The 118024-nt window shown below is 35.9% G+C and overlaps 13 protein-coding genes and 2 non-coding genes across 31 annotated transcripts; 6 read left to right on the top strand and 9 right to left on the bottom strand.

Moving 5' to 3' along the window:
- The first annotated feature begins 256 nt into the window (after nucleotides 1–256).
- Nucleotides 257–5398, top strand: LOC124213524 (pickpocket protein 28). Its single transcript, XM_069134248.1, has 8 exons — nucleotides 257–324; nucleotides 2274–2477; nucleotides 2885–3148; nucleotides 3234–3345; nucleotides 3494–3770; nucleotides 4099–4258; nucleotides 4543–4646; nucleotides 4798–5398. The coding sequence occupies exons 2-8, from the start codon at nucleotides 2431–2433 to the stop codon at nucleotides 4923–4925; spliced, it is 1092 nt and encodes a 363-aa protein (XP_068990349.1). The 5' UTR covers nucleotides 257–324; nucleotides 2274–2430; the 3' UTR covers nucleotides 4926–5398.
- On the bottom strand, nucleotides 4472–18425 carry htt (huntingtin). 3 transcript variants are annotated; one of them, XM_046617847.2, is made up of 15 exons: nucleotides 18138–18425; nucleotides 17707–17893; nucleotides 16477–16755; nucleotides 15905–16046; nucleotides 14988–15557; nucleotides 14226–14836; nucleotides 13797–14110; nucleotides 12295–13641; nucleotides 8019–12075; nucleotides 7736–7941; nucleotides 7474–7648; nucleotides 6926–7339; nucleotides 6045–6205; nucleotides 5797–5868; nucleotides 4472–5714 (listed from the first exon to the last, which is right to left on the bottom strand). In XM_046617847.2, exons 1-15 carry the CDS (start codon nucleotides 18221–18223, stop codon nucleotides 5627–5629), a joined length of 8709 nt encoding a protein of 2902 aa, XP_046473803.1. In that variant the 5' UTR covers nucleotides 18224–18425; the 3' UTR covers nucleotides 4472–5626. The 3 variants fall into 3 exon arrangements, with proteins under 3 accessions (XP_046473803.1, XP_046473802.1, XP_046473804.1); XM_046617846.2 differs by having other exon boundaries at nucleotides 5797–5884; nucleotides 18138–18424; XM_046617848.2 differs by lacking the exon at nucleotides 18138–18425 and having other exon boundaries at nucleotides 5797–5884; nucleotides 16477–16771; nucleotides 17707–17806.
- Nucleotides 18426–20616: 2191 nt separating this feature from the next.
- On the top strand, nucleotides 20617–25774 carry LOC124215010 (putative leucine-rich repeat-containing protein DDB_G0290503). Its single transcript, XM_046617849.2, has 2 exons — nucleotides 20617–20844; nucleotides 21252–25774. Exon 2 carries the CDS (start codon nucleotides 21403–21405, stop codon nucleotides 24259–24261), a length of 2859 nt encoding a protein of 952 aa, XP_046473805.1. The 5' UTR covers nucleotides 20617–20844; nucleotides 21252–21402; the 3' UTR covers nucleotides 24262–25774.
- LOC124213523 (cytosolic non-specific dipeptidase-like) lies at nucleotides 25333–27817 on the bottom strand. Its single transcript, XM_046614872.1, has 4 exons — nucleotides 27742–27817; nucleotides 26575–27121; nucleotides 25742–25922; nucleotides 25333–25551 (listed from the first exon to the last, which is right to left on the bottom strand). Exons 1-4 carry the CDS (start codon nucleotides 27815–27817, stop codon nucleotides 25333–25335), a joined length of 1023 nt encoding a protein of 340 aa, XP_046470828.1.
- Nucleotides 27818–28346: 529 nt separating this feature from the next.
- LOC124215015 (15-hydroxyprostaglandin dehydrogenase [NAD(+)]-like) lies at nucleotides 28347–33671 on the bottom strand. 2 transcript variants are annotated; one of them, XM_046617864.2, is made up of 7 exons: nucleotides 32857–33671; nucleotides 31178–31321; nucleotides 30078–30201; nucleotides 29856–29962; nucleotides 29458–29631; nucleotides 29203–29357; nucleotides 28347–29013 (listed from the first exon to the last, which is right to left on the bottom strand). In XM_046617864.2, exons 2-7 carry the CDS (start codon nucleotides 31268–31270, stop codon nucleotides 28899–28901), a joined length of 768 nt encoding a protein of 255 aa, XP_046473820.1. In that variant the 5' UTR covers nucleotides 31271–31321; nucleotides 32857–33671; the 3' UTR covers nucleotides 28347–28898. The 2 variants fall into 2 exon arrangements, with proteins under 2 accessions (XP_046473820.1, XP_046473821.1); XM_046617865.2 differs by lacking the exon at nucleotides 32857–33671 and adding an exon at nucleotides 32712–32847.
- A 657-nt stretch (nucleotides 33672–34328) lies between these two features.
- LOC124215014 (18S rRNA aminocarboxypropyltransferase) lies at nucleotides 34329–38067 on the bottom strand. Of its 2 annotated transcripts, none has more exons than XM_046617861.2 (5): nucleotides 37924–38067; nucleotides 35722–35915; nucleotides 35493–35656; nucleotides 34718–35105; nucleotides 34329–34593 (listed from the first exon to the last, which is right to left on the bottom strand). In XM_046617861.2, exons 1-5 carry the CDS (start codon nucleotides 37989–37991, stop codon nucleotides 34496–34498), a joined length of 912 nt encoding a protein of 303 aa, XP_046473817.1. In that variant the 5' UTR covers nucleotides 37992–38067; the 3' UTR covers nucleotides 34329–34495. The 2 variants fall into 2 exon arrangements, with proteins under 2 accessions (XP_046473817.1, XP_046473818.1); XM_046617862.2 differs by lacking the exon at nucleotides 37924–38067 and adding an exon at nucleotides 36025–36155.
- Nucleotides 38068–40389: 2322 nt separating this feature from the next.
- Nucleotides 40390–50359, top strand: Sting (sting). 7 transcript variants are annotated; one of them, XM_046617856.2, is made up of 11 exons: nucleotides 40390–40468; nucleotides 41483–41877; nucleotides 42397–42508; nucleotides 43070–43126; nucleotides 43277–43467; nucleotides 44897–45007; nucleotides 45152–45284; nucleotides 45668–45810; nucleotides 47619–47799; nucleotides 47920–48033; nucleotides 48217–50359. In XM_046617856.2, exons 2-11 carry the CDS (start codon nucleotides 41845–41847, stop codon nucleotides 48309–48311), a joined length of 1170 nt encoding a protein of 389 aa, XP_046473812.1. In that variant the 5' UTR covers nucleotides 40390–40468; nucleotides 41483–41844; the 3' UTR covers nucleotides 48312–50359. The 7 variants fall into 7 exon arrangements, with proteins under 7 accessions (XP_046473812.1, XP_046473811.1, XP_046473813.1 ...); XM_046617855.2 differs by lacking the exon at nucleotides 40390–40468 and adding an exon at nucleotides 40847–41025; XM_046617857.2 differs by lacking the exon at nucleotides 40390–40468 and having other exon boundaries at nucleotides 40847–41657; nucleotides 41774–41877.
- LOC124215011 (macoilin-1) lies at nucleotides 49472–66427 on the bottom strand. 4 transcript variants are annotated; one of them, XM_046617854.2, is made up of 13 exons: nucleotides 65944–66424; nucleotides 65323–65464; nucleotides 64867–64993; nucleotides 64660–64789; nucleotides 63574–63640; nucleotides 63263–63476; nucleotides 62484–62742; nucleotides 61824–62093; nucleotides 60952–61128; nucleotides 60422–60697; nucleotides 59683–59876; nucleotides 59062–59214; nucleotides 49472–56143 (listed from the first exon to the last, which is right to left on the bottom strand). In XM_046617854.2, the coding sequence occupies exons 1-13, from the start codon at nucleotides 66021–66023 to the stop codon at nucleotides 56085–56087; spliced, it is 2148 nt and encodes a 715-aa protein (XP_046473810.1). In that variant the 5' UTR covers nucleotides 66024–66424; the 3' UTR covers nucleotides 49472–56084. The 4 variants fall into 4 exon arrangements, with proteins under 4 accessions (XP_046473810.1, XP_046473808.1, XP_046473807.1 ...); XM_046617852.2 differs by having other exon boundaries at nucleotides 49472–59214; nucleotides 60952–61110; nucleotides 65944–66427; XM_046617851.2 differs by having other exon boundaries at nucleotides 49472–59214; nucleotides 65944–66426.
- A 3924-nt stretch (nucleotides 66428–70351) lies between these two features.
- Thor (eukaryotic translation initiation factor 4E binding protein thor) lies at nucleotides 70352–74088 on the bottom strand. Of its 2 annotated transcripts, XM_046617559.2 has the most exons (4): nucleotides 73667–74088; nucleotides 72391–72469; nucleotides 71238–71387; nucleotides 70352–70793 (listed from the first exon to the last, which is right to left on the bottom strand). In XM_046617559.2, exons 1-4 carry the CDS (start codon nucleotides 73736–73738, stop codon nucleotides 70744–70746), a joined length of 351 nt encoding a protein of 116 aa, XP_046473515.1. In that variant the 5' UTR covers nucleotides 73739–74088; the 3' UTR covers nucleotides 70352–70743. The 2 variants fall into 2 exon arrangements, with proteins under 2 accessions (XP_046473515.1, XP_046473516.1); XM_046617560.2 differs by lacking the exon at nucleotides 72391–72469 and having other exon boundaries at nucleotides 73667–74066.
- Nucleotides 74089–75609: 1521 nt separating this feature from the next.
- Nucleotides 75610–87826, top strand: LOC124214850 (uncharacterized). The gene is made up of 4 exons (XM_046617554.2): nucleotides 75610–75885; nucleotides 84876–84989; nucleotides 85636–85864; nucleotides 86143–87826. The coding sequence occupies exons 1-4, from the start codon at nucleotides 75844–75846 to the stop codon at nucleotides 86451–86453; spliced, it is 696 nt and encodes a 231-aa protein (XP_046473510.1). The 5' UTR covers nucleotides 75610–75843; the 3' UTR covers nucleotides 86454–87826.
- On the top strand, nucleotides 80761–80954 carry LOC124215767 (U2 spliceosomal RNA). The gene has a single exon (XR_006882444.1). It is a non-coding gene; the product is annotated as a U2 spliceosomal RNA (small nuclear RNA).
- LOC124215766 (U2 spliceosomal RNA) lies at nucleotides 82284–82477 on the bottom strand. The gene has a single exon (XR_006882443.1). It is a non-coding gene; the product is annotated as a U2 spliceosomal RNA (small nuclear RNA).
- Tsf2 (transferrin 2) lies at nucleotides 87161–95175 on the bottom strand. Of its 3 annotated transcripts, none has more exons than XM_046617542.2 (8): nucleotides 95102–95175; nucleotides 93021–93433; nucleotides 92259–92376; nucleotides 91910–92089; nucleotides 91265–91776; nucleotides 91008–91172; nucleotides 90852–90940; nucleotides 87161–90084 (listed from the first exon to the last, which is right to left on the bottom strand). In XM_046617542.2, exons 2-8 carry the CDS (start codon nucleotides 93273–93275, stop codon nucleotides 89103–89105), a joined length of 2301 nt encoding a protein of 766 aa, XP_046473498.1. In that variant the 5' UTR covers nucleotides 93276–93433; nucleotides 95102–95175; the 3' UTR covers nucleotides 87161–89102. The 3 variants fall into 3 exon arrangements, with proteins under 3 accessions (XP_046473498.1, XP_046473497.1, XP_046473499.1); XM_046617541.2 differs by lacking the exon at nucleotides 95102–95175 and adding an exon at nucleotides 94848–95032; XM_046617543.2 differs by lacking the exon at nucleotides 95102–95175 and adding an exon at nucleotides 94065–94283.
- Nucleotides 95176–98213: 3038 nt separating this feature from the next.
- LOC124213522 (uncharacterized) lies at nucleotides 98214–108058 on the top strand. Its single transcript, XM_046614871.2, has 10 exons — nucleotides 98214–99214; nucleotides 100446–100825; nucleotides 101260–101330; nucleotides 101413–101665; nucleotides 101905–102030; nucleotides 102128–102547; nucleotides 102667–106673; nucleotides 106803–106929; nucleotides 107006–107148; nucleotides 107355–108058. The coding sequence occupies exons 1-10, from the start codon at nucleotides 99033–99035 to the stop codon at nucleotides 107553–107555; spliced, it is 5910 nt and encodes a 1969-aa protein (XP_046470827.1). The 5' UTR covers nucleotides 98214–99032; the 3' UTR covers nucleotides 107556–108058.
- Nucleotides 108059–109849: 1791 nt separating this feature from the next.
- Nucleotides 109850–112936, bottom strand: LOC124214849 (DNA-binding protein HEXBP-like). The gene is made up of 11 exons (XM_046617553.2): nucleotides 112904–112936; nucleotides 112687–112725; nucleotides 112130–112531; nucleotides 111958–112056; nucleotides 111776–111889; nucleotides 111585–111701; nucleotides 111400–111513; nucleotides 111216–111326; nucleotides 111062–111151; nucleotides 110795–110950; nucleotides 109850–110705 (listed from the first exon to the last, which is right to left on the bottom strand). The coding sequence occupies exons 3-11, from the start codon at nucleotides 112434–112436 to the stop codon at nucleotides 110677–110679; spliced, it is 1137 nt and encodes a 378-aa protein (XP_046473509.1). The 5' UTR covers nucleotides 112437–112531; nucleotides 112687–112725; nucleotides 112904–112936; the 3' UTR covers nucleotides 109850–110676.
- Between the last annotated feature and the right edge of the window lie 5088 nt (nucleotides 112937–118024).

Genomic DNA, 118024 nt, shown 5'->3' with positions numbered 1-118024 from the left:
CTATATTGCCTCGAGTTCCTTTCGGATAGTTTGGCATTTTACTTTGATAAACTCAACCGTTCGTGACAAAATTTCAAACGAAACTGAATCTGTTTTTCGGGCAACGTAGCGTTTCGTATACTTACCGTTTCACGCTACATAGATATATCTATAATGTCCCCTCTATAAAATTTCTCGAAACATCTGCCTGGTTAAAAAAAATGGTAAATAAGAAAGTATTGTGATGTGAAGGTTGCTCCGTCTCTAACGGTCCGCACGCTGTCGCTCCGCTCTACACTATATGCGATAACTCCGCAAATATTCATTATTTCGGGTTTTCCTTTGGTCAGTATATTCTTTGGGTATTATACTTTCGAAATGTGTAAAAAAAAAATCGATTTTTTGAAAATTCTAAAGGGATTTCTGGCCTTATTACGCACTTACACGACGTTTTGAGTATTTATTTGAGAATTACTCCTTTTTTTGACTGTAACGTATGATATGTTCATCATAGCTACTTCACACTAAGCGCATTTATTTTGTTCAATAATTTTGAAAAACTCTGCCCCCCCCCCCCGATTCCACTTCTTCCCTCCGGAAATGAATAATTTTTTTAATCGATCAAAAGGGCCTTTCCCGAACTCAACGGGTTCAAAAAACAAACAGAAAGATCAACTGTGCAAAGCCCTGGCCGAAAATAATTTTCAAAAATTTCACAAAATTTCTCTCGAAATTACTCAGAAGAATACCATGTTTCCCGACGTTTGTGAGCTAAATTTTTCGTCACTTCTGTAACAGTTTAAATTATTCTGAAAATGTCTGAGCAATTCTAAGATACTTCACAAGGTTTTATATTTTCCACTTTTTGTTTCAATTTCACAGGGCAACTGAAAATGTTGTTCTCAATTATATAAAAAAAATCTGCGTGCAACGTGGATCTGTTCAGAAAATATTTAGAGACAGCTACCGTACATGGAAAAATGACAAATTAATCTTCGTTACTTCAGCTTTGCATTTCTGTGACTGAAAATACATTCTAAAAAGATCGAATGACGGACAAAAATATTTTTTTTTACAATTGTTAATATCAATCAGTAATTCCATTAACTCTTCGCAGCTTATACATTGTACAGTTAATGCATTTCAATTTATTATTGCTATCAACACTTTTCGGAAATGATTAAATGGTACCATTTCCGGTATATTTGAAATAAGTTTGTTATTCGTTCAATCTTATTAACATCTATTTTCAGTAGCAAAAATGCAAAATTTAGCTACGTAAATTTATCTTTTTTTTTAATTTTCGATGTACGGTAGCCCCCTCTGAATATTTGTTGATCGCATCCACATTTTACAGAGATTTTTTCACATTATTTGGAACAATATATCCGGTTGCTCCGCAAAATTGAAAAAAAACGTTTAAAAAAACTGATAATAATCATTTTCAATCTATCAGGTATTTTATTTCATTTCACCGAACCTACGCTGCGTTAAAAGGGGGGCTTTTGTGTGCAAGCCTAAGGCAGCAGTTAAGCTTAATCCGCTCCTGGTCCAGTTGCATGGAAAAATCGAATGAATTTCTAACAACGACCGAGAGTAATTTCGATTTCCATAGAAATTGTTAAGCAAGCCAAGTTTTTGAGTTTCTAACTAAGTTCAGTTCCATGTAAAAATTTAATGCATTTCTTGGAACGACTCAGAATCAATTCGATTTCCATAGAAAATAATCGGAACGCACTCAGTTTTTGGGTTTCTGACTATTTCTAACTAAGTCGAGTTCATGAAGCAAAACGGGCCAACTTATGGAGAAAACTGATATCTTTTTAGAACTTCATTTTGTAGTAAAAACCTGAAAAAATCGGAGATCTGATGTATCTTGGTAAACGATTGCAAAGTTCTGAACAATAGATCAAATTGAATTTTCTGGAAAAATATTTTCAGTCAAACGAGAATTCTTGAAACTTCTCAGAAATTTTCCCGAAATAGCAAATTTTTATTCATAAAACCGATAAAATTATTATTCTGAATAGAAATTTAAATACTTGTTCAGAATTTTCAGTAATTATTAAAATCCCTCGGCAATTTTGCATAAAAATTGCGAAAATGTCATAAACCGACACACTGACAAAATTCGAGAAAATTTATAAAAGTTTCTGAAAATTATTTCCGCCAGGGAGTATAAATCAATAATCATTTTTTAGCGTAAAATAACTGTCAACTTAGAATACTTTCTATAAAACTAAGAGTGTAGATGCAAATACAGCTTGTCACATGTGTTTTAATTGATTCATTAGGATTTTGACGGTAATTTTTGTTGAAACGGCTCTTGGATGTTTGATTGCATCATCGCTACAGTATTCGTGGTTTGAATACCAGAATAATCCGACAGCAATAGTACTTGATATTGATTACAAAAATTTTAACGTCACGAAGCCAGCCTTGACTATATGCATGGACGACTACATTTCCACGGATAAGTTTCCGGCAGTCTTCAAGAAGTGAGTGTTTATCCCTGCGAAATGAAATACATTACGAGATTTATTTCCAAGACGATTACAGAAAATAATTACCTGCGTACAAGGAAACGTTTCCAATTCGTGTTTTACATAATAAATAATTATAATAAATGATTGTATCGGAAATCACATCAAATAATTGAAACTTCTAAACACGAAAACTATTAAAAGTCGTCGTAAGTTTAAGAAATTCTTTTTTTGAACTTATCAAAGTAGTTTGCAGTTTTTGAAAGCAACTGCAGCATATTTTATCTGATTCTTTGAATCCAACTTCGACTTTCTTGAAAAAATCACTCACACAATGGCAGCACATTCAATATTTAAAAATCGGAACTTATCAATTTCATTTGTCACGCATATTTTAACGTTAGACAATGTTGTTGTAAAAGATTTGGAGTCGAAGATACAAAAGAGGCAAGAAATTTTTTTCACTTCATATCAAGACCAGTCTACTCAACTCTAAATCAAACGCCAATATACAACGGTACTTCACCTGACAACTGGTTGGAAATAATCCGGGACTTGCATATCGACTATGAACCAAATCAATGCGGTTTGCAGGAGTGTACCGGGACTTACAAAACTCTGGTTGTCACAGAAAAAGGCATATGTACAGCCCTATATGGTGCATACAGTAATTACTCGTCAGTAGAGTAAGAATTTTCATGATTTCATATTAATGAATTCACATATTCCAGTACTAGTCTCCATCTGCTACGTACAATATTTCCCTTTCAGCTACTGGGTGTCAAATGACTGGACCATCTTCCCACAGAGATCTTTACCGACATACAAGTACGCTCGTCGAAACGACAGGATAAACATCCAGGCAATTCCTTTGTCATACGAAGCAAGTTCTCCATGTTCATATCAAAAATTTTATGTTATAACTGGTGTCCTTAAAACTATTAGAATTTTTTGCACGGGCACTTTTTACGAATGTGGAAATCATAGGCACGTAAAAGAAGTAAGCAAAACTAAATTTTTTCCATCAACAGCTGGCGTTACACTATCCGAACGATCTACCTGAACTAAACACCTGGTGGTACAATTTAAAAGAAATGTCTGTCATAGATATAAAAATTGATGTTCAACAAACGGAGGGCTCTGATGAACTGAGAGAAATGTCTAAGAGTCAACGGGAATGCAATTTTCCTGAAGACGGAGACTTAAAGATGTGGCCAGTCTACACACGTAACATGTGTATCTTAGAATGTAGATATAATTTTATAAAAAGTCGATGTGGATGCTACCCGTATTTCGCAAGACCGATTCGTGAGTACTATTCAGTGTGTTGAATCATTCTGCAGGTTCGATTCCATGTCCAGTATCATAATAAACAGTTCAAACGGTCCGATAAGTCTTCAATTTCGTAACTGCAGATATATTGGAATTGCCAAAGATTCTGAAAAGCGGTGCGATTTTTTATTAATTGATGCGCACATTTTTTTTAACTATGTGATTACTTTTTTTCTCTTCACAAAATACGGCATCAATAAGAGAGGTAAAAAAGTTTGCTCAGTTTAATAACTAATCACCGCGCCAAATCAATGTCTTTTATATCATGTGAAGATATTCCTAATTCGTTGTATTCTATCCACAGCTGGAGTTCCAGTGTGTAATTCAACACAGTTACATTGTATTTCGGGTATTTCTGATTCAATAATTTCATTGAAGAGCAACAACAAACATTTGTGTACTTGCCCAGAAAACTGTAATACAGCTAGGTATCCAAATATTCGTATTGGGACTGCCTACAACATGTGAGTATTCTTTGTGAACCCAAATTGGAGTCAAAATATTTCCCCACCAGAAGTCCACTAGCTATGTAGACTGTCCAAACTATTATAAAATTGAAAAGGCAAACTGAAGAAAATTCGAGCTTTTAAAGATAAATTTTTTGTCGACATCTCAAATTTCTTTTTATGTTTTGGAGAACAGGATTTTCTCTTGTTAAAAATAATAGTGAGAACTAGTAAATTTTACAAGCCTTTCTTTATTTTTGGAATATGATTACCCTCAATATGCGATATTTTTATTCAAAAAGTGACCGAGTAGACGTCATACCAGTCAGGGCGGTAAACATTGATATTGAATTTCCCTTCACCAAGATGCGTCGTGAAGTATTCTTCGGATTTACTGAATTCTTAGGTAAGTTACCAATCATACTCTCCGATCCTGACCAAAATTTGATTTTTTCACCCTTGCAATTTCCTGGCTATCACAATTTAAAAGACAATCAACATCTGTATAAAGAATCTGTAATACAATTGCATTGAATTATTAAAATCTTTTCGATCAGTTTCAGTTGGTGGAGCTGCAGGATTATTCCTTGGTGCAAGTATAATATCATTCATTGAAATCTTTTATTACCTTACGTTGAAGCTCTTTTGGTATAGATTTTATATGTCTAAAAACAGACGAAAATAATAGAAATTTCTACAACGATTGAAGTCCACTGTCAGACGTTTCGCGTGAACCGATGCACATTTACCTATCTTTTTATACTTTCTGTGATCAATTATAAATGATACATATCTATTTACTGCTATAGAATGACTCATGGAAGATAATAATTAAAAGAAACAAGGTTTGGAATTTCAGGTACTGTTAAACTATTTCTGACGAAAAATAAAACACAAATAGATATTTTTTTTCACGAAGATCCTGAAAATTATTAAGAAAACAATTATTGCAATTTTTCACTCATTTTCCTTAAACCATGGAAAAAATTGATCAAAATTCAATTAATGACAGTGATAATAATTTTGGTAGCTGCGCGCATTTAGCTATTGAATTTCACATTGTTAGCCATGAAAATTAAAGTGAAAAATTGGACGGATTTCGAGGAAGATTATTGCCGTCATTCGGTATTAGCACAACAAGTTTTGATTACAAAATAAAATTTATTGTTACTTTCTCCTTTTGTCGACGCGCATCAATAAATATAATGATAATTATATACATATAAATCTAAAATCAATAACAGCTTCAGTAACATTGCGCATAAAATTTCGTACTGTACAGTGAAACGAACATATAATATTTATTTAAATACCCATTTAGTTTTTAAATTCTTTTACGTCATGTCGAGGTAGGAAGCCCAGTGATTAACACCAGTTATAGAGATGCTAAAATATCACTGAATGGAGTGCCTGGTTCCTTTGCCGCTGTTTCAAAAGTCTCAACGAATGCCATCTTTTGATTAGTGTTTGAGAGCTAGTTTTCGAATTTGAAAAATATTAAAGGTAAAAAGCTATCTTGGTAACATTAATGAAATGTAGCTGTGCATCCTACCTACCTTCTGGTAAAAATCAGCTGCCGATATGCAGAGAATTTTTTTATCCTCGTATTCGTACTTTCCAATTCTTGACTGTACATGTGGAAAGCTTCATTTACAAAGTTAAGAAATATTTTTAAAACGAAAATATATTCATGCAATTAGTTAGTCTTGAATGATAAACGAAGTTTAAAATCGCTCAGATCAGCTTCAGCTGACATTGTAGAATAGAATACTTTATTATTCTTCGTGAAGAACGAAAAGGATACAATGCTCTGAGCCAGGGATTTGTCGATGCACTAATAAAGAAACAAGACAAACACCACGTTGACATTGCGATTGGTAAACTCTGTATGAAGTTTGGTAAGCTGAAAACTACCCATTCCTGCAGTAGTCCCAGTTGTGCGCTGTTGCAAGCTCTTTCACATACCTTAGAGATTAGAATTTAATCTTTATTATCCATCACGAAGGAAAATTTTACTCACATCATCAAGGCTTCGAAGAAACTAGCACAATATTATAAAGAACTAGTACTATACCCATTAGTGTGGTCGTTAAAAATTAAAATCTTTGCGGCGCCCGAAAAAATCCTTCCTTCTGATGAGAAACTACGGGGAAAATTTTGCTTTTGCGATTTAAACAAAAATAACACGTGCCGACGGCCAATTGAAGTTAATTTTTCGATAAAATTATGGTTTTTTTTTTTAATTTGTCTCAGTAGTTAAGTTTGGGTAAAAATCATCAAAAACGGCTTGTAGAAAATTAAATTCTCTACAAAATTTTTTTTTTATCACCATATTTAGAGCTAAACAGCTAAAACAGAATTTTTTATGTTACCCATGCTAGTACACGAGCTCGCTTGAAGATAAATGATAATTATTGATGTAGCGCATACATTGCAAATCTATAATAATATTTAAAAAATAAAAATTTGTAAAAATCTGAGGTCTAATAACAAAAATTTCAACTGGCCAAATTACATGGCTCAGTTACTAATCTGATTTAAAAACCGTTACTTTCTAGTCTTGTGCTTTGTTCAACTTTGAATCGAGTATTATATATTTTGTTTGTTTGAAACAATTTCGATTACTCTGGTAAGGTGTAGTATTAATAAAGTAATAGCATTTGATTCTAGTATAAAACTACTCACCTGGAAAACAACAGCAGATAATAATCTGGGATGAGGTTGTTGAGGTGATAAAAATTCCCCAATTACTTTGGTGAGAATTTCCCAGGGTGGGAAAAAATCGCCAAGAACACCTGGTAGAACTGCACATAACACCTCGACTTCCATAGGGTATCCCTTTTTGATTCGATCAAAAATTGCAGACGTTCTTTCGATAGACTGCACCAATACTTCAGGCTCCTCGTCGGGTAAAGGTTCCTCAATCTCTGGATTGTTCAACTTCTCGGCTGCACCAGTATACATACAAGTTAGCAGTAACTGCAAAGCAGGTAATGCCAGAATCGGACTCGCCTGTTTCAGTCTATCAACTGCAACTTTCACGATTTGTTCTGCAACTTTACCAACTACACTCCTTGTTGCAACTAATCGCTCCAAACCCTGAAATGAAGCATGTATGACGAAGTAAGAACCAGTTAATTCAATACAATCTTTATACACCAATGGTACACGTTATATTATAGAAAAATCCACTCCCATTGTAATTGATAATAGGAAATATGCTTTCTGCTTACTTGTAACAACGTTTGGTGAAGAGAAGTTGAAATATTTTGAGTATTGACCAGAGAAAGCACCAGTTCCAGCACTGCCGGAGCTTCTGCGTCTGGCGGCGTATCTTCGGCATGCTCCAACAGGAAAAAGACTAGAGCCCACATTACTCCTTGATGCTCTTCACTCTGGCTGAGAACACTAAATTACATAATGATATGAATACGGAATATGCGAAGCGTATGTGATTTGAAATTTGAGAATATTTATATGACTATGAGGTCTCACCCTTGCGAATCTTGAGCATCTATGTGCTTCTGAATATACTCTATGGCTAATGGATGGATAATATTCATAGTTTCTTCACAGCCGGCAAATACAGCACTTTGCAAGAGATAAAGGGTTCCTTGCAAGGCAAAGACTCTGGCTGGTAGGAAACCAGATTTTAAACTTGTCTCTACCAAACGTTTCACTTTTTCAAGAGTTTCACCATTCTATAAAAATATTTACTGTGGTAAATGGTTCCATATCGTAAGTAAGTCTAACATTTTTCGAGTTCAAATAAACTTACTAGTGGGGTGAGAACAGCAGTAGCTTTACACACTGCAATAACGAGATACTGATGTAAGATTTCATTCTCGATTGGATGAACCCTGGACAAATCCAAGCAAGTATCAAGCATCCATTGATACTGAAATCTCTCTGTAAATAATTCTGAGATAGCTAGTATTGATTTGGTCACTTCGTTTAATAATCTCAGGGGTGTGTTTACGCGTGGCATAGTCCATGACGAGTAGAGCTCCAGCAAAAAGTGGAGACAAGAATTTAGGTCCAAAGATAAAGACTCCAAAACGTTGTTACGATATTTCTTTAACTCCAAAACACTAGAGCTGAGTTTGTCTTCGTGCAGAGAGCATGACGCCCATAAATAAGGTAGAGAAAACTGACTGTAACTGTATTGATGCCTGTTAGAAACCCGTTCAATGTTCCCTCGGCGAAAAATGTGATCTAGAGTCAACCCATGCATACTTTTGGATTCATTAACATACTCAAACTTTGATATCAGGGTTTCTTGTATCAAGTACAGTTTCTGAGAGTTAATTTTATGCACAGAAAGCTGTGGATCTCTTGACTGGTGAATGAAAATGCTGTTTACCGGATTCCCGGGACACGGCAAAAGCAATGTCTGGGTCAACAGATTGGTTATAGCTTGAACAGCCAAGCTAGTCGCTTGAATGGAAACAGCTAATTCATCGAACGACATGCCCTCATTTTGAGTGATATTTAATAAACTCAACAACGCCATCCACGTTTCCTCAAACTGAAGCCTGGAGGTCCATCCTAACAATGTCAATCGATAAATAAACTGTTCAAGTACCTCGACTTCGTGCAACAAATTTGACTCAGAAGATAACAACGGCACAAGACATTTGGTGGGACCTGAGCCGACTACGTGCCAGCCATGCTTCCAAACTAGCGGAGGAGTGAGAACAAAAGAATTGACTAAAGGTTCTCTGCTCACAGTTATAATCAGACTTTTAATTGGATTGAATAAGAATAATGGAATGTTATCCGGAGTACCCTCGCCTTGATATTTTTCCAGCCAAGCAACAAGCATTGCCATTTCTATACAGGCTTGTGCGTAAGGTCTTGTTTCATTATTTTCTAGTGCTGGTTTTAGTCCGCAACTGTTGACGACTGGAAGACGCTGATTAGAAGCCAAAAAATGTTCGACAATCCTTGTCAAAGTCGCTGACGCAGTACAAACCCAGTAATGATTACTGCCAAATGCTTTATGCAGATTCTGATTCTTCAATACTGCCTCAGCGCACCTTAATGCCGACTCCAATTCTTCTGGGTTTAATTTTCTCTTGTCATTTTGACATTCCTTAATCATCCAGTGTATCACTTCAAAACAGAGCAGTCCGAACTTTGCCAAAACATCCTCGAATTTCGTATCGATCTCTGACAGACCATATTTCACTAGCACTGGTAATGTTTCAATGTATACAGTAACGGATGGAATAATTGTAAGCAAAGTATTCCAGTAAACATTGTCGTTCATTAGCTCCGAAAGTTTGGCTGCGTATTTAGCCTCCTTAGTACTCATGTCTCGACCTACGGGATGAAAAATTTCACGTTGTTTAGGCACGAGTTCGTTGATATTCTGTACATGTTGCAGTAAGCATTCCTTTGCCGCTTTGTAGAGATCGTTTTCTTCGAACACAATATCAGTTTCTTCACCGTTTCTACTGAATCCAAGCTCTTGACATTTTTTAACTGTATATCTAATGCCCAACTTGAAGCACTCCTTGACGATTTTTGAATTAAAATCATTAGAGGACATAATTTGCAAAGAGTCTTCATAGTTCATATTACCCAGTAGTTCAGCAGATTCTAGTAAACTGTATTTTCTATTATTATGACAACAACGAAGTTTAGTCTGAAGATAAAACCAGTTCCTATCAAGCTGGATACCCTTGATGCTCGACGGATTGAAAGGCCGACGCTGTTCTAATTCCAACGGTGACAAATCGTAGTGTTGAGCACCGAGTTTGTTCAGCAAGCTAACTAGGCTACCATATTTCTTCGCCAATCTCGTCGATAACAAAATGTTCATCATCTCTATGAAATCGTCTCTAGGCAACTGCGTCTTAATGTCCTCAGTATTCAATGTTAGCAAAACTTCAGCCCTTCGACTAGCAATTTTTGCCGCGAGTCTACACAATGCTAAATGTTTCGAAGTGAGTAGTCTTGGTACCATTGCCAAAATTAGAGCTCCGCTTTGAGACTGGTGGGTACCTTCCAAGCACTGAAGCAATCTTTTTACAAAACTAGGCTTTGACAGATCTAAGCACCTAGCAGCTATCGCCTGAACAAGGAGACCACTCGCTGCCGGATTCCTATGAACCGCCGCGGCCAGGAGTTCTTTTACTGGAGGTTCTCTAGCGAGAGATATAGTTTCCTCAATATGATTTACCAACAGCCAGGTTAGTGGTTCGGCATCGTTAATATTCTCACATACATAGTCACAGAATAGTATGGTGCTGCCTTTCCTTACAATTTCTCCATTAATGTTGCACAGGTTGCTCGTTAGCTCTGTTTGGTCGGAGTTCACAGCACTCGGGTTGTACCTGCTGAGAGTTGAACGTACCGCATTATTTGGTGACTGTTTGGCTAAAATCTCTTCCCAAAAGTACATTTCACTGTAACTAAGAAGCGTCATCAGATATGCCCACTGGCACGTCAGTATAGGACATTTGCTCGCTAATTGGAGCATTAGAAAATTCAATTCGGTTAACATTAACCTGTCTTCCTGGAGTACGTTTCGCCCTTGCATCATTTGCATTGCGGCATTAGCAACTTTACAGTGGCTACCAGACTCGAACATGTGAATACTCAATTGTAAAAAGAATGAAAATTGTTGTATCAAATAGTTGTCGCTTCCTACACAATTAGCAGCACCCAGATAGCAATCGTGGTTTTTGTAATTGATAAGACCAACTAGATCGTACACCTTGGATGTAATCAAGCCAATAACTTTAAATAGGAACCTGGCTAATACTTTCTCTGGCGCAATGTCGTATGCGGACGCACTTCTCACATTCAACGGATCGGACATTGGTTCCTTTGAGGTGTACAGAGAACCAGAATAAAAGTTGGCATTGTACAAGCTCAAATCCGAGAGTCGAGCAAGCATGGCTTCTTCTTTGGCATATGATATTAAAGCAAGTAAAACCACGTTTACCATTCCCAGCCAGCGTTCCATAGTCAGAACGGAATCTTGTGCCATTGGTGTTTGAATGAACAATACTTTGAGCAACGGATCGACCGGTCTGAATACTGTTGGCGACACAGCTGAGAAAAGCTTGACTAGTGCGATGTGAGCCTCCTTGGACTCGAGTCTGACTTTACCAGAAGCTAGAACGGGTAGAATTGAATCTATGGTCAGCCTAGACCATCGTGTCCACTTTTCTTCACCGTTACCATCGCTGCTGTATCTTGATTCCGTTAAACAGGCGGCTAGCAATTGGATTACCTGATGATACTCGACTAATCTTAGCAACATAGATACTAAAACATCTCTGGTTGTTTCCAATTCCTTTTGTTCTGCCACCGTTGAACTTGAACCCCTGATAAGAAATATGTCTTCAATTAAAGGTACAAGAGCCGGGATGCAGTGAGTTAGAGGTGACTGTCCACTGGCCATGAGTCCATCGCATAACTGAATTATCTTCGGGATGCCAATTATCACCTTGGAGTGATATTTCTCATAAGACAGCTGAACAAGAAAGTTAAATATTTTTGGTATTAATTCTTCAGTTTCCTGAATGTATCCGTCCTCGATAAATTCAAACTGCTTTAGAACGAAGCCAATAAATATCTGATCCTGGTCCAACAAACAGTAATTCACCCGTAGTTGTACCAATTGACTTAACAACAACAACACTCTGCATTGTAATGATACGCAACTTGTGACTGTGTATTGTTTCAATGATTTGATGACCATTGGTTCGAAAAGTCGAATAAATGAGGCAACCGATGCTTTCTGATCGGGATACCGTGACAAACTTCTGAATACTGAGCTCATTTTACGGTCCCCTTTTCTTTGAATGAGACCTATCCAGCTGTAATAAACAATAACAGAAATAAATAACGATTGTTTGACCTTATGAACAATTTTGAAGGGATGAACTATTGTTTTCTTTTATTCATACAAATTGTTTGAAAACTTTCACACCTCAGATTTCATTGAGAATTAAATCAGGATTTACTCTGTCGTTTGTAGCAGAGTCATATCAGAAAAGTTAACAAAATTTCAAACTCAAAGCCGTTAAAAAACTCACCCAGAACTAGGATCATTCCCACTTTGACAATTATTGCCGATAGTTTTAATCATATCTGCCATTTGCCTTGCTGGTGTTTGAAAGCATTGTGTATAAAAACCCTTGGAATCATCTCTAAAGATGTTTATTCTCTCGAAATTTTTCTGATAATCTGGATCTATCCATCGAACGCTCAAGTTACTTCCAAACAAACATTTGAGCAGCTGCTGTACACATTGGACCGTTGCTGTTGGAGACAAAATAACCGTTGTTTGCAAATAATGTAATATTTCTTCCGCTATCCTGCCAGCTTCATGTATAGTCGCTATTTCCAAGATTTGGGATAACACTTGTAACGTCGCATTCAACAGTGAGAGATACATTTTACTTGCTTCGGATTCTAATGTAGATTTATAATTTGTATTAGCAGCCTTTAAAATCTCGTACAATTTCATATAATGTGGAAAATTGGTAAAAACGCCCATTTGTTCCCGACCGAACTTCGAGCTGGATGTCTTTTCCTCTTTATCTTTAGATTTCTGATCGGAAATCAATTTCCTTTTAGGAGATAATGCTTGAGCAGTTGGCAGAGGTGGCAGAGCAGATTTAGTATTCGGATGCTGCAAATGTACCTCATCAATGACATGTACAAAAGTATTGAGAATTCTGACGACATGCGTCAAGAGCTGTTCGAAATGCTGATGAATTTGTTTCTCCTTGAACAAGCCCCACAATTTAACTGGTTCGGAATCACTTTTGTTCACAGGTTCATTTGGCTTTAAATTGCACACAGCCATTCCTGACGCCAAGTTCCCAGCCAAAATCATCAAATGTCTGTGAGTTGAAAGGTCTAGGCTCAACGGGGACGAAGATAAAAAAGACACAGTTAAGGATATCAATGCATTACTTGTGGGTGCAACAGGACCTCCAGCTGGCTGTGCTTCGTTTATTGTATCTCCACGGCTGTTGGACCTCTTGTATGTCTTTTTGACAATTGGTTTTGGAATTAAACAATCCCAGGCTCTTGGATAAATCGTCGTTAAGAATGTTTCACTGAGTAAACTAAGCGTCTCACAACACCCGTAGTTCAAGTACTTTGACGAACCTACGACCAGTTTTTGCGTAAGCAAACTAATTATTCTCGATAGTACGGATTCTATTCTTTCGTCATATTCATCTCCATCCTGTTGACATAACGAATCGAAAGGTTTTGGCAGACTGTTGAACGATGAGTTGCTTCCTGTTTGGAAAGATGAATTTTCTAATGGGTTCGATATCATATCGGATAAATATCTTTCAGTTAATTTAGACGCCTTCCTTGTCACTGTGTTTTCGTGCGGATGTTGATAGTACAGCAAGGGAACAATCCTGAAAAAAAATGGTGGTCAGACTATTCTACTTTTTCAGAAAATTTCAATATACTGCTGAAGCTCTTGAGACATTTGCAGAACAATAGAAATCGATCCATAAAAACCCTTTTTATCATTGAAAGAAAGTATCCACCTTAAAATTTTCTTACTTACTGAACAATAGCAGTAGCTGTAGCGTGACGTACCCTTTGATCTTGGTCCCCCAATAACTCAACCATTACCGAGATAACATTTTTTTGAAAATGCGGACCACCTGTTATGTACTCGACGGTTGTGTATGGCAAATTGCTAAGAACCTCGACTAGCTTGATTTTAACAAGAAAATATGGATTTTTAACAAGTAGTGGCAGAGCTTTGAGAATTGGTAAAGCATACTTATTATTTGCCGACTCTATCAGTTCAGTCAAACATAGATTTAATGCTAAAAGTGTTTGTCTGCATGTTGTAGCCGATTCGTCCTTCAATCCCTATAAATAACACACACTTTATTATAGTTTTCTTTTCTTGTCTTTAGCATTGGGTACATATTGAAGCACTTTAGATGTAATTTTAGAATATATAAAATGGAAAAAAACTGCTCACCTCTAATAGTAGCGCTGTAAGATTTTCTAACGACAAGATATTATCCTTCATTCTATCAGGTACGGTCGACCTTAGAAATATTTCCATATTTCTGTATTTATCACCAGATTGAAGGAAAACAGCTTTCAGAAAATATCCAATTACCATGGCAACATTCCCTCTTATTTGAGGATCCATATGATTAGCAAAAAGTAATATATCGCTGATGTATTGTTGTTCTGCATTGCTATTCGGCGTTTTATCAATTGTTGATAAAAGTAAGTTTGGATAAAGTCGTAAAATATGACCAATGCAAGTTAGAGCAAGTGATTTAACGCTAACTCGAAATATTTTGTCAGGTATCAATTGACCAGGAATTCCAGTCAGCAGAAACGACGACACCAAGTATCGACAACAATATTTTAGTGGTACGTCCGCGTCAGTGAACATTCCTATGTCACATTCGTGATATAGAACTCCGGACGATGTTCTATGCAAAGATGTTACGGACGATGATACCTCGTCCAAGTACTCGTCTTCTTTAGATTGTAAACTCGGCAAACTAAGATCAGGCGAACGCTCCGCCTTCCCAATATCACTTCCAGTGTCGCTCTCTTCCTCGATTCCCTCACCTTGAAGTAATATTCTAACTTCAACATGCATTACATAAGAAACACACAAATGTATGAGATTATATTATCATGCTACGAACATCATTTTTATTCCTACATCGCCAGCACAATCGCTGTTTTAGTTGTGTCTATTAAATCGTTATAATCTTACTGTCAAGAGATCCGATGATCAGGCTGCTGTAATTCTCCAAAGACTTTTCCTTTTTCCCTATGACTTGATTGGTGTCGGCTTGTTTGATATGGGGTCGTTGAATCACTGGTAATACATTCTCCGAATCAACAATCCATTTCTCTACGGTTGGTTTAATTTCAGGAATATCTGGATCGAAAAGATTTAATGTCGAATCCAAATTTCTTCCAGATATTGTTACATTGGAACCACTCATCGGTCCCAAAGAAAGGCGGGCTGTATTTTCATTCATTGCTATCCTGCTCCGTGTAATCCCTTGACAGGAAACCAAGATCGGAACCAATTCTTTTAAAGGGAATTGTAGTAATTGAGCCAAGGTCTCCAACGCTGCATTGACGACATTGTGATCGGAATGCCACCTGGCAAAGTGTAGACATAGCTCATACACCTGTATAAAGCTATGAAGGGGGACGTCAGGTTGGCTCAAATTTGATGTTTCATCAATATGAGGTATTATTATCCTTAGACAGCCAAATACTCCAATTACCGTTGTAACACGGTCTTCGTCATCAGTTATTGGCACAAGAGTATCTAATCAAGAGATAAGTAAGTTCCGTTTAGGATTCTGAGAGGGTAAACTTCCTAACAATTAATAATATCCTTATTTTGATACAACACAGATGAAAATACAAGGTTCAAATTTGTAGCGCTAATGTAACAGCGTATCAAAGGTAAAAAGTTTAGTTGTTTCAACAACCAAAGGCTGAAGGAATGATTGTGGTTGTTAAATTGTCTCTCTGTGTATTTGTTACATTAGCATTCCAAATTTTAAACTCATGGCCTCAAAGGTTCATAGACTATGTAGCATAGAATGCTACAGTTTGATCTAGAAGCGAAAGTGTCACACGCAAATTAGGTGATTAAAAAATCTTCCTCACCTATCATATACTGTAAAACGTGCAATAAGAAAGCCTGAGGATTTCGAGAGTTCAAGCAAGTCGTAAGAATCATATTAGCTGCTGTTCTGCGGAATACAGCCTGTGTTGAAGGTATGTTTTGACAGAATGCATTGAGTAGAGTCTGAAAATTATAATTATCATGAAAACCAAATGTTCAACGGGACAATTTAACATCCTGTCGGCCTCATAGCATATACCGAAGCCAATTTCGCAAATAAAGCGATGTCTAATCTACTGGAAGATAAGCATACTCTGAAATTGGGTGACAATTCAAAATATTGATGTGAAAAGAGGCTCGCCATTGTGTTTAATACGGGTTCAAACACATGAGCTACAGCACCATATAGATTGTGTGTTATATGAATGGGACATGAATCGCCGATTATTAATTGCACAGCAATCGCGTTTATTGATTATTTTATTCTGTGACGAGAGTCTAGATTTTTTTTTCTAAAATTTGCTAAGGCTAAATGTGAGTAAAGAACACACTCATTTAAATATGGCGTAGTATCCAGATGAAGAAATTTCGTATTTTGTTTCAATTTATTTACCTTCACATTGCTATCTGTTGTAAAATTCCCCAGAGTTTTCAAAATCAATGGTAAAGAATTGGCTAGTGTCTCGATAACAGATTCTTCGGAACGCTGAGCAATAGCTACAATGCAAGGTATCAGATTTGCCACGTAAGCCTTTCCTTTCAGCGGCCGGATCATGTGCCCCAGCTGCGCGAACCTCCATAGTGCAGTTCTTAATGTTCGGGCAGTACCGTTCTTTTTTATTTCGCAATATAACACGATTTGTACCTTCACTATGTTGCCATCTGTCATAGCCTGACAATAAGAAGAACTATTATCAAATAGAAGCAGAATTAATTCGTTATATATTTAGCCTCGGTGCCTAGCAAATTCAGTAATTTCTTGTAGTTTTTATCATTAATTTTCAGTCGTTTTCACCATTGGGCAAGAAAGTTTGTAAAAATACTGCACAATGCAACTGGATAATATGCAAAATCTTCGATAACAGCATTATTCATTTTGCAATAACTTATTCTTCAAATTCCTTAACTTCCTCTTAGAATTTTAAAACCTTATGTATACCGTACAATGCAAAATTAAATTTAATCGTTTTTTAAATTCTACTGCAAGATTCCAGTAAAATATAATAATCCTGACTAACTTGATCAAAGGACTATTCCACTTCTTCTATCATAATCAACAACTGATGGAGATTTTATGAACCTGAATTTTTATTATAAAATGTAATAAATGGAATGACGTGAGTCATTATAAAATTCACATTTACAATGAAATGTAAACAATCATTGAATTTCAGAACCTTTTACTTTATTCATCTAATATTTATGTTTAATGCTAACAATTGAAATCATTGTCATTACAGTTAATTTCAAAACTCTGTATCAAGATCAGCCTGCATAATTACTTTCTTTATCATTTAGACAACGTTATGCCAAAATCAACTGACTACCCCTAACTGTTCTCTCAACTTTTACCAGTTATTCCGAATGAGCTGGACACCATGTTGATGTTAGAGGGTGACAGAATCATTCAACTAATTGTCAAAGTCTGAAATGCATGTATCCCATAGAGCCTAAAAATATTTAAAGGCAAATATGGGAAGCAAAATATGGTTTGGGGTCTGTACATTTTGCCTAAAGTATGACAAGTATTTTAAAGATGCTTCAAAGTTGAAAGATGGTACAACTTAATGATGTATCCCCTGAATATGTTTGCATCGAATGTATACTAAAATTTTCAGCATACCCCTCGTATTATCCTGTTCAAGCATTCGTCGGCAACCATTCTGACATCTGATTCCGAGTCATCACAAAGCATTAGCAGCGTCTCTATAGCGACGTTAAGAACTTGAGAAAATTTTGGAGTGAGTCTAGCGGCAGAAGAGCATATGCCGTCTGCCACAGTAGTGCAGTACGCGATTTTTTCTTTTTTTCTGTAAACAATAAGGACATTTGTCATTTTGGTTGACATAACCTCGTTGGAAGATGAAATCTCAATTCAAACTCCAATACTTCTAATCGCATATAAGCATATCTGTGACGCGAAAATCAATATAGAAGTTTACATAAAAGACGTATATACGGACGGGTGTACAGTAGGTATGCATTTTACGTGCATGAAGTGCGCTTGAAAACGCTGAATAGTGCTTATTTTTTAAAGTCATATAATGAAAATACCTGGCGGCACAATCGTGGGAAGTATCTTGAAGTTGCAAATTTTTCAATGTATCCACCGCTTTGAGTATTCCGTTAATCGTAGCCATGGTTGTCAATGGATATTTTATGCGTTATTATACGTAGATATTTATCATTCGTCAAGCACAGCCGCTGTTAATCACTAACATATTGGAAATAATTCATATACTTGTGATCTACCTTAAAATGCTAAACATAACAACAGCCGACATTAATGTGACAGGTGCCACAATCATACACATAGGCATAAGACTGGCCATGGAGACTAGAGTAAAGGAATCCGAACGCATATGGCGGAATCGTCGAAAAGTGGTTCGTGAAAGCGATGAAAGAGCTTGTAGTTCGGGATGTATCCGCAAGAGATACCAGCGCCTGGTTACGAATAAAGGGTATGTTCCGATATACACTGCGAGCACTGTAAGGTGTGTCGTCAATTAGTATACTGCGAAGCCGTTCCTGTATAGTTAGCTATACTGGTTACTGCTTAAAACGGAACGCAGTACAGTATACTGTGATCGACATTTTTTGGCGTTACTTTCATTTCACACATAATATTTGTTTCACATTGCAATAAACACAATTTATTCAAATTTTCCATTTTTGTTTTTAACGGCCGATATTTTTAAATGACAATATTCAATAATAATAATTATCAATAGTGGAAGCTGTTAAATTTCTGAACGCTGTTGATCACGTCATCAAAGCACTGAGAGCACCTTGTTTCGAAAGCACCAATGTTCACAGTAGAAAAATGGCGACGATTTATGACGTCATATATTTCCCTAGGATACTGCGACTGTATACTGTCAGTCTGTAACGGAACGAATTTCTCCCCAGTAAGAGCACTGAACAGTGCTCGCAGTGTATATCGGAACATACCCAGAATACATACGTAGGGATCGACGATTCAAAATCACCGCGCTGCCGAAGCCCGCAGTGGTAGCGCTGCCAGGCGGTTACAATCCGCGGATCGTTCATCAGTTTCACCGACCATTTGGCTAGCATTCCGTTCGGACTCCTTATCTCTAGTCTCCATAACTATAGCCATAATTGACGCATGAAAGTCATGAATGTATTGATATCAAGAGAACGAACTTGGCAATCTATTTGTTGCCGTTCTACCCAGCAATGAACATAGGTATAAACTTGGATGCCACGCGTGCCCTCGAGGCGTTATTATACACTTCCTTGGAAATCTTACTGACTTTGTAAAGGTTGATGTTTTGTACATTGTTACGTTTCATTTCCAAAATTGGTATGGATGCTATTGGACTAAATGGTTTAATTATTAAAATGATGTATTCATCATTTTACCTATTGGATTGATATTCAATTGTTTTGCCCAACAGAATCATCCGGTGAATTGATTTATCTACAGTGGTTTAGTGTCGTGTCCCTGATATACTCTCTAGGTGGCGCTCTGTATTGTTCCACATTACAGATCTACTTTCGGAAAGGATTCTATAGTTCATGCTGGATAATTTGTATCACGGTCTTACATACAGGTCTGGCCACGGTCTTACATACAGGTGTTGCGACTCTGAGTTTCGACGTGGGCCTCTTAACGTGTCAAGCCGCTAGCGTCGCTGCGATCGAGGGATGCCCGGTGTGACAAGGACACGGTCTTGACCGTGTTGTGAACGAAACACAATACGGAACACGCACGTCAGTCGTCAAAGGCTTACTCAAACATTGTAGGTTATGTTGATGCATCCCTCGATCGCAGCTCCATCTGGATTTTTCTTCAATAGAGGAGCCACTCTCTACCATTGGAATTCTATTGAGTCGCAAGACCTGTATGTAAGACCGTGGGTCTGGCAATTCGGTCAAAATTTCAGTGGTGGGGGTGTCCTCTTATTGAAGCACCGATCGTTTCGCCTAGTGACCACGAGTGTCGCTGCAATAGAGAGATGCAGGCTGTGTGAGAGAGACAGAAACAGGTTTGACCTGTCGCGTACGGAACCTCCGGAACCGTAAACACCACTGATCTCTACTGTGTATAGTACACTGATCTCTATGTAGGGTGTGTTCGGAAATTGACTGAAAGTACTGTCAGTACTGAAAATGGTATAGTCCAAGTGACGTCTACTGTAGATTTTCAGTACTGACAGTACGGTCAGTCGAATTCCGAACACGCCCTAAGTAGGCCTCTTCCTCACTAGCGCTAGCGGCGAAAATTCACAACATCGGTTTCATTTTCGAGCACGGAGTTACAGCCGGAGTACCCAGACGTATCTATAAGGCCGTGTTCGAAAATTGACTGACAGTACTGTCAGCAATTTTTCATCTCTTTTGCGCTTCCAAGTTCATGAATAGCTTTGACTCTGTCGTAGGGAATTTTCAGTACTGTCAGTCAATTTACGAACACGGTCTAAGACCATGGTCGGAACCTTAGATGTTGCCAAGGTTGCGGCTAAAAATGAAACTAGAATCCCACTAACTTCTACTATTAGGACGCGATCATCTCACAAGTAGAGGGAGTCGAACCGGTCCAACCGAACCAAACTGGATAGGTTGTTATTTTCTTGATATTGAATTTGTTAACCTCTAACAAAAACTTTCAAAATATTGGAATCATTTAATCGCGGGAAAAAGATTTGGGAATATTATTCATACGACACCTTAATGGCAAGCTTCTGATTACGCCTCACAGTACGAAACTACGATCGTAGTTCTGGCTTAATACAAGGTACGAACGGATTTGACTACGTATTATTACAAATACGCTAACCACACACTCGTTAAGTCTACCTATTCGCATTTCTTATTTCGAATATTTTGTTTTTTTTTTCTTACACATACTCAATCGGGGAATAGTCATTGGGAAGAATTTTTTTTTCACTATCGGAAATACTTGCACCTATTCAAAATTCACGCTCATTATTTGTAAATACATGAGTCAGAAAAAGATTCTCTATAAGAATCTTTGTTTAATATAAACATCGAAGATCATTTCGTCTGTGAACTGACTGAGAAATATAAAATAATCCCACTCGATGTAAATTGTACCTACAATGTTATGTTATGCAAGATATGTATCTCTTGTTTGAGTTACGAAAGTTTGTATCACAATTGTCATTAAATTTTCGATTCCAGGCATATGTCAGTAGGTGGCAGATGATCGCAAAGGAATATTTAGTAAAATGTTGACTGATTCATGACGTGATCAGTGCTGCCTGGTTAGTTGGGCAATCGGGAAGGTTGCTCAAGAAGGGTAAACAAAATTTTGCAAAAAGAAGAATAAAAAATGCCAGGGTGCGCTGCGATCGGGTGCAACAATCGCAGCGAAAAGGGTTACAATATGAAATGTTTCCCTCGTGACCCACAGCTGAGAAAAGAGTGGCAGGAAAGAGTGGGCAGAGCGAACTGGGCACCGTCGAAAAATTCTTTCCTCTGTCACGCTCACTTTGAGGCTGACCAGTGGGTGCAGACAAAGAAAGGAAAGCTTAGACTTAAGAGAGACGCTATCCCATCTATATTCACAGAAACGTCAACGAGGAAGTCTCCTAACAAGAGACGTTTACAAAACGAGCAGCAAGACATTGATGATTGGTCACTCAGTAATTTGAAGAAAATGCGAACACTAGATGACTATAATTACACTTTGGAATTCCTCGACGATGATGAATATGAGTTGACATGCGATATGAAAAGAAATAAGACGAGGATAATTGCGCAGGGTGATGGCACGATGTGCAAATCCATAGCACTGGGTAGTGAGATTGAGCAAGATATCACAGCTGGTGAAGAAAATAATCATGATCTTGCGTATCGTATTGTTACGGAAAAGGAGATCCCGGGATTAAAAAAACAGAACGTGATAATAGTATCTGACGAGAACAACAGGGAGATAGGCAAGCTTGTTAACAACAACGAGAATGTCATAATCGTCGCTGATGAAAATAACAAAGAAATTGGTCATATCGTAGTTGATAACACGTTGTTTATCCAAGAGAACCTGGACGTTGGAAAACAGTCACAAATAAGCACCGAGAATAAGCAGCAGATTCAGAACAGCTATGACGATATTGAAGAAAGATTGAAACAAATTTGCAATGGCGAAGAGGCAACTGATGACCCAAAAGCACCGAAAGATCAGCGAGTTGCTGGTATCTCAGTTCGTAAAGACATCATTTGCACAAACAATTCGACAGTCTCGAAAAGCAAGGGTGCTTTATCAGATAAGATTATGAAGTACACGGATAAAGAAATCCCAAGAAACTTACAGTTAATATTCGGTACAGAAAGTGGAGATGAAAATAAAAACACAAGCAGTAATGCGAATACACAACTCTGTGTATTGGGCGAAAAGAGAGAAACGCAAAATACGAATCAAGGGGAAGATTGTCCTTTAAAAAGGCAGGCTTTCACTAGTAAATCTGTAACCCTGAATGATTGTAACGTAATTAATGTCCCTAAAGGGAAGCCAAGTGATTCGACGGGCATGAGAGCTGCAATGAAACGAAAAAGAACCCGAGAAGAAGTGATGAAATCCATTGAGAAAACTATTGCTGATTTATCGCAAAGAACGTTAAGCGCCGTTAAATGTGATCAACTGACACGCTCAATCCTAAGGGTCGCTAGGGCGAGAAAAAGAGCAGGTAGGGAAGACAGAAATATCATTAGTTCCAGTCACAGGAAACCCTCGGATGTGATTAATGGCAAATTTGAACTTAATGACGGCGAAGGTTCTTTGACAAACCCAAACTTTACCATTAGAGTAACCGGAGTTGCCGATGATGTTGGCGAAATTATTGCAGGCTTGGAAGCTACTTCAGGCCATAGGACATCTGACAAAAATAACGATGTTGGTTCAAGGTTGTCTAGAAATTTGAAAAATATTTCGTCGTCAAAGTATTTATTAGCTGGACAAACAGATACAAGAAATTCGTTAAAAAATGGTAAAAACCCAGATGGGTTGATTGATTTAAGGTCTGACGAAGAACAATTTGGTGATTCTGATAGCATGGAAAGTGAAGAAGGGTTTGTAGTTGAGAGGGACTATGAAACGAACAATGAAACAAATGTATTCAACACTAAGCAAGTGAACTCAAGTACCGAACTATCACATGGGCAAAAAGGGGAATTTCTTCATATAGAATTGGATGGAAATGAAAGGAAGAAAAAAGTGATTCATAAAGATGGAAGTGTCAAAATCAAGGTTGAAGAAAATATTAATTCAGATTATGAAAATGTACAGTCTGTACAACAAAAGTATTCAAATAAACCTAGTGATCTATCCAAAGAGTTGCGGCAAAAATTGAATGCGCAACAAGAAGTAATAAAAAAATTAACAAACCAGTTAATCATTTACAAAGAACTGGAAACTAAATTAGTGAATCTAAAATTGGAACTACAAGTAAAAAACAAACAGATACAGATATTTAAAGAAAAGCTTAGTAAAAAGCCACAATTGCCTGAGGTAAACTCCAAAAATGAATCTGAAATGAAACAGCAGGCCATATATAAACTTAGCAATAGAGTTAATCAGCTGGAAGAAGCTAACAAAACACTGATGAAACAGATAGGCGCCGAGGCTCAAAATAAAAAATATGTTCAGAATCTGAAACAAAAGGATGAACAGATTAAGGTATTGAACTGGAAGCTTGAGAAGGCGTCAAAGTTCTTGGAGAGAGCGGAGAAGAATGCTAATACGTACAAAAAAAAAATGTTCAGCATGCGGACGTCGATCAAGCAGCAAAAAGCTGCGAACGAGAAGCAAAACAAATTTAAAAACCTGTTTATCGATAATGCGTCGCATGAGTTCTCCGAGACTGCACTGCTCACAGCTATCGATATTAGAAACAGTTGCGGACTGAAATGTTATGAAAAGTTATTAAGTTACAAATTTCCATTACCATCTTTGAGAACACTACGCAGACATATTATGAAAGAGAATAATACTGATCGGAATTGGGGAGACAATGACCAGGAACTGATATTTAACGGGTATGAAGAGCAGGGAATAGGCAATGAAGCTGTCGAAAGTGAAGTCACTGGTACTGTCCAAGATATTTTTGAAGAGAGCAATGATCTCGATGACTTGAATTCCAACGAATTGGGAGAGCACATTCTATCGCAGCTGGGTGTGGAGAGAATGATATAGACTTTAATCGATTGTCATGTACATAAATGAGATGTTTTGTCACGTTTCAATGATGTCAGAAATTCAAATTTTGTGCAATAGTTACCATCCAATGGCACAAGCCTTATTGTTTGTTTCTTTAGCAATAAAGCAGGTTTATTTTGATGAAGTACATGTGCAAAAATTGATTATAATGTACGATTTAAAGTTCAAAAACTCTGTGTGTGTGTGTGTGTGTGTGTGTGCGCGTGTGCATTATATCATATACGGATATGTATAGATACATATGATTTATGATTATATAATATATTCTGCATTATGACTGAAGTGTGAAATACTGTTTGCATAAAAGAAAGTCTCGTTGAAACATGGTCGAGAAATCTAAGCATAATGACTGAATGTTGAAAAATATATAACATACACATCTTGTTATCTATAAAAATAGTTTAACAATTGTGCTACATTCTATTTGTCAAAAATCATTTTTCTATGTTTAATCAAAACTTTCCAAAAAAAATCATTCATCATTTTTTAGTGCCTTTTAATGAAACAGGAACAGGCTAGTTGAAAAAAGGCAGATGAAAAATTGTATAATAATTCAAAATTCAATTATGTACTGTTCAAAGATGTCTTTTTTGCTACACAGTGTCAGTTTACATACTTTCATCGCATCATTCTAATGAGATGAATTTTAATTTGCATTTTTGACTGTCAACAAACTGTAGCATGGATTAAAACAATGTAGGCAAAAATATTTTTATCATTATAACCTGTTTATTTTAATATGAGTAATTGTATTGTTTGAAAATTTACAAGTATTTTTAGTCCATGAATGTAATTTTTATCATGTTCGTTACTTGATTATATTAATGAAGTTCGAAAGTAAACTGATAAAACAATTATATGAATTTACAAGACACCATTTTTTTTATACAATCCATAGCTGGGTGCCTTTTCTATCCAATCTCTAAAAAATCAGTCACCTTGTTTTTCTGATGCTCGTTACCATACACGTTATTTCAAATGAATTCATAATTAATAATATTATTGCATACTTATGCATTACCAATTTGATTTACTAATCTGTTGTTTTCATTGAGAGATGCTCAAATTATAGAAATAATTTGCTATCAGCTTAGTACCTTCCATGTAACATCTGAGTGTAATGCATTCTTCATCCTTGTGAATATTGGCTTCACCACTTACCAGAGGTAACAGAAGGATATTAGTTTTTGGCATGATTTGTTGAAATTCCAATAATGCTCGGTAAGAATTGCCTTCGCGAACCAAATTAGCTGGATCTTTATAAACCTATAATTACGTACAATTATTAAATATATTTAAATATATTAAACATATTTTCACACATTGTACAGAAAAAGATTTTTTTTTCTTTTTTTTCGAACATATCCATAAAACGATACTAAAATGGTATTTGTATAATAATATGTACAGAAATTAAAATATTTTTTACTGAAAAATATAAGAGAGTTTTTAAAACCTGTCTTGATGCGAGCTTTGCTGCTTCATAGTTCCAATGTCGATAATCTGCTATCCAAGGCCTCAAAGAATCTTCCATTCGTAGTCTTGCTCTGTTAGGACTGTTTCTCAACTTTAGCACGTTATTAAGGTGATCGCAAATTAATCTACACACTTTTTCTGGGGTTTGGTCAGGGACGATCCTTTTCAAATAGGCATAATGCTACATTAAAGTTATTATGTAAAAATTTAAGGGAGTATATATGAGAAGCCTGAAAAAGTAGATGAATTTTGGGAATCTAAATCTCTACAACCAATTATTCAATTCGATTAGGGTTTTCTATGATTTAAAATTATGTAGATCGAGCCTTATTTATGTATTATTTTTATTAGAATCAGTTAATAGGGAGTATCGTTATTAACAAAAACGTGAACTATTCAGCTCGGTAAAATTTTTTGTGGTGCCCACGATTAGATATTTCAAAAATGGCTCAAATTATATACTTCAAATTTCGATACAGTATACTTATATAGTTCATTGCCTTTTCGACGATGCCACTTTTCTTTTAATCAGCATAATTTTTTTTGGTAGTTTAATAAAAAAGTTGTAAAAAACATGTCACCGAGCGATATGGTTGACGTTAGTATCAATAATCATGCTTTCTATTGATTGATTATGATGAAAAAAACAATTGAATTAACCTTGATCTACATACTTTCAATTGAAACAAACGTCAACCCAATTAAATATTTTTTTCTGAGTAATAAATTCTCAAAATCCACCAACTTTTGTTAGAAATGTACTCGCATATACTCCTTTGAAATGTGTAAAAATTTTAATTCTCAACTTCATACCGTATAGAAAATCTTGCTTGAGCGGTCTTGGGGATTTTTAAATTAACAGGGCATTCACAGGGCGGCACGGTATTGACATAATGCAGATTGAAACTGGGATATCGCCAAGCATGCATTAGCGATTGCAAAAGACTGGTATCGTGGGAAAATTTCCTGATGCCCGAATCTTTCCTGTACTCATCAATGTTTAACTTCAACTGTGAATAAATTTTCTCCTCATCTGGGGTGACTTGCGCCATGTCTTTGTCAAGGCCTGGAATAACGAGCGTTCCACTCTTGTCCACCAAATGATTGACAATGTAAATCAAGTCCTGCAGTGGTTCTTGAACAATGCCTCCATATTCTCCACTGTCCAAATCTTCGATCAGACCCTCAATGGTCAAATTGAAGTAACACACCCCTCGACAGCCATACAAAATACAAGCATATGTGTTTCCTGTCCACTGACCATCAGTCATCAGCATGCAGTCGATGTTGGTCAGAAAACCAGTTCGTAAACTTTGTAGCATTTCTGCGATCCCTAGACTCTTACATTCGTTCATAGATTCTAGAATGATAACAACGATAGTTATGCAAAAATAAATAATAATAAATATGAATTGGATAACAATAGTTGACCACAAATTATCTTGATATTGATTGGGAGATTAATCCCTAAGGCTTGATAGGTATCGACGGCATGAAGAAAGCACAGTAACGGTCCCTTCATCTTTGCAGTGCCTCGACCGTAAAGTCTACCATTTTTTTCCTCTCTCAAAACGAAAGGATCTGCACCCCACTTATCTGATTGCACTTTGAACACGTCCAAATGACAGTAATACAAAAGAGTTTTTTTTCTTCGGTCATTTCCCAGCGTAGCTAATATCACTGGTGGTATGTTCGTCTGTGAAATGAAGAGCAGTTCTGGCAGGGCTTAGTTTAAAACCCAACAATTATTGCAGCAGTGAAAAAAAATAAGCCATTTAAGTTCCTGTAGTAACCAGAGATTTCGGATAAACCTAATAGAATACCACAGCTGTCTGTGCGTCCAGACCTTATAATGAGTATTTTTCAGTTCTACCGCGAATCCAGTTCGAACCAATCGCGCTTGTAACCATTTTATGGCTGAGTCGACATGGTTTCGAGCCGAGGAATTTGAGCTGATATTTGGTATCTTGACCAACTCACGTAACTCCTCAATAAACTTTTTCTGCTGAGAGTCGATGTACTTGTAACACTTGACAACTTGCGATGGAATAGGCATATTCTTGATATATGTGCAAAACGCTCGAACAGGACACAAAGTATAAATTCGTATAATAAAATCAGTGGCCAGTAAGATAGATCAATGTATTATTTCGTATTTTATATATATTATAATATTATATGATAATATGATTTGTTGAATTGCAAAAGTTTTTGACACCATCTGCACTTGTTTCTTGACATTCAACTGATAGATATAGTTTTATGTAATGTAATTGGCAGTTGAAAATTTGGCATTCGAAATGTTACGTTACATTTTTACTGATTTTTATCACTAAACAATGGACTTATATTTGGATTTTTTATTTTTTGTTTTTCTCCTCTTTGTTTGTATTTTTTTTTTTTTTTTCTTCATTATAATATAGTAAAGTACAAAAGAATGCGATACAAAAAATAAACATGATGTTATACATGTGTAATTATGTGTATGTATGTATGCGCAATATAATCGCTGGATATACGGTGAGGCCTCTATCTTTTATACTAGGGCCAATTTGAGCAAGACATTCTTAATCAGAAGCAAAGAATTTTCGATTCCCACTCATGGTACAGGCGTAGAGTACTATTTCTTATAAATGAGTGATAATTATTGCAAACTCTAAATTACGCAAATTGTAATTATGTATTGTATTGCTATTGATAGTGCGATGCATAATTTTTTATACCTACTGTAATCAAAGTACAGAGTTGAACATATTTTCTGCTAATTTTACCATAATTTGTACGTTTATATAAAATGTGATTGCAGTGGCTTCACAGCTGTATACAAATAAGCGATGCTTCACATGCAGGACATGTTCGAAACCGAAAAATTTAACTAAAGTAATCCATATCGAAGACTACATAATTTTCAACAAATTTAACAATTCTAACAAACAATTTAAAAAGATTAGAATAGGATTATTGACAAAGCGTAAGAGAATACCTGTTCGAAGTTGTACATGGTCACCCTCGCGAAGCGTTTATACTTATTTCTATATTATTTAAATGGCGAAATGTATACTATCATTTAAGAATGTGCTTATCTTTATCTTTCATGAGTTACCATGATATTTAGTAAGTAACAAATAATATCTGATCTAATGATCAGCAAACGTAAGCTGATATGGTGGCTGACCATTTTCCACATACCAAATGCTACCACTTTTTCCCATGCTTATCACGTGGATTAACGCCTTTGCAACGTGTTCCGCTCTGAAAAGTAAAAACATGCGTTGTAGATGCTAGTGTAATTCTGTTTTGTTTACAGGTAATATCAAAATTAGCGTGCACAAATTTTTTAATAGAATACATGGTATATTTTTCAGAGCTTCGATAACTTTAATCCACTGTAACTGTGGCCTGTTAAAAAATTTGGGCCCAGATTTAGAAAGGTGAACTCACTTTTGAGGAACTGTGGCAGCTGTATCTCGACACCAAGCATCCTCATAACGTGTTGAAAATAACTGTTTTCCAACGTCACGTACCAAATGAGTGTCTGTCGCACTAGGGCACAGCGCCATTACTTTGATACCGGTCAGTCCAACATGATACTGATCCTGGAAAGAATTAAATTCAATGACATGAGAATTGTTATGAATTTTTTTCACTACAGAAATTACAAATAGTCTATGTAGAATAAAATTATGTGAAAATTACTCCGTATGCCCTCGTAAGGCCAACAATCGCTGTCTTCGTAGCCGAATAAATGGGGACGCTGACGTAAGGGTTGATTCCAACGTTGCTTCCTGTGTTGACGACAATGCCCCCTCTTCCACCACGGTCTGTTCCAAGAAAACGTTGAGCGAGTAGCGTACCGCGGATCACACCATTCTAAAAAAAATATTTGCGTAATCAGATGTAGATAGCTGCTCGTAGAATTATTCCACATTGTTTTCATTTTACTCGAAATCTATCACTCCTAGTTTTACACTACGGGACATGAGATTCAATGTTTAATTATAATTTACACATATTGGGAATTCAATTAGGGATCCGTAACGTTGGAAGTTTGTAATTTTAAAATTGATTTGCTTGTTTTTGAAACAAAGTCTTACAAGATTGATGTCGACTTCCAGTTCCCAAAACCGATCGTTCATAATCCCTGCATTGTTTATGACTATGTCGAGTCGCCCAAAAGTTGCGATCGTGGTACGAAAAGATTCTGAAAGCAAAGCTTGAGTTATTCTGTAAGCTATTACAGTAAACAATAGAATACATGTTTCACATAAAAAATCACATTCTTTTTACAAAATATATTTATTTCAATATTGACTTGCCTTCAAATTGTGGGTAATCAGTTACGTCACATGAACAAAATATTACACGGTCTTTTCCATGTCGTGCAGCTAGACTCTCAACCAACTTCTCGCCATCCTCGACGTTGATGTCGCATATCGATACCTACAAGGCAGTTCATGCACAATTAGAACTGACAAAATGTCTAACAATAAGCTTATCTTAAATCTTTCCAGTCTCTGTACAGCTGAATTTGTGTGTGTATAATAGTCATGTTTTTTATACAGATATTGCTAAGAATTTAGAAAATTCTATCTTCAAATTTCCAGAGTTTGAAATTAACTAAGTTTTTACTTATGGGATTGTTTTTAAATTACATAATTAGACTTATGCGTCTGGGCGTCGTTACTATCATGAGTTTGAAAACTTCAAAGCTAGTTTTGATAAAAAAAAAATTGCCAGAATCTTTCAATGTTCACCTCAAAAATGACTCTAAATTTCTCTCAACTATTTTTAAACATGGTTCCCAGAACGACTTAAAATGCTTCTAAACAGTAGAAGTACACACAGTATTCAAAATTTTTGGTACAAATTAGCATACCTATAAATTAAAACACAGAGTATTATCCTTAGTTTTTTTAAGAAGTTGCTAAGAGTTCCTCAATTTTCATTAATGGAATGCAATAATTTAATTATCCAATTTTGCCGATGGCTCCGAATATTTTATTTATATGTCATCTTTACTCATCGCTAGTGTAATTGTTGGAATTTTTGAGAACGAATAGTCGAATCAAATTATTGTATAATCGGGTACAAAAAGTCGGGTAATCTTATAAACTGCAATTGTCCGATTAATTTTAGAAACTTCAGAGAAATCTTCAGAGAATAGTATGAAAAAAAAATTTATCAGTTTGGAAAGAAAGGGAAGCATCTTTTCTTCCACGCATATTTCGAACAATATGATTGATAAACTGTAAGTTTTGAAGTCATTCTTGCAATCGCTTTTATTTATAATTTGGTCATCGGTTTAGCGGAATCGCACTTGTACTTCAAAAAGTACCGATTTCATAATGAAAGTGACGTTTTACTATTTAGTATTTATATTGCTATCACAGTAATTGACAATTTTCGAAGGTCTCACCTTGGCTCCATGATCGAGAAGCTCTTCGGCATAAGCTTTACCGATACCGGAAGCTGCCCCGGTCACAAGGGCCACGCGACCTTTAACTTCCATCCTTAGTGTTATATACTTATCTTTCGGGGATTCTTTTTACGCTAAAAATACCTGTAAAGCAAATATCGATCACGTGATTTATGGTAAACTGGTGAATTGAAATGGCAACCGAATAGAACGAGATTTTTTAGCGATAATATCGCAAACTTGAACGAATGCTAATAATATTAATTTAATCATTCAAATTCAGTTCCTGCAAATACTTTCGTTGAAATAACACCTTAGATTATTATATAGGATATGTTTTCTACCGAAAATCTATAGTTTTCGTCAAGTTGAAGTTAGTAACATTATTGTGATGATTCATGCCGAGGATAAACCGTTATTTTGCGATTTTAGAACTGTTTGAAATTCAGTAAACCGTAATAAAACAAAACATACTCATATTTTACAATCTTAGTTCCTTCAAAATTATTGTAAAAATAAGAAACGTAATTTTTTCCGAACGTTTATTCCTTACGATATCGTTACTAACTTCAACCTCGTTCCTTTCCGCATCATTTTTATTACTCTTCTCTGTTACATGAAATCCATTTTACAAAATTAAAGAGATCGAATATTAATAAACGGGTTTTGAGAGAACCACGACTTTCGCTATTTTTGGAAAAACGAACGTGAGTCACTCAAACCAAGACTTACAATCCAAAGAAATAACGTTATTGACTCGTGTGCATACATTCGGTACTCGGTTCGTTAGACGAAGGTGTAAAATATCATCCCAGTAACACAAGCATATAGATTCAACCCCAGAAAAAAACTTATTTGAGACAATCAATCTGAGAAAAATTGTCCTACACTATGAGGAAAAAACAGGCACATGCAATTACCAACTCAATTTTTTTAATGAAATTCATTCGCTTTCAAGGTTACTATTATTTAGCATTTTCTCCCGCTGACGAGCGCAAAAGTATTGTACAACATACAGACCGATTATAAATTGAATGTATCATAAGTCAATTTCAGTAATTATGAATACCGAATTATATCGTGTGTTGTAAAGTCCGCAGATTTTTGAGTTATTAGGCTTTTGTCCAGTACTAAACAAGGAAACCCGGATGCAAACAAAAAGATATTTCATTCAATGTTTATGTGTGTATTTACGGCCAACAATATTTTTCATGAATCTTGCAGCCAACTTGTATGCATATTACATATTTCAAAGCGTATATGATTCACTCGGCCAAAGGGAGACATGAACAAGATTCAAGCATGTCCTGTATGTGTGTTCATATTGAGAGGTTTATTTTATATTATACACAGTTCTTAATTATGAAATGCGTTTAAATCAATACGAAGCGGTGATAAGCACGAGACCATCGTTAAGACACATAGAACAATCCACGTATACGATTATAACACGCAAACAGTATGAAAGATTAATGCGGCATGTTGATAATTGCAGTATTGAATGAAGCGTTTGGAATCTTCAGAAATAACGTACCAATTTTAACTAAATACATCGAATTTAATTATCTGTATATTAAAATTCCGATGTATTTGATTTAAAATGTAATATTCCCGGTACTATTCACTCACTAGCCGTGTACATTATTAAAATAAAAACAAGTACAGTTTCTTATATTTACCTTTTGTGAAACGCAGCACGTATCTCGTACTAAGCTGTACATGCGCTATTTATAACTGTTTAAATATCTATTTATATCTGTATAAATATCTATTCATCCGTGGAGAGATGTAGAACTCCAGAAATACGTAATGAGTATTGGGCGAAAGTTGCCGGTTGAAGCGAGAGGTGTGGTTGTCGAAAGGTCGAAAGTGCGGATATACCTGTGATATTTGTATGAATGTACACTATTGATTCGCGCGGTATTGCGTGCAGCGTGTTGCGTTTTCCCTTCTATATATCTAAACCTACATGCGCGTTCAACGTGCGTATAGAATAAGGCGTGCAGTCGCCGGACATAGACTTATAAAAGTATATGTCGCCGGATGGACGGAGCTCTAACCCTTAAATGCCTCAACTTTTCGCGTCTGAAGCCCCAACACTGGAATTTTAATCCCTTCGGCCTCGCCCAGTTTCGAGATCGCGCACTATGACCTAGCGTTTTGCCGTAATAGCGCGCATGTCTGGAATAAAAAATTTGCAAAACACATTTTTTCCGTCAATTAGGTAAAAGGTGAACTGGACGAAATTATAATCATTTCCGACTCACTCAACAGAAATTTATAATCCGAAATATTGTCTAGTTTGAAAGCGATCGAAAATTGTAATTTAGAAATAACTCCGATGACTAGTTTCTGAATTATTAAACTTTTGACTTTGCTGTCTATTGATTCTTTTGATCGTTTCATCTGATGCTCACTTTCTGATTCATGTTTTCTTATTACTGAAGAATACTGAGAAAAAAATTATTAATAAAAGTTCGTAAATCGAACAATAAGAACATAATAGCCTCAGTCGAATTCTTATAATAAAGGAACGAACTGCACAATAAAAACCTGATAAATATCCTATATACTTAATTAGATATATAAATTAATCGGAATTTGTTAATTGTTGTATATATCATTTTGTTTTCAAAATAATTTCTTGGATCAATACTGGCGGTTCAATTTATAAATTTTCACATACACATTAAAAATATTCATAAAGCACTATTATACTATTATATGCTATCGATTGTTGTACATAAAAAATGTCCCAATACAATAACATATTGAAAAAACTGTACACTATATGTTAGTTTTGTTACAATTTTATGATCTATGTATAATTAATCCATGTTTACCACTATTTTCCTAGTGTAAAACTTTTCGTCTTTTCCCAGTCTTTACCATAAACATATTCTGCAAACTCTTTTCTATAAAAGATGAGAATTTGCTGATTGAATATTATGTCATTTGCTTTGAAAGGGCTGATTGCTCAAGTGGATAAAAATTGAGGCAGGTTATTTTGAATGAATTAAATTGAATTTGAATTACTAATAACACAAATCTGAGAGCAACAAAGAGAGAAAAGACAATAGTTTCTTGGGTTTCACCAATGAAAGATCACGAATTATGAACTAAACACTTTATAATAAAATTAGACAACTGGTAATGAATAAAAAGTGTAATTACTTGGCTGACCTAACTTGGAATAATATGCAACATGGTATTCATTTGTTGAAAAAAAATCGCAAATTCTCAGTTTGAACAATGGAATTTACTAACGTGTTCCGGTTTATTCCGCTTTCAGATTACGTGGCAACCCTTTAATACCTATTATTTTCCTTCTGCAACTAAAATTGGCTCTGCAACCGATTTAGGAGTTTCTGTCTCCTCTTCGGATTCACTATCATAATGTGGGAGATCTGGTTCAGCTGAAATTGGGAACAACTGATTTTAGCTAACAATAAGTGAATATGGCATAATCCTGGATTCAATTATTTTTGGAGAAGGATTATGTGAAATTTAAATCATATACTTGATAACACAAGAACTTACAACTCCTTTGAGATTTCTCTGTCCTAGCATCGGCCAGGAATTTATTTTGAACCCTTATAACTTCTTCACTGTCCACGCAAAGCGCATATTTTTCTAATAGCTCCGAGTTTAGTTCCATGAAAGAATGACCCCAGGAAAATTTCCCAAGATAGTAAGCAGCTTCCTCGGGAAATCCAGTTATAATTAATGTCGCTGCAATTGCTTCGACACAGCTTAGTTGACATGGCTTTCCATAATTTATGGGATTAGCTGCGACCAGAAAAGGCAGCAGCCGAGGATATGGAGTTCGCATTCTTGCAAATGGTGTATCATCTAATCTTGCCCAGCTGCAGTCAACGACTGCACATCCGTGTTCACCAACAATATGTTTATCCAACGGGCTTACACACTACGACAAAAAGAGTTTTCAATCTCTATGCAATTTCGCAGCAGAACTTCGATTGACAGATTTTGACAATAATATTTTACTGATAGCTGTAGTGAGAAGTTTAGCGAAGTCGAATTTTTCCAGCGCATCGATAAGTTTGTTGTTTTAATTGTTTCATATTATTTTCACTGAGATAAAATTTGAAAATGAAACTCGAAAAATTTTAACTTGTTGGAATTCCTGACATGTAATTTTTTACGGATGCTTTTTAGTCCGCTGGGGTTAGCTTCATACATGGAACACAGCTATAGAGTGTTGGGTTTTCGCTATATTACCTCATACACACAAGCAAGCGATCTTGAAACAAAAGTAATCACCTACAAGAATATAATGAGAAGATTAAAATACCTTCTCACCAACTGGGGTCACAACCAAACCAGGAAATCTGGTTCCTAATCTCAAAGTTTCTACGAGACCGTGCCTGGAGAGTTTTCGGCCGGAACATTTCTTCGGGTCGCAATGTTCGAGATCCCACATCGCCACCGGGAATGAAACTCTGAAAGCCTCTTCAGCTGCAAAAGTTAAAATTGAGTATATCACGGCAATAAATAGCGTAGATCAAGTAGCCGTATCTAACCTCCAGCATCTTCAGAGTCCGACGGATCCGATCTGTCGCCTTCTTGACGATATTTCTCCTCTTTTCCAACCGAACGTCGTTTTCGGCGGTCTACGATTTTTCCTTTATATTTCTTGCTCCGTGACGACATTTTACGGCTAGTACAGACACGGTTATTCCGTGGACTGAAGATACTTATATCTATATCCTCAGCACTGAAATATAGAAATATCCTCAGTCAACGAATATTCTGAGGATTTATACCTCGTTAGATTATTCACTAATAATGGGTTTGCACCACCAGGGTGTAGTAGTTGCGCAAACCATAAATGATTAGTTGCGTCTTCAGTAAACGTCAGCTGTGAGTACGGTGACATATCGCGACACGGTTTTGTTTTGGCTGTGCTACATATCCTGCAGGTGCATTTCGAAATTAGCTGGCAGCGCTAAATACTCCCTAGAACGGAGGCAGAGCTACTCACGAACTCCACGCAGTGACTCCACGACGCAAAAGAGATAAAAGATCGTTGATAGCAGTTGATAGCACTGCGAGCTAATATCAGAACGCACTCTGAAATGATAGAGTTTAGTGGATACATAAGTACGATTATGGCCGTAGTGACGTCATTAGACCGTCAGAACATTATTTACAAAGCGCGCAATTCAAATATACTACGCAACAATGTATAACAAAAAAGACGATATTCGCGATGCAATACGTTTCCTTTGCCTACAATGACTGGACAATTAATTTTTAGTCAATGGGCTGAATGTTTATAGAAAGAGAACGGCACGAGAACGTCAGTACCTATAGATTTATGATACACAGTTTAGTATACGCGGGCAGGCCCTTAGAGAAGCCCAAACGTCGATGAGAGTGTTACAATCGAATTGCTAGGGAATGTATGAGGTATTCCACGCGAACTCGACAAATGATTTTCCATCGCCATTTTTGATTTCGTTCACCATTTTTTTTACGATTGTCCTAACTCTAAACAGCACTCTTGAATTGAATACACACAAATGCGCGTGGGCTCGCACGCATGTGTGTATTATCATTATTATTGAAAATTAAGAAAAAACGTATATACAGAGATGAGTAGAGTATATAATATAAATTTATATTGAATTCGATTTTTCACTATTTATACTTGTTTCATCTGTAGCTTCTAAACTAAAAGCTGGTCCACTTCCATCTTGGTCTCAAATTTTCGATTTATATCAAAGAATTCATGAGGAAAACATGAAGCTAATCGATTGGGGCTATTTATTATAAAATTGGGTTTTCATCTTTTTGAGAGCAGTAAAAATCAAACCCGTGATCCAAAAAATCTGAGACCCGGTGAAAGATGTTTTTTGTCCGTTCTACACCATACCTAAAAATAAAAACAATCGCCCATGGTAAGGTTTATACGTATGTTAATTGGTGTGGAATTCTTCATATATATATATATCTAACTGTGTTAAATGTATAAGCATATGTAATACAAAGCCGAAAAAAAGGCTTGAAGGGTTATTCCACGTTAGGAAATACAAAAATGTGACCATTACCTCACCGATTTCAACCAATTTTTCACAATTGTTTAGATTACTGACAAACGGTAAATCTCAAATCTTTATCCCCTGGGGACAAGCCTAGCGCTTGGAATCGATTTTTTCAGATTTTAACCTAATTTCGAGTTTTTAAATTTAAAAAATCGCGTCTTAGCTATACTTATTGCGTATTATAAGCTGTAAAAAAAATACGAAAAATGAAATAGATCGCAAATTTTCCGGGGAACATGATCCCACCATTAGTGTTCCGATATCTCTGCGTGGAAACTCGCTCGATCGGAAAAACCGAAAACATTGGAAAATCAAACATCTCAAAAATGTTTGCTTCAAATTGGCACAAATTTTCAGGAAAGATTCTTGCAATCAATTTCATATTTTGTATTTTTTTTTTTAGCTGATAATTCGCAATAAATATAGCTAAAACACGATTTTTTCATTTAAAAACCCGAAATTAAGCCGAAAACCTAAAAAGTTGATTTCGTGCGCTACAGGCTTGTCTCCAGGGGCTAAAAATTTGGGATTTACCGTTTGTCAGCAATCTGAATAAGTGTGCAAAACTTGGTCGAAATCGGTGAGGTCATGGTGACAGTTTTGTTTTTCCTGACGTGGAATGCCCGCTAAGACTAATTACTTTTAAATGAAATGCAATATTATATATAGCCAGCTGACCTGTCCCTTTGCTTCTGGCCTTGGCGTTGTAAATTGGACCTTCGTGCTTCGAGTTTTTCGTTGCACATAAATTCAACTGAATTCTAAAACCATCAGCTGCGAGAGACTTGAATTCAAAATCAGTACGCCTGCAGATTATGTTATTCTCACAAGGCTGTTAGGCTGCAAGTCCCTTCTTATTGTTCGTATTTTCGTAACATGTGCATAAATTTTCTATTTTCTGACCAAATACTGCAGTCACGAATAAAGAACATAACAGTATAGAAACCTTTTGTTTGTTACGGGCTGAGGGTTACAAGGTTCAGCTTATCTTGCAGACAAAAAGAGGGTATTCCGGCATCTATCATCGGGTTAGAAATCGCAAATGCGCACCCTTCTAATCGTAAGCGGTTTCACGTGTGAACCGAAATATTGTGTTACGTTGAGTAAATCTTACAATTAATTTCGTCTGTGCACGCTGAACAGACTGTATCGCGGTTGACGGTACCGACGGAAAATGACAACGTGTCGCGGGGGATGGCAGTCATTGTAACAAATTTAGATCGTCAATTGTACGAATGGTAATTGGGAGTAGACCATCGGCTTTCCTCATATAGATTATTCCCTTGTTTGACCACACATTCTTAAGGTGCCTATCCACGTGAGAGTAAAATTTTCGACAGTCGCTCTCGAGAGCAGAACTCGCCTGCAGTGGACGCATTGCTGATCGTGAGTGTAACTCGCAGGCAGTAACGTCAAACTTGTCGATAGTAGACTCGTGAGAGCTTGCATTCAAGTGGAAAAGTTCAAACATGCTATCTGCACATAGTTACGGGCACTATATCACTATGCACTTGGACCAAAGAAAATACGTGTGCATTAATTAACCGAAGAATATATACAAAAATTCATCCACCTTTTTTCGCAATAGTCAGCCCAACAAATTTTAATCGAACTGCAGTCATTCGGATGCGATTCCGAAATTGACACGCGCCCGCTACTTTCAATTTACATACAAGATTCTTTGTAACACCGTTTTACAGTCTCTGTGTTACCCAAGAATTAACCAGCCATCTCCTACTTTTTTGTCATTTTCTTCCTCATAATTTCCAATGCAACAATTATCGCTGCGGTAACTTATTGTTTATGAGACGCCATGGAGCAACTCTCAGAATTTACTCTCCGTAACTAGACACCTTTATACGATAAACTGGCTGCACGTGATTTCGTTTTAAGAAAGAGAGAGAGAGAAAGAGGAGAGAAACAGACTAAGAAAAGTAGAGCGGAGAGCGAAAGAGAGAGAACGTGTGTATAAAGAAGGAAGGCCTAACAATAAGCGACGCCCTTACTAATCTCCAGAGTGGGGAGAGAAACTGGACTGGCATTCTTTGCTTCCCGCGGGATAAAAACATCACGTTCGTCTCTGACTCCGATTAATTGAGTTCGCTCCAAGTTTCTTTTTACCTGTAGAATGATTTCATTTTGTTATAAAATTTTATTCTATGTTATAACGCGGCTAGATTCTTTCCGAATAAAATGTTATCTATGAGTTTGTTCAATCTAACTTCGTAGTCTACGTTGCTTGAAGTATATAGGGTGTCCCAATTGAAAAGACGCATTACGTTTCCAGCTGACCTAATGGTTCAATTGGAAAATGTAGCCTACAAAAGTTGTATGGTTCAGAGGGGGACGCATGAAGAATTTTTTTCCCGGCGGTCCAGCATCATAGCCGGTGACGCTGTAGAGGATGGACCAGTTTTTTTTTAAATGGAATCATACATTTTTCTTCAATTAAAATATTCCTTATTCAAAAATGTGCAACTTTCTTGGGAATTTTTTTTTTCATAACATGAATAGTTCGTGAGATACGACAAAAAATCAAATTCTGCAATACACGAGGAGATTGAGTCTTCCGCGCCCCGTACGTCCTTGTCGTGTTATGAAAAGATAAGACACAGAAGATTGTTATTGTGTCGTGTTATAAGAAGGTCAGATAGGACGCAACACAAATGCATGCACACACACACGGCGCGCGGAAGACTCAATCTTCTTGTGTATTGCAGAATTTGATTTTTTGCTGTCTCACAAATTATTCATATTATGAAAAAAAATTCCTGAGAAAGTTGCACATTTTCGTATAAGGAATATTTTAATTGAAACAAAAATGTATGAATCCATTTTAAAGAACTCGTCCATCCTCTACAGCATCACCAGTTATGATGCTGGACCGCAGGAAAAAAGTTCTTTATGTTGCCCCCTCTAAACTATACAACTTTTGTAGAACAAATTTTCCAATTGAACCATTAGGTTAACTGGAAACGTAATGCCTCTTTTCAATTAGGACACCCTGTTTATCTTCAGTTGACCTAGTCTAACAATTATAGGAATCTTAATTTAAATTCCTTTCCCGGGGCTTGAGGTACGAATTTCTATTCGTCAAGGCAACACGAATCACGGTCCAATCTACGGACTTACGAAGAGCCAATCAAAAAACTAATCGTAACAAGGCCAAACAGTAACGACATGTGTTCATGGTGACGACCGTGACGACATCTGAAAACGCCAAGTATGTACGATTATTTATCTCACTCACGGACTATCTCACTGAATTAGGCGGTATTATCCAACGTTGCCCGGAGTGTCGCGGAGAAAGATAGAAAATTACGAGGATTCTGTCTTTCTCAGATACACGTTTTTAATTGGCAACGAAAGAGATGGAGTTGGGAGGACTTCATCTCTCTTTCACTAATGGGAGCACATTTCTTTGTTCAACATTTGCGTGGGGACAGAGTGGCAACACGTGTTTTGTACACCGTGCGCGTTCCAGTATTACTATATTTCAGTGATTTATATATCTATTCATATATATATAGTTTATGATGTATATTTGAAAGAATTACTATGCATTTTATACTTCCGTTGTCACATGCACTGTGATATACGTAGAATTTAGATTCTAATTAATTTACATACAGCTGATACGTTTAATTCTCTGTCTTCTTGATTACAATTTCACAATTCAAGTTTAATTTCAATTTTACATTGGAAGTATATAAATATAGTGACGACGTAAGCGAGTGTGATCAGTCGCGAAACAGTGTTGGTTGATTCAATACAAGTATGGTACGAAGTATAGTACGAGATGCATTGTAAACTGCAAGCAAAATCGCCTGCCGCCCGAACCACTCAATTATAACATAACCGTCTTGAAGTGATATTTTAGTTCAATGGCGTGAATGTTGCGAACTTCTTCCATTGAACAGTTAACATGCTACACGACCTTATCCTGTTGAGAGTGCGCATGAGTAACTTGAATTGAATATAGTAAATGGCTTTCGATTATTATGACTTGCACATCGAATGTGTACAGATTACATTATTATCAACAATGTCCATTCTAGACGGGTCACGTCGTTTGTTTAGTCCTATTCACGTTACAGACGGATTTTAAAAATTCGCAGTCAGCTGTCGTCAATGCAGACTAATGTTTACGACAAAAATTTAGCTTCTGTCAAGATCACAGAGATGATGTTCAGTACGTTATGCTTACACCCCATATATGTTTACTTGCCATTTTTAGTAAGTCACAAGCATGCACACATGGAAAGCTGATACACATATGTATGCAACAGAGTAGTAGCGACGTGCCGGCAAGTCTGCATCAAAGTGTAACTACGCACAGAACCGGGAGTGGAACTTGCGACTGCTTACGGTTCTCGGTAAATCTGCGGAACGCGACGAACCTCCAGCAGAAGGTGTGATTATAATATATATTGTGTATGCAATGATTGGGTTAAGTTACAAATAGTATTCCGTTAAAGTACGCCAGTCTCCTTCTGGACATGCACTGACCATCCAATGAAATCGACAGATATTCAGCGTTACTCTGAATGAACCAGCGAAAAAAAGCAGCTCTGTTACACTTACTTTTTACAACTCAAAATGGCGAGTGCAATTGATTGTAACGAACTACAGGCAAGTTGAATTTATTGTTAATTAACAAGTATCCAGTTTTCATTCTGGTGATTCGAATAGAAATGTTTTAAAAATTTTCAGTAAGTTTAGGCATGTGAGTTGGTTAGCGAGCCAGTAAGTGAACCAGAATTAGTTGCAATCACAGTGTTTTTATGGATGTAGAAAATTAGAAAATCTCTTGAAACCTATTATTAAAAACAAAAGAACTTTATTATTTTTTCCCCTAGAGATAAGAAGGGTCTCAATTTATTTTTATTTTTTTTATTTTCATTCCATTGTGTTGAAATTTCTGGTAAACTTTTTTGATTATTAAGTTTATCGCAAATATTTTTAATCACATTGATTACGTTTTTGCCATTTCATAGTATATGTATATGTTTCTCTTGTTAGTGAGAACGGTAGACTAGAAATTTGGAAAACACAAGTCTGGTGAAACATAATATTTTTTCAAATTACGGTTGGAAAAAAGTTAGTCTGAAACCAAATAAAAATGTTTATTTCTGTGTTTTTAATCACTAGGTAGTCAAGGAATTAAGAGGAGGGGGGCTTTTGTACCCTAAAAACATACCTGGAGATCGTGGTAATACTGCCCTGATTACACAGATTATATTAACCATTCTACTTATGATGTGTAAGTGTGAAATTTATAAAACTAAATTAAGCTTTTGATCAACAATTACTTCTAAATAGTCTACTTTCATTTATATTTAATTGAACAGGGTGGTGACCGACCAAGAAAATCGGGAATAGTCAGGAAATTTCATCTATTGGGAAAAGTCAGGGAAAAGTCAGGGAATTATGATGGATCATAGGAAAAAACATACTTTCTTTATAAATCGTTTTCAAACTTCAACTATGCTTAATTAATTCAGTTAAGTTAATTTTCGGAAATGTTATTGTTCAATTTCTAATTATTTGTGTAATACGATGCAACACCGTGTGTTTTTTAGATCCGAATTTATATATTCAGGATGCACAACTTCTGGAGCTTTTGGTCATAAAATCTGCCCAACATTATCTAAGTTTCATAGGAAAAAGTCAGGGAATTCTGCATTTTTTTTATGGGAAAAGTCAGGGAATTTTATTTGAGCAAAATGTTTTCCACCCTATTGAATAATTCTATTTTATTATGCATATTAATTCACATGACTCTTCATTAGAATTATATGCGATGTAATGTCCTTTTTTTCAGTATGTGCTTACTATGCATCAAGGAACCGAGATTTAAATGATTACATTAAATACTGTGGTTAGTATAAGATGTAATGTTGATATAATCAGAAGTTTTCAGTAACTCTATGTAACTTATGGATTCAGATTATAATCCAATATTTATTTTTTACTCAAATTTACTCAATGTATATAATCTAAATTGACAAATGTATATTTTTTTTTCAAGTTTACTGCACTGCAAGTAACATAATTTTGATCTCATTGTGCAATTTCTTGATGAGAATCACGAATCTTTTCGAAGAGTTACGTCATGTCCATGCAAGATATGATGACAAAATCTTGAAAGTCTTCGCAGTTGCGCTGGAATACAACACATTATGTATAATTATCATCGCAGTGTGCATCTCGAGTTTGATTGTACGTAGTAATATTAAAGTAATGGATAATACATGGCTTAGTTTGAATTGTCTTTTCAAATTCAGAACAATATACGTTGTTTATAAAATAACTTAAGGGTATAAAGTATAGAGTGAATTATGAGTCTGTGAGCTAGCTTTTGGTGTTCATTACTTATACTGAACACACTTTCAACATGCTCCAATTATTACTAATTTAATGTTCTTGTTCGAACATAGAATTTCATTTTATGTCCTACTATCTTATCAGAGTTTAGTAATGTTACAGCAATCGACAGCTAAATTTTCTTTAAAAATACGACTTTCGTGTACTTTTGTCTCATTGTCAGCATTGCAATTATAGTAAGACCTGAAAATCTACCATTCATTTCGTTATAGGGCTATTCCGCATCAACCGGATCAGTCGTCTCTCAGATATTTTTTTAATTTGGCATGTGGATTGTGTAGGGGGAGTTAGATTTTTGTGCCAAAGCACGAATCTCATAATGCAAAATTCGATTTTTTATTAACAATAACAAATTAGACTCCCATTTTTTTCAAAAATTCGTAAGTGAAGTTTCAGGAATGTGTTTTTCACCGTTTTTTTATTACAGAGATTCAAAATAACGGTTACACACCATGAGAGTGCACATAAATGATAATAATTACATAACTTGCTACTTATTTTAAAATAAAAACACATTCTTGAAACTTCACTTATTGCTTTGAGCAAGTCTTGTGAAGGTACAGTAGTTTTTTCAGATTCTCCAATCATGTCCTACATCGTGAAAATGACTAAAGTAACGCTGCGACGCCACCGCGGGGTAGCGGTGGACGGCAACCGGCCGCCCGCCATTACGTAGAGACTCGGCGCGCCGCAATTTCATGCGCATCGACACCTTTAATGATTTTTTACTCGAAAACGAAGAAAAACACCCCTCTGGAATTAATTCACAGGTTGTAGTACAGTTCAAGGAACATGTCAGAATTTTAAAAAAATTTTTTGATCGTGTCCGTCACTGTTTTAAAAATCTTTGAAAAATTAATTGTTAAATAAACAATTGATAACAACTTTTTTTTTACCATTTCGTATTTTTTTTTAATTTTATGGAGCTTTCCGCGTAATTTGAAAAAAAAAATATATTGTATCTAATTTTTTGCCAAAGTTATGAATTTTTGAAAAAAATGGGAGTCTAATTCGTTATTGTTAATAAAAAATCGAATTTTGCATTGTGAGATTCGCGCTTTGGCACAAAAATCTAACTCCTCCCACACGATCCACATGCCAAATTAAAAAAATATCTGAGAGATGACTGATCCGGTTGACGCGGAATAGCCCTATATCAGAAAAATTACTTCCAATAAAGAGGTGGAGAACAGAGATTCTTTTAAATGATTTACAGTTGTCTAAGATTTCCACAGTTCTCTCTATTCTTCATTAAATTTTATAGGCTATGATAATGGCAGTCAAAAATCCGATCATGTTTCTTTGGAGCCACGGTCCAGAACCGTACATCTGCTCATTGCTTTCTTCAATGATCATACTCCGCCTGATTAATATTGTAAGTATTTGAGAAATAGTGCGCAAGGAATTACGACTTTTGGTAGAAACTCCATAACCATATTTTTACGTCTTTTCACTGCAGATGTACCTCATATGAATCAATATCTTCACAACGTCTATCACATTTTATCCCTGATTTCAGGACGAAAGTAGACTAGATACAGTTTTGAAAGTTTCACAAATGAAAGGTTTGGATTATGGAAGCAGTATGGCATACAGCTACTTCTACGGATACTTGAACATCGTTCTTCCTTCAGTTGGGGATGAGAAGAAAGGTCAAAAATACGTAGTTAATTTGAATTTAACGTACCATGGTTTTAAGACAAGACTGTTAGTAAGCCTGTTATCTCAATTTTTTTTTTTTTTTACTATCACTGACATATTTCCAGGATTCACTAAGCCTAATCCAATAACCTTTTCCATATTTTACGATTTCTAAAACAGATCTATAGTGCGATATCTTTCACTTATAGTTTGACGGTTTGAATTTTGTTTAGCTCAATGTAGTATGAAGCTCTAAAAATAACCAAATCTCATCGATGGCTAGGATAAAAATTCGTTTCAAGACTTTTTTCTCATGGCTTCGTTGCTGTTACGCTGAAATTTTATGGTTTTCACAAGCTGATAATAATTTTTCCAATTTTAAATTTGTCATTAGGCTTATATGAGAACATCAAGGTATATGAAAGTCAAAATGGAGTGGAGGTACCAGTGAAAAAACTTTTCATTCTAATTCCTACCTCGCTTCACATTCCTCCAAATCTTGAAGAAGCTAGCTACTACTGGATGGAAAGTGCAAAGGTATTCATGAAGGCTTAAACCTTCTTTAATTTGAAATAATACACCTAAACAAGATACTTTGAAGATAGAAACTAGTAGCATTTTATGGGGGTGTCCTATCCTTGCTCTTATTGAATATACATAGCTGATAGAACGTGAAAATATTCGATAAAATTCATCACATGCAGACAATATTGATTGAGATTTTGTTATCTTCGTGGTGATAATAGTAGGCGAGCCTGTAACCAAAATCGTGTTTCATCGCAACAAGGATAAAACTAGGTAGAATCAATAATTTAGATGATCCTAGACAGGACTAGGGGGGTAGTAATCATCAGAAATCTTGCAAGGTCGCACAGGGTGATGTAAAAAAAAAACCAGATCATATTGCGACGATATGTCTGATATTGAAAATGTATGTAGATTTTATTAAATTAGTACTGAAAATAGTGTTTTCAGATATTTTGTGTCATGCGTTTGACGTGCGCGCATTTTCAAGAATGTCGTAAAACTTAGCTGACTCGTATGATAGCAATTAACTTCAAATTTGTTTCAAATATTTTGTATGGCTAACGAAATTACCAAAATACTGTTTTCGGACATTTTTAATCTTGCCTATAATACTCTGATAGAGCCCGTGCAATACTCAATTTGTCTGATATCGGTTTATTTTACATCTGGGCAACTTATTTTATCATGTCTAACAGTTTTCAGACGATTTGCGATAATATCAACTCGTTCAATTTTATTACATTTTTGAAATGCTTTCAAAATGTCCAGCAAATAGATTTTTTCTCTGGAAATTAATTATTTCGCATCAATTGACTTAAATTTACTTAAAAATATGATTTTCAGACACAATGCTATATATGGGGCATTCCACGCCAATTCGACCTGGGTTTTACACTTGACCTCTCAGATTTGGCGCGCGATTTTTTCTATGATTTTTCTCACTTTGAAAAGTACTCCGTTTTTTTTTTTGTTTTTTTTCCACTCAATTTGAATTCTCTACAATTTTAAGAAACTATTTTATTGACCGGCCAAAATTAAAAATTTTTAAAAATTCCGAAAAATCCTGTGTCAGATATCAAAATTGTTAAGGTTGGAGCCGGAGTGGGCCGATTTTCCCCTCTTACTGGTTTCAAGCTCTTTCCGAAAAAAAAAATGTTAAAAAAAATTAGAAGCGGAAGTAATTTTATTATGGATGGTTGCTGAAACATTTTTATATGTCACATTGGATATTTGAAAATTTTTTCAGATTTTTTGTAAGATTTTTTTTTCTTCATTTTGCCAATAAAAAAAAAATGCAAATGTAAAACGATTCGAAAGTTCTAGCATTTTTAATGAAAAAAAATTTTTTTGCATGTTATTTAAATGGGAAATTTCAAATGGCCAGCGACATTTTTTAAAATTGAGCTAAAAATTTTTCCAAACGGGAGGATTTATTTCTCAGTAATTAAGTCCTTTTAAGACCATAGATTTGATAGGTTAGTTTTTTTTGCTCACCCTAATATATATATATTTTTTTTTATCAGAACTGGTTTTCTGGCCAGGTGCAACGTGCCATTCTTGACATACAATCCGTAAATCAGACTTTTTTATATGATAGAATTGGCTAAATTTTACGACATTTTTGAAAATGTGCTCAGAGCAAACGAAAAACGTAAAATTTTAGAAAATCACATTTTTGGGCTTAGAATCATCTAAACTATCAATTCGATGTAGTTTTACATTTGGTGCGATAAGAAAAAATGTGGGCTCTCGCACTATAAGGATATCTCAACACCATTCTGACTATATATAACTGGCATGTATTGATACTATTCCAGAAACTCGAATCGGTTGTTAAACATCGAGCCGGTGTAGTTCATCGCACGTATCACAATAGTGTCTACAAGATCCATCCAAGGGGACAAAGAGGAAACGATAGTAAGGTATATGTGATAACTGAAGGTGCAACTCCTTTGCTGACGTTTTACGAAGTTCTGGAACATTCTGACAAGGATTCGTGTAAGTTATGTCTAACTTTAAAACTATTGAATCACAAGTTCATTTCAATACCTGAAACGACATGGTGCTTGTTTTGTCACATTGCTACATACCAATTGTATGTTTTGATTTGTGTTGTAGCCTCTTATAAGGAATACAAGAAAGAAATTGCGGGATCTTTTTATAGAACTCTGCGGCACATCATTAGAAGTAAACCGGAATGCCGCGATTTGTGTGAATTGATTTATTACGAAGGTAAATTTTTATTTGGTCGGCTAATGTGCCATTCACTTCAAATCTAGCAACGTCTACGTGTCTATAGATGATACTCATAAATTGCATGTGATTGGCCAATCTTAATTACAACTCCAGGTTCTTGCAAGTAAAACATTGACTACCAAAATAAGATAATTGAAAATAAACTGAATCTCATTACAGATTATGATTCTGATGGCAAAAAAGTGAACATTGCGGAGATCCTGCTTGAGAAAATCGAAGAACAGATTTCTCTAGCTTCATATTATGGCCAGTAAAAAGGAAATTAAGAATACCTAATGTTGTCTTATGGTAGAACTTTATCCCACGATAATACTACCATGAAAGAATTTTTGACAAGCTGTAAGGGAAAAATATAATGACAAAGTAAAGTTTCTAGGAGCCCTGACATTGGCGCACCAACAGTTATATCGATGTTAAATGAAGTGTGATCATACAAAAGATGCCAAAAAACATACATGATACATACAGATGTAAGGTATATCCATTTTATAAAGAGTTCCTTTAATGCAGTTTAAAATTTTTAATTAAAATACCTACTTGAAACAAAAGTAGGGAAAATTTAAGTCTAATCGTAATCGTGTTTTAAGAAGCTTCTAATCATGCTACACATTTATGACATATTGTTTATCTATAGATTTTTTATACCTTAACCTAAGTTTTTAAAGAAAAGGAACTATTCCAACAAATATATTTATTGCTAATTTTGAATATCATAATACCAATTTATTAGAGTTCTATTATGTCTAACCAGTACCAAAACCGATTAAATCATGACATGTTCAGCTTGAACACATTTTTGAAATTAAGTAAAGTTAGCTGAGTATATTTAAAAATTGTAATTAACTGTGATTTGACTTCGTGCCAGATGCACTTTGCACTTATTTTTAAGCGAATTTACGTCCAATACATCATATGCGTTCAAAATTGGGCGGTTTCCTTCTGTTTTAAAGTTTAACTGTGCTTCAATGACACTGTAATGTCGAATGTGATAGAATATATAATATCCGATGTTAAAATGTACTGTAAAGGTTTGATTTAAGTATACCTTTATAGTAGTGAAGCGAAAACCAATTATACGGATCTGAAAATTAACATTTGCCCACCCACTTACCGTTGAGTTTATACTGTAATTTCGACTGCAGGAAGAAGACTTACGCATTCATAACAAAAACCGTTTCATCCCGAATAACTAACATAAATCTGGATTATTCACACAGATACGCATCCAGCCAAATAAATATTGTTTTTGACAGATTGAAGTACTTTGAATCAAAATATATACGATATTACATAAATTTCGTCTGTGGCTCCTTTCTTCTGTGAGGAAATCGAAACAACAGCGGAAAAGAGGCCTTAAATCGGTTGAACTTGAATCAAGAGTCAATAAATCCGTTTCCATTTTTTCGCACCTGTATGTGCACATAACTTTGTCGACTGATTGTGAATTCCCAAGTATGATTTAGCTGTTATTTTCTTTGGTGTAAAATAACATTTGAATGACTTCTTGTACGTCCCAAAGTTTGAATCCACGAATTAAATGTTATAAAAAATAATGTTTTGCTCAATATCGCGAATATAAAATTGTTGAACGTTATGTCACACCACACATTTTTATCAAAGGAACAATTTTTATGTTAAATATTCGTTAGTCAACTTTTCACTTCCGAAAATTTATTTCGCGGAAATCACTTTGCACATTGGGTACTTGCATACGTGTAGGGGCAAAATGAAACTGGTATGAGTGGCTCATTATACGAACTGTTTGTCTGTTCGAAACATAACTTTGGTAGGGCAATTGTTAAAATTTGGAAAGGTGCGTTGAAAGTAGTTTCATGACTTTTGTTATGGAGCCACGATGTTGGCAACTATCGTATTTAGCTTGAAATTTAGTTTTGATATGATATCACTGCTTTGTTATACCTTAAGCATAAACCGAACAGGTATAATACTGTAAATATGTAGGGATATGTCTTAACTAACAGTTTGTTCGATTTTTCACTTCAGAATGACTAAGAGTAACCCAAGTAAAAAGTATAACATTTTCTACAATAAATCTGATAGAAGTTATAAAAATTTATTTGAAACCAGTGCTCTGAGTTATTCCGAATCACTGAACTGACAAATCAAACTAAAGATCTACAAATCATATTCTGTGTATAAAGACGTAATTCAATTAGATAATAACTACTATTACTAAAAAGTGTAATTTTTTATGCAATGATATTTTCCCTTGAGGATGAATTTGGAAATGATTTATTTCTCGTTATACTCTATTACTATTAATTACAAACTTGGAATTATATTCCTCCTGGTGTTTTTTTCATTTACCTTTCAACTGGGGCGATTGTAATTAGTCGAATTCAGTTTCCGCTGTTTTTTAATTATTTTTATTTCACTTCGAATGACTTTTTGACATACATAGAGAGCAGAACAACTCCAAACGTTGAAAAAAATGTGTAGTTATGCTTATCTCAAGCATGAATAACATTTTTTTATTTACGTTTTTTTTTTTTTTGTATCCTTTTTTTCACTTCAATTTTCATTTACGTACAATTTATTCTGCAAGTTATTACAGAATAATGATGTAGATGCATGTATTTATTTGAGGGTACATATCATGTCATCGCTACATACCTATTTTCTTTTTTCTTTCTATTATTTTTGTTATCTTTCGTTTTGTCCCATGACTTATACTTCATATTTATACCAAGAAACATTCGGGCAAGAGTCTTTGTTTTCAGCCAAGGTACACATTACCCTGGCGATTTTAAGTGCGTTATAAAATAGTATTACATAAGGTAAGTTTAACGTTCCTCACCCAGTCTACAAATACAGATGTTAGATGTAATTGCAGGGCTCATAGTACGTCACTTTTCTCACTTTTAATCAATTTTTTCCACTTTTTTCTTACCATCCAGCAAAAAGTAACTTTTTTCAACTATACCATAATGATCTAGATTTTTTTTTCTTATGTTTTGGTACTTATATTCTCTCTTTATTGGGATGGGGCGAAAATGTAAAATTTGTCAAAATTGATATGGCTGGGTGTGGAAATTTTGTGGGTACGCGTGTAAGTACAGAAAGTTCATTGCTGCACTCCAAAAGTAAAGATCTTCAGCTCTGGAAAAAATATTAAAGTTTTGGTGTTATCTACCAATCCAAAATACATGGTTTTTTCACACTTATACACATATGCACAATTATTATGTTCACTTCTTGGCATCAAATTGGAATATTCTGAACTGAACTGGAATACATGTCATTCTCGTTAATCATATATTATTGAAAAACATATAAAAAATTTTTTGCATAGTTTTACTGTTTAGAAATAAAATCATTCTTTTTTCACATCCAGGCTTGGAACCGTAATAGGCAGAGTTATTTTATTTATTTGTTTATTTTTTTTCAATTTTTTCACTACTTGTTTCTAATTTCCACTTTTTTCTGGTTGGTTCAATATAATACTTTTGTACACTCATTGGCAAGAACCGTAATTTGAACCATCCCGAAAGTATTTGTACGGATTAGAAAATTGGGAAAGAACTATTTTTCCATTCACGCTTTTCCAAGAAACTGGTGAATCTCAAATATGCTCTTCTTTGAACAAAGTCACGAATAGTTCACTACTTGAATTTTTCGAGTAGATTCCTGTTACTTGGGCACTGACTGACTAACTAACTTACTGACGGACTGACTGACTTAGTGACTTAGTCAGTGCCCGAGTGATTTTCAAGTAGCGAATAACCCTCTACGAAAAAGAGCATATTTGAGATTCACCAATTTCTTGGAAAAGCCTGAATCGAGAAATAATTCTTTCCCAATTCTCTAATCTGTAAAAATACTTTCCTGATGGTTCAAAAAACAAAATGACACCAATTCCATTTCGGTTCAGAATGTCCCAATTTGATGCAAAGATGTGAACATAATCATCATGCATGTGTGAATAAGTATGGAAAAAGCATGAATTTTGAATCGGGCTATAACACCAAAACTTTAAATCTTTTTCCGTAGCTGAAGATCTTAACTTTCAGGCTGCGGCAAAGAAAATTCTGTACTTACACGCATATCCATAACTTTCCTACAATCGGCCCTTTCGATTTACAAAAATTTTACATTCTCACTCCACCTTGACGAACAGGCACTCGGTATAATAGATGTGAACCATGTACTCCGAAATTGAATGTATAAATTTTCCGAAACATGTCACTTTTTAATCACTTTATTGTCACTAAATGATCACTTTTATCACTTTTTCTGGTCACGGAGACCACTATGAGCCTTGTAATTGGATCAACTTGCCACCACATTTCTAGTTACTCATTCGAATCGCATTGCAATCGCATTGCTTGCAGTTTTTTTTCTTCTTCTGTTATTCTCAATTTCGTACTATGTTGTGTTTATCATATACCATCGCAACCAAGTGTTAAACACTAACTATATATGCAACAACATCTAGGACCCATTCCTCATGTCAGATTATGTTGCATGGGATTTGAATAATAATAATAATAACAACAATATTTTCCAAATCATCCATACTCTTTCGGATATGTCCCCATAAGCGACCAGCTTGTACGGAATGAGGGAAGAATAAATTAGTAACCATTATTATGCGGCTGCATCCATCTTAGAATGTTCAATAGAATTAAAAGAATTGAATTGAATATAATGCTAAAACGTTTTGTAAAAAATGTATCTCTACACATGACTATAGTCTCCAACAATATTAACAAATTACAAGAAACTCAAATCAGCTTAGATCTGAAAAGTAACTAATTGTAAATAAAAATAAAATAAACTCCGGCGAACACTTAATTGGAAAAAAAAGAAGAACGAGAAAGACAATCGTGATTCGATAATTATTTTCGTAGATCAGGAAAAATGTTTCCCTTGTTTGTGTTAAGTCAACAAGTATTGGCTCACTCAGCTGACGATCCACTAGAATAAGAATATGTGCAAGTAGTCTCGTGTGATAAGCAATATGTATCTTACTCCCATATTTACGTGCTCGCATCATGTGTAATTCATGAAAGAGTGAGGGAGTCAGATGGGGCAGCTTACAACAAGAGCTCAATGGAGCTACGAACATGTAAGATTAATCGTTACCTTGATTGACAAATTATGGTTATCAGAAAGTTTTTTGTTTTTGGTTTATGCACGGATGCTATAGTGTTTTATTGACATGCAATCACTTTATTTGTCAATATATTGTTTCATTATAGAAGCATTACACACCCTAGGGTCAGGATTGATTAAACATTAACATCAAGACCATCCACATATAACAACAAATGCTGAATGCGAATTAACTCTGTGCAAACAATATTTGATATAACTTTGTTTTTCATTTGTTTGTTTATTTTTATTTTAATCGATTTTGGTATTCCTTTGCGACGCAAGTTTCAAATATTTCGCCAGTATGTATTATCTATTTACCATTCATTGTTCGTTTCCAATATATCAAATTAAATACTAACAATTTCAATCATAATAACAGTTGTACTAAATTTTCACAATCATTTCAAATTTAATGGCGTTTTACAGCAATTCTTTTTTTTTTTTTTATACACATTACATATCAATTTAGCATAAGTTTTGTAAATAACGAAAAATTGATCAGTACCAAACTGCACGACGTGTGTGAGAAACATATGTGAATATAAAATTCGTTACAAACAATTTATTAGAAATAATTGCCGAATTAACAATATTGAAGGAAGATTAAGAGATTTTAATAATAGATATGTATGCTGATATTGGGTACCGATCAATATTCAATTATCAACCAGAAAAGTATAATAAAAACAAAAAATAAATTATTATTCCTTTGAAACAGTGGCATTCTGCAGTATATATAACAAAATAAGTTTTCAATATTTTCGCGATGTATGTCTTATTTGTTTTCTTTTAAACTTTTACATATTTTGTACTTTCATGTTTTTATCGAAATGTCATATTTTTTTTTTTTTTATTTCGTTTTTTTGTTTCTTCTTCTAAATTATTATTACTATCATCGTTATTTTTTTCCTCTCGACTGCCCGACGTTATTTTTCTAGTTTTATTTAATAATGTTATCCTTCCAAGAATAAGGAGGTACATCGCAAACATTACTATGTAATAGATATATTCAGGGCACTGGAGAGAGAAAGAGAGAGAGAGAGAGAGAGAGAGAGAGAAAAAGAGAGAGAAAAAAGAAAAAGATGTTTCTACACACACCGTACTATAATAATAAGAGGGTGGTATACAATATAAAATTGTACGTTATCGGTAGCCGTGAATCAATTGTCCGTACCTACACGTTGTACGCAGCAGGTATGGTACATAAGTTATAGTTACAAAAATTCAATAAAAACTACAAACTTTGTGCAATCTGTACCTGGATGATCGTATTATCACGATGGTTTACAGTACGAGTTTTCAATTTTTGTTTTCGAAACTTCTTTCCTCAAATAAGAGACATTTTCAATTTATGCAAATTATTTCAAAAACTTGTTGTATATATATATTAATTAAAGTGTCACTACGTGCACTGTTGATCGCATGACAATAAAGTTAGTAGGATGTGTAGGGCATTTGCAACAGGCACAGATAGTGACCGTGCTGTGAGATCAATGCTGTTGTAAAGCAGCAGCAGCAGCAGCAGCAGCAGGAGCAGCAGCAGCAGCTAGCAAATTAATTATCTTAAACTTAAACTCTAATTAAAAAGTATAAGTGAGTAAGTAAGTTAAGTAAGTACGTAATTAAATGTTGGAAGCGCATTAAAATTTTAGTCAGTATAATGACAAAAACATATTATCACACGATTTCTTTTTAAATATCAACATCAATTAATTAACACAGTCAGGCATAAAGAAATTTGTCAACACTCGTTTTATCCTTTACTACTACCACTACCACTACTATTATTATTATTATTATCATTATTATTACATTTTTTGTCGAACTAAAAAACAAATCATTAAAGTTAGAGCCTAGCAAATGAAATAATATTACATATCATTTTCATATGTCCGGAAGGAGTTGCTTAAACTTATAAGCTCGCGTTGTGCTATCTTATTCAAATCGTGGAAGGGAACGGTGATCGGAATCACCGTGAACCAAAATTAAAAAAAAAGAAACAAGAAGAAAAGATAAAGAATGAAAATAAAAATAATCAAATAATGATAAATTAAGTACTTGTGATATATATCATAAGAAAAATTACAATTATTAAGACACGTTAAGGATAAGATTACTGACTGGATTCGGAGTGATATATTATCAGTTCAATTCTCTGCGTGTTGTAACTAGGACAAATTATTTTTTACGACACAAGTGATGATAATAATAATGTAGTATTTAGGTACATTGTTGCGATCCTTGTAAATCCTGTGTTGGAGGGGAAGATACGTATCTGTATTTTACATATCATCAACTAAGTATAACAATTACTGTAATTAAATAATAAAATTGAATCGTTTGTTTCATTATTTCTATATAACGCGCCCCTTGTGCAGAGACAATTTCTGCTGACAATGAGTTAAGTTCCAAAGTAAACTAAAAATTTTCTCACTTCAAGTATATTTAAGTCATATACGTATAGTATATGTACATATACATATATGCCTTTGCATGTAACTCAGAAACTTACATGTATTACGTTACATACATATTAGGAAAGATTATTCCCGAATCGGATTAGAAATTAATATTAACAACCTTTTCTTGCGGTACGTTACTATGCCGTGCAAATGCCCAAGTGTTTCATTAACACTTTTTTAAATTTGTTTTTTCATCAAATTCCTATGTATATACATGAGGGTAATAATACCGCTGGACAATGAATAATAGATACATATCAAACTATTAGAATAGGCATCTGGATTTCACCATTTGGCAATAATTAATTTATGGATGTAACGATCGGTATTATAAAGAGAGCATCAAGGCTCGGTAATAGCTTCTTTGAAGTTTCCTCAAGACTTGATTCGCTCTAATCAACTCTGGTCCGACAGTGAAAGGGAAGCGTAGCACTAAGCATGACGTAACTAAGCGTGAAAGGAGGTTTCTGGCTCAGGCCTAACGTAAGTTGACCAATTGTAACGATCTGTACAAATGTGAACACAAATTTTAATACACCTTTCTAAGTAAACACATCATTTATTAAATATGGTAATAGAAACTTTGTAATCATGTTTATCAAGAGGCAAAATTTCACAAGACATTCTACAGTGAATAACATGAAACTATATCGCTAACGTGAATCGCATTGGTAGCTCCTTAAAAAGTGAATATTAGTTAATCAAATAGGAACAAAGATCATTCAAAATTCTAATGGTTGTTATTTCCTCAGTTTTGATAGTTCATTAGCTTCCTGTAACCCACCGAAGTTTCCAAACTTTTACGTTTTCACAGGGAACACCAAATCTATCAGCAGGGCTGGTAGTGGCTACGCCATTTTCAAACAATTACAAATTTATTAACTATTTATTTAGAAGAAAAACCAAACCGACGAAATATCTTGTATTTTAATCATAAGTATAAAAAACGAACTACCCTGAGTCTTGCTTGCTTTTGAAGCTATCTCAGCATGACAGGAGAGATTATATATTTTTGTTACCGATTTTGGTTAATGAATCAATTAGTGCAAGTAAAACTTCAAAGGATGTCATATCTTATAAAAATTATTCAGTTTTTCTGTTTACTGCGTAGCTACACTTTTATCAGTGGACCGGACGCATTTCCGCATATTCTGATGAGTCATATTCGCCTGAATGAAGATTTTCATGCATGTATATTTATTGAGAGCAAATAGTGAAGGTGTTATTTCTAAATAAAGCTGAAAGTAACGCAAAAAACTTTTCATCTAGGTATACACAAGCTAAGTGTGAGTTTTTTGTTTATACAATTGTTATAACAGACGTTGTTTAATGGTTCTGAGAAAAGGACAAGCTTTGTAAGGAAAGGTATTTCAAGATTTTCAAATTCCCGACGCCTTCTAATCAGTGGAAAGAAATATTCAAGTGCCCCTGCACCTCTATAATCAACAAAATTTTAATATTTTACATTCCTCACACACTCAATAACATTACCAATATGTGATAAATTAGGATGAAATTATTGTTACAACGCCAACCTTTAAATAAACCGGTGAAAAATTTATACATCACTCAACTTTTAAAGTTTAGCGTAACTTGGACTAAATTTGTCACTAGATTGTTCATGAAAAAAAGTGACGAATATTGATCCGTTACCAGCCCTGTACTGGCATTTTTTTTTTTTTTTTTTTTACAACTGTTAGAATTACTTGAACCAAACGAACATCATCGGCGAATAATACGATTGGAATTTAAGATGGGGTCAACTGAAATAAACATTCAACAAACGAAAATTTGTGTCCACAACGGTATGTATAGTAAATCCTCCCGACAATACTTTTCGCTGTTTAAACAATAAATAATTAATAAATTAAATGTCATGAGAGTGCTTTATATATACAAGTGAGATAATGTGTATACATGGCGATGATGGGTGCTATGATATATCCAAACTGGCTTCCCATTTCGAAGTAAAGTATCATCAAACAAAAAAGTTACATTTTCAACGTTTTGACATTAGTTTTAAAGAAAACAATTTCGAACCCCGCGGTGCAAATAAAAAATCAACACGACACCAATGTACAATTTGTGAAACCATCAACAGAAAACCAAGACTGTTGCCTTTTAAGTTTTAATTTACCTAGTTTACTAATTTTTTCTAGTCGCGTCCGCCTGAAATTTCATTAAATTCTCCGTAGCCAGAACGATAGTTGAACCTTACTCTTTCAAGAAATCAGATACCGACCCAATTATAGAGTTTCATATTGTGCAATCTAAAGAGTTCTGCCTAAGGACCAAAAAGAACAAATTTCAGTGCCCCGTTCGTTTAATTTTACCGTTTACTGGTCAAACCTCATCATTGAATGCTTTAAATAGGTAGCAATAAATTGCACTTTATTTTGTATGGTTTTTTTTATACCTTCATCTTTGTGGTTGCAATCAATGATCATGTGATTTTACTGGCTTATTATACTGATGACAATAAATACAATTTTAGGGTGGACTAGTTTCAGGTTACGACTTAAATGAGGGTCAACGTTCTCACGAGTCATTATAAGATTATGAATACGCTGTGCGAAGGTTGCGAAAAAGTTTTCAAAGCAATATTTCTACTTCGCCGTTGGTACTGCCGCCTTAAGTTTACTTTTTCATTTGATCATTCTCATAGTGTTATTATGGTTATTCAAAAATGATTGAATTCACGGAATTTGATGACTCGATTTGTTTACGCTACAAATTTCACTCTCTTTCAAATTGGAATTTGTTATGATTTAAAAAATATATAGCAGTCTTTACGTTACAGATGAATGGACTAAATCGCAATTTATCTCGATAATTAGGTAATCCTTTTAATAACAAACTTCGGAACAGCGTATGTAAGCAGTGCGGATATAAAACGCCAATTCATTCAGGTAAGTTCCGTTCCAAATGTCACGCGTACAGTTACGTCGTGTTGACAACGATCTGATGGTCTGTACAAATCATGTTTCAGGATAACTTCGCAAATAAAAAAAAATTGAGGTTTAGAGCTCGACTTCGATTGCATAATACTAAAAAAAAAAAAAAAAAAAATTACAATTTCGAATAAGTAATTTACATTTTGCATAAGAAATTGAATAACAGAGAAAATGCCAATATCCTTTGTTCGAACAATTGAGAAATAACATGTAAATTGAAATATTCATTTCTATATAGGAAAAAATTTGTTTCAGCTGAATTTAACCTGAAACATGTTTGACGTTGGGTGGTCAAGTTTATTATTGGACTCTGGCTTTGTGGGGGCTATGATTTTGAAGTCGAACAAGAGGACCTCAAGCCTCTGTGGACGCGACCAAAGAACCTTTCGGCGTATATGCGGTAGCGTTTGGATCCAGATTGGATACGGTGCATCCCGGAAAGGGATTTTCATTCCCGCGTATTTTATTACCTCCAACTCGTACTTCGTTATTCAAACGAAGCTTCGACGTGGCCGAACTTGGCGCTGGACCAGGACCGAATGAATCTTGAGGCATAACTGCCAAATCTTGTGCAATCTTGGCTTTCAACGTCTCGATTTCCTTCTCCTGTGTTCTTATCAAACCTGAAAAAGAGAAAAATCGTGTAATCACCCTGGCGATTTTATTTTCAGGATGTATACTGCAATGGAGAATTTAGATTTCAGGACTATTCCAGGAGTCTCCAGGACAATTCATTGAAAAATTCTAGAACTCTAATTTCGATTTCTTATGAGTTTTTAGAATAGGATGAGGTGGTTAGGAGTTGATTAAAAAAAATGTATACAACTGTAGATATTAAGCACATGCTCTGGAGGCCTGATGAATTATACTTTCCATAAGAAAGCCGTGTATTACCAATGAAATATGACAGTTTTCAATTAAAACTGTATCGTACTAAATTTTTTAGGATGAATCGAATTAGTCCAGCACTTTTCCAGGACTTAAGGAGCAATTTTTGTATTCCAGGATAATTCCAGAATTTAAAGATATTTAAGAAGCAGTAGACAACCTGTATTCTGCTTTGCAAAATGAATCGATGTGTAATTACTCACTCTCTCTGATTTCCAGCTGACGCTTTGCTTCCCCAAGGGCTGAGAAAAGGTCGAGTTTGATTCGTGTTTCGGCGCTGAGACTATTTTCTAGATGAGCATTCTTATCCTGCAGGGCACTAAATGCTCCAAGCAGGATTTCAGTCTCACCATGGCTTTCCTTACATCGTGAAACATCCTTCTCAATTGATGCGTACCTTTGATTAAAAATTATCAAGGAAAATTATAATCCTACAGTAGTTTTTAGAGTTTTTAAATATTTCGTTTGGAATCAAACTTCAAGATAATACCGAAAGTACGTTACGTGGTACCTAAACCAGCTATTTATAACTTCTCTTGCAGTTAAATAACAAAAAAATTAAAATTAGGTACAACACGCTGAATTCATCTCAAATCAAGAATTTTGAGAAATGTGCGTCACGCATTGCATGTCAAATATCAGAAAAAAACCACATTTATTTTGGGTAAGGAAGAACATACTTCAGTCACAAGCAATTATGGAATATGATGTACGCTGGCCCGCTTGATTTCAAATGGATTCAACCAACTGAAAATTAGGTGTTACGAAAAATCATATTATGAATATGTATTATGCCTCTTATTACGGCAAAATTGCTATTCAATTCACGTTATCTAAATTTTCTGGTAACACAGACTAAAATTAAGTCCTAGAAAAAACGAATTTTCAAAAAGAACATGTCAATTTTTCAACATCCAATAGGTCATATCTACTGCAGCGTACCGTTCTTCTTTTGCTTTGAGTTCTCGACGCAGGCTCTTCAGTTCCTGTTCCATTTGTGCTCTTCGGGATTTACAAGCGTCAGTGCACTCTTGCCTTACAGGTGGCGGCGGCGGCGGAATGGAACTTCGAGCTTCCTCTGCCACACGGCGTGCCCGTCTTTCTGCAGCTAAAGATGCCTCACAGGTACTCCGCTGCCTTCTCTCTTCTGTTATTCGTCTTTCCAAAGACGACATGGTCTGTTTGTCTAATTGACGCGCTGTTACCAGCCCGTGTAGTCTGACAATATCAAATCATTAAAAATTATAATGTATAACTGGAACTGATATATATCTTAAAAACATTCAGTAATATATTACACTGAAGAGGTTTATGTTTTGTTCAAGTATAAAACTATGGAATAAATTGCAGAACTTTACAGAAGAAATACCAGGATTTGAAATTTAATTTTGAAGTGAGTTTGCTTTAGCTATTTTGAATTTTTTTTTACATAACGAAAGTAAAAGGGCTGTACGTAGATTTGTCACCCTTACTTATTCTGCAGCTGATCGTTATCGTGCTGCAGCTGCTGAATGTCACCTTTGGCTTGTCGCTCCCCAGTGACTAGCGCACTGATTTGCAAACGCAACTCCTGTTCAACTTGCCGACTTGACTGGAGGTCTGATTTTAGTCTTTTGATGTCAGCCTCGAGCCTGCGACACACCAGTAACCTATTTCATTGGCAATAAATTAAAATCGTATAGTAATAAAAATAGCAAGAAGATTCTTGCCTTTATAAAATTTTTGAGGTATCCTGATTTATACGCTATTTAAGACACCGCTGACCTGGCTTGTAAATATATATTTCGTGATGTTATAAGCACTCACAGCGCTTTTGGACATTCAACGTTGAACTAAGGCCACTGATTTCATTGGCCTGTTCTGTTAGATTCGACCAATGAAATCACTTACAAGTCGACGTAGACTTCTTGTGGATCATGAGCACGATCATGAGCAGGCTCCTGTCATCTGAAAATTTCTTTGTCGAACTGTGCCATATTTATGTAAAGCTAATAGATGAAATAAGTTTTCCCAAATTACGCGGGTGTTTTTATGTAACTTTAAATGTCTATTGGAAGGGTAAGAGATTCTGAAATCGTAGAAGCAGTGAATATTCAAGTCGGTGATTGTAATTGGCATAATAAACATTATCGGTGATCTACGTCAGCAATGACGGAGTTAGGGACGTTAACTTTTATTCAAGCTACGATTTAAAAATTTTCCTAGTAGGAGCCGCACCTCCATTCTCGCACAGTTCGATGAAGAAATTTCCCTGCTTCTGAAGTCACGAAATATATATATGAGACATCAGATCAGCAGCACCTTAACTACCAAACACAAAGAATTCCAAAGTATGGTCACAAACCTCTGACAATATTCATCTTGCTGTTTTTGTTGCTCTGCTACTGTTTCGACTGTTGATTTAGCTTGTCGGCCTTTTCGCTCTCGTTGACCATTTACTGTCGTCGAAGAGTCTCGGCTTTCTTTAACATTATTCCACTTTCCTCCGGCAGATCCATTTGACTGTATTTTAACAGAGGTGTGCGCAGAACCTCCCCCTTTCACTGATTTATCCTTTTCTACTTCGTTTACGTCAAAATCGTTCACAGAGCTGAATTTCAGAACAGAGACTCGTCTGAGAAAAGAGGCAATTCTAAAAATTGCTTTCGTTTCCTTAAAACGCTTTTACTTTGAGATTTTACATTGCACAATAAATATACACAGCATTTGACCAATATACTATTCATATGAAATCTGTGAAAAATGAATGCCGTTTTTATTTTAACAGTATTTTTCAGCACAGCATTAAATAAGAAATTAATTAGTACTTTGTGACGTTATTAGATTAAAAAAGAATAACAAAACTAGAATAGCTCTTTCATTGTAAATTTCTGAACATTTAGAGGAAAGTTTCGTTGCAATTGTTTGTTTAAATATCCTGCACAAATCCTAGCGTTGATTCTCATGTTTCAAACTGCGCAGATATGATGAAATTTGGATTAACCAGAATGATGATTTCGCTTACCCAACCCTCTCAATAAATTGTAGGTCGTTGTGAGGCACTGTGGTTCCATTACTGTGTGCAAACTTCTTATCACTTTTGTCATTCTGTGAAACGTTTGTTGCATTCTGTTTGTTTTGTTGCTCGTCCTGTTTGTTATCCCCTTTGTCAAGTGACTTTCTGTGGCTGTTTTTGGTGGCATTTTGTGCTTGTGACGCGCTGTGCGTGCCACTGTGTACTCCACCATTTTGCATGCTCGATTCTGTAGTCACGCTACAACCACCTGTGAACAAATTCGACATAATTCAATAGATTTTAAGAAATGAAAAGAGGCAAGGTAAAACACTTCTATTATTTAAGAGATATGAAAATTATCACTGTCAATTAAAGGTAATGTGCAACTCGTGCTTTAAATTATTATTTGATATTACGCAGGACGAAAAATACCAATGATAACTGGAGAGTAATCTCAATTTTTATCACATGGTAGTTTATTATTTCGATAGTTCAATTTCTTCGGCGCTTTTATTACCGATTCACCATTACTAAAATATTCATAAAACCTCTCAATACTACGTTTGCTAAATGAAATTCTTCAAAGTTGCTTGTAGAATTGAAAAGAGACTAAGACTGGTGTAAGTTTCTGAACTCCAAATCTTCACAAGTAAACACAAATTTAGGGAAAATGTGAGAATCCTTTTTATAGTTGGTACAATGGTATGAAAATATGGATTATATCAAAGATGGTAAAGATAAGAAATTAGTCCAGTTAGCATAGAATTCCCGATATATATGCAAACTACCTCTACTCTTCTCAGGACTTGTGTTGTACTGTGGATTGTGCCTGTGCAACTGTGACTTTGTGTGTTGCTCCTGAGGGGCAGAGGCTAACTGTGTTTGCAATTGAGCCTGTGGCTGAAGCTGCTGCATAGTTGCAGCCTGCTGTTCGACGGGCAGCGCTTGCTGTAGCAGCTGAAGGTAAAACTCGTTTTCCTTAGCTACGTCTTTTTGTTTTCTCTGAAACGGTGAGATGGTAAATTATCTTCCGTTCCTATCATGCTATATATTTTTTTTGCAATAGGTAGAAAACGAAAAAACAGTAAATTCACATCACCTGTCTCATTCTGTAGCCCACGTAGCTTTTGAAACCAAAGCCTAATGTCACTACAGGATAGCCAATGCTGAAAGTGATAAAAACTTGATTAAAATCAGCAGATTTGAATAATTAAAACCACATTCTTAGGAACAAGTTGCTTTTTTCTTTTTTAAGCAGGATGAGTTATTCACGTATATAACTATTAACCGTTCATTTTGAAGGATTTTTTTTTTTCGTCTTTCAATATCTGTTCTGGATAGTAAGTAGCTAATTGATTAGATTGGCTAAAGTGATACTGTCCAACCTTAAAAGTACACTCGGTATTCCATGGTCTTTGAATCGATCTCACTAATGTATTTAATTTTCTTTTCTCACAATTCCGATATTTACTTTAAAAATTAAACTATCAATAATTCTGACCAGAAGTATAAAAGAGATTAGCTACCACTTGTCTTATCAGTAAAGGGGTAATTTTTTGAGAATTAATTTAAAGGGAAGTATTACGTGAACTGGTCCTACTACAGTAGTTTACCGGTCTATTGGAATATAATTGTTTGAAAGCTGTATTGCAACGAAACTAAAAGTACTTAGCATAAGGTAAAAACTATGTTGTTTCACAAAAATGTTTTAAATCTTTTAGAAATATTCTAAACTGATCGCGTTTTACAGTACAGCAAAAATACGTAGAGTGTAATTTAATCCAAGAATAACAATGTTAACAGTACAAAAATTGTAAAAATTAACTGAGCTTTGGTATCTGCCTTCCTATTAACTTTATTCACTTATGAAAGGCGAAGTGGGATCCTTTTCAATAAAGTAGATGGACCATTTAATAATGAGCATAAAATTCGAATGGAATGATGCAATAAGATAAATCTACATAGAAGTATAATTAATGTAATATAATGTATGTGCCGGTGGTTTCAAACCAAATTTGATTACCAGAAGTAAAAATATAATATATTTCCCAACATGCCAAAACTACTAACGTCTGCCACAACATAGCTACTCGAAAGTTGTGAAGTAAATTATTTCTTTTCACATCGTAACTTGGATGTCAATACGTAAGTTACCGTATTAAAGTTAATTAATTGAGATAAATACCAATGAGCAGCAAAGGGCCTACAGAGATCCAGATGAAACGGCATGTGGCGCAGATCACGTAACCGTACTGCTGCTTCTATGTAGAGGAACAGGAGCCACAGCATCACCGTTGGCAGGCAAACACCTTTATCTAAATAGTAATTTTATATGTTACAATGGTGCTAATTCATTAGTTTATACTGTAAGTAAGTAAATGGATTGACATACCTGTATGCCAGACGTATTGAACCCAAACATATGTGCTAGCGGCAAAGAAGAGCCAATGCACAGGGATGAAGAAGAAGCAAATCATATCTGACGTTAGGGCGATGCAAATAAAAAACACGGAGAAGGCCTGTGAAGCAAAAAAACGTTAGTTCATAAGACCTGTTAATCTTCCATTAAAAGTTAGAAAATCTCTGAATTCAAGGCTGTATTGTATTAATTAATATTTTTGTGTTACAATTTATCAAACAATGCATAAATTGCATGTAAAAAAAATCGAATTGTAGTCTGAAAACAAGCGCGCTATAACCAATAACTGTTGTAGTAAAAGATTCATTGAAATATTCAGAATCCTTACGAATCGAGCAATAGGTTTGTAGATACATTCAAAAACGATAACAAGATTGAAGGATGAAAAAAAACGCTAGTTAATATTATCGTTATTGCCGAGGTACTTACCAAGCCTTGGTATTTGAAAGAATCGTAAACACTTCGAAGGAGAAGCCAGAACGGCCAGAGGAATTCAAATCTGAACTCTAGAATGAAATCTGCCAATATCACCATCGCCCATAGCAGCAGAAACTTCAAGTAAAGCAGCGTACTGTAATAGTAAGATAAAAAACCTCAAGCGATGCGAGCTCATTTTTTGATCCCTGTATTCTTAGTCTATTTGAAGTTTTTTGAACGGTAGAAAGAGAAAATTTGGTACAGATTTGGATAAAACCACAAAAATGGAGATAAAATTATTGAAATATGAAAATTTGTTTTCTTCTATATGTTTTAATGTGATCTTGCGTTTCTGCTGTCCTAATCTATACGCAATTTTAACCAGGGAGAACGTCAAGCAGGACTGGTGGTGAAAATATCTGTTTTGTTTTTTTCCCTCCGGTAATTGGAAATTCTTAAATCGTGGTGAAAGAGTAGGTCTGGGGGCGAAAGATTGCGGGGATCAAGTAAATTGGTACAACGGGGTGAAGGGATGAGTGAAAAATAAACCTCGATATATATGATGAGGTTTTTGGTTATTTTTAAGATCAGCCATTGTGATGCACACATATGGCGACCAGCAGGAACGTTTACCTTCCGTAAATTCCTTCCGTAATTTTGTTTCGTTTCAAGGGCCTCCGAAGCTTGCCGCACTCGGCATTTCTTCTCTTCATATTCCCCGACACTTTCACCACTATGATACAAACTTATTTACCTTGTCAACAGAAGGAAAATGTGTTAAATCCTTCGTAAATACGTATTCCTATGAACCTTCCTAACTCTATCAATCTCTTTTGTTGTCATTCGTCTGTGGATAGATTATTCGAGGGCTCGCAGCGGCACGTCGTGCGTCTGATTGGTCCATCCCGAGACATGGCGGTTAATCAACTTTTAACGATGTTCGTTAACAAAATCTTACTATTATTTTTCAAACAATTTAAACACGTGCCATCATCCTAACGCGCTCATTTCTCTTCGCTTAAAAACTATTCCGGGTTCAAGCCTTTATCGATCGCAGACGTCATGGACACATCATACTTGTGTATACATCCACCAACCATCGAGGTAACGAAAAGTAACGAGAAGTGTGCTGACATCGGTCGGTCGACCTTGTGCCACGAACTAGACATGTGCAAAGATTGCCAACCTTGAACACTTTCTGCCGATACGAAATTCCTTTTTTATCGTTCGAGTACTGTCGACGTTACCCCGTTTTAAAAATTCTATGACATCTTCGTACGTCGACTGCCGATGATCTTCAGTCAACTCTTGATATTACATTGTTTTTTTATATATTTTTTTTAACGTTTTAAAAATATTCGGAACTATTCATCACTCGGAAAGAAGGAAGTCTTTTAAATGTCTAAGGCTAAGATTTCATGGGTAGCAAACAGTAGCAGCAGCAATTGACTGGACGTTACTAGCAAATTATTACTGCTTAAAGTTCATTCATCCGAACAGCAGGGGCTCTATTGTCGAGTTAAGGACCGCATGCGAGATGTCTAAAATATCGAATGCGATATATGTAACTGTATTCTTGATCTTCGGTTAAGTATTCGTGTACGATAATTATCGTCCATCGTGTATCGACTGAGGCCGTGTTCGAAAATTGACTGACAGTACTGTCAGCAATCTTTTATCTCTTTTGCGCTGCCGAGTTCATGGTCAGCTCTGTCTCTGTTCTAGGGAATTTTTAGTACTGGCAGTAAATTTACGAACACGGCCTGAGTAAGACCGTGCGATACTGCAAATCATATGCGATAAAAACCCGTTAATTCGAATTATCTTTTGGTTCAAATAGAAAACTTGTTATATGGTCGTTATTAAATGAATTATTAAACGAGGTTGTATATTTCATTTCATTTCATTTATTCAGAATGAAATTACAAAAATACCATTAAAATCGGAAATTTGTTTCTTCTCAGTTATCGGCAATAATATTATTTCTTAAGTGACGAAGTAAGTAGCTAATTATTCAATTAAAATTAATTTCAACCTCTTCTTATAATTGCACTGGTGTATTGCATCACAACATTCCAGACTGCAATCCAATAGTTGTACTCGCTAGACATATATTTTTGATCGTATTTATTCAAGTTTGAAGCTAATATAATGGATCTGTAGGACGCTTCACGCTTCCTCTCGATGCATTGTTGGGAAGAATCGAAGAACAAACGAAGAATACTCATTGTTACGATACTTTATGGATTTCTCTTGTAAACTGAGCAATGATTGGCTGTTGCAAGATTCTCTCACGCGGCAACACTGCTGGCTTATCGCGTTCGGAAATTATCGCATGTGACAACACGTATGCGACTGCGTGGTATTAGAGAATACCAAATTTGAGTCGTATTTGATTTGGCTGCGTAATGATTCTCACATGCGATAGTTATCGTACGAGTTTGAGAATAGGCCCCCAGTCGATAAAAGGCGAACGAGAATTATCGTATTCGATTTACTAACCGAAGCTCGAGAATAGTTTCATATATCGCATTCGATATTTCAGATATATCGCATGCGATACCTAGGGTCCTCAATTTGAGAACATACTGCTGCTGCGTCAAATTACTAGACAGATGTTAGTAACATCTAGTAAGTTACTGAACTGCTGCCGCTTTTTGTTGCCCATAAAATCCCACCTTAAGTATGAGTGATTATTTATTAATGCTTTATGGTGCCATCTCATGTAAGGTTGGATCGCTGGAATCCGCAATGAGAGAACGGAACGCAAATGTCATCCACTGGATTTCCATGTCCGTTGCGGGCACGGTCTTATAGACAGGGGGCTTATTACGGTTCTCGAGCGAGTTTACTCACTTCTCACATTTTCATCTCACGTGAGTTTGGTCACTCTGGGAGCCTTCCAGCAAGGAGACACAGTGTGACACTGTGTTACACGGTCGAACACTGTGCCTTGGTGCTTGTTGGAACGCTTTGAGGCTCTTAATTCAGTCACTAGAGTCCGCTCATGCATTATACGAAACATCTAGGAACACTGAGCGCTCCAGGAAAAAAAAAACATTTGTGAAACGCGTGTAGATTATCATTGTATTTAATAAATAAATATAAATAATACCATGCGTCGAAAATAAAATCTCTAACTAAAAAATTGGCAGCAATGAATCCGACAAAGTGTCCAATCATGCTCCGCAGCTGTGTCCGACTGTGTCGTCCTGTGTCGTTGTTGGAAAGCACCGTGTTCAACACAGTGTCGCTCTGTGTCGTTGCTGGAAAGCTCCCTCCATTACGGATCTCTGGAGTGAAAATGTGAAGTAACTAGGCACCTCCGGTATAGGGATCTCATATTTTCATGAAAGTTGACGCCATTTTGTCAGATAACCTATAAAAGTTGTTGTGAACTTTAGAAAGAATTGTTGAAGAAAATGAACGTGACAGAAGTACAATATATAAAATATATAATAAATAACACAAATATATCTAAGTTATATTGAATGGGTCTGAGGCATCGCGTAGTGTTCGTCGTATTTTGAGCATTTGATTTTCCTGATTTTGCATAATCACGATCACTAAATTATTCATTGTACAAGTTCCCACGTATCAATAACTTTTACTCTTTAACCAACAAATATGGAGTAATCTTTGTTCTTTGATGAAACCGATGGAACTTTCAGGCAAATCCAAGCAAATTACGCTCACGAGCATACGCAGAATGATTCTCGACACCGAATTTCGTGCCGAGTTTATTCACGTCGATAATCTCGTTTTTTTACCTCCAGAGATTCACCGTAATAGGGTGAGCCCACGGTCTTACATACAGGTCTGGTAACTCCGGCACTTTTGAGTGGTAGGGGGTGTCACCGTTAGTGAGGCACACGGTCTTGTTTCCTATCTATCCGCTAGGGGCGCCATTGGCCCGGGGTATGATAGATATAGATATATACCGATAAGATAACCTGCTCATCGAAGTTTTTGACAGTTCATAACTCAGTGTAAAGTGTGTAAACGGTGGATCATCTATACAAGATCTCAAACTGTCTCAAAAGTTGTGAGCCCTCGCTTGATGTTTATGGATTTTATTGACTTAAACATTTGAGGATTCCGTTGAAATCAAACAATTATCACGCCCGCCATGGAATGCTAGTAAACATCTCAATAATTTTTTATTTGCATCCTTCTTCATTTTTGAATGTTATTCACGATTGTTGATTCCGAAAAATCAGCTGTTCGGATCTGATTTATGATTGGCTCACCCCGAGGGGGCAGTGCTGCAGATGGCGAAGACGAGAACCACGGTTTTGCCTCATTATCTGAGTCATTCCCCACCCTACTAGTTACCAGACCTGTATGTAAGACCGTGGGTGAGCCACTCTCTTTCGTCATTTTCACTCGATTCGAGAACCGTAATAAGCCGCCACTCCAAGCCCCTTCCTATATAATGCAGCGTGACCGCTTGAAGCCTGTGTTTCTCAATTTGTGCACCAAAGACCGGAGCGCTGCAATCTCCGAGGCCGGTGTGCAACAAAGAAAGGAATATTAGGCAGCCGTCTCTTTCTCCGTGCGCTTGCGTGCTGAGTAGGCCTCTCCCTTACTAGCGCTAGCGGCAAAAATTCAGAACATCGGCTTCATTTTCAAACACGGTTTTAGCAAGTCTATGGGTTTTACAGCCGGAGTACCCAGGCCTGTGTATACGACCGTGGTTGCGGGTTACGAAAAGCAAATGGTCACTTTTATGTACAATGTCAATACCGAATGAAATAAGAGCTCCCGCAATTATTCACTGTAGAACGTGCTTTAGACATATTCCGCATACAGTAGGGAAACCTGGGAATTTATTGACATTTTTCGTTTACTCGGGAGTTGGACACAATAGCAGAAGATAACGTTTTATCTCATTGCCAGTCCAAAAATCTTAAACATCTGTTATTTAATTGATCTCTTTGATTACATTTATCTGAATTTGTACATACGCTGAATATATCGCAGTTCTAAGTATACAATTATACACCTTAGGGACTAATCAATGGATGAAGAAAATAGTCGATTTTAAAAACCACAATATTTATTAGTATTATTCAATATCTTAGAAAGCAAACTACAAAAAAATATAAACGTGTGGTGAAACCTTAGTTACATTCAACAACGATAAGGCATGTTTGAGAGTGAAAAATATTCTCTCTTTATGTGTAGTTATTGAAAAAATATCTCGTCGTGAACGTTCATTCACAGCCATCAAGATGCTAGAGAAAAAGTGTAATTAAATGAAGATCTTTTCCCGTCCAATTCTGCTTGAGGCACGTTCATAAAGATGGTAATTAGGTAATTAAACTAATGTCCTTCTGAATCACGAGACGTGAACAGACACCGCGGTCATATGCTGATCGTATGATCTTTTTTTTCTATTTTCTCTCCTTCCCCCCTTTACCGTCCCGATTATCACATATCCATTTCAAATTGCTCCGGAGTTTCGTCGATCACTGGAATATCTGAAATAATAACAATAGATGGTTAAGAAAAGGAAAATTTCTCAAATTATAAAGCAAAACATTTGCTGAGATAATAGTGCACGAAAAATAATTTGTCACAACCGAGACTATTTAATAGAATGAAAATATTTCATTCTTCCGATCAAACAACTTCTTTTTGGACGATAAACAAGTGGCATATATAGGTCCAAAACTCTTGCAAGAATCATTAGGAAAATTATCTTCGTCGCGACAGAAAAAAAAAGAAATGTTAGTCTTACCGATTAGGATTTGCTGGTACAGACCAAAAATACATTTGGGTAGTAGAGATTGGCGTGAAGGTTGAATAAAAAAAGCGAACGTATCTCAAGTGTTTTTGATAGATTGATGCATAAAAAATTAGATCTTGATCTGTTCGAAGTGTGATTTAGTTTATTTTTAGTCTGAAAATTTTTGTTCACGTACCTTTTATCGGTGGACTAGGTATGGTCGGAACTACTAGCGTACCCTTCAAAAGATCGGCCGGAATCGCTGGTATATTTCGCGGTGGAGTTCTCGAAATAGGTGAATTCCTCAAGTTCATTAAGAATGCTCGCTCGTAAACAATGCGGGTACCTGGAGCAGATAGATAGCATTTTTATACGTATTAAAAATAATAGAGCAAACGTAGTGAAATTTCAGTATGCCGAGAAAGACAAAATAAACTCTCCATAACTTCCTGACCTCGAAGCAGCGATGGTGGATCTTACCTGTAAATCGTAAAGTCAGAGTTCAATTTTTACCTGACCTGACAGCTGCGTGTGATTGTAAAATATAACATCTAAAGTTATTTTGGTTTAATTTTTTAAATAATTTTGTGTATCGTTTAAAATTGGACACCCCGTATCTCTACTTCGTCGACAAACCAATTCGGTCAATTAGTTTTCAATAAGTGATTCTCGTGATCGTAGCTATTAGAGTATAGGCATAAGTTGGTCGTTATTAGACAATCAGTGTGGCCAGTTGAAGCCTAGTGCAACTATAGTTAGTTACAGTTTAAATATTCCATGAAAACCTTTATACAAGATTAGAAATCTGCACAAATCCTCTTCAATCTCGCATGGAATACATGGGGAAAAACAAATTACTAATGATATAAGTATATATAATTTCAGACTGCAGTTGCAAGTTATACTTGATTCAAATAAGATTCAGTTATATGTATATGGTAAACTTATGTAAACTGATAAAGTTCTAGTTGAATCCGTTGAAAATTCATTATCTCGTATAAATCTGCTATAGATTCAACGAAACCACAGTTAAATGAGGAAAGGTGTAATTGAATTAACTAAAACTAGATAATATTGAGTTTTCATGATTACGTCGGCCAGTGAGGGATAAGTAACTGCGAAATTTATAATATAGGGAATTGGAATGAAGTATATGAATACATGAGTACATTTTTTATAAGGTAAATTTTCAACATCGTGCCACACAAGATTCCTCGCTCAAATAATTAATTTTTAAATCTATTGATCGTTTTTTTTTTTTAACTGTTCGAAGAACTTTGGCAGTCACTTTCAGCAATGAAAACTAAGAGTGCAAGCTGTTTCGTGACCTTCTGAGCTCATTCACTTACAGAAATATGTATGTATACAGCTGTATCTTATAGCTCGGTTGGAAAGATCGCGCGGCTGTATAAAGTTGAATATTTTTGCCTGCAAATAATCGAACCAAAAGAAAATTATTGAACGAAGGGGGACAATTAAACAACATTCGAACAAAGAATTGAGCCTCCATACCTGCTAATGACTCGTTTCGGTATACATTGATAAGCTTCTTTTTGATAATAATCGCGTTATAATCTTTCGTTATTGAGGTTGAAAACCTTTGTCTACCGAAACCACTACACGGGGACGCCAGCGCGATATATTCGTGCCATGGGTGCGTATGGTTAATTATACACTCGCTCTAAAAGCGACAACTGATAAGCCTGTCCTAGTTTCAACGCGGTTCAATTTGCCAACATTAAATCTTTGCACACATAGTACCATCCAGTTCAAGAACCTCAAGTGGCTTCATGATTACGCGATGAAATTGAAGATTATTCAATTTCAAGATTCGACGACTACCGATATATGGACAATAACAAAGTCTATCCACGTCAGTGGGGCTTAACGGTAAATCAGATTACAAAAATCAGATAACGAACTTATCAACTGCAGGGTCGCACTTCTTTTGCGCATAAGTCTATGGTTTAAGACGTCATAGGGTGACAGGCCGGTATCAAGTCAAACATTACAATTAAACCAGTCTTAAGGAAAATTTTCCAGCAGGGCTATTTAGATCGTAGTTTTATCACAACTGTATTGGTGGACGATTACTAAAAAACAGGAATCCTGATAAGTCAAGAGCCAAAGCATATGAAATTCCAGAGTTTATGTGGAGCGGAATGCACGCAGACGTCGTATAGTATAAAGAATAGTACGCATGCGTCATAGATCCTATAATCTGCTTGTATGACTTAAAACACGTAGGATTCCGGAAGCAGTTAACAAAGTACAATCGCTATAGAACATGTCACGCAGTTTTTTTTTTATTTCGCTTATAAATCCGAAGAAATACGCAGAATGCAGAGATTTTAGCGCAATTTTCTATTGCTTCATTGTTGTGTAGCGTGGGAACATTTTTGCGAAAAACTTCAAATAAATGGGCACGTAAAATTCAGGTATAAAATTTTGTTATTGTAAACAGTTGTTGATCGATAAATAGAAGGTGGGCGGGGAGGGGGGGGATGTTCAAGGCCATTCGAACCGGCACGCGCGTGTTTCCAGCTGGGATGGTATCCTAGGATTGAGAGGTAGAGACTGTGAACAGCTGAAAGTAGTCAACTCGAGGGTAAAAAACGAACTGACCTCCTGGCGTGGTTGAGTATAAGGTGCCTCCAGGCGTCGAAGAGTAATCCGCAGGTAGTTGGTTGGGATCATTGATGAGGACCCGTTTAGATGGAATACTTTGACTCTGAGTCGCTTGCCTCGCGATGGGAGAAGCCGACATATTTAACTACTTATATGAATACTTATTGTCTCTGATTCGAATTGTCACGTATAAAAACAAAATGGCAAATGCGGTTCACACAATGTTGCATTCAAATACAGAACTATATTCAATCACAGAGGCTTGGATCGTTCGAGTTCGACGATTTGAAAAACTATATCGTATTTTGAGGTAATATGTCCCAAGAGAAGCGATAGAACAGTAGCAACGATGAGCGATCAGTTGCTCGCCGCACTCGCAACTAAAAACAAAACGCCTCGTGGCGACGGACGGAGCGCGCTATTGATAGCCGCTGCTGGTTTGCTGCGCAGTGCTGTTGCACGGTTCAACAACAGTTTTGGATCTCGCACGCTCTAAACTGCCGGTGATCACCTTGATGATTAAACTGTAATACCTGTCTGTCGATCATGGTATCGTAATATGGCAGAAAGAGAATAAAGAATCCGGCCTGCACATACGACTTTACTTATTTCAAGCCTTTATTTCGTCACCAATTTTGTCATAATATCGGTACAATTGCGCGTTAGTCTGTTTTATTGTATATATATATAGTTAATTAACAGCTGTGTACACATCACGGTGTCTAACATGTACATTGTACATACAACACGTGCTTGTTGCACTGAAGCCGCACGTACGATGAAATACATAATCATTATACATGTAATATCGATATTGGGCTTGATTGATTATAGGCATCACGTTTATCACGTTTTAATCAATCCGATTATTATATGACAATTATAGCGAGTCTCCGAATCACGTCAATCCGTTTACTTTAAAATAAAAATACCCTTCGCAAAATGTTTTTATTTGAGTAAAGAAACACTTTTTACACGATTTTCAAATGTTTTGGACATGTTTCAGAAATTGTGTTTATTTTCAATATTTGCGTCCTTCTCGCAATGTGACAATAATTCTAAAAACCAAATAGTGGCAATCAGTTTGTCGGAAAATTTTCGCCCTATTTCATATACTTGACAATTATTTAATACGCAGTATATCACGAGAAAATCGTAAAAAAACGAAGATCAAGATTGTATGCACACTACAGTGTGCAAGAAAGCGAATGGGTTAATTACAATCAGTGCAGCGGACAACCGGGAAATTACTGTAATGAAACATCTTTTTTAAAATCGCCACCAACGAGCAATCGGTTTTTTTTTATAGCAGAGGGCCGATAGTCGCGTAATTCGCGAAATTTTTTAGTACAACTCACCGTGTAGAAAATATACACATTACATATACCTGTCGCCTTCTGCGTTTACTTTGTATTTTCCTGCCTATAATACTTATATTACAGCGCGTGTAGAACACAGATGTAACCGCGTAGCCTTGCGAATACGACGATTTTGCCCCTTCCATTTATATCTTCGACCGTAAATATTATCGCAGAATTTTTTATCTCGTACACATCCCAGCAGCTGTAGGCAGCAAAAGAAATGTCTTTTTTTCTTTAATTTTATAACAAAATTTTCCATACAAGACAGGTCATAATATTGTGATCGTAACATATGTATATTATTACTAAATAGTACGAATTTATTTATGTTTACGTTGATGTTGACGTAACACACGGACATCAACACAATTATACGTTTACAGGTGGGAACATTCCTGTTGTATCCGCGAGTTATTTTATACGCACATGCATACAAATGAGGCTTAAAACTGCGCGGGAGTCACGAGGCGTAGCACTTGATTTTTTGTCTATTTTTTTATTGATAATTTGTATAATACATTAGAGGTATGCGTATGCAAATAGTGTATTCATGACATACTGGCATATATAGTGAGTCTGTACGAACGATTTTCCAATTATATTTATTAGTGTGATAATTCGACATTGTATATCACGTGTATAACACTGCAGGGAAATTCTCGCTTGCTTGAATACTTAAGAGTCGTAGTCGGATACATGATCTATATATAACTGGCATACAATTTTGTTTATCAAGTATTTCGCTACTTACAAACAACCGGGGTTGCGAAATATATCGACGGTTAAATATATATACTGTAACTAGCACGTGAGATGGCATTTACGGGCGGGACAGAGCTTGGCGAAAATCTACCGGTACGACGAACATACACACTTTGCATTTGGTAAACAAGAGAATTCGAATAGAACTTGCTAATTATTCAGCCAGCGTAAATACGAATACCGATTGATGTGTCCTTGTTTACGAATAACCATACACTCGGTATATACGTATATTCATATTACGTATCTTATCCGTACAAAAATTACCAGGATGAGAAAATGAATTGTAAACAATGTAAAGTGAAACCAATAAGTATACATTCGTCATAAGTGTGCACATTTTTTTATGTACCGCGTCTATATCAGTGTAAGCGTGCATTTTATATCCTAAGAAACCCATTTTTCACACAACATTATAGAGGTCGCATATATTGCAAAAGTGTTGGGAGAAATTAGGAAACTATTTGCTGCATTGATTGGTAATAATACCACATAGCAATGGGAGTTATACTTATATCATATACTATACAGTTTGTAAAAATTTCTTGAATCCAAGGCTCTTTGTATGGATAAAATATAATCTCGTTTACGATGATTTATCCTGCTTGATTATACGGTCGAAGAGCTCCCACTTCCTTTAGTCATGCTCTATAATATGTGGGCGCTACTTCCGCCATATAAGCGTCAACATACTGGTGACTACGCAAATATTATAGGCACTGAACTATTATAGCATGTACATATGAAGAATGCCTGAAGTGCGTATGGTGCGTTCAAATTTCCTACCCGTTGGATGAGACGGATCGTCTATCCCTCTTCCTTTTTCTATGACTTCAGCTAACTGGTGGGGACTTTAAACGTATCTGCGCGTAGGCGCAATAACTTGCTCTTACTTAACGCCGTATAGATACATATATCGTTCTTGAGTAGTACTGATAACATGACGTATGTTACGTTTGTCCGGATCCTGAAACCGATGATAATGTTATGCTTAAAGCTTGTGGTTATTGTCCCGAGTCGTAAGTGTATAAACATGTTATGTTTTGATATTATGTAACTTGGATTATACGCCTCGATCCAATTATCATGTATATCAAGTATCATATTTATTTTACTTTTTTTAGTATACTATACCTCGATGTGTATAATGTACGTTCGGTTTTGCGTAAGTACCACGTAACATGACGATGTTTTTCAGAAATATCGTTTACTCATCATCATGTCAATGACGTTGAGCTCACGCGTGTGGTGGAAAAGCGACTCTGCTATTTCTTTCAGTTTTCCGTTACAAATTTCTGCAGCTTCTCTTGCAATTAAAACAATTGACACGGAAAATACGTCAAAAGTGTGAAATTTTGCTGCAGATTGTTTGGCATGTTTCTTCAATATATCTTTATTAGTTTACAGTATTTTTTTTCCACTCATCGCTTTTCCAAGCAGTATCGATTTAATAAACATTAATCGATCCAAATAATCCATGCGTTTGCATAGTCCTGAGAGCACATTTATTCAAAACGACAATTTCGGTAATTTTTAATTCAAGAAATCCGTATTCAGGAACAATAAAAAATAATTTGAATGAATTAAATAGAGACACCGAGCAGCATAACTCACTGAGTTGCTCTTTGGTTTTGATATTTTTATCCAAGTGCTGCATGCTTCACTCAAACGTTTACAAGGACCAATGGGATATTCTTCCGATCAAAGAAGATATGGCATTGTACAGAAAAAACTAAAATCACAATGACTAACCCCCTAAATTAGGTTAAATAAAATAAATAAAAATTTGCTGGTTTACATGATTTTTTTGAATTTCTTTCAGTACGCTACACTATTGTTATTGACTGCCACCAAACAAATGTAGTAGCGTTACTCCAAAATAGTTTTTGGAAAACATTGTTGCATCAAAAAAACATAACCCGACAAATCGCGTCACATATGGTTAGCAGATTCTCATGAATCTAGAAATAAATATGTACTTGTTTCAAATAAATTAAACTCAACAGCATATAACATTCAAATCAATGCATCAATATTTTTGTTTCAACTAAAAAGTAGTTGTTCTGAGTGAAAAATTGTTCGAACAAAATAAACTGGAATTCAACAAAATTAGTTGTATGGTTCGATAACTTTCTCTCAGTTTATATGTCGATACTTGGTAAGAAAAAAATGTTTTAACTACTGATTTTGAACTTTTTTTTATTAATGTACAAGACGCATTATATTACTAGTGGGTAGGGGCCTAACAATACATCTAATTCATAATCATATGTCGCTTACGCGTATTCGACTGTGGAATGAAATACCACTGAATTTTGTGGAATCAAATAGCCGGAGATTAATTGAATAATTTTCAGTAATTTCTCCCATTTTCAATTCTAGTTTAGGATGTTGAACTTCTATATTTAGGAAATACAGAATTTCGCAATGTATTTTGATCGGAAACAAATCTACATAGAATATATATAATATGCTACATATAGAAATGCGTATCTGCAAGATAGACGCATAATTGCAGCGCACTGGGTCAGCAATTTGCATCTGTTGCCTTTCTCCACGATTGACTTGTGCATGTACATAGAAATGTATACATAGTATAGAAATTTTTTTCAGCATAAAATTAAATAATGCATGAGTCTCAACCAGAAATCAGCCATGATATAACTTACATGAGTTTTATTTTCTATGACTATAAATTATTGCAAAAATTATACAATTCTCAACCGTACGCCGAGAAAAAAGAATTATCGAACGAATCAGCTAATTTATTTAACTTTCAGATTATTTGATTCGAACAATTTCTCACTCACACCAACCACTTTGCGATGTGATAGGTTATGGTTTTATTCATCCGACCATATTGTCGAAAAAGTATCTTGGAGTGACGCTATAACGCTCATTTGTTGGTAGACAATAATATTAGCGTATCGTAATGGAACAAAAAATCCGGTAACACAGAAATCTCTCACTATATTTACATGACATAGAGCGGTACATTTACCTGATCGCAGAACTGGCATAACACTTCAAAAAAAAAAAAGGATCAATGAATTAGTTAATTGCATGTTTAATCCAAATAGAGGGGTTAGTGTGATTTCAGTTTTTTTCTGTACAATCCCATATCTTTTTATAGAATAAGAATATCCCATTGGTCCTTGTAATTATAATTTGAGTGAAGAGACGATTTGTTTTACATGAAGCATGCAGAGCTTGGATAAAAAATATCAAATCAGAAGAACTAACTCACAAGGGGAGGCTCAAACTTTTCTCTTACCGATTCGATTCAAACTCATGGTACATAATGTTCATTAGACCTGTCCTTAAGAAGGGCAAAATCGAATTTTAATGGTCTTACCCCCCAAACTGGTTCGAAATAATTAAAAAAAATATAATAAAAAAATAAAATAAGAGTTTGTTTTGCGGATGAAAAAATTGAACAAGAATGCATAAATTCCCTACTGTATGGCTCGTATGGTAACAGTACGTGCAGTGTTACGCTACTTGACAATTTTCTGCTGACTTAACCTGGAGTCGGGTATAAGAGGAATTGCTAACTGAATAGTCGTTTGCCCATGGTTGTATAAATGTATATTATACACGTGTCTCTAAATATCTTATAATGTAACCTGCATTGCTTGAAGTTTTTCCGAGATGTTTTGTTGTGAATTATTCTCCACGCCTCGATGGAAACCTCAAGGACATTTTTTTCGCTTCAAATACTTCACGGATGGAAAGGATTATATGAGTCAAGTGATATTCGTTTGATTTAACTAAATGCTATAGTCAAATGCGATGAACACAATGCTGACTTAATTCAACAAAATACTTTTGTCGGACCAAATATTTGTGACAACTTGATATAGAATTGAGTCAAGCCCTTGAATGACCATGCTGACTATAAATTTATTCAAGATAACACGGCGCAAGTGCCTTACAATAATGTGAACTTTCTATCAAGATAATGTCATTGAAATGACTGAAAATCTCGTTGAACGTATTTCAATCGTGTTGTTTTAAGGATATGAAATTTTTGTGTCAAAATGAATTGAGCTTGTTTAATTACATGTTTTGTTGAGTCAAGAATTCAATGATTGAAACAGGCAATGAAATTTGTTGTTACAGAAATCTTTAACATGAGTATTCTTCAATTGATACTATTTTTAAATCTGTTGAATCAAAATTTTCAGGGAACTTACACTCACCTTACCCGATATGTAACGGGTAAAACCTAACAAATTAATTCTGTATGTGTGACGAATCGACTGAACATGGGTCAATGGATATGATCATTTGCTGCCATTGTCAATTCCGATATCTCGTAACTCAGTTTTTGTCATCTAATGTGATAAGAGTGACGACACATTTATCATTGCGTTTTTTTTATCTGACATCTTAGCTCGGTTATAACTATCTCTGAAGCTACTTCCGTAGCGAGAAGGATCACCGCCTAGTGGCCGTTTACAGTACTAGTATACTGATGTTCACGATGAATATATTCTGTCCTTGTTTCGAAGCATACGGTGTTTCTTTTACCTCGCAAACAAAGTAGTGTAACTGTTTCAACTAATTACGCCAAACAAGCTCCAGTTAGATCAATAAATTATAGCATTCTTATTTCATTTGCAGTATTTAATTGCGTTAAAAGGTTAAGGGTATCGTTTAACTAATGAAGGGTGTTTTCGATTCTTTAATGAAGCACTTTATTCTTTAACTTACAATACATTATTTACTGACGGAAGACTCGATTCACACACTGATTCTGTCAGCTAGCTCCCTGCTCTCTTACATATAGGGACTGACTTCGGTCAAAGTAGTGCCGCTACCTGGTAAATTCAATTACGAGGGTCCTTAGGGGTGAAAGCATCGGAGTACCTCTTTTCACTGCTATGCGGCGCAGCGACACATCGCTCCCGCGACAATAGTTGTGTGTTCACAAAGTCAAGTACTATTCTGACAGCCGTTACCAGTATCGCTTCTCGGCTCTTTGAGCTAAGATCAATGTGTAGTATCTGTTCTTATCAGCTTAATATCTGATACGCTCTCCATCGGGGAGCCAGAATATTAAACTGTTTTTTGGAAAGTGGCGGAGAGTTTCTGGAGCTTGCTTCGGCTCCGCCGCGGTCGTCCCTGCTTTGCAGTACCGTGGGGCACGGCCTGTTAGTTATTCAAAACACAATCAATCCAGCGAAAATATGATAATCATCGGTCAAGATTGCGTGTGTGAACCGAGAATGTCGGAGAGTAAGTCCGTCCACCTGTTCAAACTAGTAGTGACACGTGAGTGCATTAATCGATGTTGTACGAGTCAGAAATAGCCAAATTTAAAATTCATCACTCACGTGTCTACTTCCTATGTAGGAATTGATAAAGGTAGAGAAAAGGGATCGGTTTTAAGTACACGATTTAAATGGTATAATTGGGGTACTGTTAATGATCAAATACTTGAATTGTTACAGTAGTCAATATAAAGGAGACGGCTTGGATTCGGATAGAAAGATATGATATGAGAAATGACTCGCGCGAAAGCTAGGAAAGGTGAGTTTAGAGAAGTTAGAGAACTCGCTAGTTGCAGTTTAGAGATGAACCTCGGTGAAGACAAGGAGGGGATGCAGGGTGTAAAATGACTATACGACTGTGGGAAAGGAATATGAAGTCTGGAGGACGTAACATAAAAATGAATATAAAGTGAGGAAAAAGCTAGAAGTCTCGGATGGCTCGGTAAAAAAAAATTACCAAGGTATCGTATTAATACAGCCACATCCGGTATTAATATGCGGATCCTGAAATCAGCCTTGTATAACCATCACTATATTTTACCTTATAATTAATCCCGGTAGAGGTCACGTTCGGACCCTAGATTTCATATATATGAATGTAAAATACCCGTTCTTTCCCATTCTGGCACCAAAAAGAGAGGGTTCAAAGTTAATCTCGAAATCGAATCCGAGACTTCTAGCTTTTTCCTCACTTTATATTCATTTTTATGTTACGTCCTCCAGACTTCATATTCCTTTCCCACAGTCGTATAGTCATTTTACACCCTGCATCCCCTCCTTGTCTTCACCGAGGTTCATCTCTAAACTGCAACTAGCGAGTTCTCTAACTTCTCTAAACTCACCTTTCCTAGCTTTCGCGCGAGTCATTTCTCATATCATATCTTTCTATCCGAATCCAAGCCGTCTCCTTTATATTGACTACTGTAACAATTCAAGTATTTGATCATTAACAGTACCCCAATTATACCATTTAAATCGTGTACTTAAAACCGATCCCTTTTCTCTACCTTTATCAATTCCTACATAGGAAGTAGACACGTGAGTGATGAATTTTAAATTTGGCTATTTCTGACTCGTACAACATCGATTAATGCACTCACGTGTCACTACTAGTTTGAACAGGTGGACGGACTTACTCTCCGACATTCTCGGTTCACACACGCAATCTTGACCGATGATTATCATATTTTCGCTGGATTGATTGTGTTTTGAATAACTAACAGGCCGTGCCCCACGGTACTGCAAAGCAGGGACGACCGCGGCGGAGCCGAAGCAAGCTCCAGAAACTCTCCGCCACTTTCCAAAAAACAGTTTAATATTCTGGCTCCCCGATGGAGAGCGTATCAGATATTAAGCTGATAAGAACAGATACTACACATTGATCTTAGCTCAAAGAGCCGAGAAGCGATACTGGTAACGGCTGTCAGAATAGTACTTGACTTTGTGAACACACAACTATTGTCGCGGGAGCGATGTGTCGCTGCGCCGCATAGCAGTGAAAAGAGGTACTCCGATGCTTTCACCCCTAAGGACCCTCGTAATTGAATTTACCAGGTAGCGGCACTACTTTGACCGAAGTCAGTCCCTATAGCTATATCTTCAGTCGGCGCAAACTATTTGAGATGCCAACTGTCGTTGAACTATTTAAAACCGGCGTAAAGTATCTTTTCAATCATTTCACGTGAGTTTCGGACTTCACACAGATCGATTACAGTGTCAATCAACGATCTACATAAAAGTGAAGATTGAAAAAAAGAACGAAACAAAAAAAAAAAAAAAAGATTGGCCATATCCCAGGAAACAAAAGTTTTATCACAAAAATGGTTCCCTTCTAAACTCTAACACCCATGGAAAATTTGACGATAACCTTTCGGCCGTAACTTTCATATAAATTATTTTTAAAATCACTGTATAATCGTATCACTGAATTCGGCACATACAGATACATTCGTATATATTTGTTGTTTCGAGGTCATTACGAAAATAAAAATATCAAGCAAATATTTTCACTCCAAAAAAAATGTTGAAAAAGAATAACCTGAACGGGGGTAATTATGGCGCAAAGATTCCAAGATATGAAGAGCTAGCCATACCCAGGAACAGAGTTGATCACACCAGTAAACATGAGCCCTTCAAGGTATAATGAATACAGAAAATCGAATTAATATTCTACGTGAAAAAAAACTATACACGGTTAGTCGTACACTCGCAACCGGCGTAACAAATCACAAAACCTACCGGTTCGTAAATGTGTACAGGTAAAGAGAGGGGCATTGTCCTATCAAATAACCGATTCGATGAACAAACTTGCCCAGCCACGACGCTTGTACTCGGGAAAAATTGATAAAAAATGAAATGGGACGAAAAACCGCAAAATACTCCAAGAACTTGAATCCAGAAAAGGGTATAAATTTCGATATTAGTGCGAGACGCGTCGCCGATTGAACCGATCGCTTTAGATATGGAAACATGGTTAACAAGATTGGGGATGGAGGTTTCAGTCGAGGAAAAATTGAACTTTAATTTTTGAAATAATTTACGTGGATTATTAGGTTCATAAAAATAATAGATTTGAAAACCGCAGGTCTCATTTCGAAGTCCCCATAAAGAATACACAGTCCGAGATTTCCTGACAGTGGATATCCACGCAAGTAATGCAGCGGTATAACTGCGCTTGAAGTTAAGCAATTTATTATACGTTTCTGAAGGACTGGGTATCATCGTCGGCGCATAACGGCAACTCAACGGTAATCCAGCCTGCTGTAACTGGGAAACAAAAATCACTTGTTCATGATTCCATAATAAAAATTATCTGGATGGATCTTGTTTGCTTCCTCATTGCCACCTAATCTAAATCACCGTTAAAATCTGTATCAAAATATCGATCTGTTTTTCAGTGTCGTGAAAATAACTTATTTCCACAAGCTCTACATAGTGTGAGTCATCTATAACACGTGAACGTGCTGAATTCGTACATGCAGTTTTTTGTCACCATGTCAAAATTTTCCAGACTATAATTTCTTACTCCTCAAAAAAATTATTATAAATGCCGTAAACCTGCCAATATACACAAAAAAATACCCGCCTAACAATAAATGCAACGAGGTCTTTACGCAAACACATTTTGCACAGGAAATTGTGTGCATACAAGTTCACAGTGTGTCTGGGCTATCTGAACATATTATTATCATCGTAAAGATACAAAAAACCTTTCAACATCATCAAGAAGATTCGTATATCAGATATGTCTCACACCGTGAATGTCATCAGGAACACAATGTCAAGCGATTCGACTCAAGCTTCAAGCTCAAGTTCTTCTTCCAAGTACGCAATATTTCACATATCATTCAATAAAAGCATTAGGTTACTTGTCAGATGATGAACCGATAAACGTGTAGATGATCTCTTTTAGTCGGAAATTACATATTTCATGCTGTACAAGCAATAGCTTCTATTCCTATATTGCTGTACAATGTGGCAAGTATATTTTGTTGGACCTTAAAAAAACTAGACAATTTTCAATTTATAGTACCGGTTTTCTATACGGGGCACTCGCGGAGGCTCAGACACAAAGAAATCGACAAATGAAGATGAAACCAAACTGGAATTGTCCGAGGAAAACGATTAAAAGTGTCGACTTAATAGGTAGAATTGAAGCAGGGCTGAACTTGGAATTTAGGAAACTCCCGACAAAGAGAACTGTGTCGAAGGCAATTTTACATGATAGATATTAACCCCGTTAAATATCACGTCAGGTTTGGTGTGCATTGTGTAAAATATACGATTGGATGTTTTTATCGTCCATAGAAATACAAGAAGAAGACGACTGAACGTGTGAAACGTTACAAACGCCTTCTCGAACTCGCAAAACCGAAATCAATTGCATCCCAGGAACGCCCAAATTCTACTACTTCCTTAAAGGTAAGCGGAAGACTTACGATTTAATATTACGATTTTAATCGAAGAGTATTCTTGGATCTTATCAGATTTTATCAGATCTTATAGCCTAACAAGTAGCAATTTGAGTTCAACTGCCTTGTTCTTTTAATTATTTAGCCAGTGAATACGAGAAACGTCGAACGTTTAGATTGCTCACCATTATCTGAAATGACATTACGAAACTTTGGCGTTTTATTTAAAAAAACTGCTGTTTGTCCTTGATACGCATATCGGTCGATGAGATAAATTCGTTAAAATTTAAGTGTCATGCCTTACCAATAATCGTATGCAAAATTGATACGAAAGTTTGGCAATTAAAGTAAAACCAAACTGGTGATAGTTTCATAGATTTTGAACACGTAAGCAATCGTGTCAATTTATATAGTGGGATATGAAAAAAATTATGATAATATTGACAGAACCCGGTGGAAAATTCATAGACTTGACATAAAGATTATATTTACCACCGCATGATCAAATCATATCAGAAATCATTAAATTACAATATTATTTGTTGTACTTGTGTATATATTACAATTAAAAGCGTTTTTAACCGTTTCCGAGTCCCCGGAAAACTTTCGAAATCCTATTTTCGTAAGTTCTCTGACTTTCGTTTTATCTTCTACAGCGGATAAAAAAATCAAACTTCAAAAATCGCGGCGCTCTCAAGCTGTTCAATTCGGCAAAAGTTTTGGATGCAACTGAAGATATCAAGTGTGAAACTCTCCCAACAAAGAAGTCAGTGCTGGGATACAAGATAAGCGAACGTACTGCCAGACTGGCGGAGCCGAGAATACGCTTCGAAATGGGAATCCGCTCACCAGGAACGGTGCAAGAATCAGCGTTATTCGCCACAGGTTCGATTTTGATAAGTTGAAACATTATTGGAACAAATATTTTTAGTAAGATTTTCGAAAAATCGAGATAGCTAGTAGATATTATACTTTTTGCTTTTATTTGATTTTGACAGCACTATTAATTCTTCGCGTCGATGATTGGAACCAAAATGTTTTGCAGCTTTCTTATTTCGGTAGATAATTTTAATTCATACGGAATAGAAGTTAAAAAACACTTAAAGTTTAAACCCGCCGTCATTTCGACTCTCTGTAATTTCATAATACTTATCTTAATACAGCATCGAAAAGACTCATCGAGCTTGCGACGCCAAAGAATAGCACGCAGCGAACAGACCTACCGCAAGGAAAAAGTCCAAATATAATATCTAATTCCAGCGTCAGTCGAAATGCTCTAAAAGCCACCTGCACCTCAAGGACCGCGAAACTCTCTGTACCTAAACACTCCAAGTCGCCAATTAATGCCAATGAAAATACGAAAGCCAATCATGGTGATACTACTGCCATTCCAATAAAACCTCCACTGGCCAAAGAAGCTTTTGAAAAACAGAGAGAGAAAAAACGCTTTGCTATTCACGGAGAAATGAAATGAACAGTTGTTAGTTTTGGGAGAATTTTCGAAGAATTCGAACGTACCACATACCGATACCTAATAACAACAGAAAAACTTGCGTTTGCAATGAGAATGCTTACTGGCATCATGTTCAAAATAGTAAAAATAATAGTTTCTTGTCCTTTATTTTATACTTGTATCGATTAAAACATATACCGTTCTATGATTTTATTTGTCGAACTATTTTTATATACACTAATATTATAAGTAATTGAAACTTTTATTAATACATAAAATCTCACTTCTACAATGTATTTGGCTAGTTTTTCTAGTTCATCCAAGCTCACAAAAACTAAAAGATCGACTTTCTAAATTGACTTTGATATAAGAAAATCTTGAAAGCTTCAGAAACGAGTTCCGAAGTTTGGAAAAACAAGTTCTCAAATATTTTTGAAGTCAAGACATGAACTCTAAGCATTCAAAACATCAATTCAAGCAAATACTTTCGGTCAAATGTTTCATTTCGATTTCCTGTACTAAAAGTAGTTTCTGATAATTGGTTTTCTAATGTGATTGTTCAAATATTAAAACAATTTATGCGGACAGTAAGTTCCACTATATATTTTTGTTCTGTAAAAGTTGAAATTATAACAAAAGTCTAAGGCTGAAATACCGAAAAGAACAATATAGTTATCAATCGGTAAATTGTATGAATATAATACAATAAGAGATGCGACAATGGAAAATTTAAAAATAGGCTTGTTTTTATTACTTTCATACACATGAAAAAATGGAGGCTTATACTATGATATATTTATTCAAGGCACTAAAGATATTTGCCTAAGCATCATACTGATGATCGCATATAAAAATGTTACACATATAAATCTAGATAAAGGATTGCATTTTATCGTAGTAATACAATTCTATATTTGCATAATTGTACATGCATAATAAATAGCTCTTACACTATGTACAAAAATTGGACGGATTCGATTACATTGCATATAGACGAGCATTTTAGTTATAAAATATCGTTTACGTTACATTCAAACGGTCTTGTTTCAACTCACCGTATGGTTCTTAAAATTCTAATATATATTCTGATTTTCGTTTCTAATAATAAACATTAAGTAGAGATTTATAATCATTGATGAGTTATTTGTTACTTTATTTTGATATTCGGCGAGATAGAATTCGTAATAGACAGAAGATAAAACGTGAAACAGACGCTCAAAAACGTCACTAATCCCTGGTGTCGTGATTGTTGGTAAAACTTTTCTTATTGAATAATTTGAACACTTGCTTATACATATATTATACATATATGTAAGTGTGAGCTACCATTTCAGACTTTATTTTTTAACCTTTAGTTTCACCTAACAAGTGTAATTGCTTTTAAGTGAAACGCAGAATTGAAAAAAAAAATTCATTTCAACATTATTAAAAAAAACGTATTATAATACGAAATTTTGTATTCTTTCCAATCGTCTTTAAAGGCACATAAATTTAATTTAGAAAAGCAAAAGACTTTTTAAGATTTTACAACAATCAATACTTATTTCTAGCTTGTAAATCAAAAGCTGATTATGGTCTTTATCTAAGGCTTGGAAGAAAAAACGTATGAGTAAGAAACAAAGTTTAGAAAGTGACATATACCTTCAATTTCTTTTTTCCCCTGAATTGGATGTTTTAGTCGCAAAAAAAGTAGATTTGTTTCTAGATAATCTAGTGTACCATACAAATCTTGAATTCCGAAAAATTAGGAATATTCAAGTCTTTGGAGAATATTATCGATACTTCAAATCTGTGCAGTCCTTGGGAATTTCAGTTCGGCCTAAATATAATGTGGAGTAGGACTAAAAATCAAAATATATAGTGCGAAATAGATCTGCCCTAATGTATATACCGTATTATATGCTAACTACAAGTAAATTGTTAGTCATATTTTTTTTAACAAGATAAAAAATTCGTAAATGAATTATGCTCGAGTATAATTGATATTTCAAAAGCTGCCTGTAAAGTGACCGAGGTATTCACATTAAATTAAGCTGCCAACCAACTCTGCCAAATTCTCTGATCTTTCCAGGTTTCCTAGACTAAAAATTCATTTTCTCCACACGATTTTAGCAAAATCATTTAAATACACTATGCACACTGATCTGTGTATATAGAGATCAGTGACTATGCAGCAAAATTTCGTACACGAAATAAAAATTGCTCACATTGTATTACCAATTTTCTTACAAGTACAATCGAATTTTATGAAAAAAAAATGGTCTGTAAATGGTAAAATAAGAAAAAACCTAGCACAATACAATGTCTATAAAATAACTCTTTGTTACCGAAGTAGAACTATAGTTTCAAAAATATCAAGAATATGTAAATTTCAGGCTTGTAATAGACTTTACTGACGTTTCCAGTAACTCGAAAATTTCAATAACTGCTATAGTTTTTGTGATACTTCCTGGAACTGTGAATGAAAGCATAGTTGTGACCCAAGCATTATGTATCTCAAACAGTAAAAAGTATAATTGTAAATGAGATTCAGTTGCGTGAATTGACGTGTACTCAGTCTTTGGAGTTCGGAAATCGGAAATTCGTAATATTTGTGTCATTTGCACAATACGGTACGGGTAAATAAAAAAAATTAGATAAACACAAGCTAATGGTAAGATGATTTTGATTTTAGCTGCCTAGTAGTGTAGCCAAGAATCCCATAGCGATTGATCCGCTGATAGTATACTGAATAGCAGAGGCACCAGCGTTACAGTCAGTGATTCTCCTAGCCCTCATAAAATCAGGTCCCACATACGCGCTAAACTGTCTCTTCTCAAGTGGGATAACGACAAGCTGTTGAGCAGCATCTTGGAAAATTAGATCACTATAAGGTGGTGGGCTGTAGAACATACTGAAACTGAACTCATCGGGATCTTTCCTGCCATAATATTGCTGCGCATAAACAAATAGATTGATATAAGCGTTGATTTCGGTTTCATTATACCCGTAATATCCGCTTCGTGCTACGATTGCATTGGCGGCAACCTTTCCGAGGTTACATTCCATGTACTGTCCCGTAGGTCGTCGCGTTCCGTCTGGACATAATAGCTCGAAATCTTTAGTGAACGTGTTTCGAGCCCAAGTTGATCTGCGCTTACCGTCGGTATTTTCGGCGACTGTTGTATGCTTGACAAAAGCAACATTGCCTCCACCTTCGACTAAACATCTGAAAGCACCGGTGTATCCAAAATAATCTTCAGAAGCATCTCGGCGGCAGTATCTGAAGCTCACTCCGTGGCACAAGTCACACATATTATCGTACGGCACTCCGGTATTATATTCGGTGCTCAGAGCACCGGGTATACAAGATTTAGTAAAATATTCTGCAGCTGCGCGCACCGAATCACATCCATAGCCTCTTATCCAGCCGTTTGAAATCAAATAAGCCAAGGGATAGACCCAGCCTGCTGCAGTGTTTATTCCGGGATGACAAGTGTATTTATTTTTCAAATATGTCAAATCCGTGCTTGGATCTTCTTCCTTGGCTACAGCCACAACGTAGTAGTCAGGGCTGCCCAGATTATAGACTTCAGAAATGAACGGAATGAGTCCGTATCGCAGACCCGCTGTGTAAACGTCACTAGCATCCAGCACTGTCACGTCGGCATCTCTGGTAAAAAAAAAACAACAGGAAATTGAACAATATTATTGTTCGTTAAATTTATCACGAAATTTTTGTTACTTTCTGTTGGCATTATATATTCATCACAAGTTAGATTTCAAGTAGATAATAGTTGTGTTGTCTATTGTAGACTCAACCACTTAAGTGCCAAGGCGTCATAGCAATGTCAAGCACGCCTCTGACATTAGTGCCAAAATCGCGAAATGGCGTCGTGAAATAATTCAATGTTTTGGGTGTTTCAGGTGAATATTTACTTTTGAAAGCACAGGTTTCAAATATTTTTGAGGTCAAGGAATCAGATTATTACCATAAAAAGATATTTTTCCCTAGCATTCATAGTTTTGAGGCGTCGAAAGTTGACGAATTTTTGATCATTTTCTCAAATGGCATCATAGAAGAAAAATATAATTTTCTTCTTTCGGAATGGATTTTTTTTTTTTGAAAAACACTGAACACTATTTTTGAGTTCAATTACGCAATTTTAAGAATTACCGAGTCAATGTGAAATTGCGTATTTTGATTGCGTATAATTATTTTATGACACCATATCGCGATTTCTGGCACTAATATCACAAGCGTGCTTGACGTCGCTATGACATTGTGGCACTTAAGTGGTTAATACAGTATGAAATCGAAGTATAAAAATTTTTGTTTGAAAAATCAATTCGTAATTATAAAATTCATTTTCACGTTATTCTTGTGTTGCTATCTCCTCAGGTTGATATTAAATTTGAAGATCTCCGAGATTTACTCACCCATTTTGTATAGCTTGCATGCAATGTATCTGACTGTGACCCTTATAGCAGACCATTTCTGGTTTTAACAACTGTGCTTTCAACGCGATCTGGAATCAAATGTTTTTTATAATTATAAAATATTCACATAGAATAATTGAATTCATTAATATTTACCCTCATTTTAATACACTTTTCCATTTCAGGCTCAGAAGTTACGCACAAAGTCATCCTGTTCACTGGACAATGTCTAACAGCCAAAATATCATTCAGGGATTGTCCAAGATATTGTGGATAGTTTTGATCCTTTTCAGCTAACGGATGAAACTCTCTGGCAGAATCCTGATGAAATATAATCATTGTTAGGGGAAATAATGGTGGCATGAAATTTAAAATAAAGACTCTTCAGACAATAAGTTCAAATTGGCAATTACCGAAAATAACAAATTATGATGTTCTCCGTATCTTGGAGATGATTCGAACAAGTCGAAATTCTCCAGAGGAAGTATGTCAGCTATATTAGGATTCCCCGCTTGTCTGTTCGAAGGGTTCGGTCCGTAATTGTTTCCTTGCTCAAAATTGTTGTCCGTTCCATTGCGATAATAAAAATTTCTGTTACCAGAAAAGTTACCGTTATAATTACGATCGTCGAATCTATCATAACCTTGTCGGTTGTCAAAACCGGGTCTGATCTCGTAACCATCTCGATTTCCGAATCGATTGTCGTTCATAAATGAGGAATTTGAATTTGAATATGACTTGGAAAATTCCTGACTAGCTGTTATCAGAAATTTTTGATACAGTTTACGCATGTTCACATGCGTCGCGGATGAAGTAATAATCGCTCGCGACGGTACACTACCCCAATTACAATTACGAAAATCGTCAACTGGCCTCCGACTTCCATCAGTGCATAGCAGTTCAAATTGATCCTTGCTAGGTGTATCTATAAAATAATCAATTAATCAACACTTCATATTCAATATCTTGTCAAGGTGATGCCACGATAATTGTTAAGGATGTTATGAGACTTGAATTTCAAAAATACAAAACTTTCGTGTATTGATACTTGAACTTACTCAAATCAAGAGTATTCGAGGTCATCTCTTGCACTGTTGTATCAACAAGGAATGCTATGTCTCCAGCTTCAAGTAAGCATTTGAAAGCACCTTCGTATCCAGCATATGGATCTGCGCTAGTACATTTTCCACCTGGTACTTTACCTATACAGAGCTTACACAATTGATCGGAATTGTCACCTGAAAAATGATAAAGATAATTGAATTTCTTCCGATGTTCATTGAAAATAAATATTCTATACAGGAAATATGAATATTTGATAGTAACATTTATATTGCCAAAATGATATTCATTTCAATATTATAATAAATCAAAGCTCATCTTATTACAGGAATCATTGCTACTTACCTAACGGATTATATTTATCAATCAAAGCATTAATGGCACAGCTTGGACCAAAGTAATTTATCGTTGATTTCACATGGTTGTTGCAGTCAATCACTTCCATTCCACCTTGTTCCATTAACTGAAAGTACAAATTATGATCGTTCACTGATTTTTGATTTTGTCCACATACATGGAATCACCACAGAGAGAAATTTCTAATTACAGTTGCTACACAGTCTTTAACTATTTTAGTTTTCTACCATAAATGAAAAAATATAGATTTGGGTACAAAATGAAAATTAGTTGTGTAGCTGCAACCAGGAAGTCTGGTATGTGTTACTATTCTTTTAGATTACAATCATTCGTACTATATTTTCTTAAAAGTAATACGCTAATTTGATGTTGACGCAACAATGAATTAAAGTTAACGCCTTATTTATCTACAAAAATGTAGTAAACTGAATAGGTTTTGTTGCAATAACTAGAAAATGTAGTATTGATAACTATACAACAATATATAAATAACATAATCACACTAAATATTTTCTTGTACCATATTGTCTTGTAATTCCAACTGAATTGAATTTTTTCTCATTATCATAATGAGATCCGTAAACTAGAGTTTTCTAGTATCTGCGAGAAATGATGTTTTTCAGTAATTGAGAAAGAAATGACAACTAATTACAGAGTCGGATGGTACCAATCGCGTTACATATTAACTGATTATGAGTGAACATTTTTGTTTCTGTGCGTTGTAAGCTAGTAAAACAAATCATGACATACCGTGTGTATCGGAATGACCCAGCCAGCCTGGGTTCCTACTCCTGCAAAGCAAGCCTTTTTACCTCTGAGATCCCTAAGGGAGAGAACATCAGGCAGTGAGCCTTTCTTTACTACCGCTACCGCATACTGATTGATTAATCCGCTAACGAGTTTTTCTTGCATAATCGGTAGAAGACTGTGGTATCTTCCAGCAATGAATACTTCTCCAGGATCTAATGTGGTCAGGTGTGCTTTTTCTTCGTCGAGCATGGTCATGCAGGCCTCTTCGTTGAAGGCTTGTTTGCATGATAAAGCTATATCCCTGGCTGTAAAACTGGATATCTTCTGGTCCACCGCTTTGGAGAACGCTTCACACTTTCGCTGTTCAGCATCCGATACCGTGCACCAAACGATGGTGTTGTTAATCAATAGACCTGCAAGAACAGGTTATAAGGCATATTTAGTACACCTTTTATCCGAACATATCACAATTGAAAATTGATTAAATAAAGATTTAAATTTTCAACAAATGAACTAGGTTTATTCATGTTAATATGATTGATACAATTTTATCTTAATAAAGAGCAAATATTGAAAATCGTAGAGTTTGGTTGAGAAGGTTTAGTTGTTAGCAATGTAAAGCAAATTAGATTAATGCCAAAATCATCTAATTCAAATGCTTTGAGAACAATTGTGCAGACCTCAGAAGAATGATCATCGAAGACTTAACCCTAATCAGTCAGTGCAAATTTACGAGTTTTTAATTTTTATCTATACAGAAGGGATATTTTTGCAATCAAATTCAATTTCATTAATTTCAGTTGAACCTGGCGACGTTTTCTTTTTTTTTACTTCTTAAATTGCAATAATTTTTTGACTGATACAACTGACAAATCACAAACCCTCATGATATAAAACAAAATCAGATAATAGAAGTACAAATGAACTTATGAATAAGCATTGTATGAGAGGAATTACTGGAATTTGATGCAGGTAATTATAACACTGGTGCACAAAAACAATAGAAATGATGCAGTAATGAAAAACAGAAAAGAACAAGCTTACAATCCTTTTAGGTATTTCATGGTGTTATTTCATCAATCATACAAATTTCCCATGAGAAGTTGAAAATGATTTTATTCATGATTCTGGAACAGAGAATGAGTCACGCGCGACCGAACGTGCGTACAATGCATACGGCGAGAGTGTTAAGCCACGCCCCATAAGCGTAATTTCTAATACGGCTGATCTGAAAATTGATCTGTGAAGCTTAAGAGCGTAAAGGCTTGACGTTCATTTTCATAAGAATTTTCATAAATCGCATAGATCGATCGGAATCTATCATCGTGTATGACAGCGCGTAATGATATAATATTACAATCGGTCACGATGTATTGAGTAGCATCCACCATTGACACGAAACAAGAAACAAAACAAAACAATAACGATATCAAACATAAATTGAAGTGTTAATTGTCGCAATTATTTTTATATACGAGTTGAATTCTAATTCTTCAAACGCGCATGACAAAAGATGAATCAACTCTGCTCGAGGATTATGAATCAATTTACTACTATGAATCGTTTTAAAAGTAACGGTTTCGCAATCATCCGGTTTGCGATTTACTGATACCGATGTTTTTGTTATTAGTAATCGACATTGGTGCGCATTAAAAAAGATGATTGTTATATCGATTATTCATGCGTGGGATTATTCGTATCGTTTTATCTGATACGAGTCTCCCTTAGCTATCATTTAACGCAACGTAAAGGATGGGCACTACATTCACTACTCTGAGACAACATATCAGTGACTGGACAAATGTTTGGACGGAGATAATTCTGTACCATTTGTAGCTTGGAATATCTGATAAACCACAAGCAAGCTGATTAGCAACCACATCCTCGAACCGCAATCCATTCTTACGTTCAATTAACAACACAACATTAAAACGAACACGTAACTGACAACACCCAACATCAACGACGCGCTGTACAGCGCTTCAGCTGTGGCACGCTCTCGTAGTTTATTCGGATTTTCAGTTATTCGGTGAGTTGCAGATAGCCACTGTCAGGTAGCAGCAGCTTCGTGTTATACATACCTCGGCAGGTTTCTCTCTGCTTTCCATTTACATGACTTTGGTGTCGACGACGGTTTTACATCATAGAGATACCTATAAGAATAGAGTACGTGAGTTAGCCGATACGACCAGCACGCAATAGAAAGAGAGAGATAGAAATATCGATTTTGACGTAAAATTTTTTCAGCACTAATACAAATAGAGTTTACGTCATCAGATGCAAAGTGCAAGTCTCCACGATTTTTTAGTTTAGTTAATTTGGAATTGCTGCTGTTATCAGTATTCCCTTCTATCATAGCAACGCACTGTTTACAATGAATTTTATTCTTTAATGAAAATACTGTAGAACCGCTAATATGTTTGACTACTTCATCGATATATTCTGTGGAACACCAACCTCCTTTTTTGGTATAATCATATCCAAATAGAGTACGAAGCAGGTTATGTTTGTGTCAACACCTTCGGCACGCCAGCGCATGCGTGATTAGACAAAGACAACCAGACTCCCCAGTTGTTCTCTCGCTTTCTATCGCGTGCTGGTTTTCACTTATGTGCGCTCCTGTGGCTGACGTACCTTATTCTTATATCTGTCTTACATACAGGACTGGCAACGAAGCCAATTTTCTACAGAGCGGCGTGATTCTCTTGTTGTCCGTGGTTTTTAGTGTTTGAAATAGCCATGTCGCAGCGCTGCTATCTAGGCATGTACGTGGGGTAGGGATGAAAATGTGCCACCGAAATTATATTTGAAATGAATATAACCTAAAATCAGCGCGTGCATCATACTCACGGTCTTAAATACGCGTGAAACGCTGTTGCGTTAAAAAAAAAAAAGATGGTTAAACCATGTGCGGTACCGCGGTGTAAAAAATTATCGAAATTGGTTAACCACTAAAAACAACACCGTTTCTTTAAATAACATACATTCATTTCATTTATTACCTTCGTAGATTTATTATTCGTACATACACGTGAAATTTATATTTTTTTTTTCTTTAAGGTAGTACCGTGATAGCAGCAGTCCTCAACTTCCAGAGAAATATCCCTTGTATAAAACATTATAACTAAAGTAAAAAGTAGTTGAGATACAGTACACCTTTGGGCTTCCTGTCATAGCATAGCATAGAAACGCAAGTATTCCATAACTTGATACGTAAACCACAAATTTCAATAATGACGGCTGAAAATAGGAAACGGCGATGATACTCTTTGCCTCTAGTCTCCATACATATATGTATTATTCATAATAATTATATCATACTAATATTTATATTAACTACTTGCATTCATAACAATTCATTACTTGTAATAACAATAATAATATTATTATTAGGTTGGCGCTGCATTGTGCTCACGTTGATTATCCATCCTTCGATCACAACGCTAACCCGGCGGCCACAAAGTGAGATAAATAACCGGCCGTGAAATGAACCACCCCACTACCTTTGTTGCCAGACCTGTATGTTAAGACCGTGGAGTCGACTCGTGTCGACTCTCGAAAACGAAGAAATGGAACATCACACTTTTGCGCGAGAGTTGATTGCACTAAAGAATCGCTGATTTTTACAGATAAATATACAGATAGTTTGTTTTATTCGTATAGTAATTAGTTATCTGTTTACAGTAACTTTCATTCTTGGTAGATGCAGTTTGATTAAATGCGTTTAAAGTTTGGTGAATCTGTGTTTATCGCGTCTATCAAGCGTCTTTGTTTGTCGTGTCTATTCAAGCGTCTTTGTTGGGTATTTGTGACCTTTTGGTTCCCGCGAACTTTTCCTTGTGCGGACTAGTGTGCTGTATGCGTGATGTTCAACTCTCATAAACTCACCATTCTAGCAGAGCCTTCCCGAGTCGACTTGTGTCGCCCACACACGGCGACACAAATCAAATGGAAAGCACTTTTAGCACGACTTGTGTCGAGTTGTGTCAGTAAATGGAAAGCACCCACTATAGAGATCAGAGTACTAAATATGTATGTATGTACACTTGGGGACAATGAATCTGAGACGACTAATTTTTGATGTGAAACATCTATAGCCGCACGTAAAACAGATTTCTGGCGTGGCGACGCAAGCCGTGGCGACGCGTCGCCGTGCGCAATCGACTGTGCATTGTATACTCCCGGAGTGTATACAGTGTTTTGTTTTTGTTTACTACAGTACACATAACCTGTGTTTTACTTGAAAACAAATTATTCTGATGATAAAATGTCTGACAGTAATAATTTAGACAGTGAAAGTGATCAGCCTCCTGCAAAAAAAGCAAAATCACCCGATGACACACTATCAAGTCATCAGTAAGTTAATTATATTTTTATAATTAAAGTGTGCATTTATCTGTGCATTAAGCACGCGTATATTTGGTGTGTTTTAACGCCAGTAAATGTAAAAATATACTGATTTTTATTTTAATTGATTATTAATTTTAATTAATTTTAATTTTTTTAAATTGATTATTAATTATAATTAATTTTAACTTTACAAAATGATGTCGATGTTTCACATCTGCCAGGCGTCCCGTGATGGCTCATTTTTTTACACTAGACAGTTATGTTGGCAACACAGAGAAACCTACAGCGTCATAGTCGGCTGAGCGCGAATCAAACTTAATCTCAATGAACATAACATAACCAATGATCGTCGAATCTAACTTTTGAATACCACGGGGATAATGACTTCTTGGATTGACACGTATTCTAAGGTTAGATTCGATGGTCATGGGTTATGTTACGTTTGTTGAGATTGAGTTTGTTTCACGCTCGGCCGACTATGGCGCTGTAGGTTTCTCTGTGTTACCAACATAACTGTCTAGTGGAAGAATTAGCCGTCTCAGATTCATCGTTCACAAGTGTACCTTGGTCATGAACCTAGAAGAGATAATGAAGAGGTTGCCTCGCTAAAATATAGTAGTACTGGAACACTCGCCGTAACGCAGCGTTGCCCGATAGAGTGTCGTCGAGTAAGTCCGTGGTCGAGAAGGATGGAAAATTGGGAGAAATCTGTCTGTCTCAGATACTTGTTTTTGATTGGCAACGAAAGAAATAGAGTTGGGAAAACACCATCTCTTTTTTCCTAATGGGAGCGTATTTCGATCTTTGTTCAACTTTTGCGTGGGTAAATACATTAAAGGGTATGTTCCGATATACACTGCGAGCACTGTTCAGTGCTCTTACTGGGGAGAAATTCGTTCCGTTATAGACGGACAGTATACAGTCGCAGTATCCTAGGGAAATATATGACGTCATAAATCGTCGCCATTTTTCTACTGTGAACACTGGTGCTTTCGAGGTAAGGTGCTCTCAGTGCTTTGATGACGTGATCAACAGCGTTCAGAAATTTAACAGCTTCCACTATTCATAATTATTATTATTGAATATTGTCATTTAAAAATATCGGCCGTTAAAAACAAAAATGGAAAATTTGAATAAATTGTGTTTATTGCAATGTGAAACAAATATTATGTATGAAATGAAAGTAACGCCAAAAAATGTCGATCACAGTATACTGTACTGCGTTCCGTTTTAAGCAGTAACCAGTATAGCTAACTATACAGGAACGGCTTCGCAGTATACTAAATTGACGACACACCTTACAGTGCTCGCAGTGTATATCGGAACATACCCATAGTGGCGATAGACGGGCGACATGTCTGTTGCACATGGTGCGCGTTCCAGTATTACCATATTTCAGTGGTTTCCCCAAAATACTCTGAACCTGCTCGGAGTACGTTAAAATGTTATAATCGAACGCGGCCTATCACTACAACGTTCGATTTATGGTCGAATTTGAATTTGAATTTTAGATTTAAATAATGTTTTAACTAACAAATTCAAGTGTGTAAAAGATCATACTATACTATTATATCATGCGTTGTTACGAATTCATCGACATTGACAATAAATTACTAATAACAAATAGTACTTTGAATGAATAGCGTTGCTAGAGAAACGTAAATGTATGTCATAACGAATAAGTGTAGTTTCGACAGAAACAATTTGACCCTGGCACTGATCATTCGCAACGTCAAAAAAATTTTAATAATTTCAAAAGTCTTGACAAAATTGCAAGTATTTGATCGAAAGATGTCAAAATCTTCAAAAACGTCAATACGAAGCTTCAGAAAATATGGATTGAGGTATGCAAAGAAATGTTATCAAGCATATATGCATGCTTTATTGGAGGTTATCGGAGGGATCAGTGGATAATTTTTAATAAGTATAAGTCATATACGTCATATCAATTTATAAACACTTTAAAGACGGATCTGTACAATTTATTCATTTTGAATGATAACATGTCAGTTCATATATATGTATATATATATATTAGACCTGTCCGTAAGAAGAGTAAAATCGAATTTCGATGGTCGCACCCCTCCAATTGGTTCGAAATAATTTTTAAAAAATGTATTTTTTTTCTCCATATTTACCCACCCCTAGAATGCCTTACTTTTTCTTATAAGAAAAGCATTAATTTTTCGAGGTTTTTAATCAAAAGTGCGTAATGAGTCCAAAAAAAAAATCGTGGATAATTTTCTAAAACAGCAAAATGAATATGAATATACCCCTTTAAAACGCCGCTTGGGAAATTTAGCTATGTTTATTTTTGACTCCGGTATCTGACTTTTGGTGCTGCAGGAAATTTCAAGCAGCGAATCCAAATTTTTGAGCGGTCAAGGAACTTACCCTCACGGAAAAAACCCCAAATTAGGTGTAAATTCATGCCCCTAACTTTTTTCTTATCGGAAATTAGCATTATCTATGAGTTGGGGGTACGAATTTACACCCAAGTGGGGGTTTTTTCCGTGAGGGTAGTAGGATTGGTCTTAAAGAAAAAGGAACTTCTTGACTCCAAATAATAAATAGAAATTCAAAAACTTCGATCACCTCCTCTTCTTTCTTATGAGAAGGGGGTCGTTTTGCTTTTTTAGAAAATTTTTTACGATTTGTTTTGAACCCAGTATGCATTTTTGATTAAAAACTTGAACAAAATCAATGATTTCTTTACGAGAAAAAGTAAAGCCCTCTAGGGGTGGGTAAATATGTAGGGGGAAAAATACATTTTTTTAAAATTATTTCGAACTAATTTGAGGGGTGCGACATTCAAAATTCGATTTCACTTTCCTGAAAGAGAGGTCTAATATATATGTATATATATATATATATATATTATTTTATATAATTTATATATATCTGTATAAATTTATGTAATGCATATTAACAAGGTCATTCGAATTCTTGACATTTTCTGTCAAAAAATGTCATCGTTTTGAATTATTGCGTTTGTTCCTAGGTATAAGCATTCCGATTTTAATTCGAATTTTTATAAGAATAAAATAATCTCGCATGAAACTTTGTTTAAAACAGGAAAAAAACTAAGGGTCTTAAGAACTTTCTAAAGCCGTACAATTTCTGTTGCGATATCAACAATCGCGACGAAGAGATACGCTATGATAAGCGAAATCTACCGTTCTCATCTTCTCTAATGGTGTTATCGCCAATTCAAGAATCTCCAACACTCAAGTTCCGCTATCAATTTACCGAACCAGCAGTAAACGCACGACGAAAAAGTAAATCGAAACTAGAAGAATCGGAGCTGGGTGAAAACCCAGGCTCGAAATCATGTGAACCATTGTTATGGTATCAAGAGGAAGAAATTGAAGTAGCCAAAAATCAATTTTGGTCTGAAAAGCAAAAGTTGTACAACGAGGAAGCAGATAAAAATGCACTCATTGGAGAGAAAAAAGGTATACTCCACGTATGGATGAACTAATTGTAAGGCGCTATACTTTTAGTTAGAGACAATTATTCATACGTGGTGAAACAATCTTCCGAGATAATACCCAAGCAGAAAATCTAAGTCTTAATTAAGCTTTTAATAACGTTTTTGAATAACGGAAAGACGTCTCGAAGTGTTGAAAAAATTAAAAGTACGGTATGATTAGTAGGATATAAGACCATTTTCAGATGTGTTCTGAAAACTTTTTCTTTCCTTATCGTTCTTTGCTATCTGGAATCATTGTTGATACCTCCTACAAACATTTAACCCTTGACTCCTTTGTTTTGTTATGTGAATGTTCATTGACACAAACATACAACATATTTCTTTCAATAAGCAAAGCTCACATAAAAGGAATATTCATTCTCTGAACTTCACCTAATTCGAAACCTTATCCTATAGTCAAGGAAAAGATGGGTTTAATGAAGGTTGCTACTGGTCCACGATGGTATCAAGATCTCTCAATTCCACAAGTATGAGTTACAGTCGCTTATTTTATCATTTAATTACTTGAAAGCCTACAGGATCATCAGGAAGTAAGAATACCACTGATAGAATATATTTTCTAAATGGTATAAGATGAAACAAGTACTGGCACTCGAAGCCACAATGACTGCTGATTATGAGGAGACGATAACTGTTAGAACACAAAAAGCTCTTGCAATCATTGGCGCAACATCTACCTTCTGTAAAATTGATCCTCCAGTTATAAAAAAGTTGCAGCGCAGAACTCAGCTTAAGCCGGTTCAATTCTTGCGAGAAATTTATAGAAGAGTTACTGGGCAGTATTTCGAGGAAGAAGAATATAGTTAGTTACGACATAATATTTCTCAATGCTACGATTTTGATTTTAAGTATCAAAAATAATACTTGCAGTTACTGAATAGATAGAAATGAAATTATTTAAGAGCGATGATTATTTTTCTAAGTAACATACCTAGAAAGCATACATTTTCATTAAATATTCGCCTATGTTTGAAATTTTATAAATATTGGAAATTATCCGAGAAAACGATAACTATTTTCAGAACAATGATTTGATTTTAGAAAAGTCTTACGACTGTAACGAGAGAATTATTCTATCAGCAATTGCATTGTTGGCACTACCTGATACCGTATTGGAATTGAACAACAGGTTACCTCCCATTTCAGAATCAGTATTTCCTCCAAAACGTAAACTATTTTTATTTTGTACTATATCACAAAATTGTACCACACATAGTATAAAGGATCGATCTTTCAATCTTGATTTTGAAAACACGTTTTACAGCTCTACCACCTCGAACGCCACTGCGTGGTTATAATGTTTATAAATCACCTTATATGGAGCCGCTCTCCTTGCCCCCTGACTGGGTAACGTATAGGAAATGCTTGGATAAATGGCGTGCAAAGTGCAAACTCGTATCAAGACCTAGAATAATTTTACCACAATTGAGAAAAGATAAACCGAACGATCGTCTCGACTTTGGGAATAAGACATACAGTCAGGCAAAGCTTGAGGATGTTGTAAGCTCGCAAAAAGAACAAATACTGGGAAATGAGGCTAACTTAACGGAAGCTGACGTTAAGGGTGTAAAAACACTGTTTGATTTCTCTACTCTAATATTCCCGGAGAATGATAAGCAGACGTTCGACTTTACACTCTCGGGATTGGGAGAAGAACCTGGACCAGTTAATTATGAAATATGCGGTATAAAATTTTTAACTCAATGTTAAGTAATAGTTATTAGACCAAAATGTGAAATAGTTTATATGCCGGGTAAATGTTCGTAACACGAGACTCTAGATCATTATTCAATACTATTATAGGTACTCTGAATCCATCTTTCCCGAAAAGAAAGTCATGGCTAGGAGAAAAGGAAGCTCATTATATAATATCGGGTATATCGGAGCACGAGAATCCCCCAACTTGCCCGGTTACCTATGTGATGACAGGAGTTTCTTGCGTCACTCCAAACAACAGCGACGAACAGTTTTTCGCGGAATTAAAACTTGGTGATGGTCCAAAACGAGTTTACCCTAGAGGTAGAAAAAATTTATCCAAAAACTGGCAAGAATGGTTACAAGATGCAGATGAACAGTTTTTGGAGGTTGAAAAAGAGGCCAATAAGATCATAAAAAGTGTCGAAGCAACGATGAGACTTGTCATTCCGAAAGGACGTTGCGATGCTTGTTGCTCTTGCAGACAAACAAAAAAGACTGATTTGAAATCGCGCGCAACAAAAACTCCTTACATGGTGATTGACAGTATTGCAGAAGGTGACAATCAGAACAGATACATTGTCGGATCTCTGGCCATGCATTCTCCGGGTCCTAGTCCCGCAGAGTCAACGGTGAACCTCTTAGAAGTGGTCGCGTCTAACGAGACGGTGCAGAAAAAACTTTTGATCAACGGCATCACTAGCGAGAGTGGAGAAACAACATATTATATTTCGGGTGTCACACAGGAGACTCAGCATATTCCGAGAAAAACAATTATCACAGAAAATTCTCCGAAGCCGCTACGGAACGTTCCGCCGTGTGCTTGTACCATTGAGCAGATGTTTAATGAAGGAAAAACACCGAGCGGAAGTGGAGATGATATACCTCATACTAAGAAGGAAGGTGTTTGTTGCGGGCATAAATACCGACCGAATGAGCTGCCTGCTATCACGTGTAACAAATATCCTGGTGACAGGTCTTGCAGACGCAATCCGTTCGATAATAAGCTGAAGAGAGCTATGCTATCCAGAACCGAAACCCCGTGCTGCGATGAAGCCGATGGGCCGTCAAAAGAGAAAAAAATGTTCACTTTGCCGAATTTTGCGCCATGCGGGGACGAAGACGGTATGGCAATTTGCGGGGGACCGTGGGGTGCGAAAAATGTTCCCGATCCGAAGGTCGTTGCAGCACGAGAGGCTGAGGCAAAGCAGATATTAAAGGCACCTCCGTGTGGAGATACACCTGGTAGAGCAGTTTGCGGAGGTCCTTGGGGCGCTATAAATCCTTCACCAAAGATACGTAAGTCGGGTGACGATGAAGAAGAAGACGAGGAGGATGAAGATGAGAAGAGTGAAAAAAACGAGCAGTTGAGCTCGAGGGAGCAAGCAAAATTAGCGAACGAAGCTAAAGCCAAGACAGAAAAGTTAAGAAGGGAACAATTAAAACGTGACAACCTTTGTTCGGCTAGATTTGAAGATAAGCTTAGTGATAAAGCTGATGGTAAACGATTCATGGTGAAAGAAGCACCACCCGTCTATTGTGATTTTGATAATGAATGGAACAGAACGCGTACTGCTCCCACCACAAATCCATGGAAAAATGAGTATGAAAAGTCTCTGAAATTAACACAAGCAATAAGAGAATCTTCCGACGGTCACAAGATCGACAGACGAGGTGATAAGGAGGGAGGAAATTCATTGAAACGAAAACAAAGAACGGAAGGTAATACTGAATCAAATTGTTTTGGCAGGAATCAATCTCTAAAAGAGGATACAAACAATATGAGGTCCAATATTAAAGGATACGGCGTAAAGACAAAAGATAATGTTGAAATGATTTACAGTGGTAAACAGGCGTCAAAAGGTCAGCCTCGCTTAATCAATTCGAACGCAGTTACCAATGGTCAACAATCTAATGCCAAAAGCGGACCTCTGGCAAGTGACCGTGTGAGAACTAACTCGCCTACTTCTAACAAAAACCGAATAGGTTCTTCGAAAGAAAATCGAATAACTCGTAAGGCCGAAGGTTTAAAAAAGGCCAACGTTTCTTCTGCAATCAAAAAATCACAACCAACTAAAGAATTTGTTAACTCCAAAAAGGTACAAGATGTTGACAAACTGAAAAAAAAACGCACTCAGAGTTCCGAAAAACGTAAAGATGGTAGAAGCAAACCATCGATGAAAAATAATTGCAGCAACGAAACAGATAAGGACCGGTTGAAAAAAATTACAAAGCTTCAAAAATCATCACCCCAAAAATCTCTCAGACATGAGCGTGACGTCACATCCAAAAAACATAAAACTGAAATAACTCCTGGCTCTTCGTCATCTGCTCCACAGGCTCAGGCAACTTTGAGAGTAGGCAAAAAATCTGATCAGTACAAAGTAGAACCTGCAATAATTCCAAATGAACCACGTATGCCTTGCCAAAGACAGGATACACAATCCGACAGCGAGTCGGACAATTGCGGGTGTTCAGACGAGGGGGAAACTAGTATGAACAATAAAATCCTTAAAGCAAAAGAGGGTCCATTTGGGTGGAGAACTATATCCCAACAAGCACTTCCACGAGAGAAGACTTTGGTATATCTTGTGGAACCACCTGATCAAGTAGATATGGTAAAAGTACGAGAAGGTGGGCGACCATGTAAATGCAGAGAAAACAGAAACAAAAAAAAAATTCTCATTTATAATATTGGAGGAGCAGTTAGCGTTTCAAAGGGTGGCAGAAGAAATGACCGGCCCCAGCTCATAGAAGGAGTAACTTATATAACACCTCCGCAAAGCCCTAGAAACAGCAGTGAATACATCCCTGAGTACGAACTCTTTGAATCCCCCTACAAAATGTGCGAACGAAAAAGATCTGACCAGGATCTAAAATATATAGATGAAATCTCGACTCCCCAAGGCCTGTCACCAAAGAAAGAAACTAACGTGGAATCGTGTGCGTGTCGCGATGAACTTGAAGAGTGTACTGTAAAGAATTTACCTACAAAGAAAACAGAGCAACGCACAGATGATCCAAAAGCAAAAAAGCGGTCTTCAGCTCTGAAGGATGACGGCTTGATTGATTACTTTACTAGTTGTCAAGACGCGGTACCTTGTTGGTTGAAGTGCGCAAAGTTTTCGAAAGCTGGTTGTTGCGCGAAGCCAAAATTGTTACAGGTAAAAAAGCCCGTATGTGAATGCCGGTATGAGAGACGGGTAGTAAGAAGGGAAGAAGAGAAGCAAAAATGGTTTGATCGCCAACAGCGTTTAAGAACAGCCAAAAAACAGCCATACATGCAAGTCGCAGGAACATCGAGGCCAATGGGGCATGATACGAAGCTCATCATTTCATCAGTAAAAAAAGTTCTGCGGGACGGTGAGTTCATTCCAGAAGCCCAGTACTGCGTTAGTGGAGTGGCCGAAAATTATGCTATGGGACCTCCTCAGCATATTGTTCCCGGTATTACGATGCAGAGCCCTTTGGTCACCCCGGAACCTAGCAAACCAGATATTCTTTGCATGTGTGGACACAGGCATTGGTCTCCGACAGAAATTAAAGCAAGTGAACTGGCGCCAGAAGGTCTTGCTGTACGCACAAAGGGCGACTATCCGTGTAGAGGAAGAGAGCAGTGGAAGGAGATTCCTAATGATATTAGTAAGAGCATGGAGGAGTCACTGGGCATTGATGATAGTGAACCTTATGTGGCCTACCATAGCTGCGCTGATGGTGGCTGGGGTTGTAGCTCGATCGCTGACAACGGTGGACAATTGGATGAGATGAAGAAACGGAAACTGCAGATTAATATAGCTGAAAATGAAGTTCGTAACTCAAATCGTAGTGTAAAAAAAGCGAAGTTAAATGCAAAAAAAATTCCTCAAAGTGTAACTGAAAAAGTAAAAACTGAAAATACCCAAGTGAGCACTAGTAAGAATAAGAGTAAAATGAAAAAAACGATTATAACGAGAATGGAAGAATTTGAAAATGCGGAAAAGCAGCAATACCATTCACAAAAAATTGCCTCATTAACAAATAAGACCCCAAAGCTAAATACAGACCCTACTCAAGGTAACTCGGAGCAGGATAAATCAACTTCAGAAACTAAAAGAGATTTACATGAATTGATGAAGGTAGACTATGCGCGCTTTCTACATTCCTGCTTATTGTTAGACACGATGAAATTGAAGATAAAATTTCTTGAAAATGATAAGTTGTTGTGGTCAAACTGATCTAATCCTAATAAATAAAAAATATTTCAGGTTGAATTGCAAAAGATGGCAAGCGAAGATTTCATCCTAGCTAAACTGCCCGAGTGTTGGTTGATACCTCAGTTGAGATCCTGGATTGAATATCGAGAAGGAAAAGTTATCACTGACAGGATGAAGAGTGGGATATTTATTAAATATCTTAATCGTGTTTAACCATCACAATAGTGGTATTATATTACTTCTATTATTCTCAGACAAATTAGGTGACATTTCGAGAAAAAGGTGGGGCATGATGCAGCAAATCAAACAACACAGTATTCCGCTACCATCACTGCAGTTAACTCCGTTTGAAATTGCTACAATGACTTTTGACAGAGCGGTAGAAATGAAAGAAAAGGTATGGCTACTTTTAACAAATAAAATACTATTTTAATGCTAATGCTAAATAAATTAAGCCCCATGCTTATTACCATTCAAAATCATTTACTTCTACGTAACTAACTACGTAAGATGCGTGGTTGCGAAGCCCGTTGGCTGACAAATTGTTAAATTTAAATTGTTGTAGTTCGAAAGTAATACTACGTAATCTAATATTTTTATCAGATTTCAGTCATCAAAAGAAAGTACTACAGTCAACTACGCAAGATGCGTGTTTGTGAAGCCCGTTCATACTGGCCTACAATGGAGTTTGGAAAGTTCCCGAGCCTTAGCTTTAAAGAAGCGTTCTTCACTTATATGGCTGGAAAAGAGGCTGATGGACACGTATTCAGGCCGTGGAAATTAGAAGATTCTAAAAATCATTAACGTTACTAGTTATCAACTAGTATAACGAAGCAGTACTCTTACTTCCTAACCGAATATAGTATTTACTAGAACTAAATAAGTGACCATATTATTCATACACCAACTAATAAGCTATGTATACGTAATTCTCTTACAGTTTATATTGCTCCAAATATTTGGTGAATTTTTCGAATAACTTTACCTGTTGTCACATGAGAAGTGCCTGTAAATTTTCTGTAAATGATCCTATAATCTAGTGATTGTAAATAAGTACTCCACGAATCTCCAATAAATGAAACTGATACGAAAAACAAAAACGACACATGTGAAGATAGACAATTCGTCAGTTACAACTGGAGGGGTTAATCTGCACTCTTGAAATCTGGTAGTTTGTAAGAAATCAGAATTGAACCAGATTAACTCACAATCAGATAATAAATGAAATGTTACTGTGGCTCTGCATTCGATGTGTAACACTGAAGTAATCTAAGGGGATAAAACGAGTGTAAATTTTATATCGAAAGGTTGAGTCATGTACATAAATAATTTAAAAAAATATTATTTCAGGAAACTTTTTTCTGTTTATCTTTCACGACAAATTTTCAGATCCTGGTCATCCTGGACATTTGTCATCATGATCGTGTTGAAAAATTTCCAATAATCGATCACTGAAATTTTCGATACGACTTTTTTACGATAAGTTTAAACAAAGCGTTAATTCCCCCTGAGAATAGTTTTCTCCGATCCACATGTAGCGGTTCGGTGAATTGTCGACTGTTAAAGAGAACTGCCGGAAACAAAATTGATTAATACGGAGCAATGTTTTTTCAGAACATTTTCTAGTTTAACGTGATATAAAAATCGTCATGGAACTTCACAAATTATATATATATATATACCACTATGCTTGTATTTTCTGGGGCAATGATCGAAATATCAATTAGATTAAAAGGCCGTTGGCCGATAAGTATATCGAATCGGCCCCAGAAGAGTATCAGGCTCATTATTTCAGGGAATGTTGGTACTATTGAGGTACTTTTATTCTGCAAGTTTCAGATCTCTATCCATTACTGTTTCTGAATAAATCGAAAAATACTGAAAATCAGGGAAAAATTGTTATTCTCAGAAAATTATGAATCGATTGATCTGAATACCGGATATGTTTTAGGGGGTGATAGTATCTTCTGGGACAAAAAATAAGAGCGATATCGGTTCATAGGATCCTTAAAAAAAACTAGTTTTTTTCTTTAATTTTAATTTTTAACCATGTTATGATTACGGAACAATTATGGGCTTTAATGCTACTATGTGAAAAAAATCACGTCATCAAACCATGCAATCTCAACTTGCACATCCTCGGAGTCTGACTTTTTTTCTATTTTTTGGAAATTTTAATCCAATTGATATTTCGATCACTACCCAAGAAAATACAAGCATAGTACGTATATAATTTGTGAAATTCCATAACGATTTTTATATCACGTTAAACTAGATATAAGCGATATATGTATGTATTTAATAAACAAAATCGCGAATGACATAAAGTCGAATCAAACCGATATCACCCCACCTGAAGTATAAGCGTTGTTATGTTTGATGACATAGAACTTAGACCAAAATCTTAAATGACAGACGTGTAAGGCGAAATCACGTCGGAACTACGCCATTACTCAATAAGAACAGGAAACTGCGAATAGACAGAAAGGCACGTCAAGAATTACTCAACGCCGATTATACAGCTAATATGAGTGTGATATTAAGAATCGGACAATATATCGGGTGTATTCAATGGAAAGAAGAGGGTTTTGCGTGAAAAGTGTTTGCACATTTTTTACTGTCCCACAAATCAGTAAAAAGTGTACTGAAAAGGCATAAGTACAATCAAATAATCTCATCGAAAATTTGAAGATACAAGGTTGTATGTAGGAGTTTCCTTGGAAATTTCCCGTGAAAGTTTTACGAAACCCATAGTTTCCTATAAAAATCTCACCTACGAATTGTTAAAACTCCCAGAGAGGTTTCTCTCTGAAACTCCCTGCAAATTCGCAATGCGTCATAAACTTTGCATAAATTTTCCAAAGTACCATGACAAACCCATAATTTTCGCGGAGAAGTTCAGTACCCTGGTTCAAATAATTTTTTTTTAGATATCCTCGACAATGAAGCAGGCACAGCAAATTTCTAATATAGAGAGGCATAACAACGGGAGTTTGCACGACTCGTTGCATTTTCCGAAATAGTTTCGTGGAAGCTATCGTACCAATTGGAAAATTTTGAGACCACAATTGTAACATACATCAATAAACTATCACACATTTGTAAGTATAATTTTATTTTATTCATATATTTCATTTTCCAAAAATAAAAATCACTACTTTTCGTTTGGTTAGTTTTTAGAGAAAAATTAATAACCAATGACCATAAGGTTGCATAAAGAAAAGGAAAAAGTAAACCTATTACTCTAGTTTTAGTTTTAGTTGTTAAAAATACATAAATGCTTTATGATGCAAATCAATATTCACGTTGTTCATTATGTATTAAAGAAAAAAAGCATAAGCAATAACAATTGTAAAAAAGTAATGATGAAACGTATCGTTTTAGGCTTAATAGAACAATTGATCATCAATAGTTGACAAGAGAAATAAGTATGGATGTATCACTTTAAGCTCGATTTTAAGCTTGATATAGTTTTTAAAATGATATATAGATGCGAGTTAAAATTGAATTACTTATCTTATGTTAAAGATAAAAAGCATAATTCGTAAACATTGGAAACCAATAGAAAGAGAGGAATAATTAAACATATCGTTTTACGATTGATATTCAAATATCTAACAATCGTTAAAAAAAAAAGGAATAACTCTGGATATATTGTTTTACACTCAACACTTATAGCTGTTAAAAAATACGTCAAAGTATTCCAATGTGAGGTATTAATCTGTTTTCGTTATATGTTGAAAAAAAAGAATAAGCAATAACTATTAAAAAACAAGGAAAAATTAAACGCATCGTGTTACGGTTGACAGAACAACAGAAGTGATACCTGTTAAAAAAAAAAAAAAACAACCGATAAACAAACGTATCATTTTACGCTTGACAGTTGTAGATGTTAAAATAATACGTCGATGTCTTGGAATGTGAGTTAGCCTGAGCACGTTCTTCGATTATGTCCTAAAAATGAAAGTAATACACAATTAATACAGTATCTTACCGACAATATTGAATTTCTGAGGATGAAGTAATTGATAAGGTACTCATACCTGAATCACCACAATTGCCACACGTATAACTACGACGACCACCCCCGGAGTAAGATGGTGATGGAGATGAGTACGACAGTGAAGGAGGTGTGTACAAGTACGAAGGTATGAAAGCGGACGTTAACGAATTGCTGCGACAAGTTCTACTGTTGTGACCTGACACAAAAAAGTAAAAATAGATTAATTTTTCTCATCTTGATTTGTGATATTAATCATTATCAATATGATAATGATAGCGATAGTTGGTGAAGATATCTGAGACTATACCTTCATTGCCACAGGTGCTGCATCTGGGAGAGGCTCTTGCCGAAGGTGTTGGTGTTACAGAATTGCGGGAACACGTTGATCTATTATGACCTGCAAATAAAGTAAGTTTTAAGACATTAATTTTATACATGATCTATACTTTATCATGAAGTACCTTCTCCTCCACACAATCCACACGTATATGATCTGGCAGGAATACTCATAGCAGCAGGTTTGGGCGTTGAAGGAACTGATTTCGACCATGGGCATGTTGTTATGTTGTGTCCTAAGTTCACGAAGCAATTTTTTATATACATTGCAAAATCATACCTCGTTAATCAATATAAGTTTGATTATACCTTCCTTGCCACATCCTCCGCATTTATATATCTTTGGAGTTATAGGGGTCTGAACACTAGATTTCGACGCAGAAACAGCTGATTTATTCATCTGACAGGTCGTTCTGTTGTGCCCTTAAAGTTAAAGAAAATCTCTCCGTTTTATCATTATTACATGTTATTGACTGATTCGACTTTATTTATACCTTCTGCACGACATATTCCACATTTTCGTGATATCTTTGGAATTTGAATAGGTCCAGCAGGAGACTTCGATGCAAAAGTGACAAATTTATTCAGTGGACAAGAAGTTCTGTTGTGTCCTGAAATTTAAAACCAATTTTCAAGTTACATTGTTAGTTATATTTTGGTGATCAATTTGTCCAATTTTTTATACCTTCGTCACCACATGCACCACATCTGTATGACCTTTTGGGAGTTTTAGTGATTCTTACGAATTTTGGTACGGAAGTGACTGGTCTGTTTAGCAGACACGTTGTTCGGGTATGTCCTGAATCATTAAAACAAATTTTTATTTATTGCATCAACATTATTCATTTCATCTGATAAGTTTAGTACCTTCTTTACGACAAACTCCACACTTGTACGTTTTTTTAGGAGTCGGAGTCGTTGGTGGAGTGTAAAGATGTGTTAATGGATGCATTGAATTCTTGTATTCTAAAAAAATTCTATTATTAAATGTACTATTCTTGTGTAATTATAATATATTCGTGTATTCATATTTTGTTACCATGTTGATCGTCTGATGCATGGGGCACTCTCTCATCATCAACCTGCTGCTTGGAAAGCAGGAATTTATTGTAGATCTCAATCAATGTTTCTAATTTATCCTTTGCCATTACTTCCTTTAGCACAGTTTTTTCACTCTCATTTGTCGCAATATCAGGAGTATCTAATGGAATATCTTGGCTCCTAATTCCATCTTCAACATAATTCCAGAGATGAGATACTCTTAACAAAGCTTCGGCTTTCAGTCGCACAGTTTTATAATTGTCTTTAGTTAATTCGTCAAAAACCACTGCCGTTGAATCGACCATTTTTCTCTTTGATACACAACTGAAGAAGCTTATTCTTGGGAATCCCCGAACACAATAGATACCAGGTCCGAAGAAGCACCTGGTCAGAGTATATACTGCGTCACAAAATGTGTACCATATATGTATATAAGTTTAACGGTAATGTAGCGCAAGAATTGATATGAGGGTATTTGCAAGTCACGATGATAATTGTGCATGTCGGTATTAGTCTAAGAATTATATATTATATTATTATTCAACTCGGTAATACCTTGTCTACACGCCCAGGCCAGCCCCCTGACACTCACCACTGCTAGTATACTAATGAATTGTACACGTTTTGTCCCCGTTTTTTAGTTCCTCTACGTGGCGCTAGTAGACTTCTGACACGCTCGTTGCCCTCGCCGATCGCGCGCGAGCTTGTCAGACAACTACTAGCGCCACTAGTGGTGGAGATTGGCGGCAAAATTGAGGGACATTTTGCGAACCACTTTTAGCAGCGTGTGTCAGAGGGCTGGCCCAGGCTTAACTCTGTCGACCACGGACTAAACAACAAGTATACTTTATTGCTTATCAATCAGGCTGTACTTAAGTATCGATAGATATCTGAATAAGCTGTTTTTATCACTTATCTTTTTACGAACCGAAATTTACACAATTTTTTTATCACCGTCTTACCGTGGCAAATAATTATGATCGACCAATACTATCGATATCTATCAATATTACCAAGGGGGCCTGAAATAAGTCCGTGCTCTGAAATGAGTTTAACCTCCGCGCGGCTCTCTATTTTGTTTTCGGTATTGACAACTAATCGTTCCATTCAGTATTGATTTGCGATTTCGAAAAATGCGGCTTTTCGCTTGTTACTGGGGCAGCAATTTCTCCTGCAACATTCGACCAGCTGACCGATAACTTTTCGACCGACGTCCGGAGTAGCCGTTGTCGTTACCTTCACGATTTTTTTCTCCAGGGCTTCTTAGAAATTAGGTGGATCCTTGTATGTACTTCTAAGTCATGCTCTACACAAATGAATTCAACGGATTCACATCCGCTGATCGTAGTGGCCAAGCGATCGGCGTCTACGGCATATCTTATACCTGTCCTGAAATCTGTCATTCACAAATTACCATTATCAACGAATATCTCTGCTCTACGTTTAAGTAGACGATTATTTAGCAGATCTGGAAGCTTGTTTTTAAGAAACTTCAGGTAAGTTCTTTAATACCATCTTGCGCGTAAAAAGCAGAGACCAATCTGTCGTACGAATAACCCCGCATTGATTGAATGTATAATCAACCCATAATGCTCGCTGAATCATTGATTGGTCAAATATTCCATATGAATTTTTCCGAACAGTCATAAAACAGGTCTCCACTTATGAAGTTCAAAATCAAGCCAATGTGATGATAGGAATTTATGTCTGTATTGAAGAACTATTAAGCAAGCTTTCCAACTCGTCATCCAACATGCTGCAAAAACACATTGATAATCCATCGAACTTGATGGCTCGACTTACGAACATTGCGTGGATTTCATTTAGCCCAGTGATAAACGTTGTGGACGTTTAACATTCCGTCCAGATCGAAATTCTACTTATGTGCAAACAAGATATGAAACATGAACAGCGGTTCCGCTTTATGCTGCTGTAATGCGTTGTCGCAAGAATTTATTCTTTCCGCATGGTCTGACCCATACAGTGATTGAACCTTTGCTAAGAATGGAAGACTAACTGATTAAACCCAGATTATTCAGAAATAATTCTTCGAGTACTACTTTCCGGGTAACTAAAAATCTCAAATGAAGCTGATTGACCGCGAATTCAAAGTTGCAGTGCACAGAAAAAAGAAGAATGGAAAATTCACAGTTTTTTATGTAACGTAGCGCTTCGAAAGCAACTTGAAAAATCAAAGTTTCAGGTGTAAATTTTACATTTTCTGTCGAAATTACATATTAAAAATGTGAAATTACATTTGTAACTGTAAGAATTCATTTTTAAAATTGAATTCATAAAAATGTTATCTCAAACTGTAATTTTTCCAGTTTTATTTACGAAGCGCCACTTATTACAATTATAATTTTTCCATTTTTTCCGTGTAGTTACTCATTATTCAGATCATAGATTAACGACTTTCAGACATTTTCAATATATTCTGCTGAAGTAAGTTCAAAGTCTTTCATTTTCAATCGAATTCGTATTTATTTTACACCCGTTGTGTACGGAAAGTCATACGGCTGCATAGCAACTCGAGAGTCAATTGTTATAAACAACGCGCTTTGACTGGCAACTGGCAAATTTTGCTCATATTGTCTTCGGCATCGCTCGAGTACAAATCTCTTTACGATGGATTTTTCAAATCGCGAGATGTACGATATGGTGCTGATGATGGGAAGGTGTGACAACGTTGCGGGGGACGCAGCTCGCGAATACGCGGACCGGTATCCGTTGAGGCGGCATCCGTCCGCGAAGGTCTTCCGCCGCTTGGAGCGAAGCCTGTGCGAAACTGGCAGCTTCGTCCCGGATCGTTCTAACGCTGGACGTCCGATATCCAGACGGACGGTGCAGTTCGAGGAACGTATCCTCGACGATCTTGACAGAGCGCCTACTAAAAGTACTCGGGGTTTGGCGGCGGAACACGAGACTGATAAGTCAACCGTACACCGGGTCTTGCGAACTAACGAGCTGAAACCATTTCACTCGCAAAAGGTTCAAGCACTGCACGGTCCAGACCGTGTGGCAAGAACCGCTTTTTGCGAGTGAATATTGGAGCAGCATCAAGCAGACCCGATGTTCATATTTAACATCTTATTTACGGATGAGTCGAATTTTGATCGCGACGGGGTTTTCAACACCCACAACATCCATCATGGGGCCGAAGAAAACCCGCACAATGTTCGGGAATCAAGCCACCAAGTTCGCTGGAGTATCAACGTGTGATGTGGCATGCGAGGCGACGAGTTGGTAAGCTTGTTTGATAATGCATGGAAACAGATATAATTTGCTACAGTTTTATTGCTTGACTTTGAAAAATGTCATTAAAGACGTGTTTTATTGCTTTTGATGAAAATAACTTTGTTGAATCACTACAGTCAACATATTTTATCAATAATTATAATATTTGAGCAATCAGTGATAGAGCAAGGATTATAGTTTAATTATGCAATCACACAATACGGGGTAATTTTTGACACAGAATGGTCCCTGCGTTTTACCGGCAAGATTGGATGGAAACTCGTACCGCGAGTTTCTCGAAAATCAGCTTCCGGAACTGCTAGAGGACGTTCCGCTCGATCGCCGCGCCGCCCTGACTTTCCAGCATGATGGTGCTCCAGCGCACTACAGTGCCCGTACGCGGCAGTTCCTCAACGAACGGTTTCCGGGGAGGTGGATAGGCCGTGGGGGTCCCATCGCCTGGCCACCGCGATCACCTGACCTGAACCCTCTGGATTATTGTCTATGAGGCTTGATCAAAGAATTCGTGTACAAGGACCCACCGAATTCTTTGCAAGCTCTGGAGGCTAAAATCGTGGAAGCGACAGCGACGGTGAGTCCGGAAATCGTTCGTGGAGCGATGGAAAATTTCGTTAGACGCTGCAGGCTTTGCATCCAAGAAGGTGGCGGCCCCTGTAGCGAGTCGTCACACTAACCCGATGAAAAACGGCACTTTTCAGAGCCACCAAATAATTTCGCAAAGAACGATTAGTTGTCAATACCGAAAACAAAACTGAGTGGCGTACGATGTTTCTCATTTCCTAGTAATAATAACACAGAATCATGAAACATGATTGAAATTATGTTTCTGGAATTGGAGTACATCGATTTTTTGTGACTTCGAATGGGAAAAACATGAGAATTTTTTTTATCCAATAACATTTGTAGCGCCGTAAACTGATTTATGGAACAATTCAGTGTTGCCGAAAACCGTGCGAATAAATCTATGTAACATGAATTTAGTAAAATTAACCTTTTCCGACTAATCAATAATTTATTCAGTGAAATAAGGTATGGTATGACTCACTTATCACTCAGTTGGTTTATCTAAATTTTCATGTCTTTGAATTCATTCCTTCTTTGCCGTGAAAGGATATTATGCCCTAAAATGCTTCTTTTTGTCTACATAATCGAAATTTCTTTCGGAAATTTGGCAGTGTCCGGATATAAGAAAAGATGTTTCCCGGTAAAATGAAGCATTGTCGAAATTGCCAAATCCCATTTAATTTGAGCATTAATTTGTCTGGCTATAAAATACATTTTTCGTCGCAAAATAGGCTGCGAAAGCACGAAGGGATACTGAGACTCATCGCTTTTCGATTTTAAATTCGATGTTTCGAAGTTTTTTTTTATGAAAAATCTTGTTGGTATCCCCCCTCATCGGATATGTCTTTGATTGAGGTAATTTTTAAAAAAGGAAATTTACATATTATTGAGAATGGATTCACGGATTTGAATGAAAATTGGTACCATGAGGATTTTGGGGTCGCTGATCACGAATCTGGGGTTAGATTTGAAAAATTCGAAATGGCGAACTCACATGGTGAAACAAAATCTTAAAATATTCGGATTTTGATAGAAATTGGTTAGTGGACATTTTTCCGGTCACCACTAACCGATCCAAGGTCAGATTTCCAATATTTATGATGGTCGATCCATTACTAGTGGTTCAAAATAAAAAAAATCGTAATATTTTTTTATGTAATATGATATGCGAGGGCTTTTGAATCGTCAATCACGACTCTGAATTCGTAGTTGGAAAATTGGAATTAATATTTATTCGTTCCATGAACCTTGAATTTGCAGTGTGAAAACAGGAAGTTCGAGGGCTGGCTCACGGTCAGCCTTAAACCGCTTGTTTACTCACACGAACGATGCAATACAGTATCGATGTATGTGGTTTAATTATCAATTACTCAAAATTTATCAAACTTAAAAATATTTTGAATAAGACTATGAATTATCAAAATATCTCTTCTGATATTAAGACTACACGCAGAAATTTACCAAATCGATTAATTTTTACCAATTCAATCGAGCCGTGTCCGATTATTTTGTTGAAATCGATTAATCGATACATCGATTATTCTCAGATAAGTGGCCATCACTAGCATTGATCTCAACAATTTCAACGTTACTTGCCACTCCAGACCCACATTGAATCGACGAGGAAATAACTGGGAATTTGAATGACACCATATTTTTTTGAGTTGAATTAATTGAATTTATTCATGTAATTCGACTTCATTTTTCTATTCCAAATAATGAATATTATTTTTCCTCAAATTCGGATAGATTTATTAAATTCAAATTGCTTCATTTGAATTCAGATATTTGGAAATTTTCTTCTTCTTGATTTAAAATGACTTGTTTATTTGAATTTAATTATTTTCCTCTCTAAACATAAAATTTTGGCACGAATCTAAAATTATTCAAAGTAACTTGACTTATTACAACTCTTCCTAATTCAGTTATATCTCAAATAATTCTCATGATTTCGGTTATCATTTTTAGTGATTCAGTGAATTCTCATTTATTCAGTTATTTTGTGTTAACTCAGGTGAATCGTAATTGATTTACAAACCTATTGACACGTCAATTCAGCGAGTTATTTTTC

This window comes from Neodiprion pinetum, chromosome 3 (assembly GCF_021155775.2).
Source record: "Neodiprion pinetum isolate iyNeoPine1 chromosome 3, iyNeoPine1.2, whole genome shotgun sequence".
Classification (NCBI taxonomy): Eukaryota; Metazoa; Arthropoda; class Insecta; order Hymenoptera; family Diprionidae; genus Neodiprion; species Neodiprion pinetum.
This window is presented reverse-complemented; position numbering and strand designations above follow the sequence as displayed.

Excerpts from the sequence above, each read along its gene's own strand:
- LOC124213524 (XM_069134248.1), top strand. The coding sequence starts at position 2,431 with ATGGACGACTACATTTCCACGGATAAGTTTCCGGCAGTCTTCAAGAA. Across the intron at positions 4,259-4,542 it reads ATTGGGACTGCCTACAACAT|TGACCGAGTAGACGTCATAC; the intron begins GTGAGTATTCTT and ends TTATTCAAAAAG. Across the intron at positions 4,647-4,797 it reads CGGATTTACTGAATTCTTAG|TTTCAGTTGGTGGAGCTGCA; the intron begins GTAAGTTACCAA and ends CTTTTCGATCAG.
- htt (XM_046617846.2), bottom strand. The coding sequence starts at position 18,223 with ATGGCTACGATTAACGGAATACTCAAAGCGGTGGATACATTGAAAAAT. Across the intron at positions 12,076-12,294 it reads GGGAATGATCCTAGTTCTGG|CTGGATAGGTCTCATTCAAA; the intron begins GTGAGTTTTTTA and ends TGTTTATTACAG. Across the intron at positions 5,885-6,044 it reads AATCCCTGGCTCAGAGCATT|CTTTCCACATGTACAGTCAA; the intron begins GTATCCTTTTCG and ends TTGTAAATGAAG.
- LOC124215010 (XM_046617849.2), top strand. The coding sequence starts at position 21,403 with ATGCCAGGGTGCGCTGCGATCGGGTGCAACAATCGCAGCGAAAAGGGT.
- LOC124213523 (XM_046614872.1), bottom strand. The coding sequence starts at position 27,817 with ATGCCTATTCCATCGCAAGTTGTCAAGTGTTACAAGTACATCGACTCT. Across the intron at positions 25,923-26,574 it reads CAAGCAAGATTTTCTATACG|GATCGTCCCTGACCAAACCC; the intron begins GTATGAAGTTGA and ends CTATTTGAAAAG. Across the intron at positions 25,552-25,741 it reads CAAAGCTCGCATCAAGACAG|GTTTATAAAGATCCAGCTAA; the intron begins GTTTTAAAAACT and ends ACGTAATTATAG.
- LOC124215015 (XM_046617864.2), bottom strand. The coding sequence starts at position 31,270 with ATGGAAGTTAAAGGTCGCGTGGCCCTTGTGACCGGGGCAGCTTCCGGT. Across the intron at positions 30,202-31,177 it reads TTCTCGATCATGGAGCCAAG|GTATCGATATGCGACATCAA; the intron begins GTGAGACCTTCG and ends ACTGCCTTGTAG. Across the intron at positions 29,358-29,457 it reads GCCTTACGAGGGCATACGGA|GATCAGTATCATGTTGGACT; the intron begins GTAATTTTCACA and ends AATTCTTTCCAG.
- LOC124215014 (XM_046617861.2), bottom strand. The coding sequence starts at position 37,991 with ATGTGCAACGAAAAACTCGAAGCACGAAGGTCCAATTTACAACGCCAA. Across the intron at positions 35,916-37,923 it reads GGCCAGAAGCAAAGGGACAG|TGCTGAGGATATAGATATAA; the intron begins GTCAGCTGGCTA and ends TCTATATTTCAG. Across the intron at positions 35,106-35,492 it reads TGACCCCAGTTGGTGAGAAG|TGTGTAAGCCCGTTGGATAA; the intron begins GTATTTTAATCT and ends TTTTTGTCGTAG.
- Sting (XM_046617856.2), top strand. The coding sequence starts at position 41,845 with ATGGCGAGTGCAATTGATTGTAACGAACTACAG. Across the intron at positions 45,285-45,667 it reads AGTTGGGGATGAGAAGAAAG|GCTTATATGAGAACATCAAG; the intron begins GTCAAAAATACG and ends ATTTGTCATTAG. Across the intron at positions 47,800-47,919 it reads ACATTCTGACAAGGATTCGT|CCTCTTATAAGGAATACAAG; the intron begins GTAAGTTATGTC and ends TTTGTGTTGTAG.
- LOC124215011 (XM_046617851.2), bottom strand. The coding sequence starts at position 66,023 with ATGAAGAGAAGAAATGCCGAGTGCGGCAAGCTTCGGAGGCCCTTGAAA. Across the intron at positions 64,790-64,866 it reads TCAATACGTCTGGCATACAG|ATAAAGGTGTTTGCCTGCCA; the intron begins GTATGTCAATCC and ends ATTACTATTTAG. Across the intron at positions 61,129-61,823 it reads CAAGATGAATATTGTCAGAG|GTTACTGGTGTGTCGCAGGC; the intron begins GTTTGTGACCAT and ends CCAATGAAATAG.
- Thor (XM_046617559.2), bottom strand. The coding sequence starts at position 73,738 with ATGATCCCAACCAACTACCTGCGGATTACTCTTCGACGCCTGGAGGCA. Across the intron at positions 71,388-72,390 it reads CTGTATACATACATATTTCT|GTACCCGCATTGTTTACGAG; the intron begins GTAAGTGAATGA and ends TATCTGCTCCAG. Across the intron at positions 70,794-71,237 it reads ACCTAGTCCACCGATAAAAG|ATATTCCAGTGATCGACGAA; the intron begins GTACGTGAACAA and ends TTATTATTTCAG.
- LOC124214850 (XM_046617554.2), top strand. The coding sequence starts at position 75,844 with ATGGCATTTACGGGCGGGACAGAGCTTGGCGAAAATCTACCG. Across the intron at positions 75,886-84,875 it reads AGCTTGGCGAAAATCTACCG|AAATACAAGAAGAAGACGAC; the intron begins GTACGACGAACA and ends TATCGTCCATAG. Across the intron at positions 85,865-86,142 it reads ATCAGCGTTATTCGCCACAG|CATCGAAAAGACTCATCGAG; the intron begins GTTCGATTTTGA and ends ATCTTAATACAG.
- Tsf2 (XM_046617541.2), bottom strand. The coding sequence starts at position 94,920 with ATGGATTGCGGTTCGAGGATGTGGTTGCTAATCAGCTTGCTTGTGGTT. Across the intron at positions 92,377-93,020 it reads GGGTCATTCCGATACACACG|TTAATGGAACAAGGTGGAAT; the intron begins GTATGTCATGAT and ends TTGTACTTTCAG. Across the intron at positions 91,173-91,264 it reads ATCATAATTTGTTATTTTCG|GATTCTGCCAGAGAGTTTCA; the intron begins GTAATTGCCAAT and ends ATATTTCATCAG.
- LOC124213522 (XM_046614871.2), top strand. The coding sequence starts at position 99,033 with ATGTATGTCATAACGAATAAGTGTAGTTTCGACAGAAACAATTTGACC. Across the intron at positions 101,331-101,412 it reads AAGATCTCTCAATTCCACAA|AATATATTTTCTAAATGGTA; the intron begins GTATGAGTTACA and ends TACCACTGATAG. Across the intron at positions 102,031-102,127 it reads ATCAGTATTTCCTCCAAAAC|CTCTACCACCTCGAACGCCA; the intron begins GTAAACTATTTT and ends CACGTTTTACAG.
- LOC124214849 (XM_046617553.2), bottom strand. The coding sequence starts at position 112,436 with ATGGTCGATTCAACGGCAGTGGTTTTTGACGAATTAACTAAAGACAAT. Across the intron at positions 112,057-112,129 it reads TGCATCAGACGATCAACATG|AATACAAGAATTCAATGCAT; the intron begins GTAACAAAATAT and ends GAATTTTTTTAG. Across the intron at positions 111,152-111,215 it reads TGGATTGTGTGGAGGAGAAG|GTCATAATAGATCAACGTGT; the intron begins GTACTTCATGAT and ends CTTTATTTGCAG.